This window comes from Sander vitreus, chromosome 19 (assembly GCF_031162955.1).
Source record: "Sander vitreus isolate 19-12246 chromosome 19, sanVit1, whole genome shotgun sequence".
Classification (NCBI taxonomy): Eukaryota; Metazoa; Chordata; class Actinopteri; order Perciformes; family Percidae; genus Sander; species Sander vitreus.
Genome location: NC_135873.1, coordinates 6,475,816 through 6,619,994, shown reverse-complemented (window position 1 = coordinate 6,619,994; position 144,179 = coordinate 6,475,816). Strand labels below are relative to the sequence as shown.

The window sequence follows — 144,179 nt, the reverse complement described above, 5'->3', positions numbered from 1 at the left end:
CGCTTTTATTATGTGAGTGCCACCTACTGTTTATGTTGTCTGTGTTTTTATGAAAACGGCTTTAAATGTACAATACAATAAAAGGAATGAATAGGCAGAAACGTTAAGATTAAGTGATACTATATATATAATATGATTACATTTGTTCACTCTGTTGTTAGGTATTACAGTACACACATTACACACAGGCCCGAAATACACACACATACACAAACGGGACATATACATGCAGTAATGGAGGGATGTCGGAGTGAGGGGGCAGCCCATTAACGGCGCCCCAAGTATATTCTATTCAAAATAAACTTTGCTGGCCTACATATATCTTGTATTGAACGGTGTGAACCAGGGTGTTAAATTCACAATAGCTTCAGAAAGTTCCAACAAATCTCAGGGGGAGATTGACACTCCCCAGTATCTGCCTGAGTGCCGCCCACATGGCACAGACAACAAATCAAGTGGCACTTGCAAGGACAAGCGCTGTGAAAATGAAATGGACACATAAAGCCCCATTCTACCAGACCTGTCAGAATCCACCAACAGAGGCTCTCTTCTTCATAAGCCTGCCTGAGATAAAGTTATTACTTTCCAGGGAGGGAATTACAGGAACAGCAACACACAAAAAAACACACAGAGCCCTAGGGCAGTTTGGAGTTGTTTATCTCACCTGCGCATTTGTCTAAATTCCTCACATTTGTTTCATCTAAATTTGGCCCTGAAGCGATAGCATGTGGTGACGGGTGCCCTGCGGACAGGTTCAGATAAAAGACTGAGAAGGTGTGAGAGGAGAAATGGAACAAGGGTGATTGACTTGGGATTACAAAGTCAACTAAATTTGTGAAATTTGTGTCAGGAGAAGGTAGATAAGCTAATAGACTGGTGAATGAGGAAATATTGTGGCAATTAAATACATTTCTCAAATAAAGAATGAAATAGCATTGATGTGTTAGACATGAGTGTTCCAGTGTAATTTCTCAGCTCCCTCTGGAACTTTTTGCACATATACAGTACCCGTAAACAGATTTTGATGAGTAATATTGGTGAAGTTCCCCTTTAATTTACCAATTATTTTCTGTTTAATCATTTGGTTGATACATGTTCAGTAGTTTGTGAAAAGGCCCATCACAGTCTTAAAAGAAGCTGAGCAAATATTCCCATTTGTGATGCTGGAACCCTTGAATTTGTGGCATTTTTTGGATAAAAATGAACTTAAAGATGTCATGCTTTTGGCAACACCTGCTTCATAATAAAAGCCATAATGTGTTTAACCAGTAGAATGCTTTTAATTTGAAGCATCAACAGCAATGCACAGTGAGGCTGATATCAATGAAATAAAATGACAGACTGTAACACTGGATTACATACATCATTTCCTGTGAATCCCTAACGCATGTTAAGGCAATTTGGCTCCAGCAAAATGGCGGACTCCACCTCAAACAATGGAAACTGGAGGTAATTAATAAATGTAAATACATTGAATGGTTGTCGCTGGCAAATTCTTTTCTGTTGATCAACTAATCGACTAATCACTTGAGCTCGAGCTCAAGCATAAAAAACCCATGTTTTTCCCAACGTATCACTCATGAGAGGAACGGCGGACTCTGCCACTGACTATGAAAATTGGCATATAGAGGTGGTAATTAATCCAGAGACTCATGTTTATTTCCCAACTCGTGACCAAAATCCCCCAAATTGTTGTCCCCAAAATATGGAAGAATCCCTGCACACTGCTATCTTAATTGGATTTGTTTCATGTAGAATAAATAATGAAACGGGAACAGTGTGTATGGTGATTTTTTTTTACGACATGTCATTCAGTATATTGTTAGCCAGCACCAAAGTTGTTTTAGCTGATGAAATAAAACGTTCAGCCTTGGCTTTTTAAGTGACGAATAGTTGGAAGTCTTCAATTTTGTCAAATGTTATGTTGCTAATAGTTCATCATCTGCTAATGCACTTTACAAGTTTAGAGTGGTCTTGATGGATAAAAAGATATATCTTAGCAATAATGTGAGCAAGTTTGAACAAGCTGTTCTAAGAAAAACAGCGCCTTTAAACCAAAGTTTGGTCATTAGTTCCTATTTACCATTACATCCTCTATATCTTAGCTTACAGGCAGAGTGGTAATCATTGCAGAAGGAAGCCAAGCCATATCAGCAGTACTTTAATGCATGAAAAAGAACTACTTAAAGTGGGATGAATATCCTCTTATGATATTCCGTATTTCTCCGGTGACACTTCCACCCTTGTTCTAACTGAAAAGTGGTTTAAAAGTTTTCTCCATCCCTTATTTTCCCAGGAGAGATTTACAATCAGACATTGAGAAGGCCTGCCCTGAGGCACACACTACCTGGTAACTAATGAAAATGAAACATTTGTTCTTTAGGGCACCTCACAGGCAGACACACTGTTAGGCTCACACTAAAGACTGCACACCCTTTGATAGATTGGCAGGAGGGGGGGCGAGAGCTAACTTTAGCCCTTAATGGTTTGAAATATGCTTGCGCTACCGTTTTTTCGCTGTGAGGCCAAATGATACCCCCTCTCTTGATGATTTATCAAGCCCATTCAGAGCCTTCTCGTCAGGGATAAATTGGCTCCTGCCTTGTGTTATGCCCTTGATGGATAATCGTCTCATTTTTCTTGATTATTCTATCTATATGGCTGTTGCTGAAAATCAAAATTAATACCACAAACATAATGCTTCGGTCATTCTCGCCTCATATATCTTACATTATGTGATGCCTAATGGCCAGTGATTATGACACTTCAGAAACCAAATTAAGTGACAGTTTACAGAGGTTCTAGTGCAATTTGACCTTTGACCTCATGGGCTTTTCTTTGATCAAATTTAGCTGCTAGATTTATAGTGACGGTCATAAATGTCATCACAGCTCAAATTCCACCTTTATATGGCCAGTTTTGGACTCAGCAGCGTTATAACTGCAATCTTATGACATGTCTCTGAACTTTATTGCAATTTATTTTCCCAAACCAACAGTACCTAAAGGTGTATATGCCAACATGTATGTACTGCCAATTTTTTACTTAAAACAACATTTTAGTCAAATGTACACACTCAAAACCACATTCAGAAATCCAGTGATTTAATTAAGCATGCTGGCATATTAAAGTATACTCCATTTTATAATTTTGTGAACAAATTGCATACTCACACCGTTACAATTGGTATGTAAGTATATATAATCATAGTACGTAATAGTTTACTAGGCGTCATACTGAAATTTGTGAAATCCATAAAATAATAAACTTTTCTCATTACAAACAATAACAGAAGATGGAAATCATTTCAAAAATGTTTTAGCTATCTATGATTGTTTGATTGCTAATGTTAGCTCAAAATGCCATTTAAGTGAAAGCCTTTGTTGTGTTTGATTGCTAACTTGTAGCCAGCAGTGAAACAACTTCGATATGTAGGTCCGTTTCTATTTTATTGACATTACAGAAGTCTCTCGTTAGCAGTTTGCATGGGTGTTATGCCATAAACCGTTTAAATCTGAGCATGCGCAACTCACACCTGCACTCACATTGGGTAGTGACAGGGGTGTTCTGAACAAACCCGCCATTTTTAAATAGTTTAGCCAGCGGTGTTCTTTTGAAACAAAATGTGACTTCTGGCTGTGGCAACAGCCACATGCCGAGAATCAAAAACAACACATCTTGGACGTTCTGTGTGTGTGTCGCGTTAGGTCACAGCAGTTTCGACCAGCCACGCTCGCCTCACGCATGAGGCGGTACTAAATCTGCAATGGAAAATGGAGAACAGGGTACCGTGGCCGAGTCGAGTCGAGCCGAGCCGAGTAGAGCTGGTACTAGCAGTGGGTAAGCGCCATAAGTGTCCACTTTATTAAGTACACCTGTACTGTCTAATGTGATCTAATATAACTGCCATAAAGTCTACTTTCATGATGCCTTTTGTTTTGTTAATTCAATTATGTGTTAGCACTGAGGTCATAGTTAGTGATAGTGTTGTACTAGACTGTATTATAATCAGAAGTGTTTCTAAACTTCTGACCCCCTCATGTATGTAAATGGGGAGGATATAAAACACCTCAATTGAATGCAATCCAGTCCAACACCACCTTTACCATAGTCTCACATTGCCAGACCTTCATCCACAGCGCTGCGGAGGAGGGTCTGACGAGTCCACACAGCATTCCGGGATGGGAGAAAAACGTGCTCTGGTTTATTGGCATTTTTTTAAACCAATCACAATTGTCTTGGGCGGCACTAAGCGCTGTATGGAGCAACGGCGCCTCTGCAAAAAAAAAACTCAGGAAGGAAATATTTTTGGTGGAACATGCATACGTTTGAAAGTTGTTTTAGTCATGCAAAAGAAAACTCAGATTGGACAGATAGTCTAGCTATCTGTCTGGATTTACCCTGCAGAGATCTGAGGAGAAGTTAACCATAGTCCTCATAAATCCACCGGATTTTAAAATGCCAACACAAAGAAAGCCCAAGGCAACGGATATCCGGCCTAAATGAGTAAAATCCGGCGGAATTTCCATCGCCAATGGAGCAATCCCGGAAGTGGAATGTCAAGGATATGGACCACCTTTACTATGACCTCAGTTATAAACACATAATTGAACTTACACATTTCCGACAACGTCATTATGAACATTATGAGCTTCGTAAAGGCAGGGCTGTTGTATTCCATTGCATTAGATTGTACTAAGAATATATAGTGTGCGGTTTTGATACAGTTAAGATCTTTCTACCTAAGCAGACAAACCAAAGAAGCCTTTGTCTTTTTTTTAATGATGTTTTATTTTAGTGTGTGAACAATAGTAATATACTTACCTTATGAGCACTTGATACCATTAGACTAACATGGTCTCTGTAGCAAATAATAGTCATGTTCATCTTGCTTTTTCAAGAGGTCAACCTTCTATTGACACCACGGTGACCTCTCACAAAGAAAAACATAATTATGTTAAGCGATGGGAGGCATCTCGGAACCAAATATCAAAACTGATAACATGACATTTATATTTAAAAAGTGATGAAAGTGACATGAGGTTACTTTATTTGCAAAGTCATAACGCAATGTCTTTCAATTTAGAACACATTAATATCTTATTTCATGCTTTGTCTGTCTGTTCCACTGTGCTGCTTTGTCCTTTCATATATTTGTGTTTTTGTCCCGGGCATTTTCTCATTCAAAATAGGCAATTTTATTTTGACAGCTATTTGTATGTAAAGTGTGAGAGGGATGGGGGCCTTGTCATTGCTCCTGTACTTTGCTATTTGCTGAAGCAGCCTTTTTTTTCTCCCGGAATAGTCTAAGACATTCTCCCAGTGGATTAGCCGTTATTCCTCACAATACATGCTCAGCAAGGTAAAGTTGAGAAATGTAAAAAGAGAAAGGAAAGCATTTTGTGGCAGCTGACTCACTTTCAGACTACTATTTTTCTCTCTGGTGTTATGTCATTTCTATATTTATTTTTTTTGGCAATGTATTCTATGCATGTAAGAATAAGCAAACTCACCATTTGCTTACTCTTGTATAATCATTTTATTATATTTATGATGGTATTACACTGAGTGCAGCACTAACCCTGCACAGCATTTAACAGCATTACTCTCGGTGACTGGTGGTTTATTTTACCTTTGTTGCAAAATTCAGCAATTCTAACTGATGGCTATAAATTAGTCTTGCATTGGCCTCAGACACCATTCCTTCTAAATCAGCAGAACAGAGTCAATCAACCACTTAATGAAGAGTAAAATTTTCAATTCTACAGCTTCACTTGTACTTCCGGTGCAAACTATAACACACATCATGCTTTTTATATCATGTTGGGCATAGTTTAAATTTCTACTTGATGTCATACCCCTTTAGAACTGACTTGGGCTCAATTGAAGTATCCTAAATGTGTCAGTATTCTCCAGCAGAACTGCTTATTGAATGGTCGAAAAGCTTTGGAAACATCCCGACTTCACACAGTGATTGGCCAGCTGTGTGGAGGTGAGGAAGTAAGAACTTCTTCTCTCAAACGTTTTTTTTGTAATACTTCATACAACTATTTCTGTCCCTTTTTGTGTGTACAAACAAGTGAAACACTATGAATGTCTTTCAGAAGAGACTGATGGGGGCATTTGGCTGGGGCATTTTTGTGTGGAGTTCTGCCCTGGAATTCCAAAGGCATGCAGGGTGGATAAAATGGAAACTCTACCTGTAATTATGTTTGGGAAACAGTTGCCTATTTACCCATCCAGAAGACATGGAGCAGCAATAGCATTCTCTGGCCACCTGATAATCAATATTCCAACAAGTCCTCCAAACTATACGACAAGATAGGTCTTTTATTTCTATCCTCTAATACGACCCATATGAAACTACAGCCAGCAGAGGGCGTCGCCACTATAAACGTAAATATCAAGGGGGTAAGCCTCTCTCCACAACGCCACAACGGGTACCTCTTATGGCGCCATTTTGATGCTAACAAGCCATCACCCGCCGTTAGCATTCCATTGACTGCCATTCATATTGACGTCACTTTGACAGAAAGTAACTTTGCATCTGAAGCGTTTAAAGACTTTATTTGTCCATTGTTTATTTCTAAAGAAACACGACAATGTATAAAAGGCTCCATTACCTTGTACCTCACGTTATGGCTCCGTAGTAGACGTTTTTGTAAAAATAGGCTAACGATTGTGTCATAACCACGCGACTATACTATACTATACTGTCGCATAGTAGAGAAATTACCGTACAGTACAGGAGAAGCTCACAGGCAGTTTTGACTCACATTAGCTGTTTAAGTTTAATTACTAATGTTAACTAGCATTTTAGTTAGCAATAATTAGCCTGTGCCTATGTTATCTCCTTACATACAACTACGCTCTCCGTCTCTGCAAGATTCGGAATGATTGAGATTTCTCTTGGCACAGCTACCAGAAGACTTACAACTTTCAGACAGGTTGCTCACGTCACATCTACGTCTTCAAGCTCAGTTGGAGGCTGCGCAGTAACCATCACCAGAAAAGTGCTTCTAATAGCCTTCACTGGTCTCTGTCCAGAGCAACGGGATCTGTTGGTCCATTTACTGTCTATGGTAAATATGCGTTGGACTTGCTGCTTGAACACACACCTAATGGGGGCTTTTTTCAAGGGAGGACCATCTCCAATATTCACTCTACTTTTAAGCTTTGGTCTGGTCTCTACCAACTATTGAAAAAGATATCTGGCTTTTCAGCTGCTAAATGCTCCAGCAGGTTCGCTATCAGAGCTTTTTCGCTGAAAGTCAGTCTGTTAAAGCTGGAAAAATAATGGATGAGAATGGTGAGTTTGAACCAAAACAGTACATTTGTGTGCCGCGCAAAAACAATTGGCCACAAGATGCTGAAGTGCTTCGTAGAGCTAAAGGTAACTGCAGTGTTGGGTGATAATTCTTGCTTAGGCAAAGCTGAATTACAGTCAGACAACATGCAATCTGTTTTCACAGACCTTTGTTTACTCAATAGCACACAATTTTTTTTTTATTTGCTGGTATAGTTGAAATAAGCATTACATACTGTTTGAAATAGGTGAAGAGTTAAATATTCTCTCATTATTTTCTCTGATAATGTAATCCATCATTACAACCTGTCAACTATGTTGGTTAGTAAGAGGATGTCCTCGGCGGTTACTGAACAGATGGCAGCCATCTTAAGGTGCAAACAACCTGCCACTGAGGAGGGACAAGCGTGGGAGCGGCAGAACAAAAAGAGTGGTGGCCAATATAAAGAGGATTACACAATCTGTGGAATATTGTTTGCTTGTGACCGTGATTTCACCGTGGCAGTTAAGTTTTCATTTAATACTGAAAAGGACAAACAGAGAAGCTGTAAGAGCCAATCAGTAGTAAACTGAACTTCACAAGTACTGATCCTGCGAAAGGTTTCCTCAGTGTCAATCAGTTGTCAATCCCAAATGGATTTGGGTGTTTTAGTTTGAAGATTACTTTTTTTACATCTTTATGTCTCACTGGATTGAATCTTAGGTGACAGTAATTACTGCTTGTTCAATCTAATGTCATTGGCACTTGAAAAGTTGAAGGAAAGTTTCACATTTTGGGAAATATGCTTATTTGTTTTCTTGCATAGCAATAGATGAGAAGATCGATGCAACTTTCCCATCTGTACAGTAAATATTTGGCTGGAGCCAGCTGCTGGTTAGCTTAACTTAGCATAAAGCCTGAAAACGTTGGGAAATAGTTAGCGTGGCTCTTTTCAAAGGTAACAAAATCTGCCTACCAGCACCTCTAAATCTCACTAATTAACACCTTACCTTGTTTGTTTAATCTGTCAAAACCTAAAGTGTTAAATCTACTAATTGCGAGAGCAGTTGTCAGGCAACCAGCGGAGGAAGTCACTGCACCCGCCCAAGAAATAGTCCAGCAGGTATCACTCCATAAATTTGTGAATTGGCGTTTTTACACTTCGGTTTTTGTACAGATACGTGATATGTATCAAGCAAGGCTAGCTATTTCCCCATGTTTCCAGTCTTTATGCTAAGCTAAGCTAACCGGCTGCTGGCCTCAGCTACATGGTTGTATAGACATAAGAGTTATATCAACCCTCTGATGATTGATGATTAATGATTGATTATGTGATTACAGTAAGCATACTTCCCAATATTTCAAACCATTCCTCTAAGAGTAACATAAAATGCAATGCTATGAAAAGGATTGATCTTTGCTTGAGTGATAATGAGAAGACATGGTAACACCTAGGCGTTTGTATTTGTCAACCCCACAATTTGCAAATAATTGAAGAGTTTGTTCAAGTCATCACACCAGGACAATTCAGATACTGTAAGGTAATGGAAAGCACAGAAAAGCAAACATGTTCTCTTCATATTGGTTGTGAATTAAGCATCTGTAAAAGCTCTCTGAAACAAAAACAGTCATTTTCTCCAGCAGCGTTCATATCACATTGATCTGTTCAAATTTCAGCATTTCTATTTCACCAGACAGTTGACTTTTTGCTCTTTGTCTTACATCTGTAGTTCATCACAATTATTGTGTTTGACTCTTAAACAAATCCCTACAGCAGAAACCCTTCCGCCGTATTCAGCTCACGTGCTACAACGTGGTTCCTTACCCAAGACAAAAACCTTTTGAACTTTACAACAACGATTCATCCGGGCACAGCTAAATAATATCCATACATTAAATATTCATCTGGCTTCTCTGTGTCCCCATTTCGGTCATTTTCTTGTTTATTTTTTAGGCAGTAAAAGGAGGTACCCAGTCGCAGCCGCATTGATATATATTTTTTCCTCTCTCATGTCATGCCATTCTGAGTGTGGTTTCAATTATGCATGTGGTTCTTATATATGAATGTATGATGTTTGACTATGCAGAAATCACTTAGTGAGTGTTTGTATGGAACACGATGAGGAGTCTCAGAGCCTGCTGCTGCTGACAGCATATTAGGTGTTTAGCAATGGTCACGTTGGTAGTCCATGGGTTAGGAAATGAAACAGTCTCTCCTGTTTTTCTCACAGCTACAGTTTAGTTTATCCTTAGGTACCTCAAACATGTATTAATGATTATTATCTCGAAGAAAACCATTAAATGTTTGAGGGGATTATTCAAACACACGTGCACGATGACTACAGTGCGTCTGCTGTGTGTCCTGGAAGGCTGTGCAGAAGCGAATGTTTCAGAATAAGCATGAGCTAGTCTCGCTTTGCCTAGTCTCGCTTTGCCAGACCCTCCTCTAAAGCACGCTGAAGGAGGGTCTGGCTACTCCACATAGCATTCGGGGATGGGAGGAAAACGTGCGCTGGTTTAATGGCATTTCTTTCAACCAATCAGAATCGTCATGGGCGGTGCTAAACTCAGCACAGAGCTGCTGCAAAATAGTCGTGTGAGAGAAAACTCAGATTGGACAGATATTCTAGCTAGCTGTCTCAAATTACCCTGCAGATATGTGAGGAGCATTCAACATACATAATAGTCCTCATAAATCCACAAAATGTAAAATTCCAACACAAAGAAAGCGGAAGGAAACGGAAAATACAGGCACCCGACAGAATTTCCTGCAGCACTGGAGCAATCCGCAGTGGAACCCGAAGGATATAGACTACACTTTGCCAGACCCTCTTGCCAGACCATCCTCCACAGCGCTGCGGAGGAGGGTCTGGCAAAGTGTAGTCTATATCCGTCGGGTGTGCGTGTGTGTGTGTGCGTGCGTGCGTGCGTGTGCGTGCGTGCGTGTGCGTGCGTGTGTGTGTGCGCTTGTGTGCGCGTGTGTTTGTGTGTGAAAGGGTGATGCAGGCAGGGAGGCAGCCCCTTTTCTCCCGAAGCACTTCAATGTTTTATTTATCAGGGGTGGCAAAGCAAGCGGTATGTTTAACTCAACAATACTCGCAACAGCAGCAACAATCTCAGCATGCTTTTTCCTCAGTCCCAGACGAGCAGGGAACTTTTGTTTTAGAAATAATGTGCAGGAAAATGTCCGTGCTGTGATTCATTTCGCTCAATAACCTGCAAATAGCTGCTCTGGTGTAACCTCCACTACAGAACAAACAAAGGGAAGAGAAAAGCAAAATATTCTTTATTTGAAGAAATAACAATGTCCCTGGTGACATTCGGGGTAATAAATGATTGATTTAGGTTTTTATTCTGCAAACAATTTGATATAATTGTTATCAAGATTGCAGAAGATGTTATACAAAGCAATTATATGCTCATGAAGTAATTGCATTGCTTTATGCGTATTTGGATCTAATGAGAATTACAGCACTGATTGTGATTATTAACCCTATCATCCAGTTTATTAACTTCTCCTTTGATAGCCACCAAAACAGATAACCCAACCTGCATGGTAGAAAGAAGTAATTTACTTTATAATTAAAGGCAATTAGTGAATCAATTACAGCTTGATTAAACCTGAAGGAAAAGACAACAACATGGCATGAGCTGCAACAGGCTGTACTTGCAGATAGGCACCATTATAGTCCCATCAAACATAAATGCCGATAATTGAACCTGGGGTTATAGAAAAAATCAATTTCTAATCATGAATTGTCATATCCCAAGTGTCCATGCTAGCATAGCATCTATTTTTCAATGATATGATGCTGTCTTAAATTAAACTTGTAAATATTTGTCACTTTCAATCCTTCGAATATCATATGACAGTGCTGCCAGGAGAGATGTATGGCACCAGATAGATAGGTGCCAATTTGTTTTAAATCCATTACAAACAGTCCCAATTACAAAAAAATGCCTTGAGTTTTGGTCTGTTGATATATGACTTTAAGTTCAAAGTTATTTTCCCTCCTACCTTCTCTTTCTATTCAATCAGAGTGATTTTCTGATTAAATGAATTAGATGCCAGTTTTACCCTTGTGGATTATGACATTTTAATGACGCAATTCTGTGCTTTTACAACCCCTGTTTGTTCCAATCCTAGAAGAAATCTCCCTTTTGATATTAGCGTAATTAAAACTAAGAGTAAATAGAGTCACTAATCAGCGCAATTCCCCTCAATGGCAGTTGGTACAAAGGCATCCTATTTTGGTTTTCTGACAGGCTGCAAGGGTGAAGCAGGATAAATGGATTAATCGAAACGCAACCTCTCTGAACCCATACTCTACACACTAAACACAAGTATGGTGTAGGTGCCTGTCTGCCTGCTTGTTATATCACTCTGTGGTCAGCGCGGTAAGTAATGCCTTTGTTGGAAACAAATATATATATATATATATATATATATACACATATAGTTATAGCTATAGATTAAAAGCAGTATTCATAAACAACCAAACACACCCTTGCTTATTTAAATACTCTCAGGGGTTTTGCTGTTTCAGCCTTACTTCTGGTCTGGTATGACCAGTATGGTGGCTAGTCCATGGAAAACTTGGCTTGGGAACAGGAGGGTTGCCAGTTCAAGGCCCCGCATGGACCAAGTATGGAGTGTGGACTAGAAGTGTCAGTTTGTGCCAGTGTCAGTACTGGGGTGAACTGGCACTGCCAAGGGGCCCTTGAGCAAGGCACCGAAACCCCAACTGCTCGGGGCGCCTGTCCATGGGCAAAACCCCTCGCACTATGACATCTCCCGCCAGCGTGCGCGCCTGCGTGCGCGCCTGCGTGCGTGTGTGTGTAATAAAATATTAGAATGAATTTTCTCAAGAGAGATTAATAAGGTATACATTAATGTAAGCAAACGTTACATCGATATTACTGTGTAACAGACATTACTGAGTCAGTTTTGCTGATGCTATTACTCTTCTCTACCTGTTCGACTACCTTTTAGAATTTCCCACCATCCTGTTATTGTCACTTGTAGCCACAGCGGCTGCTGTTCAGCAAAAGCTACAATGGCTCGCTTTAAATAAAATTATTTGAGAGTTTAGGAGGAGAAATCCCTTATTGGTGGAACCCCTTTACTGCATGCAGTACTTGAATTGAGCAAATGTACTTAGTTACTTTCCACCCCTACTATAGACAGAGCATGATTTCAAGGTATTTCTTCCGTAGCTTGACAAAATTAAATAAAGGAAAGGATGTTTGTTATTATTATTATTATTATTATTATTATTATTATTATTATTTGTTTTTCATGCTCAGAGTGTCCTTGTAGATGCTTTGGTCAGATATGACTTTATTCAGAGTACTAAAACTGAGACATCAAGGGCTGCATCAAGTGATGAAATAATGTGTTTTTGAAGGTGCTTGTGAAGTGCATGGGCTTACATCATCAACAGACGGTTTCATGCTAGGCAACAAGCTGCTCAAAGTTGCCTGGGTAGGAGATAATGATTATTTGCTTTTCCAACAGCTTTTGCTGACATCCCAAAAGCACTTCATAGAGAGTTTCAAGTAACAAATACGAGAGAAAAAGACAATTGTGGACACCGGCCACCATATGCTGCGGCACTGAGTGGTGTTGTTCAGTTCACCTGCCATTTTTGTGTTAGCTATTCCAGCCTTTTCCCTCAGCCTGTGATGATTCATGTTGTTAAGCACACAGAAAAAAAGACTCGAAAGCTTTTCAAGAGCTTTCCTCTAATTTCTGTACTTTGCTGTGCCGGGTCAGGCGTTGCCGGGTCATGGATAACGAACACCCTTTCCATACTTTCCACTTAGCGGCCGTCTATTCCAGCAAGAGTAATATATTGGATGATTTGGATTGACAGAATACTAACAGTGCAGTAAGGTCAGAGACCTCTTCTTTGGGTTTGCTCGTTATTATTTTTTTCACCTTGTTAGCCTGAACACATGGCTGAAGCTCTGTTAGCGAGACTCCACTACGCTGTGATCAATGATGGGGGATAGTTCGGGAAGAAGCCAAGCATGAACGCAAGTGGAGGAGCAGAAGTGAAGCACCAAGTTTTTTCAGGAAAGCTAGCACTTTGGGGGGCATTTTCCCTATCACACGTGAAATAATTGGCACATCATATAAAGATTGTTACGCTATTTCAGCTCCCCATTACACCCTCCTTGTTAGATCACTCACATTGGTGGCGGACGCACAAAATGTAAGAACCCTTCAACACATAGCCAGTGACACATAAGGGTGTTGAGTCATTTGCAGGACATGAGTGAGATTTGAATCTGAGTTCCAACTGGTCATATATAGTGCGATTTGGGATTTCTTTTGTAAAAACAGTAGTTTTTTTTGCGTTAGCCTTTCCGTTTTTGGAATCCTTTCATTAAAAAAATATTCTACATGTATCCATTCACGTTTGAGATGTAAAAGTCTAGATCAGTGAAATTTACAAGTATTTCCTTATTTTGGCTATTTCGAAATAGTGCCATTCAAAATATAGTTGTTCACACTTAGAATTCTTTAATACATTGAGATTATAAGTGAAGACTGAGGGACTTTTTTATTATTATAATTGCACAATATTGCAGTTCTTTTTTTGTGAATTTCTACAATCTAAAAATACCTTTGCTGCATATACAGAGCGTCATAGGTCACTGATAATAATCATTATGGGACATCAAAGTAGTTCACTTGCAGTTTTTGAAGTAATGCAAAATCACTAACACTCAATTTCTATTCACATTTACAGTAAGGACAACACATTTTGGATTGAATCCTAGTTTTGAGGGTGCACTGCTACCATCTTTTGTCGTGTATTAAAAGCGATCTCATTATCTTGCTTGAATTCTTAGAAATAATCATGGAACATTTTGACACTTTGTCACCATTCGGAAAAACACTTTCACGTGACATCATGGATCAGAAAACCCACAGCTCACATGGGATTGAAAGATGTGAATGACAACACACAGTTTGGAACAGAGGTCATATATTCACTGTAGCCATACCACCATTAAAAACTATCATCTGCATTTTCTACTATGAGTGTAATAGGAAGCCAGATCTTACTGGGGTGAGATACTTGCCTGTGGAGGATGTTTCTTAGAAGATGTTTGAGTCATGTAACACTATGCATTAGTTCCTACAGCTCATGTATATACAGATGCATGAGGTTAAGCAACATAATCTAGACTTAGCTGCAAAGCCTCTAACAATACGTTTTCTTTCTTTGCTGCTTCATCACTGTAGACAATGGAGACACGTTTATGTTGATTTTTCAACTGTTCTGTTGTTAATTATGGGAACCTAACAAAATATCTACAGACAATTATGTAAAAGTAGAGACGCATGACCAGATGAAAAATTGCTTTTTGCTGGCCAAGATAGTTTCCCATTTGGGTCCACCACAGGTGATGCAAATACAAAAGGAGAAACTTGTGTTTTTGAGTGAAGTATTGTACGATGAAAAGTCAACCCTCAGAATGACATACTAGACTATCCCGTCAGCGCCATGTCTACATGTACCTGCACATTCTATCTGGGTATGAATGAGGAACATAGTGCGCAGGCAACTATTCAGTCCATCTGTGTTGATTCCTCAACATTAATCATTAAAGCCGAGAATGTTGCCATTGTGTACGCCCCATTTTGGAATTACTGGAATTGTTGGGTCTTTGTAAATTATAGAGTGTGGTCTAGACCTATTCCATCTGTAAAGTGTCCTGAGATAACTCTTGTTATGATTTTGATACTACAAATAAAAGTGAATTGAATTTCCCTCTGGTCATGTTCTTTATGTACTGCATATTCTCCTGTTAGATCTTCTGGCTGATGGAGAAAACTTAAACCTGCACTGATTCATATTTTCATAAATGGGCATTTTTTGTTAAAAACAGCTGCCTGGGGCATCTAGTTAACTCACCTGGTTGAGCAGGTGCTCCATGTACAGAGGCTCAGTCCTTATCGTAGGTTCGGTTCCAGCCTGCTGCCTTTTGCTGCATGTTCTCTCCCCTTTCCTGTCTTAAGCTGTACTGTCAAATAAAGGCCTAAAAAAATCCCCAAAATATAATCTTTAAAAACAGCTGCCTGTTGTGGCAGAAAACAAGTTGGATGAAACAATGAGACTAAACCAAAACAATGAGCTGAAAGATGCTAAAACACCTCCATAAATCTTATTACACATGACCCATTGCTTATATGAAAATATTAATGAGTTCAATTTATTTTATTTTTATAGTATCAAATCACAACAGGAGTTATCTCGAGACACTTTACAGATAGAGTAGGTCTAGACCACACTCTGTAATTTACAAAGCCCCAACTATTACAGTGATTGCCTAATTTTAATTCTAATTAGTGCAGCTTTAAGTTTTCTCCATCAGCCAGAAGATCTCACAGGAGGTTATGCAGTACATGAATAACATGACCAGAAGAGAGTGGTGTGTACACAATGGCAAAATGCTGGGCTTTAATGATAAATGTTGAGGACTCAACACAGATGGACTCAAAAGTATTGACAGAATTGGTGCTTCTTTAAGCGTAAGGATGGAGTTGAGTAACTCAACCTGCACTAATGCTTCAAGCGAACAAGTGCACGGTTTCTCTTTTTAATGTCCAATCTGGCCATCAAAGCATTGTTAACAAAATTATTCTTAGAAATAATGAAACATGTATGCACGTTCCTCTAGACAAACTCTTGTATGCTCACAGAATAACCTGTCAAGTCTTTCTCACCCCGCCAGGCACTGTTGCTCCCTCTTCTAACAACTCATCTTCATAGCTTTTCTTTGAGGTCGGCCTCTATCATAACTGGAGGGTAACGTCTTCCCTTGAGAAACAACACTCTGAACTACAATGCTGCCTGCGTACAAGAGATGCTGATGGAGCAGCCTTGAAGAATGGGGGGAATGAACATTTCAGATGACCACTGCAACTGTCAATTTCCCTAGTGGCCAAGAGATTGCTCTTAATGCAGTAGAAATATTCCCTGCAGGCCCCCGTCAGACCAGTCATAGTTGGCACACTGTGTTGTGAAGAAATGGACACACAATGACGAAAACGCATGAGAACATGATGATACACTAGAAGGCCGAGCGAAGCAAGAAGGCTCACATTTATTCACAAACTGAGACTGAAATTAATGAGGTTTGCTAGCATGTCACAAGCATGGCTGAGGAGCAACTAGCTGGTGTCAGGAAATCATTTATGGGAGGTGTCGACTTCACGGATTACTCTCTACCATTCCTATAATGGATACTGACTGGGCGGCCTGCAGGGCTCATAAAACACATCAAACCCAACACATCTTTTCCCCCGGTGCTCGTCAGAAGGCTATAAATTGTGGGGTAAAGGGCATGGTTCATCAGATGACCCCCCAGCACACACACACACACACACACACATACACACACACACACACACACACACACACACACACACACACACACACACACACACACACACACACATTTTCCTCCACTCTTTATATTATCCTTTCTAGATATGTATCTCCCTGTTGGCTGCATCTCATCAAGTTTATTTTCATTCATTTCACTTTTTCTGTGGACTCCCCTTTATTAACTTTGTCTCTTTCTTGAATGTGGCATTTCAATGTGGCTTAGGATCACACCTGCTTCTTTTTTGTTCTAGTGAATCAGGGCCTGGGGTGGGGAGGGAGCAGTGATAATTATGTTTAGTGATTTGTGCCCAGTCGTACAACTCCTTGAGTTAGGCCTCTTTGATGCCCTTCGCTTAGCCGCCTCGCTTGGTAAGTTCTGCTAAGCCTGCATTCTCATAAAGACACCACTTACTGCTCTAATAATGCAACTTTCACTTTAAATTGATTGGCCTTTTTTATACCAGTAATTGGTATTTTACAGTAAATTGGATTGTATTAGGGAGAAGCCACTTGATCTAAACTCAAGATGGGGAATTGAACTTGAGTTTTTTGCTTTGGTTTAGTGCAACTGGAGTGACAAATGGTAGAGAATGGGGACAAATGAGAGCTGCAGCATCACCCACCAGGTGGCTATCCTAATGGTTACATTCTGCCACCTTCTCTTCACTTCTCCTGTTGTTGTTCTTTTTTTTTTTTTTTTACTCAATTTGAAATAGAGGCTGGCGGGCATGTATTTGATGTGTTAAGGATAGATGGTTGAAGAGTGCTGACTTTGCATAGTACTCTAAAGATAGAGGAGGATATATGGAGGCAGGGAGGGGAGGTGGTTAGGAGACTGCTGAACTATCCCTCTCTTTTCCTGGAAGCAGGCCAAGCTGGGGCCTTCAGTGGGCCTGTTAATGAGGCTGTGCTGCCAAGCGGCAGACTTTTAAAGGCTACCTGCCATATATCTCTCTCTATCTGAGGGTTCAGCTGGGAGGAGGTGCACCTCAGTCCCACATGTCAGCACAGGCACTGACAGGTGCCATGTGGCAACCAGTGTCATCGTCAGTACCCATCTTCCTCACATTTGCTCCCTTACTGAGTATCACACAGTCCGGTGGCAAAGTATATATATATATATATATATATATATATATATATATATATATTTAATACTGGGCTGTTTTTAAAACGTCCCTCAATTTGGGCAGCAATTTTATCCTTGCTCAGGTGTCACTGATGTGTTGGGATGCAGCATGCATATTTGTTTGTATGGGTGCTTTAGGAATCTATCTGTGTTTGGAAAGAGCCTGAGGTATGACCACCCGTGGGAAGAGCCATCACGTTTTAGAAATACAGTGAAACTCTGAGCAGTCAACTCAATCAATGTTCTGCTGCTGCTGCTACTGCTGCTGCTGCTGCTTCTGGGAGTGACTCACACAGGTTTGGGGTTTTGGAGCATTATATTTGAAGGAGGTAGAAAAACTGCTGTATCCCTTCACCACAACACAGCCTATTTCTGAGTTAGAATGATTATGTTTATTTGTTTTGTACGTTATGCAAGTAAATGGGACATTTTTAGCTCATTATTGTGTATGTCAACCTTTAATGTTAGATGTATTTAAACCAAGACTATGTAACTTTTGAAAGAATTCCACTTGCAAATGTTGAATTAATAAGCAATAAAATGCATCGCCGCTTAATTCAATACACAAAGGTGTTTGGCTGATTCAGCCACTTGGTCTGGTATGAATAGTAGCTTATGGTGGCTAATCGTAGCCTTTAGATATTGCTGTCAGTTCATATTGCTGTCAGTTCAGCTACTTTATCCCTTTTCTATACTTGTGCTACTGTTTCTACAATGTTTTTGCATTGACTATTATCCTATAATTGTCGTTTGTAGCAACAGTGGTCGCTTTTCAGCAAAAGTAACATGGTGCCCGCATCACAGGGGGCGTTGGGGGGCAATCCTGTCTGAATGAAAATTATTTATATTGTTGTGCCCCCTCTGAATATGAAGATGATAAAATGTTTTATATTGTTTATGTAAATAAATCATTCTTATTTTTGATTAAAGATTGAATGTGGTCTTATAAAAAAATTAAGACCAAACATAGTTTTATTTATTATTTAAGTCATATTTTCTCATGTAAAATGACAACTTTGTAAGCCAATTACATATAACCATGCATTTCCGGTGGAAAAGAACAAATCAGATGTTGAGCTGGATGCGGGACTACGTTTGTTGGTCACTGCATGCTTTACTGTCATGCAGCAAACTGTTCCTAGCTAGCTTTTTAAGCTAGCGGACTTGTGTAGAACTAAAGCTTCATAACATGCATTAACCTCGATCAAATATGGGAGGATTTATCGAGTCCTATGGCCATGGCAGTGACGGCTCAGCCCCAGCGACTGCGGCGGTAGCTTAAAGGTAGCTTAACAACCACTGAAGTGCGAGACCTTCCCAGCCGCCATAACAGCAGTCCTGATGCAACCACCGCACATGCAACATTTGCCCCGACATCAACGACTTGAGTACCCCACCAAACTACTGTATTTGTCAGCGGAATGAGGCCTTTCATCATAATATTATGTGAAAACAATGTATCTGTGCTCAAGAACGTTTTCACGGACCGCAGACGTAAATACATAGTGTTGAGGAGATTCAGCAGGCCAGCCGCAGACCCCAACTTTAGCTCTTCTAATGGTGAGTTGATAAACTAATTTACTGTATGTGTGCTAAAAGTTATGTATGTCTCTTCTGCTTTGGTGCACTTTGCTGTTTAAGGCCAGTGGTTGCCACTAATTGTTGGTTAGGTTTCATGCATAAGAGTAAATATTACATCCTAACGTTAGTCTCTGTGGCGTTGGGCAATATGGTGCTATTGATGTTACTGTGGCTTTTTCCCCGTGCTGTTTTAGTGTTGCATTTTGCCTGTGTATTTGATGACGTACTGTTTGTGTATTGCGCAGTGTATGCAGTGTTTGTACTGTTGAACTGTACACTTTCGCTTCATCTGTGTTGTCAACATTGTCGCTGTCCATGTGGTACACATCGGCAATGTGATTAATTAGGTTAGTAATTAGAACAAGCATATTAAATGCTGCCTATTCTCTATTATTCTCTTAATTACCTACTTGTAACCTAGAACAGCAGTCTGGCTATTTGAAATGACTCTGTAGGTAATTTGCAGACATATTTATTTTACATATATTATATAGCTTTCATGCGTTTTATTACGATGCCCCTTTTATAGTAGGCACCAAAGCACTTTTCCTATTCGGTCCCCCTACAGGTTGAAAGCGGAATTGTCCGATACCAGTACCATTACCATTATACTTATGTGTTGCAAAGTGGCATGTAATCAATAACAAAAACGATGCCATGTGGCAGAAAAAAGTTGTATTACGTTTACTGAGTATAATTCTCCTCCAACCCCCTCCCCCCAAAAAAACTAAAAGAATCAAGGTTTGTATCGATTCGTGGGTCAAAAATCCTGATACGAACCGAATCGTGGGTTTGGTGTATCGTCACAGCCCTACTAAGCACCGAGCTATTCCTTAAAGGAGCTTCCCCGGTCTCGTAACACGAGGAGAGCCTGCCAGAGCTTCTTGTATTTGGTCCGAAAGTCCGAACCATCCAAAAAATGCTTTCACACTATAAACGAACCAGACCATGGTTCAGTTTGATCCGGACCGTGGCTACCTCTTTTGGTCAGACCAAATTCGGAGGAGGTTTCACACCTTTAATTCTGGTTCGGATCAAACTGAAAAGTCCGAAGGTCCGGACCAAACGAGGTAGGTGTAAAAGCCCCCTAATGCTATCGTACAGCTACATGTGGCTATGGCTTGCCACTAAGAAGTATTTGTTTGCTGTAGCGCTGTATTTTCCCCTACTTCAAATTCTCATAGCTTTGTAAGGCAGTTCCGGGGTTTACACATGCAGCCCTTCCAAGTTGCATGCCTCCTTCATACATAGCTATAGGTTATGCAAAATCTGTTATAAGGCATTTATCATGTAATTTACACCAGCATGCTCAGCAAGTGGGAAAGTGCATACACACATCAGAAGTGTTTGTGTGGGTTTGCTGATAGACAGGCGGCTAAGAAATGGATCACTTCTTTCTCCCTCTCTCTTTGTCTCTCTCTCATGCTCTCACTCTGTCTTCAATCTCAGTAATGCTGAGAGGAGCGCCGAGCTCTTTTACGTGCAGACACAGGCAAAAAGCTGCATTAAGGGGACAGAGAGGAGATTTCATTGGCGAAGTAAGCTGATGAGGTTAAACCAGAGCAGAAAAATAGGGGGGAATTTCTCTGCTTCGCCTTAAAGTGAGCTGTGATGCAAATGCAAGCGTTTGCTCAACTGACATTACACACTGTTAAACAGGACATTAGTAACAGTAGCAAGGTGTAATTGAGTACTCGGACGTTTAATATTCCTAGACATCAGCAGTAAATTCTTACAGTGATTCCCTTTTTCTATGCTTTTTTTTTCTAGAGACAAAATGCAGAGGCTACATGTTTAAAATGCTTATGAGGATGGCGTTGCAGTATGGGAGCACATATGTACAAGTAGGCAATAGGCATATAGGTGAATCAGTATTTCTGAGTCACTGGCCCTGTGTTGCATTGTTGTGAGTGAGTCACCATTGTGCTTCCATATCTCTGTTGCCAGCTTGGCTGTCCCTTCGCTGCTGATCTGTGAGATTTAGAATTGCTCCCAGAATGCTTTTCTAATCTTTTCTGTTTCTTTTTTTCAGGGGAAAATGTAACCCGCAGACAAAACATTTCCCTTTGGTATCTTAAAATACATTTACTGTCTGTTTTATTGCTATTCTTTTAATACAATTTAAGAGTAATAAATGGAGATGCTAGTCCAGAGTGTAACCTACTCTACAGTGGACGCTGCAATAATGAATAATGATGTCGGTTTCTCTTTTTTTAATTTCCATTAAGCTCGCCATGAACTGCTATTCCTTATAAACTGTTTTTAAGGAATGTAGTCTACTGCTGTGTCAGATGTCAATGCAGCAGCTTTTTTTAATAAGACGTTTTATTTTTTTTTTTTTTCAGCAAAGGCTGGTTAATTTCATTAAAATAGAGCTTGGGGGATTTCTATGACGAGGTGCTTGACATCTTGCAAGCATCACAACCCTGGGCCTCAGTCTGCTCAGCTAGGGGTCTGCCAGCTCATAAAAAATACATTTGACAATGGACAGTCTGCTGATGAGAGGCACTTTATTCTTTCTCTGTTTGCCTCTCCAAACTGACATCCAATTAGCTTTGAGAAACAAGCTACACCGTAGCTGCCATTTAGCCCGAACCACCATCAGCGCATCCAAGATTTCAGGACATGACATAATGAATGCAATCAACAATAATTAGGGGGAATGATGGACTCTCACTTTGAGGCGTCATTAAGAAGGAAAGGCTAGCGCTGCACTGCCAGTGACCTCTCCCTTTCTAAACACTCCCAGCCATCGGGAAAACGGACCTCCTGCTTCGCCAAAGTCTTTCATGTAAGACATTTCACAGAGCTGGGAGAATCTTAAAAGGACTTAACAAGAAATATTGAATAAACTTGTTATGTTAAATGTGTATGGGCTGCTTCTGAGAGCACATTTTTTGGAGTTTTGGTTTCATGTACACTTGTAAAGTAGAAAATCACAGGTGATTTATCTGTAAACGTGTAAATCAGTCACAATATCTTGCCTCTACAAGAAAGGACTGATGTTCTTAGATAAATGCATTGTGAGCTTTGACTTAGGTTTAAAACTGTGGGGTTGAAAAGTGAAAGTTTTTATAGGGATACACTGAATCAGCTTTATTCCTCCTGATCCAGATTCCAATGTCACAACTCGGAATCCAATACGGAGTACCAATCTCAAACTCTGTTTTTCCCAAATTTAAAGTACGTATAACTCACTGCATGTAACTGCATGGAGATCATGAGGACAGGTATTTATGTGGCGTAACATGACTAAATGAACGCAACTAATAACAGAAACACAGAATTTGTAATATCACTGACAAACACCTGTATTTAATGTGCATCAGTCACTTCATGGCCCCTACCTGATCTATTTACAGTTGTTTTTTTTGTTTTTTTTACAGTCGCTAGGATACATTTCTCAATACTTAGGTCACTTTTTCAAAACTCTTAACACAGTTCTCTTAACCAACTTTCAGCTCGGCACAGCAGTTCATTTCACATTCAAAATTACCTAAAACTACCAAATCACTTCATACATGTCTCAAATCAACTCCTTCTCCCATAACACTAGCAAAGGTTGACAGCCAACAAGCACACTTTGTCACCCACAAAACAATGACCTAAAATACACTAACAACAGGTATCATTATACAATGTTTTCTTATGTAAAACAAGGACACCTCTCTACTGTTTAGAATTCACTGCAACATATGTCACTGGAATAAATCAGACATGATGCAGTACGCTTCAATATATTGTCTTTTATTTGCACTGAGTAATTCCAAAATACAAGAATTTGTATACACACCATCCACTGATACAGATACAACAGGAATGCTAATCTACTCGGTCTTCTGCATTCATTTTGGCCACAGGTTCTCATCCACATCACATCTTATAACATCTAGGGCAATACACCCAGGAAAGAATCTTCTGGCGTGCCTGATCCATCCCTGGCAATCTTCTGCTGATATGTCCAAGCATCCAGCATGCATTGCTTCCAGGAGGGACATTTGATTATGTGGATGGTGGTCATAAACCTTCCACCTCCCATGAGGAAATAATTCCTCTATGGGGTTGAGGAACGGAGAGTAAGGTGGGAGGAAAAGTGACACCATTCTGGGATGGGCTGCACACCACTCGGTGCCTGCACGGGAGTGGTGAAATGCCACATTGTCCCATACAATTATAAATGTTGGCTGATTTCTTCTCTCTGCATCCCTTTCCTCAACTAGCACAACCCTTTCATAGAGATCATGCAGGAATGCAAGGAGACGCTCAGTGTTGTATGGCCCAATTAGTGGTTTTTGTAACAGCAGTCCATCAGTGGATATTGCTGCGCACATTGTGATGTTGGCACCCCTCCGGCCCGGGACATCCACTGTGGCTCTCTTCCCAATCGCATTCCTTCCTCGTCGCCGTGTTTTGGCCAAGTTGAAACCTGCCTCATCCACAAAGATGAAAATGTGGGGTGTTTGCCTGCCTTCAATCTCCATGACTCTCTAAAATCAATCCACAAGGCAACATGAGAGTTAGGCTATTGCAGTAGTATACATTACCTAAAATGTATGTCTTTGTGTGTGTTTGGTTTTGTTCAAAAACAGTTCTGTTCAGCAACCAATATGTCCAGGTAAGATCACAATACTGTAATATTGTGATCTTACCTGGACATATTGGTTCCTGAGTTGCCTGACACGTTCAGAGTTCCTCTCAGAAGGCACAGTATGCAACTGCTTCATCCTGACCTGATGTTTTTTTCAGGACTCTAGAAATAGTTGTTATGCTTACACTGTGAATATTTTCAAAAGTAACGTTGTCTGCCAAGACTCTGTCGCGAATCTCAGTGAGTTTTATGCCGTTGTTTCTGATGACCATATCAACAATGGCAGTTTCCTGCACATCAGTGAACATCCTACGTCTCCCACCTGTGTGAGGTAGCCGTTGAGTCCTAGGCAGAAAAGCAAAAGCAATTACACACAAGTGGGTTTGCAGGCTTTGCTCTATTTACTCCTGTAATGTGCCGCTCAGTCAGATGCCATGCAGAATACAAGTTACCTGTTGGTTTGCCGGGAAACTCTAACAATAGATGTCACTGTTGAGCGTTGCAGATTTGGCTGCACTCTCTGACCAGCCTCTCTCATTGAGAGACCACGATTGATTACATGATCAATTACAGTCGCTCTAATCTCATCTGAGACTACAGCTCTTGATCTTCCTCTTCTTCTTACACCACGCATATGAATTCCTCGCCCAGCCACTCTCGCCCCCTCCCAGCCACTCTTCTTCCTCTTTCAGCCACTTCTCCATCTCTGGCTGGGTCCATGTTTACGTCACAATACAAAACTATTCTGAGGTTGTCTCCTTTTGTAATGAAATTGAAAGAGTAACACCTGTGTAGGTTCAGCCATAATGAGAAGCTGTGGTTGGTCCAATTGTCCAATTGTTTTCATAGCATTTAATTTTTCGATTTGAAATATATTTCATTACAATATTACTGTAGCAATGTAGCAAATTGCTGTCTTATTGAGTTTTTTATTATGTTATTGTTTTGAACTTAAGTTTAACATTTTTGAAAACAGTATATTAGCATGTGCAAATTGGCCTGTAGGTACATAGAGGTTTGGCGGTTGTTGTGTTGAAGTGAGAAAAGAATGAATGTCATTTGAAAGATGTAGTCATTGAATGCATTTTGTGCCAAAGCAATGATAAATGAGCCACATTTTAGCCCACACATACTTCTGTTGTGCTCACTGTGTGAAGAGTTTTGAAAAAGTGACCCAAGTATTGAGAAATGCATCCTAGCAACTGTAAAAAAAAAAAACTGTAATGATGTTATTATTGGATCATTGAGTTTTTAGACATCTAGGTTAAGTATTCCTGTTGTTTTTGCAGCACAGAAGTACAGTCATTTGATTGCTGTTAAAACAATGGTTAACTATGTGTAGCATAAAAAAACATTTGTTTTCTAGTTTAAGTTTAGCTAATGACCAAATCCATGCTTACGCTCACCTTCCAACATACTCCAGACTTACTCACTTGCTGACTCTGTCTGACTAAACTAAAGCAACTTGCTGTTCATACCAGACGCGCAGTTCTCACCATAAACCTGGGTGTTTTATTTTGTAAATTACCCGGCTGCTCTGTGGCCTCCCTGTATGTGATTACCTGCCTAGCTTGACACATTCGCTCGTGGCTCACGGAAGAAATAGAGGAGACGCCAAAAAGAAACTTAGTGCGGTGTTGGGGCCACTACCAGCATACAGATCGGCTTCAAGAACTCTTTCCCATAGATTCTCTTGAACTCTGTCGGACCATTCTCCCAGACAATATTCCCTCATTTGGTGTTTTGATGACGGCGGTGAAGAGCACAGTAGAACACGTTGCTTCAAAATCCCCCAATGTTCACTTGGGACTGGTGAATGATTCACATCGTTTCCACAGTCATCAACACATGTTGTGACCCCTTGTGTTTTATATAGAAGCATCTGTATTGTTTTTCCTTTTTAATTTGTCATTTGTTCATTGTATGGAAATAAGTCCTGAGGCTGTTATAAATCATGTAAACTACATCATTGTACTCCAGGTGTTCTGTACCAAATACAAATGGCTCATTGATTATCAAGAGGAGCTGCATTCATTATCTTTCTACTTTTTTTTTTTTTAGTTCATGCACTTTGGGTATGCGGTAAAGAATTATTATTCTGTTTTCCCCTTAATTCATTTGGGCCAACTGAACAATGAGAAAGGGGGTCTGAATCACGCTGATTGGCCACTTCCCTGGACTGACCTTTGTAGACACAGGTAGTTTGGAAGAGCAGAATAAAGGGATAACCAGGTGAGGAAGGCCAGGCCACAGCCACACTCCCACAGAATTTTAAATAGATGGCCTAACCTGTGGGTGAAAAGGAGAGAGGATGTCTGTGACAGAGTGGTGCTTGATGCTCCTCTACCAGGGGTTTGAGGTTGATGCAGATCAAGGGAAAAAAGGACCATGGACAGGCTGCATGAGGCTGCCCTGCCATAGCTGCTCAATTATTAATATGTGCTGCCTTAAGATGGTCAATCTGCCATGATGTTTATATCTTAATGATATTAATAAGGATCTGAATTTAATTTCACAGATTAACTTTTAGATGGGAAATGTAGTCGAGCCAACCTCAACCTGTATCGAGGCGAGTGACATTTGGAAAAACATGCGTGAGTGAAAGAAGTGGGGAATGAGCTGTGATTAGAAGGCCGTAAGAGTATTTTCCCATGAGCCCTGAATATGAAAGATGTGCGAGACTGCAACTGTTGTGAAATAGGGAAAAGCCATTACTTGCTGTCTGAAGTAATTTATATTAAAAGCAGTTAGCATCTGAATATCTGGCCATTTGAATGCAATTTATGCTAGCAGGTGTGCTAAGAAATATAAACTGCGTGGCAGAAAACATTTCCACTGAGATACGGCTCCCTGAGATTCTGTCCAATTTATGGTGAGGCTAAGTTTTAAAGTCATGGGTTGTTAATTTGACACACAGTCAAAGGTGATGGGTAGGCTTAGTGAATGCTAAGTGTATCATTTCGTTAACTTTAATAACATAAATCTATTAATTAAATCAAATTAGTAAAAGAAAAAGCTTAAGATCAATGCTTAAATGGTACTTTTACAAATGTAACCGCACAAAACCCCACTACATTTACATTATGTAACAGTAGATATATTGGTTTGTGTATGCGGTGTGTTGATGACAGAGCGTCACATGATTTTATTTAAAGAGTTATTAACATGCAGGCATTCTTTATAATAAATAATGAACTGCCATGATTCGTGCTTTTTTAATCAACAACTTATGCAGCTGAAGTTTTGAACGTATGAAACCTAAAGCAATTACAAAAGGCAAATGAAATGTTCCTTCCAGGCGCCTACTTAAACTCAGATTAAAAAAATATTGTAAGTACAATTGAAGTGCTTTTTCTTTGCATTCAAGCACATATTGTTTAATTGCCTTCCAATTGTGTTCAGTACGAACATGTTGCAGAGGCGAGGTGCTTTCATAAGGCTGCAGACTGCTTTTTAATCAGTTTAATTTGCTCTTCTACAGTAAGTATTATTTTACATTCACAACACAGTTTTTTTTTATACATGCAGCAATGGGGCTGTGGGGAGACATGATCATTTGATGGTAGGTTTGTTTTTCCATACATTCAGAAGCCTCATAAGACAAGATATTTTAAGTATATGTAATGACGTGACAGTGTTTCCCACAGGTTGAGAATTTACTTGTGGTGGGTGGTGGCGCGGTGCGTAACGGCTGGGTTCAGTTATAAATTAGTCAAACGAAGGTGAACAGTGACTACACAACATTATCAGACCATTTAGAATGAAATAACTATTTACATATTAAACAAATTAGACTAAAAGATGATGAAAATATTGTGACACCATGCTGCCTGCATCTGACACAATTTCAGGGTAGTTATTAGGGCTGCGCGATATGAGGAAAATATGCGATATGCCCTAACGTTGAATATCGCGATAATGATTTTAAAATGTAGCCTACTCAGTTCTGCATTTCTGCTGCTTTCAGTATTTTGCTGAAATGCAACAAATTACACTTGAATTTTAAACAAATGACAAAAAAAGTGTAGCCATGATGTGCTTTGTCAATTTTTTTTTATTTTTTTTTGCCAAATGTTAACGGTTCAGCAGATAAAATACCTGTAATACTGTACTATGATCCATACAGAAAGTTACATGTTGTTACTATTAACCTCAACACTGTTCCCTCCTAACTCCTGTTAAATCATATAAGACTAGGGCTCTAAAGTTAATTCTTGTTCATTTTGTTGATTAGATCATTGTTTGTTTTTCAAGTGTATTTATCCGTGTTTTTGGGATCCTAAACATGTTGCACTCATTTAGATCTCATCTGAGCAGATTTCTGTCTGCTCTGCAGTTCTAGTTTAAAACTTTCACAGCCATTTTCATAAAATGAAGGTTTTCAAATCCATAAATGCAGTTAATGGATACAGGCACGCACAACTTAAGGCTCGGTTAGCAACGATTAGCGCTGATTAGCGGTTAGCCCCAGTTAGCTAGCTCCGTTATAAAAGTTATGGAGCGGAGGAGACTGCCGCTGAGAGGGGTAACAACCAGACTGATAAATGACGTTCGGGGAGCTTTCACAGCAGCGTGGCTGCAGTGTTTCAACGGTTTTATTAGTACAGTTAATCCCACGGCAAGACCACCAGCAGCATGCTACTGCTAACGTAACTTAGCTTCTCTGAGCAAGTGCAACGTTGACGCTGTCATGCACGCAACTTTGCGAGGGGGAGGGGTTGGAGGCAGCTCCTCTGTGTGTGCTGTAAAAAAAAAATACATTGTTGTTTGGAAAAAAAAATTGCATTCGGATTTTATCTACCTGGGCGGGTCTCAATTGACCTGTGACGATAACCGGGTGACGTGATGATGTCACCGCATTTTTATATATATAATTTTTACTTTTTGTTGGCGAAAGTTACAGGTGAACAGATGTTGTTTGATATGAAATATAATGAAAGCAATAATCATTGTGTAGTTATCCTCATCAACTGTCTTCTATCCTATACTTCAAGAGATTATGGAGGATGTGTGTCCTATTATTAATGAATTATTTCTACAAGTAACGTTTAATATATTACACGGTAGGGAAGGCAAAGACATTTCTCCGTTCTCAGTTGAGGTGGACGTGCTTTCTCTCTGTATCACTAAGAGCAACCCCTTTGACATACAAGTAGTCATGTGGTCCATTGTTAATATAAAAATATTGAATATAGCAGCTTTAAATCAAAATGATGGTGAGTTTATTTCCTTATTTTTGCTGAAATTTAAGCTAATCAACACAAACAAATGTGACCCCTACCATGTTATGCTTCACAGATTTTAATTTAAGCTAAAAATCCATTTCTCCACATGCTTTGTTAGCCATCCAAAAACATACAGCATGTCTCTCCCTGCCATCTGTTTGCTGAGGTAAAACAAGAAATCTGCATATTATTGAACACCAAAGACATCAATGAGATATGAAATGATGAATCACAAAAACTTCAAGGAGATTAATTAGGCAGAGCAACGCTGGTGATTGGTCTATAAAAATTGGAATGGTATTTAAGGGAATGTGTAGACTCTCAAGCAATCAAAACATGTCCTGCCATTTATGTGCTCAACTTTTAAGGGATAATCAAAGGAGCTGGCGTTGCCGCAGTGCACACAGTGTGGCAAGAAATAATTTAAATGTGCTGAGTTTAACATACACCCAGTGCATTCAAGCATTTCTGCATGGGTTGGGACTTGATCAGTCAGCTGTTGCATGGTTTGAACACTTGCAGAGCTGGATCACACGACTGACATCTCTCACCATGCTACGCAAAGAAACATGAGCTGTCACCGTGCTAGATACTTGGCCCGACAATACTGTGCAAAAATGGGCAATCATGGACAGATTACCTTGTGTTGCCAAGTCAGACTAGAACACATCAAACATTTGTATCCCAGTCTGCAGAGTCTGAAATGTTGTGATTTAGAGATCTGGAACCAAGGTACTTCTTGGGATCCAATGGAGATGTCAACACCAGCACACTATGATCATGTCCAGAGTTTATAGGAAGGAGAGTTTTTTCAGTATCATCAGAACAGTATTTACTGAGGCTGAATTGCCAACCGGCAATGGTCCCCAGGTATCCACAAAAGGCTGCAGGCTCATTGTGTGTCAACTGGTTTGGACTAATTAATTTGAGTCTTTTACTACCTTTTGTTATTTTATTTGTATTTGTCCTTATATGTTGCATATTCCAAATAAATGTTTTATTTAAATGATTACCAAGTGGGGCATGGTAGCATTAAAAAAAGTATACATATTGCACAGAGAGTAGAAGGAGCACGGGTTAACACGGGCCCAGCAGCTCATTTTTTTTTGCCCCAGGGCTCCCTAGCAGGTCAATCCAGCCATGTAAATTACAAATCACTGGTGTGGTGAGGCCTGAATTCACTGATAAAGATGTCCAGAGGCTAGATACATACTTTCCATTGGGATTCAGTCTCACAGCCTTTTTTCAGTCCGGCAATAAATGTGTGTAATACATGTGTGTGTATACCGGCAACACACACAAGATTTTTTTTGAGACACTGTTCACATCTATTGCAGGATTAAACTCACTGATGTGACTAACAAAAAGGCACACAAGTAAAGAATAACACTGGGAAATGTTGCATTGATATTATGAATATTGATATAAGGCCCTCCCTGCTTGTGTCTTAGGTGTCTTATGTTATATCAACCATGACAATATCTGATTAGATCCTTTCTTTATAAGTCACATGTAGATATCTGGGATTCTGATTTTCTACTATTTACATTCAGTACTGAATTACATCTTTATCCCCCGTGGAAGGGGAAAGATGTCAGACTTTTGCACACTTTCATCAGCAGTGTGAACAGCCATTAGTTACTCAGGTCTCCCTTAGCCTCCTGATCCACTCTCAGTCTGCATCGTTTGCTGCTGACTAGGGGTGGAACGGTACATGTATTCGTATTGAACCGAAACGGTACGGGTGTCACAGTTCGGTGCATGAATTTACACGGATAATACACGGTATAAAAATAAATAAAACTTGCGTGCAAATTAATTAATGTAATGCGGAACTACGTTTAGGTATGCGGGTTCTTTAGGGACACCTAATCTGTAGCCCCGCCTTAGCTCTGAAGCTGATTGGCGCGCTGCCTATGTAGCCGATCTCTGCCTATGTATGCAGTTTTAGTGATGCATGTGCACGTGGCTGTTTGTGTGTGTGGCGGATTGCAGGCTTTTAGCTGGATGAGCTTGCATCCCTTTCCCACAGAAATCAATTAGACCTGCCAATGCTCATCGATCTGCAAGGCACGGATCGAAGGATTAGCGATGTCGGGGAGGGGGGGGGGGGGGGTGGGGGTTACTGTCTTTGTGTTTGCGTCTCAGTGAACCTTGACATAACTGCACATCATTTCCTACCTACTTCTTAGAATAGGGTCTTGTTAGCCTTTGTGGACTCCAGGAAGCAAGCTGCGCTGTAATTGAATAACAGTAAGGCAGCTACATCAGCAGAGGGCTCGAGAGATGTGTTCCCTCCTCTGTCAATCCACTTAGATGGTAAATGGTTCACACAAAAGGGTTTTGGAGGGTAAAGCTGTGAGGTGCTGCACAGTGTGACCAAAGAGAACAAATACTCTTGTATGACGAGGAATAGTGTGAAACGACAAAGACAAATAATGACAGGAAGCAATAAGATAAAGTATATATTACCTATCTCTGTGAGCAAAAGATGGCTTTATTGCATATTACTTCCTGTATCAATCCTAAAAGAAGAATGGATTAATAGCTCGTTATATGTCGGGTAACACTGGACCGCCCAAGCAAAGCTTCTTTGACCTACTGAAAGAAAATATAGCTTTAAGTATGATTTAAAGCAAACTGAAAAACACATATATATATATATATATATATATCTCAAATCTATGGTGGGTGCTGTAATTGCAATCGGTCAGTGCTTGTGACAAAGTATGGCTACGACTGAATTAATGGCCGTGTGCTCATGCGTGTCGCAAGTATAATGCTTTAGGTTCACTGAATGATGAGCTCTATTACTCTTAAAATCAGGTTCAATGTTCCTTTTGGGCAGCAGGTGATTTTGACCGCCAGACTGGCTCTGCAACAGAGCATTATGAGCGTAATGGTGAAATGTGTAATGTGGTAAATGTGAGCGGGACTCGATGTGTGTTGGCACGTGCACATATTTGTGCACAACTGTGTGTCTACTGTTTGTGCACGAGTGCTAACGTATCTTGATTGTCAGGGTGTGAGTAGTGTTTATGAGAAATAACGCGGAAGCAAAATCCCGGCAGCGTTTAGCTAGGGCATTAATGGAGACCGAGACATTGAACCAAAATGTATTATTCAGCACTTACAGTAAAAGCACAGAGCATCTGCTCAAAGCAGTTTAAAACCCCCGTCCAATTCCACTGCTGCTTAATATTTCAAACACTCGCTGATGGGGAGGAACGTCGCTTTAGGAGCTAATAGAAGCGCCAGATATTGTGCACACATTAATGACGTTGAAGAAGAGAATGCTCTAAGGTCAAAGAGGTGTTGTGTTGTGTGGTGTCAGTATGAAAAAAGGTTTTTGTTATAGCCTGGGATACCTTAGTGCTGAAGATATTCTCTTCTGTGTCAGAATACACTTCTCTTAGTCTGTTTATTAATGTTCTCTCATCTCTGCAAGTAGAAGACAACAGTGCGTCTTGTATTATTTCTATTTCCCCTCTATTTTGCGCGCACACACACACACAGGCGCTCCCTGTCTCTGTTCCCAATCTCAGAGCCCACACAAACCGACGTTGCTTTCATTCGAGCTGAACTACAGTATTTCTATTGGATGACACAGCAGCGCCGGAAAACAGATTGCAGCGCCGGGATATATCAGATATCTCTAGGAATCTGACATTTATGGGTCTTGTTTTTCTTCCGCATTTTGCATAGAACCCATTCAGCTTTCAGTGTCCTCGTATCACCCCAGTTGGAGGTTTTGACTGAGCTGTTGCTAGATTTTGAGAAAAGCTGGTCAGAAAAAAGGACCTCATTCCATTTTGTGGCGCTGACCAATTTTATGCCCTCAGGGGTGACTGCAGGGAACACGCACATTCCCACTTGTATTTGACTGCACATTCCCTCAGGCAGACCCATATTTACTGTGTGTGTGCCTCCACTCTCAGCATCATCGGACCTGCGAACTGTACCAACTAAAAGTTGGAGTACAGCTCTTAAGGGTTTTGCTGGAACAAGTGGTTAGCGCTTCGTTTGATTCCTAATCGGGTAAGACAGCAGAATTGATGGAAAGGAATAGCTAATGAAACTGGGCCACTTTTTACTGTCTGTTCATATAAAAATGCAACCTTCAGGTACAGAATGGAGTTTCTAGCTAGTTTCATGTGTAAGGTAACTTCAGACTTGATGTTAACTCTAAAGTCTTGAGTCAGATCATATTCGTGACTCATGCACAATGTGTCTTTGTCCCACAGTGGCATTGTTGCATTGAATTAAAGTATTTATTGTTAGGCTATGCATGACTGCTACTTGTCTAAATGTCACTGTCATTGTGTCATTAAAAAAAGGATTCTGGATCAACAATGTCAAACTTTTTAGGACTTTTCAAAATTCTTCCTGTGCGATTTTTAGCACAATATCCCCGGTATTAGTGTAGGTTTTTGTGCATTGTTGTTTTTATACCCTCCTACCCCAAAACCCGCCGGCGGGTTTGAAAAAAAAAGAAGCATTTTTTCTTTAAAAGATCTCCAAAGTAAAACCACTTACCCTAGAAAGAAGCTGAAGAGAAAAAAAATGTCGTCAGATTCTCAACATTTCGACCGAATGTCTCGCTAGAACCCGCCGACATTATGTAAAAAGCTCCAAACTTAAGCATAGAACATGTCCATCTTCAAAAATTTGCAGAAAAATCAACCATTTGCATGCCAAGAAGCTGTAAAATGCATAAAAGCCTACGTGTTTTTAGCTTCAAGGGGCATCCATTGTGTCTACAGTGTGATGCATATGCCATGTGAGGACAATTCATCCAATTTGCGCCTTGAGACTGCCAGCCTCAGCACAGCCTAGTGTTAAACAGAGGTGGAAGACGTATACACATCCTTTACTGTAGTAAAAGTACTAATACCACACTGTAAAAATACTCTGTTACAGTGAAAGTCCTGCATTGAAAATGTTACCTAAGTAAAAGTATTTAAGTATCATCAGTAAAATGTACCTAAAGTATTAATACTGATTTTTTTTTTTTTTTTTATTTCAAAATGAATAAATAATCAAATAAATGTAACTTACGTTTTTCCTTTTTTATGTTTTATACCAGTCATATACTGCTCGAAATACATTTAATATTATACATTCTATTCCTGTTTCTGGCCATGGTTGTGCTTGTTAATTTGAGATGCAAGACTTGCAGAGAGTGACAAATGAGCTCACAGTGAGTAATAATGTGACGGGAGCAAAAAAACACTCCAAAATGGCTTAAAGAGTCATTGTTGACTTTGAGCCAGATGAGTCAGACGTACAGTAGGAATAATGTATCGGAGAAGAAAGAAAAAAGGGTTGAAAGGAAAGAGTGATCTTTGTCTCAGATCTTGCATGAATGTTTGTTTTAGACCAGTTAGATATTTGAAGACCAGCCTTTTTTTGTTTTGTAGAATTATTATTTTGTTGTTAATATTATAGCATTAGAGAGCACAGTGTGTTAAAAGAGAGAGAGAGAGGAGTTTTGTTGATAAATATGACCTGTCTTGGGAGTAGGGTTGGGCATCGAGAACCGATTCCTACTTGGAATCGTTTCAAAAATTACAATTCCAGTAGAATCGTTTCTTTATTGGAATCGTTGAGAGGATTTGGTTTCAAATCCGATCATCACTTCCCAATTTGATATGTGCAAGTTTTGGTTTCCGAAGCGGCCAGGCGCTTGTTGTGTTGCAGCCTTGGAGCACAGTAAGCAGCGCTCTAGTGTGGCTTTATTTTACATAGAAAAAGCTGTAAAACTGCAAACCTCCATTGACTCAAAATAAAACTTTCCTCTTATTTGTGAAAATAAGCATGTGACCCGTTTCAACTCCACCCCTCAAAGAATTGGAATCGAGAATCAATAAGAACCGGAATCGAAAGGAAGAATCGGAATTGGAATCAGAATCCCTACTCGGGAGGTGTATTTAAGTCCAAAAAAAGTCTCAATAAAAAGTCTACTGAATGCTAACGAATGCATTTTAGTGGTACTGAGTGTACTGAGTGTACTGAGTTCCCAGGTTCTCCAGGAATTAAATATAACAGGAAAACTTGTATGGCCTTAATAGGTCTAGTGAGCTACTCTACAGTAGGACTTTTTTAGGGGCACCATTTTTGAAATCGGTTTTTGCAAGTGAGCATTTATTTGTTAAACACTTCTTAAAGATGATAATGATAGTGATACTTTCAGGAATGAAACTTAAAAACTTGAAACTTAAATAGTGAGAACAAATAAAATCAGTGTGTGTGTTTTGTCACACTTCTGAGAAAAGTCTTGTATGTAATTGCAATACTGTTTGTGTGCAACACAAACATTTAGGTCTTTGAAATGACTGTACATAAATATTTCCTGAGCTAGTATGAGATTGCTACAACAAAGTGGTTATTGAGAAATATTGACTTTTACAGTGAAGGAAATGTAGGAACACTTTGAGATCCAATACAATATCCAGATGAATAAGGGCCATTATGTGTGGCAGACTGAATGGAAATGAAAAAGTGATAAAAGCCTGTGGCCTTCAAAACACTGCCATCCGACTATTTCCTGACACCAGACAAAACCCAGACACACACATACTGCTAGATATGGTATAATAATAATGAGAAGAAATAAGGCTGATTTGGTGATGGATTTGAGGCGAGTATGGAAAGAGAGGGTGGAGTCCAGGATTACACCAGTGTTTCCTCTGTTGATTTTGTAGTGGTGGCCCACCATGGCAAAATTTCTGCCACCACGGTATCAGAAATAGGGCTGTCCAAAAAATGTAGTCGCGGTTGCCTTTTTAATTTATCCTGCTGACATAACGCACCCCCTGTTGGCTGCCGCTCACATTGCAATTTAGCAACAAGTAGAACTATTCAGAGGTTGTTGGGCCTGTCCAGTTAAACTCTACATACTGTTGTGTTGATGTAGTTTATTGTCCAAATGTTGACAATAAATGTTAAATTTCAGGATCTTTTTTTTTAGCAGTGGGGGCAGGTCTGTCCGAACAACAAATGTGAAAAATAGTGTGAAAGGTGAAAAATAATGTAAACGGAGAGCGGCGTGCCAGAAATGCAATACGCTGTGACGTAGATCCCCTTCAAGGCCAGACGAATGCAACTAATGTCCCTCTAGTGGGCAGAATATGTAACAACAACCACATGCTTATAGTGGCATTGACAATGCATAAGCCTGAGTAGTGTAGTACATATTAATAACAGGCTGCATTGAGCGTTAAATCTTCAAATAATATTTGAATAATGGCATAGCAACCTGTGCTTTAAAATAAATAAATGTAAAAATCGAGAATCGAATCGAACCGCGACCTTAGAATCGAAAATGTTATCGAAACCATTTTTTGCCCCATTTCCGTGTTCATCTTAGTCAAGACTTGCCTTTCAACTGTAAGTCAGATCTATCAACATATGGCATATGAAAATCCACAATCAAGGGAAAAGTTTTTTTTTGTTTTTTTTGTCAATGTCAGCTTGTAGATCATCCAGATTTTTTTGTCCTCTGCTCCACTTTGATCAGAAAATTGCTTTCTTCTCCCAGCTGGAACGCTGCCAGTTGTCACCTTCACCAATTCCCTCTAATCAACCACACCTGGCGATACACCTGGCACTCTCGTCATTAGCTCAACTCCCTGATTGCAGCGAGCTACCAGACCCCTTGTGTCTAAATCATATCTTTTTTTCTTTTTTTTTTGTTCAGCCCGGCACACACGGGATTAGATACTGTTAGAAATTAACTATATCTACAATTTGAATCCTAGCAGGGCAATGTTGCAAATCCTGTATCTTTTTGGACAAACTTGCTAATATGTTTTTTATTTAAATGTAAACCCTGAGACGTGTGTTGTGTGGGCGCAGTTAGGGGCAAATTAACCTCAGAGCTAACGCACTTACGGATCTCATTAAGACCGTTGCATGGCGACGAGGAGTCTTCGAGAGGAAATCTGCTGCGTTCCAGCACCTTCCCACCTTCTTTTCCGAGTCGTTGCTTTTCTCTCCCTCTCTTGGATGAGACTCCTTCGGTTCCATCAGAACTGGGGAATCAGGCGACTTTACATGAGAAAAGGTACAAGTTAACCGCTAAAGAGGCCTTGGGGAGGAGGAGGGAGAGAATAATAATCGTGGGATGCTGCTGTGTCTTAAGAGGGCTTCCCATTGAGAGAGGAGAAAAAGAAAGGCACACACTCTTTCTCACACCTCCTTGACATCCAGGAGTGAAGGAAGTAGGAGAGTGAGCTTTAGCGGAAGGAGGGCAAAAGGAGGGCAAAAGGAGGGCAAAAGTAGGGCGGAGGAAGGAGGGAGCCAGAGGCTTTATGAGTGTTTTGGGAAGAGAATTGTGTGCCCCGTGTCCTCATCAACAGCTCTTCTTATCCACCGGGGTCCGACGGCTCCTCTGACAAAATGAATAATTCCCCATGTCCTCTGGCCCTGGCGGTGACCTGGCAAAGAGGCTATAATTAATGCATAGGCCAAGCTGGCTCTCGACCGTCACAGATGAGAAGGAGTAGATGCAGATTTGGATTATTAGATAATATTGTAAGAAGGACAACATTCAGAGCTGCTTCTTTGTCTCAGTTGTACTACTTCCACAAAAAAGCCATTGTTTGGTATGCACTGCAGTAAGTGCTTGCATAGGCAGACTGCGACAGTTAGTTTAACGTGCCCAATGTCATACAGATATCCAGCAATGTCAAGATTTGTATTTCTCTGTGTTTCCAATTTCATGAGACAGTGAGGCGTGACAGCAGTGACAAGAACTCCAAAGGTGCCGCACACTGCCCAGGTATTCACAGAGCAGTGCTGACTTGGCTGTCGAATTTTGCTTTTCCCCCCTTTCTATTTCACTTTTCGCAAAGCTCTCGCAAATGAGATTCCACCTGTCAGCTGAGTTTGGGATGAGAGGGTGGGGGCTAATATGAAAGCCACCAAAATCATCTTCCGTTTCCATCAGTTTAGTTTTGTAATGGGCAGTAGTGGAATAACTATTCAGATCTTTTAAAAATGACTGTACCACAGTGTAGAAATACTGGGTTACAAGTAAATGTCATGCATTCAAATGTTTATTGAAGTAAAAGTACCAAAGTATTAGCATCCTTAGCATGTGTGGTTTGGATATTTCACCGAGGGGTCAATAAAGTTGTATCTTTATCTATAATAATAATAATACATCATCAGTCATTTGATAAATATACACTCACCTAAAGGATTATTAGGAACACCATACTAATACCATCAGAGGATGGGTACATGGTGGTCATAAAGTGATGGACATGGTCAGAAACAATGCTCAGGTAGGCTGTGGAATTTAAACGATACCCAATTGGTACTAAGGGGCCTAAAGTGTGCCAAGAAAACATTCCCCACACCATTACACCACCACCACCACCACCACCAGCCTGCTCAGTGGTAACAAGGAATGACGGATCCATGTTCTCATTCTGTTTACGCCAAATTCTGACCCTACCATCTGAATGTCTCAACAGAAATCGAGACTCATCAGACCAGGCAACATTTAAGTCTTCAACTGTCCAATTTTGGTGAGCTCGTGCAAATTGTAGCCTCATTTTCCTATTTTTAGTGGAGATGAGTGGTACCCGGTGGGATCTTCTGCTGGTGTAGCCCATCCACCTCAAGGTTGTGTGTGTTGTGGCTTCACAAATGCTTTGCTGCATACCTCGGTTGTATCGAGTGTTTTTTTGAGTCAAAGTTGATCTTTCAGCTTGGATCAGTCGGCCCATTCTCCTCTGACCTCTAGCATCAACATTGTGAAATACTCAGACCAGCCCGTCTGGCACTAACAACCATGCCACGCTCAAAGTTGCTTAGATCACCTTTTCTTTCCCATTCTGACATTCAGTTTGGAGTTCATGTCTTGACCAGGACCACACCCCTAAATGCATTGAAGCAGCTGCCATGTGATTGGCTGATTAGTGCATTAACAAGAAATGTAACAGTTGTTCCTAATTATCCTTTAGGTGAGTGTATGTTAGATTAGTAATCTGAATCTGCAAAGTAACTAAAGCTATTAAATAAATGTAGTGGAGTAAAAACAATATTTCTCTGAATTGTAGTGGAGTAGAATGATTATAGTAGCATAAAATGGAAATGGGAAAGTACCTCACAACTGTACCTAGGTTTAGTGCTTGCGTAAATGTACTTACTTTCCACCACTGGTAATGGGTGATTGACATTCATAATATGTGCGCAACATAATTTTAGATCTGCCCCACAAATTGTACATGCTCTTAACACACCTGCTATCAAATATTTCAAGACATTGGTCAGAATTCATTAGAGAAATGAAAACATCCACTTCTCAGTTTTGTATCCAGTGTAGAACCGGATGACCTTTGACCTTCCACAGTTTGACTACAATGATAATGCTCGCTCTCTCCGTCGTCTTGACACCAATCACCCCGCTTCTCCAACCAGCAGGTGAAAACAATCCTTTTCCTCTTCTCGCTCCATTTCATTCGTTATTATGTTAATTAGATTTTCCCTCCAAAGTCAGCTTTGAATTGGGTATGTCTGCCGGTAATTAGCTTCGCTCCTGTCCTCAGCTGTGAGTTGAATACAGTATCTTGGCTGCAAGACGAGCGATACAAGTGAACGTCTACAATCCCACTACTGAATTCCTCCCCCTTCTAGAAGGCTTGCCCTTGCGCATGTCCTGAAATAAGAAAATCTTATTGATGTCTGAAATATAGCTGACCCATATCTGCGAAGAGAGATCAGGGTTGTATTTTCCTCCAATATGTTTTCCTTTCAACCCTCATGCATGCAAATGACGGCCCATTTAAATAAATGTTGGGAAGAAAAAAAAAAAAAAAAAGAAAGCACTTGCTTATCTGTTCATTTAACTGTTGAACTTTGAGAGTGCAGCTGGTTTGCCCCAGAGAGTCTGGGCTATTTGATGTTTTGAAATGTATTCACTTAAATCAAATGCTGTGTTTCTGTCAATGTGAATCACAGATCATTCTACCCAATCACTAATAATACGTCCTTGTGTTTGTCAACTGTCCTGTCCAGTCCCGTCTTGTCAGTTCTGTTATCGTCCCGTCTCACTTCCCTCTGTTGTCTGTCCGTCACCTTTTAAACGTCGCGTTTAATGTGTTATGTGTTACACTCGCACGTGGTGCTTTAATCCCCCCTGCCCTTATATGGAGCCAGGGTCTCACTAAAACAGGGTGAATGGTTACGGTAGGGCAACAGTTAATGCACTGAATGTAATTCTAAATCTGAATGTAACATACTGTGTATATAAAAATATATTGCTTTATTAAAAATAAAGTTGTCCTCCGAAGAGTGGGGGGTGGTGGTAGGGGAAAAAAAAAAATGCTGTGTTGTTTTAAAAGTTTGGAGGGATTTGAAGGGAATACAAGATTTGCTTTGTTGGTGCGTCTGTCCAACCCACCTGTTCTCAAAGTTAAACAGGCGGGCAGCTCTAATCATGTCACACACAGATTCAGATTCAGAGCAGCAATTCTTGAAAATAATTCATTGAAGGATTTATGCTAATAAAGGGGCCCTCCAAGAAATTGTACACAAAGGTTAGTTTACTCATCGTTGTAAGTGCTACTCAACCTGTAAAAACAGTTTAATAAAGTCTTCTGTGCCTCTGCAGGGGAGCTTTTATTAGACGAGAACAACTACAAAATTATGACAAAAGGCCTTTGTTACACACTGGGGGGGGGGGGTCAAGCTTGAAAGACCTGGGTATTTACCAGGCATGGAGGGTTAAAGAATTATAGGTTGCATTATGGTAAATGTAAGAACCAGCAATCTTGACCCATATCGGGGACTAAAAGTCAGGATATTTCAGCCTTTGCTGCTTTGATTTTAGCCCTTCTTTTTAACCTTTTATTATAATGTAAACACTAAATCCACTTTTATAAGTAACTTGTTATAGGTACAATCACATTATTACACTATTCATTGATCCTGATTCAATTATACAGTAATGATCATAACAAACTTTATATTCTTTTTCCAGAGAAAGTCCAGCCCTCCAAACCCAACAAAAATCTGTAAAAAAAGAGAGAAAAGAACTCAGTGGCATTGCCTGAGACACCAACCCCCTGAACTGTAAGGCAACGTCACAAAGTAGTGCTAGAAATACTATTATTGGTAGGAGGTACGAGGTTTGTTCAAGTTGATACCGGGTGTTAGGTTCTCTTGTCCAACTTTATGGAAATACTCAATCGCTGGAGTACCCCCCCCTCTAAGAGCCAAACAAAGAACCTGCAGAAGACTTGTGTTCCTAAAATCTCTGATTTGAATTTGCTAATGTAAAGGGACATCTAGTGATAAGCTCTTACCCTTACTTTGTCCTCTTTATGCTGCCGAGTTAAGATAGACGGGTGTATGGCTACGGACGTTGCGTTATTGCTCCACCACTCACTGGCAGCCCAGATGCTAGAAAGCTGTCAGACTTGGCCTGATCCTGGTTTGGGGTTAATTAAACTTGCAAACCCTGCAGCGATGACGGGCTTCCAAGGCCAGGACTGAAGAGGACACAAGCTTGAGGTCATCAGGACCTTGTTAGGTGGAGCACAGGCTTGACATAACGGCAATGGGAAATGGTTTGTAAGGTTCAGAGAAGGGGCAGAACGAGTAGGCCCCAGCTGCACACTGGGAAGGTGAAAAACGACACGGCTTTCAGCGAAGGCGTGGGAGTGTGGTTGATCCAGCCGACGAGCAGGTAGCGTCGCGAGACAGATGATTGCCAGCAACCCCCTTCCTTTCAAGCTGAATGTCGGTGAGAGAAGCATGTTGGATGAGCAGCTGTACAGGAGCTTTCTGCTTCCTGCCAGCTTGTTCAGCAAGGTGACCTTAAACTAGTTTGGCGGTGGTCCCAAGGCCCAAGCTGTGAATCTCACAGGAGGGTTTAGTGGCAACAGAAATCACTCTGCCACTCTTGCCAACAATTATGAGAGCTACGTCTGTGAACTCACCACAATTTTTACTGTCCACGGCCTCTCAGCGAAAATGAAACAATACACCGGAATGACAGTGAGAAATTACACCTTGGGTTTAATCTTCGTTTTGGCTGGCGGAGGATATCGCTAGCATCTACAGTATGTTTTATGCCTTCCCAGGCCATTCCAGGCCGTAAATAAATCATCTTCAACCAAATGACAGGTGTCTGCAATTTCAAGTGTCGTGGAAATAAATAAGCTAATTTTAACAATTATGTGGCTGTTAACATTTTTAAATGGCTTTGTTTGACGCACAACCTCCGTGCATCGAATTAACACCTGTGGCAGATGTTGCAACTGTGTGATTTTCTCACCTGAAGATCAAGAGGGGCTTCACTCCCAAGTCGTCTCATTAGCACCCAGTACAGGAATAGGGGTATAAAGTAACATACTGTGTAGTGGCAGCCATTATCATAAGCTAATAGGTCTCTTATGACATTTCCTTGTAACTTCAGGCATTGAGCCATAACTACTGCGAGAATGAGGACTTAAAAGTGAGCCTTTGGGACGCGGAGCCGATCAGTGCGTCTCTATGCATCAAGGACCCCTGTCTCAAGGGTGCTCTATTTTTCGCCAACAGAAAGGTCTTTGTGTTCCAAGTCTCACTTAACACAGTGCATATCTTACATTTCCTGGGAAGACTCCCTACAGTAACTGCAGTTAGTTAAAGTTGGGTATTCTGAGGTTATTTCATTATCACTTTGGGCTATATTTTCTGTGTGTGTGTGTGTGTGTGTGTGTGCGCGCGCGCGCAATTGTAGACGTGTTAGTACCAAAAGTTCTAATAAGAATGTATATGTGCAGGATATCGACTAATACTATTTTGTCTGCATGTAGGGCTACATATTAGACCTGAAGAAGAAGAAGAAGAAGGAAGAAATACACTGGTTGACTGACATGACACCATTGTATATAATATCAATCCAGGCTAAAGTGAATGATATTAATAATGCATGCATGTTGCTTCCTCTAAATGTCAGGTTGTGGTCGACTAGCGGGGCCTGTTTTGGTTGTTTGATAAATTGATCATGATTGTTGGTTTGCTGTGCATGCAGAGCCTGCATGTCACACTCTTCAACAAACTGTGTATCCAAGAGCACTTAAATCAGTGTAAATGACGTTATATCAGACACAGACTGCTGTTGTAGATTAGTGTTACGTTTCCAGCGTCGCAGCTCCGAACCATAACGTTAGTTGCGACAGACGCCTTGTTTCTTTAGGCTAACTATGTTAGCTTTAGCCTGGCTGGTAGCAGCTTTCTGCGGTGAAAAATGGCCGGGAGATGTCGTGATTACGCTGCATTAATCAGGTGATTTAGTTTGTCTTTGCAGCGAACATAAAACACTGACTACCGTAGCTTCACTACCCATGGAAAAAATCACTGTGTCAGCGGCAGCTGCCGCTTACGGTACTTTTCTACACACGGGAGAGCCTCACTTCCCATAACAACCCCCCTCCCGTCGGACTAACGTTACGTCACATGACCACCTGTCTTAAAGGGGAAGGGTCGGCCGGTAACAATCATGGAAAAGGAGAACGGTGAAAGTTTACTTTTTTATCAAGCAGCAAAGAAGTTGTAGCGTCAACATCGCAACGTCCTGCGATGTGACTATCACGCATGCGCACATCGCGATGTAGACGATGAAACAAAATATCGTGCAGCCCTACCACATATGTATGGTGTCCGAAACTGACAACATTTATTTAAAGGTTATATTATGCTTCTACACAATTAATAGTGACAATGAACATCTAAACTAAATTCAGGCCAACAGAGAGAGGGAGTCTGTTATAAGGGTAACATACAACTGGTCGATAATGAGGTTTCTCCTATCCCTGGGTGGGCTTGAACCACCATCCTTTTGTTTAACAGCCGAATGTGCTAACAACCCTCGCATGTATTTAAGTGGGTGTGGCCTAGATCTTCTAGCCCCACCCTCCTGCATTTGCTATTGACTTATACTGTAGAAGTTATATCATATAATATTAACATCTAGAAATTGAAAGAGTTGCATGGAGAAAATGGATAAATGATTCAATATGTGCCAAGCCTATTAGTCGAACATTCACTCTGTTTTAGCTCTGTTTTTGGTCTCTGCCAACTCCTGAGGAAAATATCTGGCTGCTTAGCTGCTAAATTCTCCTTTATGTTCATCACTTAGTTGCTAACTTTGTCTGTTGCTGTTTGTCTGTGTTAAGTTGGTTTTTAGAGCTTTTTTTGTTGAAAACTGCTGCATGCTGCGACGGAAAACGACACAGAGCCGTGAGGGTGAACCAAAACAGGTCAGTTCTGGGTAGTTTCGCATTGCCAGACCTAATTCCACAGTGTGTGGAGTAAGGTATGGCTACACCACACATACTGTACATTCTGGTATAGGAGAAAAAAACGCTCTGGGTTGTTTTGTGTTTCTTTAAACCAGTCACAATCGTCTTGGATGGCGCTAAGCTCCGGACGCAGCAACGATAGCTCTGCAAAATGGTCTCAGGAAGGAACATGTTTTGGTGGAACATTTGCACCCGGCAAAAGAAAATGCCATATACAATAATAAATGAAGTTAGCTGTTCACACAATACAGTAATGTTAGCTATTTAAATTAGCTGGATACAGGGAATTACATGGAATCCATACATGGAATACATGGAATTTGCTCTTACCAGTGTATCGCCGTGTGTACTTCGTCTATAGCGATCCCCACCAATTGGTCCCAAAATGTCCCAGTTAGATAGTAAATGCTGTAAAGATATTCTTTGTTAATTTTTACAATCATTCCCCGAAAGAGCCAAATGGCCTGCTTATTGCACCATCCAAATGTCCAAAATTGCCTCTTTTTTTTTTTTTTTAGCATGTAGCTAGCTCGAAGTTGGTTGTTGTTTCCCGAAGCGAACAGAGTTTGATAACGATGGCGTGAGGTTGTGTATGTGTGCGTCATGTGATTGCATGGCTTTGGCGTGGCTTTATTGGTCAAGAGAGGAAGTTTGAATTGCTGTAGAGGGATTATCCTCCTCCTCTCTGTTTGGCTTGCCATCCTAATGTGACCTTTAGGAGAATTCCCCATTAGCCGGAGGGAGGCACAGAGCGCATGTTGTGCAAAGGCCACTGTAAGGGAAGTGTAGTGCCTGAAGAGAGCAGAGGTGTGACAAAAACCTCACTACAGAAGCCATAAACAATTGGGCTACTGCTATTGATTCATATGGAGTACGTTCTTAGCTTTTACAATCTCTTTTTGGATTGAATGTACAGGGTTACAAGTCACCTTTCACAATGATTGACAAGATAGTTTACTTTAGAAATATATTGTAATTACAAAGTGACTCAGAAATGATTGTTATGGTTTCTGCCTAAATGTTTTTTTTTGTTGTCTTTATTTATATATTTGTATCCATAATCTTGTAGAGGCAATAGAGTAGAATGTCATTTTGCTTTGACACGTCTTCACCTCAGACAAAACTTTCTCAGCAAAAGCAGAGATAAGCAAAACAAGCCCATTCTTATAATAGGTAATAGCTTTTTCATCTCATTTACATCAGAAAACCATTTTTTGCATTTAATAAATAAAAAAAGTTTTTCAATGAATAAAGCAGGTGTTAACAGCAAAAGATAGATGCGGGAGAGTGCATTAGTGGTTTGGGAAAATGAATAGCCTCTGCTGTCATAACAGATATCGGCTGATTTTTTATTTTTTTTGTTTTGTGTGAACACTGCAATTCTGTTTAATCCAACTGAGAAGCAGTCAATCCAATTAATCATGTAGAGTTTTAGTGTTTATGAGGTGAAATGCACTAACCTTTGTATGAGTTTTGAAATTGTAAGTTGCTTTACATAGCATGAATTACAGAACCACTGTAAACATTGAACATTTTTAGCCACGTTAGCATCTTTAGCTCTAGTTATACCAGTGACGGTCGCGCCACCACTTTTGTCAGGATTGAAAAATCTCAACAACTAATTTTATGGATTATGGAACAAAATTGCACAGACATTCATAGTCCCCAGAGGATGAACCCTAATAACTTGGTTTAATAACAGAGGAGTCTTAGAAATGTTGGTTATCCCCTGACTTCACCTCTAGTGCCACCATGAGGTTCACATTTGGATTTGAAATAAATGAACAACATTGGATGCCGTGAAATTTAGTACATGCATTCATGTTCCCCTGAGGCTGGATTGTAATAACTATTGTGATGCCTTAAGTTTTCCTCTAGCACCATTAGTTAATGACAAAACTGGCAACCGTCCCATCAGCCTCAGCTGTACTTTGAGTTTAGTGCTAATTAGCATGCGAACAAGCTAAAATAACATAGTGAACATGCTAAACATTTCTGCCAAACATCAGCATTGTCATTGCGAACATGTTAGCATGCTATTGTGAGACTGTAGCTAAAAGCAAAGCTGTTCCATGTACAGCCTTGGCTGTAGACTCGGTTCTTTGGTCAACAAAACTATAGTACATTATTATCATTGTCATCATTATTATTATCAGCAATAGTAGTAATATAATGATTGCATTTTACAGACAAATATATCACACACACTATCCAAAGATGTGTGCTGTGTCTTACAAACTGTAAGTGAGCAGCAGGCACATTATGTGAGTGCACATGTGTGCCTGCATGTGCTACATTTTCATCCTTTTTTCCCAGTTTAAACTTGAATCTCCCATTGTGGCTGTATCACTTTAATCAAGGACTATTGTCAGATGCAAAACGGCAGTCACAGACATTCACACATAAACACATCCTCACACTGCTCATTATCATGTAGACGTCATCCAAAATGGAGCCACTTTAGCTATATCAGAACCCAGTGCTAAGCGCTGGTGCCAATGTGCACCCTCTCTCGCTTTTTGAGAGGTATACCGGCCTGGAGCAGTGACTGGAATTGGTGTGTGATTGGACAACTTGTTCCAGTCTGGAAAAGAAGGGGGGAAACAAGAAACGATGTATTGGATAGAGGAATAGAATCAGAAGAAAAAGTGATACTTTTAATCAGAAAACGTGAGATGATTCCATGATGATCGAAAGCTGCAAAAAGCTGCACAGTAAATACAAGCAAGGAGCTTATAAATTTGGGGGTTTTAAAGACCCATGGGGAGATTTTACACTATGTGGATCTTGTATTGGCTGTTAAATGAATTAAATAAAATAAATAAAATATATAAATATTTTTTCACATGAAGAACAGTTTACTTATCATGAGGAGTATTATTCAGCTTGTGAAAACAAAGTCTAATAAAAGATGCTATTGACTTGCATTATGGGACAGTGTTTTTGGAGTGTTCCTTTATGAGTTGAGAAAATAATTCTACTTCTTAGGCTACAAAAGGCTAAAAAAAAAATACAAATTGTCATGGTCACAAGCCCAAAAACGGGACTTTTTTTTCATAGCTTGTGGAAAAGTTGACGTTATGACAACACATTGTTTTCACACTGTAGCACAGAGACCTTTATGCTGCTAAACAGAATTTACAGTAAATACAACTGAACACCTAATCTAGTCATTTTGGGGCCTATTTCTGTATTTGTGTGTGTGGGGGAGGTATTTCTAAAATAGGCCCTGATGATGAACATATTCTTCTTAATGCATAATAAGTTCTTCCATATTTATAGTACACTGTTCAAGAATGTACAAAATCCTATTTACTGGTTGTCTCAAGTTCATCACGGAGTACAGTAGGCATTTATGTAAAATACCCAGAACTGAAGCTGTAAACACTTTTATTACTATTTAATTCACCCCACATCCTTTAGAAGCTTTGATTTAGGCTACTTTATACACACCTATACATTTATCTCTCTCATAGGATTGTATTGGCATTGATTCGGTATGGGTGTTATGTTGCACATCCTAGGTGCAACGGAAGCCTTTTTGCAGAGTCCTTATCTGGAGCAAGATTACCTACAGTGACTGAAGGTGTGAGACATGCCCTTAATCTATGTTAATATTAAAAGCCTGATAAATGTGAGAAGGGCCTCAAATGGGAGTTGGGATGATTAATACTGGTTTATTTATGGTAGTCATATTCTGTGGTGTCTGAAATATTGTCCTGCATAGATCACAGCAGCTAGAGAAAAAAAAGCAGGGCAACTGATGCATTAACTTCAGGAGGTGTGTGTTTGTGTGTGTTTTTTTTTTTTTTTTCTCTTCAATTTATCCTTTTTACATGAAGCACTTTAGCTGGAGAAGAGGGACTATCAACAACATTCATGCGTATTGTGAAAGTAAATGTAAAAGCGCAGCGCTTCAGGCTGCAGTTGACCTCTTTGTGTCTGAGGCGATCACTGGAAGTTGCCTAGAGCGCTGTGCAGGAGTCTCATCATCTGCACAGCGCTTCTGTGAAAACATCTGTGCGAGAAAAGATCCATCCCTCCGTTGTCATCCAGCTTTCTTCCCTCTGCTTCCCTGTCTCTCTCCATCTTACCTTTGGCATATACCAGGGGTGTCAAACTCATTTTAGTTCATGGGCCACATACCCCTAATTTGATCTCAAGTGTGCCAGACCAGTAAACCACTCCAGAAAGATCAGAAACTTTATCTGCCACAGTGTTTCTTGTCATCTTGATGTTGGTAAAAAAAGATACTTCTGCTACGACAGCGTTAAAAAAAATTATGTTACGGACCTGGGTGAAAGGAGTAATATTCCGAGAAAAAACTCTAAGATTAAAGTCGTAAATTTATGGAAAAAGAACTCAGATATTCTCTGAGATTTAAGTGGTAAATTTAGAATTGGAATAAATTACTTCTCTGCAATTTTCACACTTTGCAAAGTCATCCAGTGGGCCTGATTGGACCCTTTTGCGGGCCGGTTCTAGCCCACGGGCCGTATGTTTGACACCCCTGGCATATACTGTAGCCTCCGCTATGGAATTACAGGAATCCGAGGTGATATGTCAGATAGGGCTGATTCTACCTCACTGTTGTGACTCAGTAGGCCAGGTCAACCAGTCTGGTCTTCCATCCACTCTGACAAAGAAAACGTAGGCGAGAGGGTAAATCTGAAAATGCCAGTCTTGTGTTATAATGTGGATGGGGGAAATGTAGCTTTTTTTTTGAGAATGGTGACACAGGCTGGCAAATAATTTGTTTGGTTGGCAAACATTCTTTTTGCTTTCAAACAAAATGAGGAGTAATAAGAAGGGATTTCACTGCTAATATTTGGTATTTCAGTAAGAGTGGCAAACCTTTAGAAAACAATCTAACAATCCTCCGGTCTGGGTCGCCGTCTCCAATTTATTTTCGGGACATGGAAAAAAGTTTCAAGTACAGCCCTGTTTATCAGAAAGGGGAAATCTTCAGACTGTACAAAACACTGCGTCTCTTGGGCATCGCGACGCAACAGGTCCCACTCCGTGCAACACAGACACTCCTGTTCGGTTGCCATAGCTTCACAAAGTACGAAGCTGTGTTGCGGCATAGCTCTCTCGCTCTCTCTCTCGTAGCACTTTCACGGAGCTCCCGCAGCTCTTTGTTAGCAACTTTGTCGCAATAAACTGTCTGTACACTTACAAAGTTCTCAATGCTTCGGTTAACATTTGTGGACCCTCATTATGCAACCGTTGAAGGTTGGTGATATTTTGAGCCTTTTTAGTGGTATAAATAGCGATTTGTTTTTACTTTCCCTGTGCCCCAAATACTAGCGTTGTAAGCTAATCAGCGGTCCGCGCTAGCTTCTTTCAAGCTTACAAACCCATTTGATTAGCATGAAAACATGTCCCAGAGAGCGATCGAGTGGGTACACTCTATCTATTTATTAACCCCTAGGTTCATTTTGCTCCGGAGTTGTCCTTTAAGCAACTCAGCCACAATTATCTTCGCCGATACGGAGAAAAACAAATCGTAGGACTTCATCATTGCTAGTTAAGTAAAACACATACAAACACAGCGCTGTGGACCAAACAAGACATTTGAGGACGTCATCTTGGGCCTTGGAAAACACAATTTTTCACCATTTTCTGATATTTTTATAGACCAAATCCATTAATCGAGAAAATAACCGACAGATTAATCGAAAATGAAACTAATCAGTAGTTGCAGCCCTGAATAATAATAATAATAATAATAATAATAATAAATAGTTTTATTTATGTAGCGCTTTTCACAATACTTTACAGACACTTTACAGAGTTTAAAAAAGAAAACCACAGACTAAAGATACACACATTATTTAAACATTAAAGGCAGTTCTAAAAAGGTGAGTTTTTAGTTGTGATTTGAGCGTGGACAGAGTGGTGCAGTCTGGGATGTGTTTGGGAGAGATTTCCAGAGAGAGGGGGGGCAGCTATGGAGAAGGCTCTGTCGCCCCAGGTCCAGCACGTGGTCCTGAGTGGTGGAGACAGGAGGTTGGCATCAGAGGGAGTGGAGGCTGTGTGGTGGTGGAGTATGGAGGGCTTTCTGAGAGAGGAGGAGGACTTTGAATTGGATCCGTTGTGGAACAGGAAGCCCGCGAAGGTTCTGGAGGACAGGAGTGACATGATCACAGAGCGTGAATGGGTGAGCAGACAAGCAGCAGAGTTCTGGATGTACTGGAGTTTATTTAGGACTTTGGATGATGCACCGTAAAGATGTGATGAAGGCATGGATTCAAGTTTCGGCAGCAGAGGAGGAGAGTGATGGGCGGAGACAAGCTGTGTTTTTTAAGGTGGAAAAAAAAAAGGCTCTTGCACCAAATGCTTGCTCCTGGGAAATTGTTGGGTCTTTTTAAGTTATAGAGTGTGGTCTAGACCTACTCTGTCTGTAAAGTGTCTTGAAGATAACTCTTGTTATCTCTTGTTATTATTATAGAATTGAAAAATTCTGATTAGGGCTGGGTACTGAATTCAATACTTTTTTAGGCACCGACTGAATTGCCTCTAAAGTATCGAGTATCAAATTGCCTCATCATTCAAAACCCAGTTCCATTTCCTAAGGAGTAAATCACATTAGTGTCAGTGTTAGGAACCGGTATCGAAGTTACGGTATTGATACCGGTATCGGCATTTTTGAACGATACCCAGCCCTAGTTCTGGTGATTTGTTTGACACGTTGTTTGAAGGAGAGCCTTGTTCTTAATAGAGAACCTCAACCTTTCTAAGTGCAACCCATTCATCACCTCTTTTATCCACAGATCATATGTCTGACTTCCACATTAACTAAACACACTGCTTTTAATGTGGATGTGAAACAAGAATAAAAGAAAAACAAGGAACTATGGAAGTGGCAAACTTTTATGACATGATATGACACCCGACAATACCAGCTGTTACACCAAGAAGAAGAAGTTGAAGTAAAGTGCAAGTTCATTAGTGTGAAAGAAAACTGAAGGAAAATGTAACAATTCACTTACATGTTACATTCACAAAAAAGAGAACTACCACCTCTGCGGTTAATTCTTATCTCTCAGGTTTTCTTTCGGGTGTGATCTTAATTTTATGAACATAAAACAATTGGAAGAACCTTACAATTCCCTGTTCAGCTTGACAGACGTAAGCAGAGAGCTGGAAAGTGATAATGCGTTTGCACCTTGTTCTTGTTTGTGAAAGTAGAACTGCAGCGAAGCCTTTTCTATATTCGGACCGTACGCAAATAGACAGAGGGAGAAGTAAAAGTAGGTAAACTCATAAGAAAGAGATCGACAAACGGAAAAAACAGACAAAAAAAGTAAAGTTTTAATAATTCTGTTATTAAAGACAAGAAGCTAAATAGTAGTCCATTTAATCATGATACAGTAGATGCACACATACAAATGAAACCCATACACAACTATGTGTATTGTAAATCACTTTGTTTTTATTTCAGGCATTTAAATATAGTATGGTGTAGGGTCATTATGTCATAAAGGTTTGCTACTTCCATACTTCCCCTGTTTTTCTTTTATTCTTGTTTACCTTCCAATTTCTTGTTCTTTATTTTATAAAGGACAACACACATTAATCAACATTGATCAGCATTGTAAATGTGCCAGTGTTAGCCAGCCGGCTCATTTTCAACTGTAGTCCTTTGGCCAGATGATTTTAGACCAGAACAGCAGGAAACGGCAAGACATTAGTACAATTATAATAATTTAAAGCACTGTGTGAGGATAATTGACTCTACATTGCCTTAAGTAACAATCCCACACAATTTGAAAACACAGGCTCAGATCGTGTCAAGCACAAACCAAAATCGGATTCAATTAATTACGTAAACATGCCAACCTTGTGAATCCTACAAACTGCAACTGTCTTCGAGTGGTGACCGGGCCGCGTTTTTCTGTCCGAGCCTGGTCCACGTCCGACAGAGCAGTAACCGAGCCCAACACAGTTAAAATCTCATTTTTTTTTCTAATACAAATGACACATGTACATGTAGCCTAATATGCACGTATTTCGTTGTCACAGCTACATAAACAAATTTCCGCACACAGGAAGACGGATGGGTTAGGGTAATATTTTAAATGTATTTTAATCACAAAAACGAACCTTTGCATTAAGTGAAACGGTCCCATTGGCTACCTACATAATATGCTCTTTTAAATTTAAAATGTTCAATGCCTTATCGAACTGATGTGACCGAGCCTGACCTGAACATCATTTCTAAATATCTGTCCGGCCTGGCCCGTTGGGTACCGTCAGGCTTGGGTCAGGTATCCATCCTCTAAACTGTATTGGTGGGTAACAAGCAGTGATTGTTACTATGTATTTCCCCTTCGATCAAAGGGGCTGTACTCAACATTCAGAACATTAATATAGTAGCAAACAAATATTTGCTTTGTAAAGATAAAGTGGAGTAATGGTGTCCTGAGCAGAGAATGAAGTCACACTGCCTCTGTGTGTGTTGTAACCCGAGCGTCTTTGTTTTGATACGCGGTCCGGCCGCGCTTACATGTTAGTGCATGTGGCCGTGAAAAAACATCGGTATTTCACGAATTGGTGAATGTCTGCGTGAGCTGTCTGGAGGCAATCTCAGCCCACTGTGTTCAGTATTTAACTAAAGGAATTTGAAAATCCTAGAATCGAATATAATTTCTCTACAGTGCAGAAAAATCCAAACATTCTTTTCAGAGTTATTTTGTATGACATAGAAACACCTTACCAAACAGTGTATTGCTCAGCTTTCGGCCTCCAAGTGTAATTTGGAATATATAGTAAAGTAAGAGATACTGTGGGCTGGAAAGTGTTTACCATCTCGCTCCATGAGTACATATACCTATGTTTTATACACACACACACACACACACACACACACACACACACACACACACACACACAAACGCACTCTCAAAACATCACCTGCTTTGTCTTCACTCACAGCAACTCACACTGCCAAACCTGTCTTTCACTTTGCATTGATAGAATCAGCAGTGCATGTAATAACACTGAGATATTTCACACTAATTTACTCCTGAATAGAATATATTTCAGGACTTATGGCAGCCATTATATAGCGCCTTTAATGTAAGTCTTCCTTTCCTGTGGCGTGATACATTTCAACTATAATTTCAATGCTGCCGGTGATGTTAATCTATTTTAGGGACCCTCTGCCTACAGTTGCTGCATTTTGTGGGAAATGCTAATGTATGTTATTGATTTGTCTTGTTTTTCCACGTTAAGTCATGAATTTCACAGTGGTCTTCAGCTACTCTTGAAGCAAACCAGAGAAATTTAATGAGATTGGTTAAAGGAGGAGATATTTACCTTGGAAATGCAGCAGCGTGGCTTTTTATACAAGGGAATATGTCAAAAGTTTGCTCAAACTGCTGGACACATTTTGGATCACTCCGCGCTTTCAAGTGGCAGTTTTGGGATGGGTAGATCTTGCGGATTGGAAGCTGTCAAAGTCGACGCTGAACGTGATAATGAGATGTTTCAGCAGTGTGCTACTCCAGCAAGTGATCAGCAACTGTGTGTCACGCTCTCACATGCGCATGCACAAAAGCACAGTTCCAAAGGTAAAATGGGCAACAGGGATAACAGAAAAGACTGTTTTAGCAGTGGTGCAGACACACACGCTATTATACAAACCAAGTGCAATATACCACACAAACTCCTTTAGCTCAACAAGAATTTTTTTGTTGGTGAATGGCCCTCCTCTATCACAATGTCTAGAACCACACCAGAAATATGGAGATATTTGCACCTCCTTGTTGATTATTTTAATCGAATTCCTCTTCTCTGGGATTTCACAGAGGCTTATCAGGAGGCAGGCTGGCTGGGAATCCGTCGTGCTTGGTAAGGTGCAGCGTCTTGGCGACACAACACCTTTCCGAAGCGCCACACAAAAGCCCCCAAGCACTGCTGAGAGTGGCAGATATCACTGCACCCTGCAGTGCCACAATCACAAATACATACATTTAGTCAAAAATACAAGGGTCTTTGCTGTTGGGCAGATAATGAGACTGCCAATCCTGTGAAAATGCATGACTGAAGGAGAAGGAAAATAACCAAGGTTATGGAAATGGGAAATATTGTCAACAGAAAATACACAAATATAGTTTTTTTTTCCCCCTGGAAAGCCAATGATCTTCAAATATTCCACATAATTTGTAATATAGTATGGTATGACTGGCCAGGCAGGGCGTGTTATTTATCTGTTGTATTGACACGGTTCAAGCAAGGACACTTACATCAGCCAACATAAATAACAAATGTTTTACTTTGACAATAATCTGCAGATTGAGAAAATGGTCTAAAAGGCATTTTGTATACAGGCAGGCAGCTACTGTAGGCTGTCTATGGACAGTGCAAGGGAGGAGGAGATTTTTCGCTGAGATGGTAAAGCAGAGTGAGTAATTGAACACATCCCAGACAGGATGTGGTTACAAGGGAGATATATTACTCTTTGTGGAAAAGGATGTGAAGGAAACTAATGAGTCAGTATTTCAGTAATTGTCCTCGCTAAGAATAAGCATCGACGGAGACAAGTCTGAGACGGTGGGCTTCTCTTTAGACAGCATTTAGATCACTGTGTCACCAAAGCCTAATTGCAAGGTGGCCATTCTATTTGAGAAACTAGACACTGACGCTGGACTCAGATGATGGTTAACTCTGTGCAGCTCTTAATGAGGTGCGCTGCTGTAAACATGCTTTCATCCTTCTCAGTGGCAATTATCATAAAAGAAAGAACCTTTAAGGCATATGTTAATCCAGTTTCACTATCCTTTTACTAATGTTGTCTGTTGCTGTTGTTACTGTGTGCCAGTCAAATCAAATAAACCGTAAAAGTGTCCAAAGAATAGTGTAATTACTCTAACTTTTACTTAGCATTGAATTTGAATACTTTTGAACACAACATAATCAAATGAAAGTAAACGTTTCTCTACACACATCAACATTTCACGTGCCAACTGACTCCCACAGTTGAGACCTGGCCCATTCAGACAGGACAATTAGTCAACGCACAGTAACTAGGATGTGCCACTTTGGAGAGTGAATGCGACAAAACCGCTGCTTTTCTGGAGAGTTGATGTGCGTCAACCCACAATGACACATGACTGCTGTTCTGTGGGCTTACACCTGCCCTTAAACCTCCACTTATCAGTATATCTGTATGGACATGGGTCAAATGACTATGTGAAAACAGTCATTCGCAGTGACAAACCTACAATGAATTTCACCCGACTCTCCAGTCGCCCTCGGCTATGTGAAGATTTTTGGCATCTTTCAGCTCATTATTTGGGTTTTACGGCTGCACATTTGCTGTTTACAGTTCAGCCTCACATTCTCTTCAACGTTGTGTTCTGCCTGCAGCAGAAAAGTGCTCCAAAAACCCACTGTACACTACCAAATATTTTCTTCAAGAGTAGGGGATACCAAAGCTAAAAGTAGAGTAAATATTGGACTTGCAGGTATGCCAAACACACAAGTCCAAATGAATGATAATGTTGGTCTGTGTCTGTTGCATGTGTAATATGTTCGCCATAACAAGTTAATACGCTAATAATATATCAATGTTTTATTGGCCAAAATATCAAGTTTAAGTGGAAGGAAGTGTACGAAAATTATTAGTGAGGGGAAGGGGGCCCGAGAACGAAGACGAAGAAGAAAAGAAGTTATTTTTCATTTTTGCTCAAGGGAGGGTGGCCTGTATTTGTTGGGCTTCTCAGTATTATATTTTCATTCATTCATTCTGAGGCAAAATTATTTCAGTGTTCAAGTCCATCAGCACCAACCGAGTTAGCACATAGGGCCCAGTTCGCTGGCAGTTATAGGCCTAACCGTTTAGCACAAAGATGTTTTCACTATTTTGTTATGTTTGGCATTCATATATTATTTTAAGATATTTGTTGTGGTTGTGTATGTTTCTGTTTCCTGTTTTATTTTGGTAATCTGGTTTTCTGTCTTGTCTTGTTTTACTTCCTGTCAAGTTTTTCTGTCTAATGTGTTTCACCTGTTCCCCAGCCCTAGTGTCACCTGTCCCTTGTTTACTCTTTACCTTGTGTATTTAGTCTTTGTGTTTCTCTCTTAAATATGTTCTTAAGAAAGTCCCTAAGAAAAGTCTACGTCGGATTCATGACGTGTTCTTAAACAGCAGAATTGTTCGCTCCGGTGTTCTTAGGATTGATGAATCCCGCGTCTTCGTAATTGAAAGCGCGTGCCAGTTGTTCCTAATTAGCATAAGAAAACGCCCCGTAAATTCCCATATAAGGACATGACATTTCCTGTGCACCTCCTGGGAAGCGGGAGACTGCGTTCAAGAGATAATTGTCGGAGTCGCAGATGACGTGTACATTGCAGTGGTGGAGGAAGTACTGAATCTCAGTACTTAAGTAAAAGTACAAATAACCAGAGACATATTTACTTTAGTAAAAGTAGATGATGTTGGCATCTACTTTTTTTATGTCCACTACCACAAACAAGGCCAGCTGGCTTTTAAAAGAAGTTCCTATCCTAACCAGCATAAAACGGAAATATGTTGTTAGAATCGGAATGCGGTTGGTTTTATTCATGGGTGTATTTTAAAGGGTGTATTATTTTTATTTTCTTTAAAGGGATATTTCACTGCTGGAAAGCTGAATATATCTTTAATTTGGGTCACTTATGTAGTATAAATGTGAAAGAAAAAATTTAAATTGGTGCCTTCTAGGCCGAGAAAAGCCAGGAAATGTGTTTTTGGTTCATGTGGATGAAAGACACCAAATCCCAGAATGCACTTGCTTCGCTGCTCTGAGTCCACTCCCAAGCCACGCCTACCGTTTACAGACAGACAGTGAGACGGTTTTGTGTTTTATTGTCATTTCAACCATATACACGAAACAACGTTTCACCGTGGCTCAAGTGGTTACACAATTCAAATATATAAAAACGACATACGAAACACATTATGTGCTCTGTAAAGTTCAGCTAAAGCATACTAGCATTAGCGCTTGGTAGGCTGTAAACAGAGTATAAACACAGCCGTAAAATTGCGTGGATTGTAGAATGGTCTCATCTAACAGTCACAAACTCCACCAGCGGTTAGCAGTTAGTTGGATACAAGCACCCCATTTCTGCAACAGTCGTGTTAAAAAAGCCCACCTCCACTAGCTAGTCTTACCCGTTGCCAGAGCAGCACTGTTGTTCAGCCATGTTTCCACAACAACAAAAACACAGCAGTCTCTGAACTCGCGTTGGGGTTTTTGTTGAAGTTGGATGTAGTCCAGTTTGTTGTCCAAAGAGACACTTGCAAGCAGGATTGATGGGACAGGTGGCAGGCTAGTGTTAGCTTTCCATACTCCTGCGTATGAGCTAGTAAACGACACTGTGGAGAGGCAAATATGATTTAAAAACGTACAAACATTTTCATTTTCATTTTTACCGGAGGCTGTATTACCGAGGGTCAGCGGCGCTGCGCCCGGTGCTCTGGAGCACCGGAGCCGCCTTGGAAGCCGATGAAGGATCGGCGGTGCCCCATATATATCTATGGCAACCAAACTTCACTGGTGAGACAAACGTGTGACGGTCAGGAAGACGTTTTGGCAGGAGGAAAAACTGATCAGAAAATGTAACGGAACATTGTAGAAATGTAGTGGAGTAGAAAGTAGATAATTGCTGCAAAATGTAACATGTAACAATGTAAAAAACACTCCATTTTGGCCCTATAAATAGCGCGATCAATCACCAAGTAACGCAGGATTTAATCAGTTTAATTGCTGATGTAAATTGCAGTGTTAGTGTTTCTTTGCATATTATGATTTCTTTTTTTCAACAAATGATCAGAAATACATTACAGTACAATAGGGCTAGGCGATATGGAGAAAATCAAATATCACGATATTTTTGACCAAATACCTCAATATCGATACCGCAACGATATTGTAGTGTTGACTTTTGGTGCTTTCACAAAATATTTACACAATGAGATTTTTGATAACTAATCATAAGTAATGTTAAAATAATGATTAAGTGGGGTAAAGTTAAATAATAGAACAGCTAGAACGGTCTGGTAAGTTCAGAAAATGACATCACTTTACTGTAATGCAGCCTTTAAAACCAGGAAAAGACAACACTTACGCCATATTACGATATTACAATATCCAAAATCTAAGACAATATCTAGTCTCATATCACGATATCGATATAATATCAATTCATTGCCCAGTCTACAGTACAATACTATCATTGTAAACAACTGTAGAATTAAATAAAATGCAGTAACCAATTATTTGGAGCAAATTGTCATCACTCAAATGTGCTTAAGAGTGCTCTTGAGTGTTCGTAGATTTTGTTCTTAGGTAAGAACAAATCCAAGATAAGAAAACATTAGTGAATGTCAGAATCTTCGTAAAAAGTGCGTAAGTGGCGTTTAAGAACACATTTCTTCATAAGAACGGTTGGTGAATGAGGCCCAATGTCTTCTGTTGCTGCGTGTTCTTGTGTGGAGTCTACCCCGTTGTCTCTTTGTTTCAGTTTGGATATCCTGTTCTTTTGTTTGATCTACATTCAGGAATAAGTTTTGCCTGCTGCATTCAGGACTCCTTTTGTTGGTATGAACTTTGTTTTTTGTTAAATAAATCCTCAAGCTCAACATACGCTTGCCTGCTTTCTGCTTTTGGGTCCTCAAATTCTCGGAGTCACGACAATATTGGGAGTTTTCTTTTTTCTTTTTTTTTTTGCATTTCTCTTAGTCAGGGGGTTGTCCAAAGAAATTATTAATAATGATGTGGGGGCCTTGCTTTACAATAAAGTAAAATATAAGATTTAGCCCCCCTCTCATCCCGAATAATTTTGTACGGTCCCTTAACGTCACTCATTTAATATACAATGTACTTATTTCATTCAAATTATTTCATCGTAGATTTTGATATATCAAAGAGCTCATAGTTTATGGATTTTCTATCCATGCAAGTGCATCCTGTTACCTAAAGGATTGATTTCTACTCGTTCTGACATTATGTCAATAATAGTCAATAGTTTGCCTTTAAGTCATTTCGTCACTGTAAAAAAACATTTTTTGTCCCTTGAAAAACCAATAAAAAACAATGGAATAAACATTTCACAACGTACACATACAGAATGAGGATTATTATTGAGCGCATGAATGAACAATTTAGGACCTATGACAACCGTTCTGATACCTGCAGCAGGAAGTATTGGAACAGAGTTTAGCCGCTTTCAGCAGCTTGTTCAATGGAAATCACAAGAAACCGTGATTTAAAAACTAGCACTTTGCAGGCCAAATCAATTGATTTTTATGGTACCAGTGAGATAGATGAAGGGATGTGTGAGCAGAATGTGGATACTGATGAATTGTCGGGCCAAGTGGATTTTCACAACACCTGACAAGATCACGACTCGAGATTCACCACCTTCGATCCCCTGCAGGAGAAATTGGTGAGGCGAGGAAACCCCACCCCCCCAACGGTCAAAATGAAGAGATAAATCAGAGGGTGAAACAGTTCTAATAATGGAAGCTGGTTAAACGTCACATGCTGAGGGCAGTCGCCATTAAATGTCTGATATCCTTACATGACAGATGAAACGGGGTGAAATACAGCGGCGGCCACCTGTCATAACCTTGTTACCACATTGCACAAACAACCGTTTTGAGAAGCTGTTGGCCCCTGTAAAGTCTTCAAGACTCATCACTTCAAACCACAGATATTATGATGCTTGTTAAAGAAGAAAGACATGGTGTTGCACCAAAAGGTGAAGGACAACCTCAAGATCCAATCATCAGTGTCATAGAGACAAAATTACAACAATGAAAAAGGGCAAGATGTAATGGCTAGCTCACCATATACTGCACACTGTAATCTACCACGTGTAGGTTGGGGAGTTTCTTGCTACAAGTACCGTCTGTATAAACTTCCCCAAAAACAGTCAAAACTAGTCAAAGTCACCCGGAGTAACTGAGGTGAAGCATGTAGGCGACTTTAAAGCTTGATTAGCAAATTAGCCATTCAAAATGTATGCAAAGGTCCACAGTGGTCAGGAAGGGGGCGGTCAGTGTAAAGCATGATTCATGACCATCATCTGTGTTTGAAAAATGAACAAAGGCTGCCTGATAAATCATCACCCGGGCCAACCTTTGACAAAATCACTGAACTGCCATAATCTTCTGCCACCTTTGGATGGAAACACATGCTGACTGCAAGGTCAAGACGGATGAGAGAAACTGGAGCATTTGTCAGTGAAAAAAGGACGCAGACAAGGTGGTGTGTGTATCGCTCAATAATGGCATTTAATATTGACTATCTGAATAGGTCTCTCCTGAGCTGGACCTTGAAGAAATGAGGAAATGTGTACACTTACACAAACCTGACCCTGAAGAAAGGAAAAGAACAAACGAGTAAAGCTCAAACTACATGCAGAATATGAGCCTTTTATTACTGGCGGAGACTTCCAGTGGCAAGGAAACAGCAATTTCAGTGCATACAGCCTTAGTTTGATGTATTTCCCGTTGGAATAAGTTTCTAGTTTGGTATTTCTAATAAAAGCATTAGTATTGGGAAGGTATGACCATGAAAGATACTTGGTTTCGGGTTTTTGATTGTTTTGGGAGATAAAAGTAATGGGATTTAAACACGCCGTTTTGAAAGTATGTACGATTGCACGTTGCGATGCACGATTATGGCCAAAATGATAATCACGATTATTTTGATCAATAACCAAAACAAATTTTATTGTCACATAGGCTAATTATAACTGCTTTCACATCCATATTGTGCTACATTCCTCCTTTGTTGAAGGATACTATAAAGGAGTATGCCATTTCAGCTGTTGTGCGACTGCTTTCCAAACGTGCGCGTTTGCCGTGAAAAGATACAGGCAACGCAATTTTCTGTTCACGTTAACGGCGCATGTTAAAATCCGGTGCCAATAGGGCGTCGGTGCCCAGTATCTACCGGACAAAATAGCAACGCGGATTACGGTGCCACTTAAATGTCTGCGTTGTGCTCTGATGCTCCAAAACAGACGTTAGAGGCAGCAGAAACATCGCTGCATGTCACGCTAGTTAACACCAATAACACGTTACACAGCAGCTAACGTTAGCCTACCATCAGCTACAGTATTAACTGGATTAAACACGGCTAAAATGCTGACAGCTAAACGGTGTAGTGTGACTGTATTTCACTGTAGAGGATTCCAACAGCGGGACGTACAACAGTCTGTCACTAAAGCTATGAGCTAAAAGACTCAAACTAGCACCGGTCACTGCTGTTATCTGAAAAACAACACAGACGGAACAAAATGTTGCGTTTACTGGTAAACTGGTAAACCTCGTGACCGACTGCTACCTGTTGTGGAATTTTCCTCACGTTACTCTGTCCTCTGTGACTGTCTACATCTAAACTTAGCTGCGCAGTGCAGGGAACAACTCTGATTGGCTCATGGAGGCACGTGATCAGAGAGTGGTTTACGGAGCTTTGGGAAAAAAAAAACTTTGATATAGAGCGTTCTTTGAACGGAATGAAGCATTTTAAATATCGCTCAATCATGTGAATTTGATCGTGGGAAGCCAAAATTGTGATTAAAATTTGATTAATTGTGCAGCCCTAACTTTAAGGACTTGAAAGCTGCACAAATCAATATTTTTATATTAACAATGGGAGCACATGACTAGGGCTGGGTACCTAAGTCAATACTTTTTAGGCACGGACTGAATTGTATCGATTATGGAAAAATGCGATTCGATACCCAATTTCAATACCTAAGGAGTGGTCACATGAGACACAGCCATCTTCTAACCATATACATACTGGGAACTATATTCTCAGAAAGGCAAAGCATTGCTACTTCTGCTACTTGGGCGGAGTGATATGCTTGCAGCACCTGAGAAGCCCCGAGCAGAGAGTAGCAGTGCTTCGCCTTCTGAGAATATAGTTCCTAGTTTATATACGGTAAGAAGATGGCTGTGTCTCATGTGACCTTGTTATTTGTACACGCTGTGACTATACAAATCACTACATGTAAATAGGAACATGTTGGCGTTATTTTGTCACTTATTCGGAGCGGTAGGCTAGTTGGAACCGATTACCTCCAGGATCCGTGCTAGGCTGAGCTACCAGTGGAGCCGTCAGACAGACTCTGGGGGTTAGGGTGAATAACTAACTAATTCACCCTAACTCTGGGGGTTAGGGTGAGTAAGACAAAGTCTTTACTACGCCAACATGTAAATAGGAACATGTTGGCGTTATTTTGTCACTTATTCGGGCGGTAGGCTAGTTGGAACCGATTACCTCCAGGATCTGTGCTAGGCTGAGCTACCAGTGGAGCCGTCAGACAGAGCTCTGGGGGTTAGGGTGAATAACTAACTAATTCACCCTAACTCTGGGAGTTAGGGTGAGTAAGACAAAGTCTTACTCACTCATATTTTGTTTGTGTATGTGTTTTCCAGTCAGTGATAATTATACTGTGTTGTGCAAACATCAATGATTAATACTAGGATTTTAGCACCCGCACATTCCACAGTTTGAATTAGGTCTGCAGCTATCAATTATTTTAGTAATCGAGTATTCTACCGATTATTCCAACGATTAATCGAGTAATCGGATAAGAAATACTTTTGTTTTATTGAAGAGCACTAATATACAATAGTTTGGTTTAATTTTTGGAAAAAGCAACATTTTATTGCCTACATTATTACAATATCATCTCTCAAAAAAACTAAACATGAATTGCATTAAAGTGCCATTTTACATTGTTTTTAAAGAAAACATTTTCTGAAATGCAATAACTAAGGCATACAATAAACATTACCTTTAAGTTGTGCAACTTACCTTTCAGAACTACAAGTTTCAACCTTAGACTGATCTGTATAGAGTTCTATATGTAAATATTAGTTATACTCAACCTATTTTCATTTATTCTGTATATTTGATTACAATGCTACACAGCTCTGTTACACTTATGCTAGTAGATCGTTGATCAGCTGTTTCTCCGTGAAGAGAGTGAGTGAGAGAAAATGGTGCGCAACAATCAGCTGTTTTTCCGGCTCTTTAGATCAAATTGTGGTCACCACCACATATTTTCTTGTCTTTGATTTTGGTAGTTGTTGTGTTTGGTGTAGTTTCATCGTTCATACGACTCTGTTTTACTTTTGTCGGGTCCGCTTTGTAGAATGGAGGATTAAGTTAGACTCAATGTTTTCTGTTGAGATGCTGAAGCATTGACGTCGTGCTATTATTGTGGTAAGCTAGTTTGATTTTGCAGTAGACCCACTGTACAGAGTTTTTGTTTTAATTACGTTTGAACTGATTCCAAACTTTAGACACTTTGTCGTTTTCTCCAGCCTGTCTCTTCTCTTAGCCCCTCACGCTCTTTCACGCTCTTTCTTCATTTTGTAATCAGTCTTCATGGCATGTGTCGCCAGCAGCGTCAGCCCGGAGTGCGACAGTAATAATCCTCCGTGCGGAAACACCGTGAGCGATACGTTGGTAACATTGATTAAACGAAGCTTCGAGGCAAATCATTTTGCATCGATGATTTTTAGTAATCAAATTATTCGAGTTACTCGAGGAATCGTTTCAGCCCTAGTTTGAATGTGTGAAGTTATAATAAGGACTTTAAAGAATTGTAACCGAGAGCTGTCCTACATAGTCACTGACACAGGAAGACAATAGCAAATGCAAACCCAGGTTTTTAAATGGCAAAAAATGTGCTATAGGCTTTCCGTGCCCAATGCTGCAAATCAGGTGGTGAGGGAATGCTTCCTTTGTGACAAAAGGCAAATGATGTTCCTTGCAATAGCAGCCAGAGCGCAGTGTCCAGCTCCGAAGCTCAATATCTGCTGTGTAACATGTGATTCTCCTATCTCCCAAAGAAGAAACCTCGACACAGAGGCTCTGCCTTCACAGCAGATTAAAGTTCAGTGGTGTTGATGCTAAGTCTGGACTCAATGCTATCTTCTCAATGCCAAAAGACATTTGATTATGGTTTAAAATATTGAAACAGCTTGAGGATCGCTTGGGTTATCTTGCTCAGCACCCGCAAAGTTGGAAACACCACTGGCAAGATAAGATAAATAAAGTGCCCCATGTTTTCTTCAACTACTTAAATGTATTAAACTAGTGCCTTTTCCACTTCACCCCAAGTAATGTGACAACTAATCATTAATAAGTGCAAGTACACACATACTGATTGGCTAAATGTGCACCTGCAGCCTCTCCAAAAACCATATGCATATGCGCGCGTGTGCACACAAAGCACTGTGCACGTGAAAGATGTTCATATTTATCTCGGTCTCTTTCTCTCTCACTCTTCCTCTGTTTCTAAAATAGGAATATCAGTGATGAGCAGTGCAGCTGGAGACAATAAACTGGTAGAAGAACCAATTACCAGCAGGTGACAAGCTGGTGGTTCAGGGCTTTCAACATGTCATTATCTGCACATCGACATTTCCAGGAGCCCTGACAGGCCATTTCTGTGGCTGCCGTGGCAAGCCACCATGATAAACCCGGGAAAGAGGGGGGAGTGAAAGAGTGTCTTTTCACACACTCTTCCACTCATATTCACAGACATGCATATGCCGATACGGTACACAAAAAAAGATTTTATTGGATCCAAATTTTTCTTCTTCTAATTCTTGAACATACACTTATATATAAGTATATACTTTCACATAGCTTTCTCTCTGTGTCTTTCACCTCCCCATAGCTGTAGAGCTGCTTAAAGATGATTCCCTTTATATGTGAAATGGTAATTGTATTTCTCTAATCTAATCCCATTAGAACCCCGTACCTCCTCTACAAACTGCCCCGAGGAAATCACACAAAATGTCAATGAATTAAGTAATAGCTTGGTGCCGAGCCAGGGGTGCTCACCGTTGAGCACGGCTGTCAGCAGAAAAACGCATCTGTCAACAGCAACGTGCAAGCCCCGCATAGGCGCGCACGCACACACACACACACACACACACACACACACACACACACACACACACACACACACACACACACAGTCAGTGGTGTTGTTCCACAAACCATTTAACCTCTCTGTGAGAAACACACACTCGCACATTGTTGGCACTCTACAACCCATTTAACTCCTGTCCAGAACACACACAGGCACACCACACAAACACAAAAGTGAAGAAAATGCAGCTGGTAAAGCCAAGTGTGTTGCCGTGGTCGGGAATGTGTCCCTGTCCTGGAGTCATGCCGGCTTCGTCTGTGTTACAGATAACACCAAAGAGGGCAAAATATTGTCTGGTCTTGTTTAGCTGCAGGCTTGGAATACAAATGCAGATAATATTTTGTAATTTTTTATTTTTTATTTTGTTTGTAACCACAATACGGGATGACAGCTATTGAAGCTACTTTACACAAGCATTTGCACATAGATCATGCTTTAGTAAGCACTGCAATATAGAGGAGGCTTTGTGTAAATGATAGAAGTGATTGTGGAGTACTGAATAGAGTCTGATTGAAAGTGTGTGTGCAGCGGTGAACAACAGAATTATGACGATTCACGTTGGATGGGCAAACTGATCAAGCTGAAAAATAAACATGTGGGTATAAGGGCGTTTTCACACCTATAGTAGTATGTTTGCTTCGGGTCCAAATCAGTTGTTGTTTGCAAACTTGGAGCGATTTCCCCTTGGTTCGGTTTTGTTTCACACCTGTAAAAAATCCAAAATGCATCGTTACAAATCACACGAGAACGTTCACTCCGCTTATTGGTCAGATGTGTCTGGGGGCGGGAGCAGGAAAGTAAATGCAGGAAGAAGGTCCTGTGTTCTGGACTAGTGCATATTTCTTCCATCTCCATGGTCAAACCAGCTCATTTCATTTAAATAATCAGACATTGTTTCGTGAACGACATTACTACATCTGCTCTGCTCACAGAGACTTCGCTCTGCCGGCATCTGTCTCCAACTTTAGCAGCGGCTGGTTTGACCACAGAGTGATGGAAAGCTTGAACACAGTGTATTTCTGTGAAAGAAACGTTGCAAGCTGCTACCGTTTGTATGATCTGCCGCATCGCAGATTGCAAAGCACACCAGACTACAGGAGACTACATTTAGCTCAGACTTGCGGAGTACACAGTTAGTGCGGTTCGAGGTTGGATCACATTCTCACCACAAAAAAACCGCTCCAGAGTTCCAGTGAAAGCGCACCGAGACCACCTCACCAATGAGGTCTCGGTATGCTTGTTTGGTCCCTTTTTATGGTGCGCACCGGAGTGCGATTGCCGCATTCACACCTGCTGAAACGAACCGCACCAACAGGGCAAACAAACTCTAGTGCGATTCAACTGAACTAAATGTAAGAAAGTGTAAGAAATGTGTTTAATGTGGTTCAAAAAATGTGTTTTGTATGATATTTAAAGCTACTATTGACCACTAGAGTGCAACAAGTGTTGGTTGTATGTGTCAGTTTAAGTTCCTAATGCTAACGTGAGCACACAACACAAATTAATCTGAAATAGATATCCAGTCCCCTGCTGAATGAAGTCAATTCTAATACTGACTTGGGTTTCAGCTTTGCTCTGGGCTGCAATGTCTCATCTCTTATGTTGAGTACTTGCGCGAGTTGAAATATTTCAACTCATGCAGATACGAGAATGACGCGTAGTTCGCGCGTTAGCCTGTCACAGATTTGCGTCTTTGCGCCTTGTTTGTATGTATTGGCGTCGCACAATTCGCAAGAAATGCAGGCAGTGTGAACAAAACAATAAGCTTGCTAAATGTTTGGACTTCTTCACCAACCACTGCGTTCAGTTCAATAACTTCGCTGAGTCTAGCAGGGCAATTGAAAAGCATGCAGAGCACAGGCACTATTATGTTCCAGCCTTGCAGAGATACAGCAAGACAGACAAGGCTTAAATGTTTCAGAACCATGGAGACTTTGAATATTACTTGCGGTAGTTACATATAGTAGCGACTGTAGAAACTGCTATTTTAACAATGGTAGTCTTTCTCATTCATGCATGAATATGAGTTGATACCGTGGCCGGCAAATGTGAATATTCTAATAATTCAGAATATCAACATTTCAGAAACACAAAAAGAATTTTAGATTTGAATGATGCATTTCTGTCATTCTCCCCTTCGAGATAACACTGCTCATATTGCGATTCACGATTTCAAAGTGCATGTGTTTTTAAATGATACCATAATCTCAGTCTGGAGGCGAGGGTAAAATGTCTTTAGGTGTTAACCTGGAAGTATCCATTCAACTCTGCCGGTGCAGAGAGTGTGTATACATCTCAGAGTTTCTGCTGGGTTCCAGGGATGAAATTGAGATAGTGGCTCTGTAGTTGTATAACCACTGAGGGGGGGAGAAGAAGAAGCAGTCGTTTCGTAGCCAACAGGATGCATCTACTTGAGCACAGACGCTGTCACTATTCATGAAAGTCCATTTTGGGCAAAGAGGAACGGAAAGGAAAAATAAAACAGCAAACAGTGCAGATTCAAATGACAAACTTAAAACTTATTTGCCTTTTAGGAGGTGAGAAAGGAGTCGACAGTTGTTTTGCTATAAGATGGTGTTCTCTTACTCCTTTTAGACCTTTTATAGTTATTTGTTTAACATCTAATTTTTTCAGGGAGGAAGCTGATCAGCTGACTGAATCTGCCTATTGTACTGTAGCAGCATGGTTTTCTTTGAAGTTTGAAACATTTAAATGTGGTATAAGCTTATGTATTGCAGTTTGTAAGGTTATATCTACGTCTCTAACTTGTTGCATTTTGACAAAATTGAACAATATTATAACTGTATCCCTGTGTGAATCCGTCTAAATCCCCCGTTTGCCTGACGTTGGCTTTTGATTGATCCTTGAAATGCCAGGTGATGAGCTGAGCTGTGAGTATCAGGTGTACGCACGCCAAAATCACAACAGACTGGCCGCTAATAGATTCCAGTTACATCCGCACAAGACCACTAATGGCGTTTTTCCATTACATGGTACCTGCTCGACTCGCCTCGACTCTACTCGCCTTTTTTGGTTTTCCATTACGAAAAGAAGTCCCTGCTACCTGCTAACAGGTACTTTTTTTTTAGTATCACCTCCGTCGAGGTTCCAAGCGAGCTGAGGCGATACCAGAAGGTGACGTGAAAACCTGCAGACTACTGATTGGTCGGAGAGAATCGTCACTAATCACTGCGTCATCATTGCTGGCGACAGACGGGGGGGTCCTGAACAAACCCACCATTTTTAAATTGTTCAGCCAATTGTTCTTTTTTTTTCTGCTGCCTCCAGCTTCTTTTGAAACAATTTTTTTCTTCTGGCTGTGGCAACAGCCACATGCCGAGAGTCAAAAACAACACACCTTCGACGTTCTGTGTGTGTGTGTCACGTTAGGTCACGGCATGAGGCGGTACTAAATCTGCAATGGAAAATGGAGGACGGGGCAGCGCTACAACTGCAGAAAGATCTTTGTTTTGACTTGTGTACTTACATGGTCAAAAGTATAATGACCAAACACTGGGATATATAAATTATAGTTTGACATTATCTTTTTATTAAATAAATCATGTTTTTGCAAGTTTTAAGTTATTAATGTAGCTTATATAGTAAATAGGTGCTATGATTCAACAATATATTTTCTTTATCTGTGTCAGAGTGCAGAGTACTGACTGCACTTCAGAGAATACATTGATTAATTGCTATTCTCAGATCGCCAATAATACAGCACTAATTCATAATGAGGCAACTTGATCGGCAAGGTCATTTAGAAAGTGGGATTTGGCACACCACCTCTCAGATAAGCGAATTATTAACATACAGTATGCCACTTTGAACTTAAAGTGAATTCCCTGCTTTCATTAGAATAATTAATGCCTAAATCTAGCGTGGAGTGCAACTTATTGTCAACTTCCCAAAATGCACTGTTGATTATCTTCCCTGGACTTCTCTCCCTCTTTCGTCTTTAATGTTTCACCGCGGTCGAGCCGAGTTGAGCAGGTACCATGTAATGGAAAAATGCCATAAGATGCTGTTTTAAAACGGACATTACCTCGTCAGGATGAGTGAAGGCTGTTTGGGCAGAACTATAAACCAACTAAGGCAACCGAAGTTGGGAATGCCAAAACAGCTCTTGCCTCCGGGCAAAAAGTTGCATCCTGTAGCAATAAATAGCTAATGCGAGATGGGATGAATCAAATCCTCGCCACTATAGCTTTGCAACACTGTCTAATATTTTTATGTGGACAAACAACAAAGTGAAGGTTACCCACCAGCTCCAGATTACATCATTATCACAACATAGCTGCCATTTTATTTACAATCTGTAAGCCAGGGTATATAATTATAAATGCACTACATACCTTACGAGTGAGCAAAAAAGTTTTTTCCCAGGATGAGCTTTTAATTTGCTTTCTGGCTCATTTGTTTCATTTTACTAGTTGTCAGCTAATTTTTGGCATCCGCATCAGCAGAGGAATTTGCTGTTTAACGCACACTGTTTATCACTTCTGCGTATGCATCTTTGCCTCGTTGTTTTTTTTTTAATCACAGCAAAAGCGCAACAGAGCACAGATGACACCATTTCCTGCACAGTGGCACCATCTGGCTGTAGAGGAGTCTCTTAATTCTCATTCTCATCCTCCCTGCTTACCTCCTGCTCTCCATCCTCTAAGAGCTTCCCTCCCCGGTCATTTCTCTGGCTCCGTAAAACATCCTTGGACAGCACTCACAGCGTGGTTCTTCGTCCATCTTCAGCTTTCTCTCCCTCCCACTTTCTTCCCCTCACTTTCACTGCATGCCTCTCCCTCTGTGTTCCTCTCCCTCCTTCGCTCCTCTCTTTTTCACCCCGTTCGTTGCTGACAGCTCCGCTCCTCAGGAGCACTGAGGGGAGCAGAGAAAACAAAGATTTGGTTCAGTGGCTCTGATCTTGATTTTCTGCAGATTGGATGGAAGATTAGGAGGAGCTTTTATTCATACACCACACAATCACTTCCCCTGCAACTGCAAACCATGACTGCAGACCACAGGGGTTGCAGCTATCAGCACAAATGTGCCATCTGTGACGAGGCGTCTCTATGTTTTCTACCTAAAACCATGACTAGTCAGGGAACACAATGTACTGAACATAGGTCCCAGAGAAACTGAAGTGCAATGCAGGACGGGAAAGAGAGTTAAACAAAGCAATAACAAACAATAACAAAGAAATCAATTCAGGTTTAACACCTTTGTTATAGTTTAGGTATAATAGAACAATTCACACATGTATGAATCCAGCTGTCAATATGGAAAGTTGTAATTTAAAGAATCATCCAAGATCTGATTTAAACTGCAGCCAACAACACAAAAAAAAAAATGGTTTGCAGGGATCTACCAGCCCCTTTCTCCTACAGAGAGCTTCACACTGAGAAGATGAACTGGAGGAATAAAGGGAGTTCAGAGAGCTCAGCAGTAATCTGGAGGTATAAGGAGGAAAAGGAGAGCAGCAGCAGGAGAGGGCTTTGTCGTGACAATGACAACAGGAATTTAGGTATGAAAAACTTATACCAGCTTGTGGATGTTTTCTTCAATGTATGTGATTTAGTTTGATGGCTTATTTTGCCTAAAATTCAAACCAGCGCTGACGGCCGAAGGCTGGAGAGGGCACAGCGAGCGCAAATCGGCGAAGCCGGCAGGTTTCCGGTGAGCCTCATTTCAATTAGGCGTTCTGTTTCGCCTGCCATCTCACCAGTCATTGATCATATCTCTGCATGAGCCCTGCTTTAGTCGCCACATTTACTGAAAAGAGATGGAGGTTTTCCTTATACTACGTGGCGAGAAAAGCACATCATGACAATTTTCTTCCTTCTCATTTCAGGCAAAAATAGTGAGAGTGAGAGGGAAGAGAAGACAAGGAGAGAGACAAGGCACACACTTATCAGGCAGGGCTATCAGTCTTTCCTCTTTCATCTCTCTGGCTTTATTTCTGCTTTGATTTTAGATTTGTGTACATCCTTTCCCATTCTCAAGAGCTCCATAGCCTTGGTGGGCAAGATTACAGCAATAAAATAATGTCTTTTAACACTGGCAATATTGGGTAAAAAAAGGAAGTGAGGCTGTAAGTCAAAAGAGCTCTGACAGAAGTTGATATGCAACTTTATATTAGTGTAGGTGGGGGGAACGGAAAAACATACAGTAGGCCTACTACACAAGTAATCTTATCTATTTATGTAGCATTTCTAGCCATACTAGCGGCATTGGTTTGGGTGATCCTCTGACTTTTCCTCTTGTACCACCAGCAGTTTGACATTTTACTTCTTTTTTTAAACAATAGTTTATGACCAAACATCGGCAGAACTAACCACATTGCCTAATTCTCGATAAACTAAGATGGCAAACATAATACCTGCCAAACAACAGCATGTAATCATTGTCATTAACTATGAGCATATTAGCATGCTAACATTAGCATTTAGCTCCACAGAGCTGCTAGCATGGCTGTAAACTGTCCTCTTCTCCACAACTGCTTTCACCATGTGCCAGTCCCTCCAGAAAAATGTGATTATGCGATCGCATAATTTAATGCATAATCAGCCAAAGTCCGCATATTTATGCGGGTGTCGCATTTTTTCAAATACGCCACACTTTCACCGCATAAATTGCCGATTTCCGCGCAAAATATGCGGGGCTTGCATGATTTCATAATCCCCGCATTTTCGTTGCAAAAAAGTCACATATATCTTAGCAGAAAGTTGAAAAATGTTGCGTTTACTTCACACAAGAGCAGCCATTTTCCCCTTTTGCCATGGGAATGTTATGAATTGACGTAATTACGCGATGTGAACATCATTGAAAAGCTGCAAACGTGAAGCCATGATGAAGCCGCAGTTTTTGCAAGTTTCTGCAATTTTTTGCAAGTTCTCGCAATTTCATCGCATAAAATTGCATAAATATCCCGCATATTCCATTGCATTTTTTAAGAAAACGTGCCGCATAATCAAGGATTTTTGCCCGTAACAATCACAAAAAAACTGGAAGGACTGATGTGCGCAACACTTGTTCTCCTTCTCAACAGGTGCCTCAACCGTCCCCTACAAACCAGTTGTAACGGTGACAGTGACATAGGCAGTTTAATATTGGCATAAGTACTGAAGTGGATAAGGGACTGAATGCTCCAGCCTTGTCAAGCCAGCAGCTACCTGCTGTGTTTTTGGGGAGTGTTTCTAAAGCATTTTTAAAAGTTGAACCCCTCCGATTGTGAGGCGAGGCACACGCTGCACGGTAATTTCTGTTATAAGAGAGATAATGGACAGACAGTTTCTAATCCAGACGGAAAACGCTGGAGGCTTTACAGACGGATGAAAAATAAATGGAATGAAGTGAAAGCAACCGTGTACTGTAGCACAGGCGTGCCAACTGCCTTCCTTTATCACACCTATCTTTACATCCCTTCATTGGCTTCTGGTAAAATTCAGAATACAGTATAAGATCCTGTTGATTGTGTTCAAAGCATTACATGAAGTCACTTTCTTTGCATTCATTTGATTCCCAATCAAGATACACTGGTAAGAACGGCTTTCCATTGTTAATATGTACTTAAAAACAGTTCTGAAATGCAAATTAAGAAAATATAGTCGTTTGACAGCCCTAATATAAATACAAACTTAAGATATGAAACTTAAAGGGTTAAACACGAGTGTTGCCAACAGGGACGTTGTAGAGCGCCCTCTGGTGGAAAAACTATGCAACGCCAACACTCATAACATGGTTGAAGGGTGTTTCGTCAGTTTTTATTTTTTTAATCAGCCATTATAAATGCCGATACTGATAGTAATGCCTAATATCGGCCGATAGATCGGTCCGCCGATATATCGGTCTGGCTCTATTTGTAACAGCGTGTTTTTAAAAGTGCTATACTTACGTACTTTCTTACTTACTTTCTAGCATCCCTTGAGGAAAAAATACAATGATAATGCTTACACTTGGTTCTTTTGTCTGTGACTAGGCCTTGGCTGCCCCCTGTATCTCTAGCTTTCATCATTTCTAAATAACAACATACTGTCAGCACCTCACTTATAATTGAATTTATCGGGCTCAGGCTTGCTGACTTTACCGCAGCACATAAAAATACACCCACCTCGTAATCTCCCTTGGGTTCTCAGTAATGACCTCAACGTGACCATAACAATACAATATATTTGACTTTGAAAATCAAATTACATCAGCCTTTCACATTAATATACATTCACATCAGTGGCAGTTTTTTGGGGAAAAGAAATGTGTTGTTTACATTTTCTGTATTGATTTCCCTAAAAGTCGCCTGGCAGCAAATCAACTTCCACTTCTATTTGTCTTTCTGCTCTGTGTCACCACTTACAGAGAAAATGGAAGCGGACTGTTTTTCACTCGCTTTTATTTCATTATGAATTCAGCATTTTCATCCAATTGGGGAAAAAGACATTGTAAAAGTTCAGAAGTCATTCTGGGAAGTCAGTCATCTCCCGATCCTCCCGTCTCTCTCTCTCTTTCCTGGCACTGGCAGTAATTGTGTCCAGGGGTCCGTTTCAGGAAGGAGGTTTAACAAACTCTAATTCTAACCCTGAACTCTGAGTTGATTTATCCTAAGATGGGAAACTCTGAGTTTCCGGTTCCAGAACAGCTGATTGTAGTTGGTTCAATCTCAAACACAGGTTCACAGGCTCAGTTACCATAGTAACTTGAGTCTGAGAAGTTACCTCTCTTTCTGAAACGGGCTGGAGTTACCCTTCTCTCTCAGGTTTGATTAACTACCCTTTCTGAAACAGAAAACCCAGAGTTCCCCTCATCTCAGGGTTAACAAACTCAGAGTTTTCACTAAACCTGCTTTCTGAAACGGGCCCCAGGGCTAATCAATGCACCGCATTAGAACGTTTATATGTTATTAATGCAACTTTTTTTGGAATGCACTGTACACATGAACTCAACATAACATATGCCTCTTAATTGTACCTGTGTTTGATTAACAAATGACTAGGGCCAGGTACAACTATAAAAAACGCGTGCTAGCTGTCAAGATGGAAAGAAATAATCAACCAATATGTAGAAAATAAATCCATAGGACACATGTAAGATCCTCAAAGAAGCACCCTGCCTGACCTACTTGACAGTCTGAGCGCCAGTCTTGTGTCTGTGAGTGTATTTACATTAGCACATACATCTATACACAGCCGTTTGTGCAGCATCCCTGTCCAGGCCTGTTCATTTGCTACAACACGCCTGACCTTGGTGTCCTGTCCTCTTGGCACTGAGATGAGAACCCTGTCTAATCACACTGAGCCATGCCTCCGCTCCTGCAGGATTTGGCTCGCCACCACCCTGAACATTTTTGACTCCACATGGCCCTTCTGTGTCCCGACAGCTAAATACCAACACATGCTGCTATCAATAGTGTTAAATGCCAATTACATGCTCTCCCCCAGACTTTACTGGCAATTAATGGCATTGGAGCAAAGCTGTTCTGTTATAACTTTAATTGATGTATGTACTGTCCTCTTGTTGTTGTTTGTAACCTTGTGGCAGTCAAGTGGAAGTTGAAGTCATATTCAGAGACCATTACAGTAAGGGACTGAACTAAAATGATTTGTGTGGGGATCGGGGCTTTCGACACTACCCTTGACTTTTGAAATTAAACTTTAATTATTTGGTTGGTTCAGTTTGGTTTAAGCAGCTTTATGTGTGACATCAATGTGAGAATTTGAAAAGGGGTTGCTTGCAATTAGAATTATCAGCTGAATCTGCAGCTCCCCTCGGCTTTACAGCTTCATAGTGAGTTACTGCTCATTGTTTTGCCGTGCTACCCGCACTGTTTTGGTTCACTCTCACTGAGAAAAAGCTCTAAAAACCCACTGTGCCCTACCTGCTCAGCCCCAAACAAATGGCAACTAGCTGGTGAACATAGTGGAGCATTTAGCAGCTAAAGAGTTAGATGCTTCCTTCAGAAGTTGATAGAGACCAAAAACAGGGTTAAAAGAGCGTAAATATTGGACCTACATTTACCAGAAACGTGCCTCCAAATGAATTGAAGAGTAGATGATGACGTGCACATATGGCCAACTTCTTATGATCCGTGACGCACCTGAAAGCTATCTTTTTGATGAAATGATTTGATCTTTTAAATGAATAAACTGGAAGAATTAAATCAAATCTGGCCTTAAGACAAAAGATAAAATACCCTTGACTGGTCTCCCAAAACATTTTCGAATACCCTGTCTTTCGCAAAAAGGGAAACAATGCATTACTCTTTATTTTCTGACCTCCCATTCTACTCTAACATATTTGCCAAGGCCCTAAATAATGCATTTTTTAGGGCCTTTGCAAAACATTGTTGGAGTAGAATGGGATTATAATAATGAATTGTTAATGCAAGTTATAATTTGGAAATTAATACTGAAAACAAGGCCCATTTCCAGGGCAAAACCCATTCAGTTATCCCTATTATTCCAAACTAATAGCGCTGTTGGTATTTAAATGAGATAAAATAAAAAATCCCCTGCTGCAGCAAGCACTCAGAACCAGCCCCTCTACTGCACCCAAGAGGGATCAAAACGGAACGAGATGCTTCTGTTTCACTCCAAAACAAAGCAATCATTCAGCGATTGATCTAATGCTAGAATAACTGCTGGCAGTGCAAACGTATGACGGCTTATTTCCCCACTTCATTAATCCATGGACAGTAAAGATTGCATCGGACCAACAGCGTCCTCCTAAGGACATGTTGGTGTAATTGGCTGATAGGTTGCCTTGATTGAATCCTACTGAAGATGTTTTCATAGGTTAAGATCAGACTAATGTGAGCATGAAGGAAGGCAGTGGAGTACAGCTGACACAGCTAGAGCAGCTTAGCTAATACAGTAGTAGGTAAGGCAGGGAAGACGGCATAATGAAAAATACAGAAGGTGAATCCGTGCATTTTACCTACGCTTCACTACACTTCAATAGAGTAGAGCATGATGGTAAATTAAACAGAGCTGAAGCGCACTGATCAATTTGACTGGAAATGTTTTCTAAGAACTCAGTTTCATGAAGTTATTACAAAATATCTTATATCCATGCATGATTTAACAGCACATTGATTCATCTGCACCTTCTTTTCAACTGTGCAGTCTGGGAAACTAACCAAAGCCATACAGTCTGTCATTCAGTTGGATCTGGCTTGATCCAGACATTCACATAACAATGCCTAACACGCTATGGTGATGGGTGGGGGAGAGACAGAGACAACTTGGAGAGTGCTGATGAAAAATATGTGCAGTAATAAGGAACAATAACAAATGCCGGGAGGTGATGCAGACTACACAGACTACACTGTGAGCCAAGCTCCACTATTTGCTCTGGGGCCTGCCTGGTCTTCATGCCAGTTTCTTTGTCTGTCTGTGTTTGGGAGAGAATATCATGTCAAACTTTCTGCCAGAATTTGCTGATTTAACGTGTCCTCAGTTAACAGCAAATATGGTTAAAGCAATGAGTGCTGTTTTGACTTTCTTTCCCATACAAAAGAAAAGGGGATAAGAGAACAGCATGTGTTGCTGCTAAGAGATAGCTAACGTTATCTTATTTTATCTTCAACTGTCGTCAACAACGAAACAAAAATAACGGGTCTCCAGTCGTGCTAAGTGCTACATAAGCATGCTAACATACTCACAATGACAATGCGCACATGCTGATCATTCAGCAGGTATAATGTTTAGCCTACCGTATTTACCGTATCGGTTTAGCATGTCAGAATGCTAACGTTTGGTAATTAGCATTAAACCCAATATTGCTGCAGCTAAGGCTGATGGAAATATCATTAGTTTTGCAGGTATTATTGTATAAGACAAGTGGTGTGGCGCACCGACCGACCAATATTAGCATCTATAGAGCCATGCAGCTAGCATGGCTAATAATGTACTCATTGCCTCCTCGTGGAAGGTAAGTAAACAAGGCTGAACCAGCTGCCATATCTAGTGAATGCTACCTCCCCACCGTTTGACTCTAATGTGGACTCATTGTAGAACTGGAAGTGACTTTTTCTTTTTCTGACACCATGTTATTCTTCTCCAGACAAAGTGTTTGTAATAGCTCCAGCGATGTGGAGCTCAGCATTTACAGAAAGTACTGTATTTTTCCGGCACGGCACTGTCTGCAGGAGGTTGTTTGTGAATGTGTGGAACTGCTGCGCCATTTTTGTCACGTAAGCGGTGTCATGTGTCTTATTAGCTCATGGGTCTGGCTTCAGAGAAGAATCCACTCAGCAAAAAAATAATAGGAATCGCAGGATGTCCTCTCTGAGACATTAAACATGAGGTGAAAATAGAGAAATGCTGTACAGTTACAGTGTCATTCCTAAATAGCCAAGACTACAAAAAAGAGAAGACAAAAAAACTGCATGCTATTAGAGCATCAACCGCATCCCTAATACATGGATTTTACCTACAATGCTAATTTGCCAACTTGATAAACTAACCCATTTACAGTTTGAGGATCGCAGCCATAACTCATATTTGTTCTTGGGACAACAATGATGTGAGTGAAACAAGATAAGGAGAGGGAGTTAAAAGGCGAATCCGGATTGTGCTTTTCCACTTGGTGAGGGAAAATCAGCTTACAGTAATCCCGGCACTCGTTGAAGGGGGGGATCATCCCAGGCGACTTGACACCATTGTGCACTTTTGAAAATGATGTGCTTGTTAGTGAGGAGGCATAAAAACACACTCAGGCTCATATTTGCAGATTCATAACCATTAGTGGAGCCTCTTTCTTGCCCTTTCTGCATCACTCGTGTTTATTATAAACTTTGCATTCATGTGCTGTGGCTCTGTCATCTGAATGTGTTGAGCAACCATAGTGGATGAAAACACATAACAGCAGTGACCGATTGTGTTAGTTCCCATCCTGCCCAAATCCAGCACACATCTGAATGTATTAGCTTTTGTTTGCGATGAATGCACAACCTGTGTAAAGGTGGCTGCCTCCCCACAGTGCCACCAATGTTTCTCAGGCCCTCGAATGTCTTCTGCCAGATGTTGACGCTTGCTTTGCGATGGAAGGCAAGTCATGGTGGCAAAAAAGGCCCACCATAACTCACTATTGTAGAGCATTTTTAATTTAAAATCTGCAACATTAACTGGAACAATTGCTGTTTGGTTCATTTAGAAAGATGACGACAATGATTTTTCAAACTGAGATTTGGAGAAAATAACCCTGCCTAGATGCCAGAAAGTGTGAGCCTCTTCCAACCAAAGTGCAATACAGTTTATTTTACCAACTACAAAAGGGTTTTCAGACTAGCAAGCAAGGCTTAATTAGCAGAAAAGACTGTGGTTTTTATTGTTATGCCTTTCATACTGTATAAATATGGGCAGACTGGAAACTTGTTAGGATAATTATCAAAGAATGGACAAAATCACTGGAGTTCTCTTAAAAGTTTGTTTACTTGCAGCAAGTAGAGCCGGTTTACAGCACTTGCAGCACAGCACTGGTCGATAGTCTTTAACAGTAGCTTTTTATAGGGAAAAGGGAGTAATATCACACAAAGAGATACTTTCTTATCTTTGGTCAGGCTTGACGTCTCCTCTGCATGCCCTGCCCTCAGGGGTTCTCTGTGCTTTCCACAAGGTCAGTGATAATCATGATTATCACGTGAGAAACAGAAATGGATGCACAGTTTCTTATGCAAATAGTTTAACACAAAAATTAAGCAAAGACTATAGCAAGCATAACTTTTCTAACAAAATTGCAATCGGGACTGATACCAACATCTCTTTAGTTCTTATAGTTATAGTCCCTTACATTTCAGTCTTGGTTGATTTCGAGAAACCCGTGATTATTATGTTACCTGTGATGGCGAGTAAATGTTTGTACCAAAATAGTTCTGTTTTTCAGTCTTCATTTTGGCGAAGCTGCAGCTACTTTCTTCTGCGCCTCTGCAGGTCGGAGCTTCGCGGGGGCGGGCCGACAAACACACACACACACACACACACACACACAGGCACAGGCAAAGGCTCAACTCTGACACACTTTCTGCACTCCGTGTCCACGGACAGCTGTAGGCTTGTACTGTTAATGTTCTGTGCATTGTCGGACACATGCAGCCACTTTCCTGAAACCGCTTGCGAGACTGACACAAGTCCACAGCGGCGTGTCTCCATCGCCTCCACCTGCAGGTTGTCAACTGTGTGCTTTGGAATGAAAGGGAGAAAACGGGACGCCGAGTAACATGGCGGATATCGCTCATATACTTTTTTAATTTATTTTCTTTTTTTTTTGACACTGCCTTAACTGCAAAGTGCTGCGGGAAACCCTGCTCCAACTCTCAACTAGCGTTTTCTCTTCTCTGTCTGTCTCTCTCCGCCAGGAGTCCTTCCCCACACAAAGACCATGCGACTGACAAGAGGGTTCACTCCTCGTTACCGAGAGTGGTCCTCCAGTCTCTTTGGTATAGAGAGAGAGAGAGAGAGAGAGAGAGAGAGAGAGAGAACAAAGAAGCATGCAAATGGAAATTATTGCGGCCGGAAAACTTATCGAGCTCATTTTTCTTTTATCGTGCGATGAATTGATCATTGATTATTGACTATCGCAACAGGCCTACTATACCTTACTATACTATATGCAGTTGGCCCTAATTGGTGATAAATAGTTTGTGTTTCCTTTTAGTGCTTTAAAATGAAAGACGTACCATTTTCTTAGTTCTGAAGCAGGAGCAGCAGTAGGAAATGTTCGGTGTGCATTAGTGACAGTCTATATCCTCGACGTTCCACTTCTGGGATTGATCCGGTGCTGCGCACAACTATTTTAAAGCGGCTCCGTGTGGAGCTTAGCGCGGCCCAAGACGATGAGATTTACTCATTAGGTATTGAAATTGGGTGTTGAATGACGAGGCATTTTTACGATACTCGATACTTCAGAGGCCGGACGGTGCCTAAAAAGTATTGAATTCGGTACCCAGCCCTAACTAGAGGTAATTATAGAATTTAAATACATTGAATGGGTATTGCAGCAAAATTGACGGCCATGAATAGAGTCAAAAATGGGGTTTTAATTCATGATTTCAAGAAAGGCCAGAAAAAAACAAACCATACTTACTCATATGTGGAAGAATACAGTGTAATGACTCAGCCTCTCTGTGTTTTGTTGCCATATATTACATTCTTATCATTATTTTTAAGTTGTCGAGTAACATATTATATAGATTTACTTTCATCATAATCAAGAAAACTAATGTGTTTAACAGCACAGTGGTAAAAAAAAAGACACATGATGTAAATCGTATGGTATAATAGCTTGATACAGATCATGTTCCTGTCGGTGTTCATTTTCAGTATTTTCAATGCTTTGATGGTTGATAAGGTAAAAGCATATTTATGTTACACTAATTCCGGTGCTTCAGTGTAGAGATCTAAAACTATAATCAGCCTGTAAATCAGCAGTTGTCCATCCCTTGATCATTTAAGTGCATGCTTGATTTCTTCTGCACCTGCATAATGCGTACTTATACTGCATACGTCTGCAAGCTCTGGTTTCATTTTCCTTATGTGATAACAGCCGTAAAGCATCAGATTTCACACCCTGGGCTGTTTAATCTACATGCAGAGTTTTTAGATAACAGTGGCCATTTCAAACAACTATATTCATGTCAAGCAATGCTTAACAACTGCTTTTCTTGTTAATTTGGACTTTGTAACTACATACTGTATGTCTATAATTTTCCACATCTGCTTCTCAATTTTTTTTTTTTAATCAGAAACACAGCCCACTTTAATTTTAAAAAAAGGGAACGGAGATTAATATTTACTTCCAAGGTAAAAAAAAAAAAAAAAAGCTATTGAACACTCCTCCCTAGGAAAAATAAAATAAACTAAGCTGTTGGCAATTTTCTTTTTTCCCCTTTCTCCTCCAAGAGTTTTAATCAAGAAAATGTCTCCAAATAATTATGCCAAAAACAACTGAAGAAAAACAAGGGGACTTTATGAGTGGGTTAATAAACCACTCTCTGCTGAAAGGTGGGAAGTGTCGCCTGTCCAATTACAAGAGAACAATGGCTCAGTGAAATCACTTGACACATCCATGCACTTAGTAAGAGCTAAAGAAACCAACAAAGTAAAGCAAAAAACAACTCTGAGATTAAGAGATCTTGAATTCTTTTCCAGTGGATGGTATTAATCTTGTTGTCTGCAAATTGATTGATGAGAAACTACATCAGAAATCACTAAGCGATACTTTTTATAGTTACAAGAAATAGCAGTAGTACTAAAATGGCAATGCTTGATTATGCCTTATTGTTTCCTGTGAATCTATTGTGCATAGGTAGGTCATTTTCAATACAGCTTGGGAATGGCAACAGTGGAAAAAAAAAAATATAGAGAGGTAATTACAGAATGTTAATACATTAAATGGTTATAGCTGAAGAAATGCAGACCATAAATGGCATCAAAAAACGGGTTTTATGTAATGAAAATCTTACGGATTGAACCTTTTAAACTAATGTAGAATGTACATCACTTCTGCTTTGTCCATGGTTTATAATGTTTGCTTTACACATCAATATATTTCAAAGGGAGTTTCTGTCTGTCCCCAACAAGCCTGTTTGCTGTTGCTTACTGAAAACTACAACCCTGGATAAAAAAATAAATAAATCCCTTTCCTCTCCTAAGCTAATTAAAAAGAGAACTGATTCCTGGAATGCTTCTTGGGGATAGGGGAGCAGTGAGCCCAGGCTTTGGCTGGTTGGGAATAGGAACAGGGATTTCCAGCGGGTATGCAGTCTGTTCTCGTGATTCCCCAAGATGCACGGCTGACATTGAGGTTCTGACTTTTCATCAGGATGTTGTGCAGGCAGTATGGGGGAAACAGGTCTCCATGGCTAATGTTAGGAGTTGTGATGTGTCCATGGCTAATGTTAGGAGTTGTGATGATGCGTCTATGGCTAATGTTAGGAGTTGTGATGTGTCCATGGCTAATGTTAGGAGTTGTGATGTGTCCATGGCTAATGTTAGGAGTTGTGATGATGCGTCCATGGCTATGTTAGGAGTTGTGATGTGTCTATGGCTAATGTTAGGAGTTGGGATGTGTTTTGATGATTATGATGACAGTTCCTGGATGCTGCTGATAACCATGGTGATGCAGGTGGTGATGGCGATGAAAGATGACATGCTTGTGAGGGTGGTGATGATGATCTCGACTGATGGAGATGCCCATACCTTATAGAGATGTTGATAAAGAGAAACGTAAAAATACAAACAGTAGAATTTTTTGTTTGAAGTAATAGTTCAACGTTTTGGGGAGATCCACTTATTAGCTGTTTTGCTGAGGGTTAGATGAGAAGATTGAGACCACTCTTGTGTCTGTATGCTAAGATATAGCTACGTTTGACACACACAATTCATAATTCATATTCATATTAAATATGTTGGCATTATACAAAGACCCGTGGCTAAAGCCCAATAGCCAGGCCCCAAACATGCCCCTGGTTGCATCGATTATCTGATTAAATTCTTGGCAACAAAGTGAATAAGTGTATTTCCCCAAGTGTCGAAATGACTCTCACTCTTTTCTACTCATCTTATAGCTACTATTATCTTTCTATCATTTTCTAATCCCGTTGTTGGAGATGATAAGGAGAACATAAGTGACCTCTGATCAGTTTGAGAGAAGTTGTAGACATTGAAAGAAATGAAAATGTGTGAAATAAAAAATAAAAAAAAATTCAACATTTCAAGGCTATTTTTATACAACAGCATGTACCGTGTTTAGGCCTGTCACGATAACACATTTTGCTGGTTGATAAATTGTCCCAGAAATTATTGCGATAAACGATGATAATATTGTCATTCCGAAACCATTTTCATCTAATATGATAATGGCATAATAATGCAGGTACATCTTTTCAAAGATCAACACACGTTTATTTCTAAAGATATTTAACACTGGAACTGGAAGACATTTTAAATATCCACAATATGTCTTTGATCTCCTTTAGTATGTCGTCTTTCACGCTGTTGTACAGTTGTGTTTGTGACTAGAGATGGCCCGATACCGTTTTTTGCTTCCCGATTCCAATACCTGAACTTGCGTATCGGCCTATACCGAGTACCGATCCGATACCAGTGTGTCATATATTTTATAATGTTTTAACAACTGTATACTACTATCCCTGTATGGATGTGATATTATTTCTATCTTTGTTGTCGGTCTGGCTCAGGTTAAACTCTTTGTGAAACATGAACAAACACAAACAATGAACGCCCCAGAACTTTCTTTTATTCTGCAGTTTGACAGTCAGTTATAACGGAAAAAGAACATAAATAAACTACTTTAACGTAGATTTTCTTTAGGGCTTCATTACGTGGTATCGGATCGGTGCATAAACTCCAGTACTTCCCGATACCAGCGCTTTAGGCAGTATTGGAGCCGATACCAATACCAGTATCGGTATCGAACATCTCTATTTGTGACACGTATGTTCTCCCAGGTAATTTGTACTGGCTGTCAAATGTTTGCAGCATTCCTCGAGTGTTTGTGTGATAGACTACAGACTCTGTACTACATTTAAAGTGCCCATATTATGAAAAAATTTGGGGTATTCTTTTGTGTCTCTGGTGCTTCCACACACATAAAACTTTGGAAAAAATCCATCCATGCTGTTTTGAGTGAGATACGGTTTCTGAATGTGTCCTGCCTTCAGTCTCCGGGTGAGCTGTTCAAAATCGGCCTAAACGAGCTGGCTAACTGCAACCGTTAGCTCGTAGCGTTAGCGTTAACATGCTAACACTAATGCTAGCATGCTACCACGTTCTCAATGGCAAAGCACTGCTACAACACACACAAGTTCACCACAATCTAAAAAAGAACTACTTCCATGTGTGCCCTCATTTAGAAGTCTCCCAGCTAATCCTGCCTTGTAACTGACCGAAGTTGGAGAAACAGCCTTTCTTTTACTGTCTGTGGAACTAGCTAGCTGACATGATCTACATCTGAGCTACTGCACATGTGTGAGTGCAATCAAAGATAGTACAGAAGAAGAAGAAAAGAGGTCTCACTCTGTAGCTAAGACAGAGACCAGGTGAAAAGAGGATCTGCAGCAGTGAGAGAGAGCTGTGCAGTACAAACAAAAATATGGTGTTTTTGGAAAATTAAACCATGTAAACCTATTCTGGTACAACCTTAAAATACAATTATGAACCTGAAAATCAGCATAATATGGGCGCTTTAACAATTATTTATTAAACACTAAATATTACATTTAAATAATATATAATTAATAAATTATCTATATCTATGTGGCTATCTGCCACATGGCGAGTAAATATTTGTACCAAAATAGTTCTCTTCATTTTGGCGAAGGTGCAACTTCTGCTCCTCTGCAGGTCGGAGCTTCGTGGGTGTGGGCCGACACACACACACACACACACACACACACACACACACACACACACACACACACACATACACACGCACGCAACTCTGACACACTTTCTGCACTCCGTGTCTGCGGACAGCTGTAGGCTTGTGCCGGTGTTGATGTTCTGTGCATTGTCGAACACTTGCTTTCCTGAAACCGCTTGCGAGACTGACAAGTCCACAGCGGCGTGTATGTCCGAGCCTGTTTCCACCGCCCCCACCTGCAGGTTGTCAACTGTGTGGTTTGGAATGAAAGCGAGAAAACAGGACGCCGAGTAACACGGTGGATATCGCTCATATACTTTTTTTTTCCTCTCTCAACTAGCGTTTTCTGTCTGTCTCTCTCCGCCTGGAGTCCCTCCCTACACAAAGACCATGCGACTGACAAGAGGGTTCACTCCTCGTTACGCTAAGGAACCGAGAGTGGTCCTCCAGTCTCTTTGAGAGAGAGAGAGAGAGAGAGAGAGAGAGAGAGAGAGAGAGAGAGAGAGAAACAAGCATGCAAGTGGAAATTATTGCGGCCGGAAAAATTAATTTCTGTGCGATTTTGCCATTTTTTTTATCGTGCGATTGATTTATTGACTATCGCGACAGGCCTAACTGTGTTAAACACTAAGTACAGTGACGAGCAGATTTAAACTTAGTCATAGAGTGGCTGGAGTCTGTAATTAATCAAAAGTTCAGTCAACACATGGGAATATAAGGTCTCAACTAGCATTTGCCTAATGGCCATCAAGGCAGCAGAGACGTTTGGCGTTCAGATGCTACTGTGTAATATATATGGTACTGTAACTGGCAAAGATCTAGAGCCATTTGTTTTCCATTGATGTGTCAGATTTTACAGTAGCCAGTCGGGACAAACGGCAAGCAAAACCCAAAGTATAGGCTAACCGAGGCACTCAAAATGTTAATACCTCAAAAAGTAACGCGTCTCTTTGACAGGTGACTTTGATGTATCTTATCTACCAAAGACAAATTTGTCTGCATTGGCACCTGCCAGGTGGTTGTGTCAGACTGGCTTGTAGCTGGCAGACGGGTGGGCTTCCAGTTTGTCAGATGACCACATCCTCTCGCTCTGTATGGATCAGTGTGGCGTTATGTGTTATCCCCTTCCCCCCCTACTGTCCTTCCCACTGATACTACTTTTCTTCCTCCTCCTCTCTGCCCTGTCTCCTCTCACTTCTTTCTTCTCTGATCTCATCTTTATCCTCCTCCTCCTCATGCACTTTTTTCCCCTCCGGCTCCTATTTCCAAATCTGTGTGTGCATGGGTATAACCAGTGAGTATGGAAAGTGGGATCTGACAAATAGCTTGTGTGCGGTTGGCGAGGAGGGATTAGCTCCTATATGCCTGTCAAGCAGCCCGTTTTGGTTCACAAAGACAATTCTGCGATGTCCGTCACTTCCACTAGGGGCTGCCATAGCAGGTTGTAGGATGGCTATATGAAGGGTGTGTGAATCCATTCACCCTCTCAACATTTACTCGGAGATTCAAACAAAGAGAGTCAAGAGGCTTCACTTTTCTCTGTCCTCATCCCTTCTCCATAACGCCTTCACTCTTTCCACGGATGCTGTTTTTCATTCAGCACAACAGCAAATGTGCAATTTCTCAGCTCACTAACACATAACCTGAAAGTGCAAAACATTTGTGTGTGTGTGTACTGTTGTCTAAAGCACCTTCCCAGCACAATATTATAGCACCTTTCCTTCTGTTTCTGAAATTAAGTTGCATGTGAGAGAGAAGATTCCATTAAATTCCCTTCTCACATATGTCACATTCAGAACCATTTCCTTGAACATACGCCACTCGATGTTCCATTTTCAAAGCGGTGATCTCTGCTCATTTCCACAAGAAAGTCACATAAAGGCATCTGATCCACATGCTTTGCTTCCTCAGATGGGCCTCTTGCAGCTCATGAATTGCTGATGCATTGCAGGTTTAACAGACCAGCTCAAGTTCTTCCAGTTATAATGCCTTTCAAATGCTGATCCAGGATGCCCTTGCCACAACAGAACCGGCAAAGCCTAGAAAGCCTCAGGACAGAGTGGGCTGCATAAGACACTAACAGAGAGCAGAAAGGAGAGCAAAGCTCTATTGGATAACTGCCTGGCTTTTTCCACAGCACTTGACCCTGGCACATACACCTCCACCCCTTCCCCGCTCCTCCTCCACCTCCTCAGCACCGGCAAATGAAGTGTCCCCGCTCTGGGCTCTGATCCTGAGAACCTATGACAGCCAAAGCCTTCCTGCTCTCTGAAGTAAGCCCTGGCAGCGATCGGCTAGTTTACTATTCTCCACTCCAGCCCAAGCTGCAAGGCACAAACACGGGCGAGACAAAGCCTGCGTGACTGCGGTGAATAGAAAGACAGAAGGAAATAAGAGGAAAGGAAAAGGGGTGCTTGACCTTACCTGTCACAGTGTAACTTTAAGTGTACTTTAGGTAAGAAACGCTGCACTGGGATTTAAGACGGTGAGGACAAAACAAACAGACAATGTCTGACAGTCACACAGTCAGACATTGAATCAAATAACTTTTAGTTCATTGTTTTCATCTTTCAAAACGATAAGATAGCACTTCCTAATAAGTCATACTTTATGAATGCTTAATGACATGTAACTACAGTTAATTTGTCTTAATATATGATTTAATTATGCTTTATTGATCATAATATGTAAAAGGCCAATAATAACAAATGTGCCATATTGTGAAATATCCCTGTGGCTGATATATATCCTCTAACTTTTTAAATTCATCTTGATGGCTCTAGAAAGTGAAAACCCTTTTATTAACTTTACTGTTAATCTTAAAGTGTTAATTAAATGTTTATTAAAACAAAGTTTTCTCAAAATCTAGAAGCCATATTACCTCATTAATGAATTAATAGGGACCTACAACTACTTGTTTTATTCATGTTAATAAATCAGTTATTAATGCTTTATAGGTCATTAATGGTCATTTGCGTCACCATGTTGGCAAAAATCCCTGTGGCTTCTCGTCCAATGCTGTAACTGCAGGCTTACCAGAAAAGAGAACAGCGTGTGATTAATCATTTATTTATACATTATAATTAGTGTTAATTATTTGATTACGTTTAAGTCAGTATTAACGTTAATCAATATTAATTCATTATTTTTTTAGAATTTGTTGACTTATCTGAACAACTCTGGCAACCAATAATTTATCATTTTTAAATGTCATTGACCTATAACATATTAATGAATGATTTATCAGCCATTAATAATACCACTCCTCCGTAGGCTACCATTACCTAAGCCCCTTGTAAAGTGGTACTGAATTATAAAGTTTATATTTAAATGTACTCCATAGGTGATCCATCCACTGGCCTGGTCTGGTCTGAGCCAGAGCTCAGAGTTTCCACCCATTACAGCCTCTGTGGCCTTTACAAGGCCCCTTACAAACATATTATCATCAATCCACAGCAGTAAAGCAATCATGTCTCTCTAAGACAGATTGCTCTGTTAAGGTGCTCCATAATTTAATATCCTTCTCGTTCTTCATCTTCCCTCCCTCTTTCTCTCTCTCTCTCTCCTTGCCTCCCTCCATCAGCCTGGCAAAGTCATGCTTTGAGTTCCTTAAAATGTATTAAATTATGATGTGTCATGAAACTAATTCTCTCCCCGGAGTATGAATCACATGACAGATCCCTCTCCGGCCTTACCTTTGACACACTGTATGCACATAGCAGGGTAATAGATTAAAATTAGCCTCAAGTTCCTTAAATTATTGACCCTGGGCCCGTTTTTTCGCCTCCTGTCAGCAATCAGTTTACAGGGGGGTGTGAGTGCTAATGCTAAATGGAGGGAGGGAGGAGGGGTGGGGGCGCTTTACTTCACCTTGCTGTCAAACTGGCCCGTTAGTCTTTCCTAAAGACTTCTGTTGAGCATGTGGGAAATGAATGGATGAGCGGTAGGTGGGACTTAAGTTTCAGTGTTACAGCACTACATCAATGAAATGGCTTGTTGGTGCACTCTTAATAATGTACCTTTACAAATTCATGGATGGAATTTGAATTAATTCCATTTTTAATACCTCCCCATGTATTATTAAGGCTTTTCCAATGAATATTTCACATTCTAATCTTATTAACAGGATAGCATGTTGAGATTTTTTTTTTGCCACACAACAGATTTCCCTTAACTTGTGTTTACCCTCGATGAACCTATTCTGTGGCAGCCTCCAGTGTAATTCAGTTGGATGAAATTAAGAGATTGGTATGCCAGTTACTCGCATTATTAAAAAGGACATTTGTGCAGTTGCTTATTTGTGTGCTTTATTAAATCTGACTATACATGCTCCATTGAAATTTCAAGCCAGTATGCAATAGTAATAAGAAATCACGTCCTTGACATTCAATGTAACCTACATCTGTATACCAGATGATGTAGAGTAACTTCTACAATGCTGAATGGAATCTAAATGTCTCTTTAGCCACACATACACAGCTAACTGGCCACCAGGCTCAATTTATCTGCTTGTGTTTGATTAATTCCAAACAACCTGCAGCAGAAACAAAAAAAGGCAGTGTTTTCTTTTCAATTTTCCCCGACATGCATCTCTGTATAGACCTTGCACATCCCTCAGGCTGTTTTTATGGATCTCTGAGTGTTTTTGCTCAGTTCTTTTCTCCTCTCAAGTGACACAATATCTTTGTGTACGTGGTGATATCCTCCTAGAGGGTCAGATCACCTGCTTTTGTGTACACAGGTCAGATCCGTGGGGAGTTGTCACCGTCTCTCAGTGTCTCTAATGAACTCCAGCTGTTTGACAGACAGACGGGTTATAGGCCGGGAGTAGACTGCGGCGCGACACTCCAAGCTGCCGTGTGTGACTGATTGGATACATGCTTAATGAAGCCACACACACACACACACACACACACACACACAAGATACACAGTGTCACCGATCTGTTTGGGGGCATGTCGGATGGTTGTGGAGAGTATATGTCACATGTAAATGTTTGTAGTGGTATTTGCAAGCACAGGAGAGAGAGAAAGCAACTCTATTTACAACTCTATTCAGTGTGAACTCTTGTCTGTGGTAGGGATTTCCAACCAACTCGTACCAAAGGGGGTATTTCTGCATTTGCCAGGGGTAATGTGGAAAGATTTTGGTATTTGCTTAAAAAATAGATCCACATATGGAGTCTGCTGTAAAACTTGAACGCTATTGCCTCATTTCCACTGCATGGTTCGGCCCGACTCAACTCACTTTTGGTACCAGGTCCTTTTCTCTACTTGGTTTTCCACTGCGGATAGTACCCTCTTAGTGTAGGCGCTGATCGCCATAGCCACGCCATGTAACACTGCCGTGACATCATCTTCATCGCGACACTTGTTGAATCCTCTCATCGACCACCAAACAGGCGAGGTCTGCACTTCATCAATTGTATACCGTAGTTTTCTCAATACCCAATATAATCTATAGCTGGGTGAAGAATAACCTCATTTGAACACATAGTGAATCTCGTAGGTCGAGTAAATGTTTGAATGTTCCCCGCAAGCTAACCTTCAAAGTAAGTTACCTTCAGTATTGGGTGGCATTACACAACGGCTCACTTGTATTGCACATCTCTATTCTCCTCCTCTAATTTCTCGTCAATGTTTCTGTGTAACGCCAGGAACACACAGCCGGCGAAGCGCCGCGAATCACCAAGTGATCCTTCTCCTCTCCACTCTACAGAACGGCTCTCTCTGTCTTCTCTCTCTCTCTCTTCCTGTGGTTGTGTGGTTTTATGGTTGTGTGTCTGTGTGTGTGTGTGTGTGTGTGTGCGTGTGTGTACCTGATCGCCTGTCTCGCTGTAGAGACAGCTGAGAAGTCAAGACAGTCAAAATCCCCATAAACCTGGGTGTTTTATTTTGAAATGTTTTATTTTGAAATGTTTTATTTTGTAAAGGAGATGCCGAAACGTTTGCCGCGGCGTGCAGGCCGGCCGGCGCGGCCGCTCCGCTCCTGATCGCAGCTTGGCATGAACTGACAGACTGGATAACATGGGCGCGGAATAAAAATAACTCTGCTTTGCTTCGTGGCGAATAACGACTATTGGGCCCGAGACTGCAGCATCCCACCCTTACAGTATATACATTTTACAGTATGAACTTTGTCCTCTGTTTAAATGCAATCTAGATGAACACAAAGGACTGCCCTTGAAAAGACATCGTATTCTTCATCAAAACAACTGTTTTGGCAGCCGACTCAGGGGAATCCAGGGCAATATAACAGAAAATAGTCAACATCTCATACTGTCGCTGTCCTTCTGCAATACTTTGTTTTGTTTGTTTTTCATTTTTCTTCTTTAATGACGAACACTCGAATCTCAGGTGTGTAGTACCTCGATCTATGTGGCTTTGTTGTCTTGTCAGTGTCATGACTTTGAAGTCATATTTTACATTGCACAACGCTCATTTCCTTTCTCTCTTTTTTTTTTTTTTTTAAAGTTATTTTTTTTTTTGCCCGTCGCAGTCCAATATCATTATTTTCCTCCTGAATGTAAAAGAATGAAATGACAGTGATAAAAGAACAAAAAGAGAGCCAACTTTTCCACCTATTCTTGACTCGAAAACTCAGTTACTCTTCCAATTATTCTAAACTAGAAATATCTCTCCAAAGAGGTGACAACACTGACAAAGCTAGTGTAACATCTATCAGCTTGGAAATAATTTGATGTCAGTCACTTTTCATTTGTTGCATATCGAGGATGGTGGTGGCAGAATTGATTCACATTGTCAAATTTTTTTTTGGGGGGGGTCACACAAAGAGAAGAAATGAGAAAAGGTTGCGATTTACCATGCAGCGATCCCTTTATTCTGTCCCTCAACTTAATTGGAGTAGCCCAGCTAGCGCCTTACATAACCCATCAGATTGTTAGAAATGACAATAGTGCCTTTCCACGTTGTTTCATTAGGAAAAGGCATTTATGTGTTGCCCGTCAAATCAATATCACATTTTGGTTTAATTCAACAAAATGTCAGCTGGTGTGCGCAGCAACATGTCATTTTGGTTCCGACGGGAATCCAGAGCATGCGACATTGCAGCAGATTTGTTAACAGCGGGCTCCCAATTTTATTTGATGTAATCCTGTCCTACTTTATTGTGGGGATCTGAAGCCAGAGCAGAGATGGAGCCGGAGAGCTTATCTTTGTGTCTGTGTGCTGCAAGCTCAGTTGGCACCAGAATCTGCAGTGTTATATTCAGCGCCGGCCACCGAGTCACACTGCGCTAGAGATCACTCCTGCCACTCTCCAAAACAAACTGACATAAATGCACATGCACGCTAACACCGCTGGCACCAGGTGTGGCACCACATGTGGACACATGTAAGCACACACACTTTCTCTTAGTCATAAAGGCAGATAGAGTATATTCCTCGCTCTGATGACTTTCATTCTCTGTTCATGGCTGTCCCACTATGACTGCTGCTAATGCTGCTACTGCTGTGTTAACAGCAGACAAATGGCACTGCTCATTGTCCCAATTACATTAGATCTCCAATCAAGTGGTAATGGGCGTTGTCATGGCAACCACATCCAACAGGCAGGGGAGGACGGGGCGGGGGGGAGCAAGGTTGATGACTCAAAATATACTTCAAACATGTTAAGTGCCAATAAATCTTACTGTATAGTGTATTTTTGTCACCGCTTTTCAATTTCATTTCTGCTCCTTTGTCGGGCTTAATTTCAAACCCATTGATTAGATGCAAAGAGTACAATTTTAAAGAAAATTCCTGTTTATGTCCACTTGGGTATTGCTAAAACTGCAGAAACATGACCAGTTGAGTTGTATTAATAAAACCTGAATAATCTCCCGAGGTGGAATATAAAGTAATGAACAGTCAAACAAATCAGAGTTGGACATTTTACTCATTGGGCTTGTACAAACAAGCCCACAACTTCTTGTATCTGGGGCAAGCTGTTTAGCATGAACTGTTGAGTCTCATTTCTTTTCATGCATTTTAATTCTTTTGACAAACTTCCACCCCTCTGGATATACTTCGCTGACAAACAAAACATCTGAATAACTCCTTTCAGGAAGAGCTTCTTTTATTTCTGTACTCGCACTAACCCTCACAGATCGACTCCAGGACAAAGCACTCATCGAACTGACAGCATGAAAGCTCGATAATTATTTGCCCCAGAAGATACTAATACATTTTATCGGATTGTTTTGTCTCACATGGCCTGATGAAATATGACAGGACAGTGTGGTATATGGGATGTCTTTTTTTGTTTTGTTTTTTTTGTCTGGTGTGATTTAAAAGAACTGATGAAACAAAAAATCACGGACATCATCATGGACGTGATGTCCGGTCCAGAACGGGCTGATAACTAGCGGTGGCGACAGAGTATTTTCCCCTAATGGCTGCGGGAGGTTGTTGCTTACATGATCCTGTATACAACCATCTCAAATGAAAACCAAAACAGCTAGAGCATTCAGTCTTCTTGCAGTAGAAAGCTTCAGTCTTTCCCGCCATCACTCTGTACGCTCGTGATGACGTCATCACGTTACGTGACGTCCAGTGCTGACCAGCAGGCGGGCCATTTCTATTGCAGATGAAACTGTCAAAGCGCCTTTACACTGCTCATCAAAATTAGTATATCTCAAAAACTAAAACAAAAATGTACGTAGTTCAAAAAACTTCTGGAGTGTTAAGCAATATTTTGTTCATCTTTCTACATTTAGAAATATTTTGGATCAATATGGTTTGTATGTTTATTTAGTAAAATGTTAAGACAACACGTTTATTTAGTTATGACAAAATTTCAAGATTTTTATTAATTATTATGGTTTATTGACTTACATAACCTTTTGTACTGATTTTAGGGCTATGAAGCATTTGAAGATACTCTAAGAAATGACGTCACAATAAGCAAACATACCAATGGAGGCACTGGCGGAACTTTTCTATTGCAGAGTTCAAAGGGTTAAAAGGTGTTTTCCCGTTCAATCAATCTACAAAAACAACTTCCTTTAAAATACGTCTGCGCACTATTTCTTTGATTAACACCACCTCCAGATCTTTAAAAACCTTGACATTTACTTTGTTGTTTGACTCTTTTAAAAATGGGAGTTTGGGAGCTTATGTCTTTGTCAAACACAGGGGCTGAGATTTGTAGTACTGAAGTGTCAATCTAAACGTCCTTGCAGCACTGAAGTTTTCATAATTTATTTTTCACCGGCAAGCAACAACAATGCATTTTTCTTCTCAAACCCCCCCACACACACACACACACACACACGGTTTCAGTTCTCTCTTGTTGTCTTCTATCACAGTTGGGAGGGAAATATCACCTCAGGTCTCACCTTTTAAATGTTGAGAAAATGCTCACAACCTTGACAGAAACTCTAAACATTTTGTACCCGTGTAAATAGTAGGCTATGTGCGAGTGAGGAATCTTGGAGGCAACCATCACAGAGCCGGAGGGTAAACATGCAAACCTTGATTAACTTGAGTAGTGCCGGTTTTTCTTCTTCTTCTCGGAAAGTACAAACTATGCTGTTTCATACTGTAGATTTCTATACATCTTGTATGCTTTCTTTGTTTTTGAATTTGAAGAATTGCTGTTACATAAATTTGTGTAGGGAGAACAGTTGAAAGTCAGAATAAATATGGCAACAATATTGAGTATAACCGTAATCGAAATCTTATCTGGTCCACTGTCATGAGGAAGCTAATACTGTCAGATACATAATGGAATATGAGTTCAAAGGGTTTTCAAATGCACTTCAGTGAGGGACCACAGCACCTTGCACCACAGTCATTCACAGTCACCGCGATAGAAAGTTATTGGTGAGAAAATACTGTATCCATTATCTTCACTCAGGCAACAGAGAGCATAAAATAAACGCAAAGAGTGAACACAAAGGCCACAGAGCTGCTAAGCTGTCCAGATAAAGAGGCATTATGTGTGTGTGCGTCTGCCAATGTGAGCGCTCATGCATGTTTTTTTTTATTGTTTTTGTGTATATGATATTCTTATAAGATTTTCACTATAGGTTAAACGGGGTTGTTTTCTCTACAGCATCAGGGTTTCAGAAAACATACCAGCGTTGTTTCAGCCAGTATACACCAGCAATTAACAGTCAATTCCAATAATTTAGTTGACGCTAGAACACATTCTTGTGTGCGCTTTTTAAAAGGGATTCTGTAGTATTAGTATTACATTTTAATTAAGTTGGCTGACGTATGAGCCAGATGTAAAACTAAATAATTAAAGACATATCCCGACTTTCAGTCCCGATGGGTCCCACTTAGCTTGACATCGCCGGATCAATTCGCAAATGTGACTTAGTCTGGAACCTTTCAGTTCATTTTCATTGTTTTATGTAAAGCACTTCAAATTGCCTTTTTTTTTTTTCTCAAATGTACTATATAGATAAAGCTACCTTGCATCCGATTTCCAAGGGGCGTTATCAACAGCCATAGATCAGAATGCCTCTGGACGTGATTGGATAGCACTACAACCAATCAGAGCAACCGAAAATGTGCTGAGCGACGGACAAATAAAGAGGCTAGAGTGTGAAAAGATGAGCGAGTGTTACCATATTTGCCGTCAGAATTTGAAAATGGTACTTCAGCAGAACGTTCTGCGTCAGGTGCAGACATCTTGGTTGTTTTCGAAAATGCTGTTTTGCTCCTCTTTATGACGTCATCACGTATTTTGCGTGCGAACAATGGCTCTGTGTAAGTTGTGTTGCCCCACACTTCCACACAGTAACTAAAGTAGAAGACGTGCACATAGCACTTTGGGCAAAATGTCTTTCTTCTTTGTCTTGTGTGATAACTGTCAAAACATTGTTTTAAATTAATTAATTTATGAAGTAATGAGTTGCTCTCACATGTTGCCCATATGCATATCCTCTGACAAATGCAGTAATGTGCCAAGGATACCCCATTTCTTCAGCCAAAAAAAAAAACAGCCAAGAGAACACTTTTGTGACAGATTGTTGTTGATTGTGCCCAGTTTTAACCCCAGTGCCAGAACTCTCTGTCCCAGCTGCAAGCTTGTTAGGGCTTTCATTTTCCACTAGTGTATCTTAATGCATCTGTGTGCACACACACTGCAAACACACAAGTTCACAATATGACTGACCAGGTAAAGCTAATAGATACTGACACTCTCACGTGTTCACTCACTACCCAGCTCATCAAATGTGGCATGAACAGAGAGTTCATAATTATCGTCTGTTTTCAAATACCTGCCCAACTATTCCTTTGGTAATATGGGGTTTTATAATGGAAGCCCAGCCTCTTGGTCCCCATGGAAGGGAATAATACATACAGTATCTTCATCAATTATTACTTAATGAAATACTAAATTGCCCCAGGTGCAGTTTGACTGACAGGTAGTCCTACCACATAGGAAAGCCCCCTTAAATGTATATGGGTCTCGCAGTACAATGTTACCCTCTAATTGGCAATTTACCACCGCTCAATAGTCAGGATTGCTTTCTCAGTGTCTGTTGAGGTATTTGAAATAGTGTTTTTCAACATCCAGATTAATTTCTTAAAAGCCTGCCTTTAAAAAAAAAAAAGTGTCTGGCTTGCAAATAAAAAGATGTGATTTAAGGGGGGAAAGTGCTTGTCTTGGAAGTATTGTGAAAGAGAGAGAAAGACAGAAAGAAAAACAGAGGGAAGGACAGATGGGGAAACAGAGAGGGAGGGAGAGGCTGGGAGCATTAAACTGGAGTGAAATAAATTTGCTTAGCAGGTACTTCGGTTGGAGTCGCCTCCACTGAAAGAGAAGATCAGTCTTGCCGATTCTGCATTGCCATTTCATCTAAATCCCTCTCCATTTTTTTTCATGAGCTTGGGAATCTGTCATTCACAGGCCATTCATTTTTAACACACTTGCCATTAATAGATACTATAAATAATCCAAAATATACAGTTTATACATCCAGCCAATTTGTTACTCTGCCACTGCCAATACCTAATGGGGAATCCAGCTGAAATGAGTACTTGATTAATTGATTAGACAATCAACAGAAAATCAAATACCAATCTTTTAAGTCATATTTTAAACAAAAATGCCAAACATTTCCTTGCATTTTGACAGTTTTCTTAGTTAATATGATTTTGGACTGGTTGGACAAAACGAGACATTTGAATATGTCACCTTGGATTCTGACAGTGTGTAATGGCCAATTTTCATGATTTTACAGATCCCACAATTATTAAATCAATTTCAGTAATCAAGTATTCAGTAGATTATTGGACAATAATTGTTAGTTTCAGCCTTTAGGGTAAATTTCAATGTTGCACAACCCGGCTCTTATTTTTGAGTTTTGTCTATCTTTCCTAACAGTATTAATATCATTACACTCACCTAGAGCAGATTGCGTACCGCTTAGGTTAGCCAACTTATTTGGGAGAAAAACAAAGACAAATCTTAAAATTCTTAACTGTCTGCTGTAAACATCCATCACAGTTTCCAGACCAATTTATTGGTTCAACTCTGACCGAGTTCCTGTGCCAATTACCTCCAAATAAAGTGCTATATAATCTGCAACCTGTCTGACCGCTCATACTTCGATCAGACCTTTGCAATTACTTTGCAAGTACAATGTGTATCGTAACTGCTAGAAATGATTGCCAAAACTACCATAATAAGACCCAAGTTGTAATAAACTAGTATTGAAATCTGAACAAACAGTAGTTATCTTTACATTTAAAGATAAATACGGTTTGTTCAGATTTCAAGTAGTAATAATTATACAACTTATACAACTTTTTGTCTCTGCAACTTTTTCATACATGTAGCCGTACTCCCCAAGTTTTCCTTTAATATTAATAAACAATGACTACATATATACAGGGCTTTAAATTAACTTTTTTGATCACCAGCCAACATGGTTTGTAGATTTTTAAAGTTACCAGCCAATCAGATTTACCACTAGCCACATTTGTTGCCTAACTAACTTTACTGTAATTTCAGCTCGGCTGATTTGTTTGGTTCTGTTCGCTTTCTCTGTTTCAGCGTAGCTCGTAATCGCAAGGCACGTAGCTAACAGTTGTCTGACACATCACAATTTACTGTTCATGGGAAATGTAGGATTAGTACCACAAGCAGTGTTGTCCGATAAACATTACGTTTCCAAGGCAAAGACACACAATACCGCCCAAATTTCTTGGCAGAAAAACGGATCAATCTGGAAACACGTTTCTCTACCCTGCCGATTCAAACGGACACTTCGCTTCATTCATCACCAGCCAAATTAGCTAGAAACTTTAAAATGTTACCCGCCAAAGGTTACATTAACCCACATTTGGCGGGTTGGCAGGTGTCAATTTAAAGCCCTGCATATATAGTATGTTAGCCATGCATATCATATCAGTTTCAGACCTGTTGCATAATAAGGACATCTTAACTTAATTTCCTTGTGTCTGAAGTGGAGTGAATCAGAAAAAAACATATTCAGTGATTCATTAGAGCTGCTGTTTAGGGTTGTTGATAGAAGAGTGCATAATGCCTGTGGCGAGGAAACTTTTATGTGGCAATGGCTCAAGTTATTTATTGAAATTTTAAAAGTAATGCTGTACCAATCGAGTGACTCATCTTGTCCTGATTGTCATTTGAAGGGGAGTCCACAAATTAGCGGCGTCAACACATGTGGTCATGGCCTCTGTACAAAATAATTTTTTTTATAATCTGAAGTGTTATCTGCTGTAGTACTTTGAAGTATAAAGATGATAAATGCCCCTCACTTCACCAAAAATCTCAACATCCTGCTGTGAAAACGGCTTCAGCCACTTCCCATCCCTTGCTGGTTGTTTGCTAGCGGTGAAAAAACGTTTTAAAGCGTGGGGGGGTTGTGGAAGTACACTGCAATATCCCCACTAAATTCTCCGTAATGGTGAGGTGAGTCAGTTGCCTTAATTGGTTTAGTCTTTCTTCCGTCTCTCTCTTGTGGAGTCATTAATGTCGACATGAACATTTTTCTCTCATTTGAATGGGTAAATAATGAAAGCGGAGTGACAGTTGCGGGTGAGCTAGTCACAACTTTTTAAAGCCGCAGGAAGGCAGCAATTAACTGGATCTGACAACCCGCAAGGACACACAAACACACATTGTGGCATACGCAACACAAATAAGTCTAGTCAGTCCCTCCAGGATTTCGCTCCCTTTTTTTGAGATTGTTGCGGCCCAAAATACCTGATTTCACGGGAGCCTTTGTAAAAAATGTCGATAAAGGTTGCGATGTCTTTTGTATGTTTGTTGCAATGAAGTTGCGGGAGACAGTGAAAGTTGCAAAAAAGGTTGCGATTTTTAATTTTAAAAAAAATGTTTTGGGGAGAATAAAACTACTCTGGGCTGAGATTTCCTAGTAACCTTACCAAAAAGGCTCAGGATGCTGCAAATGTTGGTATAATATGAAAATGGCTGGGGGATTAAGATTAAGATAAATTATTGAATGAATCAAATTTGAACATATCTGTCAGTGGCTTGTTGATCTTTACATTGTTAGTTCATTTCCTAACCTGGCCTGGGACACACATTCATACGGTTTGATAAAGTACTTATTGGACTTTAACTTATCATTGCACTTACAATAACGAGCGTATCTGTCCTCAATTTAGGTCATCGTGTCGTCTGATCTCCGGTTTTTCCTGCATCCACCGTGTATGATTGTGTGTTTGCGCGCGTCAGTCGCGGGGGGAACGGAGCAGCAGCCCCGCCCGCTGCATAGAGCCGACAGGATTGAAACGGCAGCAGCTCAGTGACTTGTGTGTGTTGTGCGAGTGAAAAAAATGTTATAGCGTACATTGATGTTAAAATGTATAAAGGTTGGCAGGACAGATGTTTTGCACGGTCTTTCGCTGACGTTTTGTTGGTAAATGTGAGATGTTCGAGTCACACACGTCTCATCTTAATATCAGAAACAAGGAAATGATCAACCCGTTCTCACTCCCACTTGGTCACTGGCTCTCAGAGTCACATACTGACGGCACGTGGGACTGCTGGGATTGGTTGAAGTCGCGGGAAACGTCAGGTTATTGGTCAAATTTGCAGAAAAGTTGCGGTGAGTGGTCAAAATTGCGAGTCGCACCAAATTCACGGTGATTGGTTGAATTCGCGTGAATTGGCGACATTGCGAAATCCTGGAGGGACTGTCTAGTACATACTAACATACAAACCTACTGTTTGCTTATTCCTTAAATACTTGAAGAAAGGAATATGCAGTAGAATGCTTCTGATTCACCTTTGTCAGACGTGTGTATTACATAATAGAGATCCCACTTGCCCAAAATCTATCCTGAGCTTATTTTGATGCTCCTCGGTGTCACTGTCTGGACTTTCTGTCAAGGTGATACACCTTGCATCAAAACAGAGTCCATCCCATCAGAGAGATGGATGAACCATTGTTCAATTAGCGAATGAAAGCTGTAATTGTTTGGATGCTGCTCTTCTCCGTAAATTTAGCAGTGATAATTAATTGTAGCGAGGAAAAACACTCATCAGGGAGATGAACCATTAGAGAGCTAGGTAAACAAACCCTTATCTATTACGGGGAAGTGGCTGAAGAGGATTGATGGTAAAAGTTAGATTTTCACCACACACAAAAAAAAAGCAAAGGAAAAATGTAATTGGTAAAACTTTCCTCACACTCGGTACAAATGAGAAGCATCTGCCCACGGGTCGAAATCCGAACAAGTCATCATAATCAAGATTTAATTACATTAATACAATTGGTGTTTTTCCTTTTTCTTTTATTTTTCAATGTTAATAAATCATCAGTTAAAGGTTAGCCGGTTGCTATCGGTATCTTTATTACCTCTATATTAATTTGTCCACTGTGTTTATCATACAGACACAATAATACACTAGTACTTTTAGAGAAACAAATAAGTGCACTTTTCTGATGCAATGTTGAAGCTGAGATCCTTAAAATTTGAATGGCAGATACTATTTATCATGCTGCTTTTTATAGCAATAGCCATTTACAATAATTACAGTCTGTAATAACTTCTCTTTATAATAGTTTTCATTGTTAGTGTGACATTTTTGTGCTGGATCCAAATTGCCACACGTGCAAGGGACTCAGAGGGAGCAATGCATGTATGTGATACAGCAATCATTTTTTGTAATTCGTACTGCTATCTTTGCTATTGTTCATCAAAATGAGTCTACAAAACAATCTTTTTCAGTATTTCTTTTTTCAAGCACATCCGTCATAAATATTGCAGGTTTGTTTGGCTGCACTGTAAACAGATACACCTGTTGCGCCTCTGTTGTATTTCCTGCTGCTTTCTGTTTACTCTAGTATTAAACTGCACTTGCTGTTAGCCAGTAACCACGGGTGTCACCAAATCAACCTGGACTGAAATCTTAAGGATTATAGCTTTAAGTATTTGTAATATGTCAACTAAGGTACGAGTAATGCTTAAAATGTACTTACCATTTCTGTCACTGGTGCTACCTTTCCAATCAGTGGTGTATCTCCCTGCTTAAGGTCACTGCTTACTTGTCTCAGTCGTCCCACATTCATTTTTAAATAGGAACGTACCATAATGTAGCTAAGAACTGTGGGGTGAGACGATTGCTTAAAAGAGCCCCTATTATACTCATTTTCACTGTCATATTTGTACTCTTGGGGTCTAGTGATGTTCAAAAAACATTATGTTTCTCATACTGCCCATTGCAGCTCCTCTATCTGTAGTCTACAGATGTAGTTGGTGTCCTTCTTTTCGGCCGGATGTCCGCTACCTTCCACTTTCTTTGTGTTGGAATTTTAAACTGGATTTATGAGGACTCTGGTTAACGGCTCCTCAGATCTCTGCAGGGTAAATCCAGACAGCTAGCTAGACTATCTGTCCAATCTGAGTTGTCTGTTACACGACTAAAACAACTTTTGAACGATCACGTTCCACCAAAACAAGTTCCTTCCCTAGGCTATTTTGCAATGGCACTGTGGCTCTGTCTGGCGCTTAGCGCCTCCCGAAGCCATTGTGATTGGTTTAAAGGAATGCCAATAAACCACAGAATGTTTTTCTCCCATCCTGGAATGCTGTGTGGACTAGCCAGACCCTCCTCCGCAGCTCTGTGGAGGAAGGTCTGGCAATGCGAGACTACTCCGTCTGAAACACTGTCTAAGCTCTCGGCCCACCTTTCTGAAAAGGCCACTGTGCTCTGATTGGTCAGCTGGCCTGCTTTGCTGCTTTGTGATTGGTCAACCAAATTCAAACAAGGCACTGGGCTGGCTGTGGTTGCTCAGGCAGAACATATGGGCAGCACATATGAAAAACTGGGCTGGCATTGTCAATCAATGACATCAATAATTGAGGAATTTTAAAACAGGAATGTGGGTGAGGCATTTTTAGGTAGTTAAGAAAAAGTCTGTGGGAGAGAAAGCTCCATTTGGAGTAAAATGTGTTTTCTTTGTACTTTATACATCTATTACATGCACAACAAAACTATATAACACACTAAATCCTAAAAGAAAACATAGTAGAGGCTCTTGACACATGCAAATGTGAAACCACTGTATACCGCTCTGCTCTGCAGCCCAGCCATGATGAGCAATTAGCACATGCAGTCTAATTTCTATCACCCTTTTTCTTTCTTTTGTCTTGTATGCATTCGAATACAAGTAATGAAATGTGGTATAACTTAACTTGTACTATGTTCAGGCAGTAGCTCATTTGAACAACAAAGCAATCATTTTTTTAACACGAGTCATCACTTGCTATTCTCCTCCCACTCCCTCAAGCCTATTATATGTGAAGGTGTTAAATTAATTAATGCTCATTAGTCTCAACATAATAAATGTTGGTGAAATATTCAAGCGTCTCAAACTGATGCACCAAAGTATGTCACCGGGAAAAAAGGGGGCAAAAGGAAAGTTGAGTGAGTGAGCGATGGGTGGCAGAGCCAGAGGGAGGACAAAACAGAGCAGCGAGGGAGGAGAAATGGAGGAGGAGATGGAGTCTGTCTGATTGGAAAATGGATCGGTGACAAAACGCCACAGCTTGGAGCTAAGATTAGGATTCCATTCTGTCTTGAATGAAATATTCAAGTAAACGCTGGCTGGAGCCATATTACTAAAAGGATGGATGTGTAGAATATGTTGAAACAATGACAGGCTATTTACATCCAGAAGGGTCAGCGCTCACTCAGACTTTTCTTTAGCTTGGAGTACGAGATGCTCCTGAGGCATATGTGCTGTTGCATTTGTGAAGAGACTGATAGGAACAAATTAATATGCTGAATGCAGTGTTTCTACAAAGAGAATGACACAGTGAACGGAGTCTACTGCTTTGTATCTGGCAATTACAGGGTGTTCAGACCAAAAGCAACCATGTATTCTTAAAAAACACAGCTGGTGTGTTGTTTCAGGTATTGGTGAGACTAAAATCCACTTGTGGTTATGGCAAATAAATTATGGTTATGGTATAGTTAGGGTTAAGCACTAAAACACATGGTTAAGCTTAGTTAAAGACGGTGGTTGTGCACATAAAGTAAATGTGGAAACTAGTATGGTTAAGGTTAGGGGAGGTTGTGGTTAAGGTATGTCTAGGCATAAAAAGATACTTGGTTACTAGGTTAAGGGGCCAGTATGCTTTATCTGAACTGCTAGTCGGATGGTCAGATACTTTCGTAAATCCCCTCCACCCACAGCTTTCCAACATGAGAGTTAGGGGTGCTGCGATTGGCCAACTGTGTGGAGGCGAGACAAATCGCAGTGTTTGAACTTCTCGCTTAAGTCCTCTTTTTTTCTTTTTTTTTTATTCTTCGCACAAAACTTTTTAGATACTGAATTAGGAACAGGAACTCCAGAATCCTGTATGAAGGTCCGACTCGTTAGGTGCCCATCCACCGTTCCAACCTCCCCACCCTTAATTTGCCTCTGGCTCATGAAGTGCAGAATTTTCCAATGTGGTACTGGGCTGCTCTCTGAACATGGCCACAACTCCTGGGCAACATCACTTAAAAGTAAAAGTTTAGTCCTACTAATTACTTCATGATTTAGAAATGTAACTCCCTTGTCTGTGTTTCTTGCAGCACATTTACAGTCCTCTCAGTATTTCACTTGACTTGACTGATGAAATGATTTAAGCTTTCTTTAAATGCTGAGTAGCTAGATGAGCCTTCTGAATTTGCAGCCTGAAAATCTATTAAAGCTCTCATTAATAATTTCCACTGCAGCCTTCATACTTCTTGATGAAGCAGATGGAGGAGGAAGAAATTGCGGGAAAAGCCAACCAGACTCCTTGCAAAATTACTAAAGTGCTGATTCACCCAAGTGTGATATTATCATATGAGCTCTGTTTGGCAAAATATGGCAAGTCATTTGTGATGAAAATTTGACTGCCAGATTAAGAACACAGACGACATTTGCAGTTTTAACAAGTCACAGCAGGAGCCGCAGTAATAAAAGGCCTTTATAAATAGGACTTTTGACTGGCAAATTGAAGGACACCCCTTTTAAGAGATTTCACAGTCTCAGCATTAGTGTCATTGTACAAGATATCACTGCCAGCACCTGGGAAACTGTTCGGTAATTGACCTCCGACATCCCTTTGGAGTAGGACAGTCAATTTATCCTATGAGGGGAGGAATAAGGTGATTTTAGTTGGGTGAGGATGTGAGAGACTGCCTGTTAATTCCTGCTCTGTACAAAAATGTATGACAAGACTCAAGATCACATTGTTATATTCATTCCAGTTGTATTTGTGCATGATTCCTCTGCTCTGTCCTACTCATCAAGCGTTAGGGTGGACTGTGGATCTAGTGATTTGCATGCTTTAAAGTAATTTAAGAGTGACCTTCAAAGAGAAGGCAAAGACTGCAAAACAAATAAGACAATCAAAATGTCAGGACTGTTGCAGGAGATGGGATGTCTTTAGGAAATGCACCATAGCAGATCCACCTTAATTGCAAAGAATGGGAATCTATTCAAGGTATGGTGAGCTTCATTACAAAGCAATCAGATGAGATGCATTTCCATCCAAAAATATGACACTGTGTGAGGAAATGCTTTGGTGATATTTTAAATGTCATAGCGGTATTATTTCTTAGATAAGGCTTTTGCATGGGGTTGGCGATCAAGGGCTATGAAGATTATCTATTTTGTGTTTTTATGTCCTGGCAGAAATAGACTATTCTAATTGGCTGGAAGATGTCCAAATGGAATTCTTATAAAACATTTAGTCATTTATCTAAACTAACAGACAGGCAGGCAGATAATAAAAAATCTTTCAAGTTTTGATTTACAGCTTACCAAGTACTAATTAAGATTAACACTGGCCAGCTTTTTGTTCTTTAACTACAGCAGCAGGATAGACTCACTTATAACATATTTTGGGTGGAGAACTGGCCCTTGCGAATATATCAGATTGCCCCCTCGGAAATACGCCTGTGTTCAAAGAACTTACGTTACATTAAAAACAGTGCCATTTGGAAACCCATCTCCATCGTGGTTTTCTTTCTTTTTTTGGTGAAATAGTCAGAATAAATCTATATATTATTATTGCCACTCTTTTATGTCTCCTTGTGTGCTATATGCTTCATTTTACCATCATCTCTTGCCTTTATATCAAATAGGAGTGCACTCGGGAGGTTATTGCACCAAGAAAGGCCTTTTGTTAAATGTAGCAATCATTTCAGCACCACAGTGAAATAGACAGCTCCTCTGCTCTCATGTGCTATACAGGTACTTGTTGTTACATTTCAGCACTTGAAACAAAGAGTGCTATCCATGGTTCTGATAGCCTTCTCTTTGATCTCAAAACTTTCCCAATACAAAAGCCTAAGTAAGTCATTTGACTGTAAGAGCCAATATTTACGCCTGTGTGTGTGTGTGTTTTATAACTACAAACTAGTGTGCACTAGGGCCCGCCGTAATAGCGTGCATGGGGCCCGCCGTAAATACCTTACGTCGCTGTGTCCATGTCTTTGTTTTCCTTTAACAAACTAATCCAACTAAGAAGTACTTTCTTTGTTTTCTGGCTGTGTAACATTGTGCCACATTAAGCACAGTTCATGTTAGCAGTGTGTGTGTTAATTCAGAAACTGGTCAGTAGAAGCAATCAGTTGGCACTTTTGAAGGGCCTCATTTAAATTGGTGCATTTTGGTCAAGGGGTTTGAAAAGTTTCAACCCTTTGTTGTTGCACTTGTTTTGTTAGTTTGGAAATTAGCTTTCTTTTCCCGTCCCATTTGGTGAATGCAATTAGACCAATCTGCAGCAATGGATCACACATAGTTAAATGATGTCAAGGTGAACAATTATCATTTTGAGATAAATAAATAAGAAGAATGTAATTACCAGCCCATATTGAGTAGATGCCAGCCCCAAACTCTGGTGTTTCAGAGGTGGAGATTTAATCATGGCTCAGCGTGCTTTGAGAGACCATCGCTTTCATTGGTTGTGACAACTCTGGTCATGCGGGGAGGAGGGTGGAGCTTGTGGCGAAGCAGTGCAACAATGGAAGCTGTGGAAGCGAGTCTTTGTGTCAACCTGCCGGCCCCTGAAATAGGCCAGACAGCAATCACTCACATTTGTCCTGACCAAGGTGAGATAAAGCCGTGGCAGAGCCAGCTCTGGGTAGAGTGTGCGACAGGAAAGAGGACTTCCATTACAACTTGTATCACCAGTGAGATAGAGGATTCAGAAAACTGAGCTACATGTTCTTTCTTAATTGTTTTGCTTTCCTCGTACTTTCATGTTGGCATTTGAAAATAGCTTTTGCTTACGTTTTGGTCTTTCCTTCACATCTTTCTACCACACCACTCTGGATGTTTGCATCTGTAATGCTTCCTCCTAGGACTGGGCGATAAAATGATCTTGATATGGGGTCGCGATAAAATTCAGGTCGATAACAGTGATTAACTTTGGACATATTTTACTCGATTTGGATAGATCTAACAGCCTATCACACAGCAGAAATAAACGCCATTCCATTTCAGAAGGTGGCGGTAATGCACACCGAAGGTTGTTTGCCAACTGCCGTTTGCACAGTTAAATGTTACATTATGTTATTCTGTTTTTTTTTGTTATGTTAATAAACTATATTCTAAAGTTTAACTAATGAACCCTCTGGTTTCTTTGGGCTTCAGTCATTATCAGATCCAATATTGATTGTATATTATTGTTATTGTTATAATATTTTTTGCCATATCGCCCAGCCCTACTTCCTACACAAACTGAGCAAAGTCTTCTGAAACAACAACAAAAAGAAGACGATAACAAGTAAACTATTTTCATTAATGTTTCTTTAAAGTGGGTCTTTTCTGAAGGGATCCCTTTGTTCAGGCTCCCAACGCTCTTCAGAACACTACTCTTTAATGTGAAAAGAAGCTGATATCAGTGTCATGAAACAAACAAGCTGATGCCTCATTTGATCAAACCCTTTTTTTTTTTGCCGTATTCTAACTATCAAATGAAGGTAGCTTTTCGGTTCATTAGAAAGAATGTGTCATCATTCAGCAGCTTTGGAGTTCTAGTTTTTTATCCTGAAATTTAATACTTAACATGAGGGATATTGTTCACTCAAATGTTACTTGATTGCCTTTATTACTTTACACTATATTTTGCTGGAGCAAACTGAGCCACTGAACTGTAAGTGCTTGGTGTTAACAATTGCTGTAAATGAAGCAAGTGAGATTCTTCTCACTAAGTTTGAATGAGAATTTCAATATTCACAAACTGCTGACAAGATGCTCTAATATCACTTGAATGTCAAAACAAACACCTCAAATCGGTAAAGCCAGACAGATATTTGACCAGTCATGTACCTTTTTTTTTTTTTGCTGCACTTGAATAAGGATGGAGGAGAAATAAGAGGAGAGTTATGTTTGGAGGGGTATTTTGTCCTTGGAGGAAATGCATTGTACAATACAAAGAATGTGGAAACAAGACAGGAAATGAGAAAAAGGGCCCAAAAGTATCTCAACAGTCCCCCCAGGCCCAATGGAGCACTCTGCACTGCCCATGATCATAAATCCAGATCTGGGCTGTGTGGTATATGGTAGCTCTGTGCCTACAGCTTCCAGATGATTCCTCTCTCTACTCCTCCCTTTCCATTTATTTATTTATTTTTTTTAACCTACACTGTACCTGTTTGAGGAAGCAAAATATGTCCTACATATCAGCGAGAGAGAAGGGAGGGGAGCGGCCAGGAGGCCAAGTCACAGCCAACTCAAAGGATGTTGATCACTTGTGTCTTATCGCAGGCAGAGCCAGGCCACCCCTTGTGAATTAAAGGAGAAATAGTATCTCGCTCCCTCATTTTTCACCCCCCAGAGATGTTCGGTTGCTCCCTTTCTTTCGGCTCCTGTGCCAGAGAGATAATCCGGGCCCATTCCAGGCAGCCGAATCCATCTTTCTCGTGGTGTTGGACCGCTAGTCCTTGGCTCCTCTGAGGTCATTGGTGCCCAAACTAAACTGAAGTACTCGCAAACAGAACCCCTCCTTTTTTTTCCAGTTTATATTGTTTTTATTTCTGCCTGGTTTTATGCCAAAAGTTGAGAACTGCTCCAACACGGACCAGAACACTGAATCTTTTTAATTAAAGGCTAAATAATAGGGTGTCTTGTTTTGCACGTGCGCCTCTTCGGCTTTTCACAAAATACCATGTTCTTCATATTTCACAAATTTCACACCTACACACACAGGCAATTACTATACTCAGGACTTATTTTTATATTATATTTATTTATATATTTAAGGATAAAAGCATCTTCAGTGCAATATATATATCCTGTCACTTGCTGAAGTGATTGATGCAGTTTTCTCCTTTTTATTAAAAATTGTGGCATGATGCACAATATCGCATTAACCCTTTTAGTTTTTATCCTTACACAAAAAGTGAGTACAATTCAACTTTCAGTTCAACTATAAATACATCTACAACATTGTTTTACTACCTATTGTAGCATGTATATTTGGTTAATGACTACCTGATATGCAGTATGTCACGGCCATGAGGATAAAATGTGATTTCCCTTTTTAAAGGATCAATGAAGTACCATCTGGTCCAATCTGTAATTGAATCAGTGATTCCTATTAGCTGTTAGAGGCCCTGACTGTCACTGCAGGTTGAAATAGGGTAGATATATAAACACACGTTACTTACTCTAATTTCCTGTCATTTGAAGTTGAAATGAGGCTCTCATAACCAGTTGCAGTAGATCGAGGAAAGAAACAGTCCCTTCACCTACTCTGAAATTACCATACCACTTTGGAAATGCAGGGACTAAGGGCGCCTCAGCAGAGATGTAAGCTGACCCGTACTCATTATGAATATGGCAGATTCTTTATTTCATACCCTGAGAATAGAGCGAGTTGTATCCCTCAGCATGGATCTCTGGCTCGTTCAACCCCTGCTGGCTCATTCATTCCATCGTTTCACTTGTTAGATGGATAATTAAGAGACTACATGTTTCACTTCACACATCTTGTGTGCCTTCATTCACACATGTATAGCCTTTCTGCGCACACACTTGCAAAGTTAACCTGTTGCTAGCAGAACACCAGTTGGTCTGGATTTCCATCCATCCATCCATCTTCAACCGCTTTTCCGTGGTCGGTTTGCGGGGGCAGCAGCTCCAGCACGGGATCCTTAACTTTCCTTTCACGATCCACATTTGCCAACTCTGACTGGGACATCCTGAGGTGTTCCCAGGCCAGGGTGGAGATATAATTCCTCCACCTAGTCCTGGGTCTTCCCCGAGGCCCCCTCCCAACTGGACGTGCCTGGAATACCTCCCCAGGGAGGCGCCCAGGGGGCATCCTTACCAGGTGCCCAAACTACCTCAACTGGCTCTTCCTAGCAAAGGAGCAGCGGTTCTACTCCGAGTTCCTCACAGATGACTGAGCTTTTCACCCTATCTCTAAGGAAGATGCCAGTTTTCTCCTGAGAAAACCCATCTCGGCCGCTTGTACCCACAATCTAGCTGTGTCGGTCATGACCCAGCCTTCATGACCATAGGTGAGGGTAGGAACGGAAATGGACCGGTAGATTGAGAGCTTTGCTTCTGGTCAGGATTTGTATATTTCTATTGTTGCTGTAATGCACAAAGGTTTGTTTGTGAATGATATATAGCAGTCCGCTGGTGTGGCTGGATATTGCTGTGTGACTAGTTAAGCCTCGTCCTTGCCTTCTGCTATGACAGCAAATAAAAAAAGTCAGACATCCCAGAATCCTGGATATCAGCACCTAAGAAGCAGATGAAAACTGCTAGGATTGTGTGGGCGAGAGGGTAAAGAGAAGTAAATAAATAGCTTGAAAAAGATATTTTCTTCTAAGCTTTTCTACGTCTCAGAGAGGCAACACAGTTTCTTTGTGAGGGGAACATAGATGTGACTTGACAGGAGTTTAAAAGATTTATGAAACTCACACCTAGCTGGTTGTGTGTTCCCGTATGTGTACACTCCTGTAGTGAGACGGTGGGTGATAAAATCTCTCTTTTTCCTCACTCTGTATTCAAACTAAGACGCAAGTCTGGTAACTTAACAACTGTAGCTGCTCAAACATGCATGTACGCCAGATTACTCCAAACTTGTGTCCGCATGTGTTTTGCCACTTTCAATGCTTGGCTTCAGCCGAGTGCTTCCAGGCCACTAATTGGACAGCAGACCATGCATGCTGAATGGCATATGTTTCTGCCTCTAATGACCCTCCTGTAGTAGCTCAGCGACAGGACAGGAGAAGAGGCACCACCATCTGACATGTAAACATGCCAGAATCCCTCCTCGTTGCAACTCTTTGATCCAGCATTTTGTAGTCCAAATGATGCCACAACACCTCTGCATGCAGGTGATTGACGGAACTGAGTCCAGTGTGGACATTTCATTCGTTTTGGAGTAGTTTTGACGGAGCATAATCAATGGTACTTAACGAAAAGGTTTCTAGCGCACCTCTCCACTCAAAAATGTGGCCCTAAATTAAGAAGATATTCATTGTGAGTTCCAGCAAAGGCTCTCGCTGCTGTGATTTAAGTGTGGATACATTACTGAAGGTCAAGAGAGCACCCACAGCGAACAATCCGAAAAAAAAAAGACAAAGTGTGAGAGAATAAAGATCTTCAGGATCTGATGGTTTTCCGTCTTGCAGCTTTCAGGCTGGCTCAAGGACGAGCACGTCCGTTTCTTTAATCGATGCTCCAGATGTTTGAAGATTCCTCCATTAGAGCAGTAAAAGACACTTCATAAGATTAGCCTTGCCTAAAAAGAAAGTGATTGACTGGAGGAACAATAATAGTGTGTTGATAAAGGGAGGAGTTTCTAGGGTTACCATCAGTAGGTGCAAATCTTTTTTTATGTTGTAGACTTTCAAGCAATACATTTCAACTCTGATTCAATAGGCTGACTGCTCAACTCTAGACAATGAACGTGAGCTGAATCTCACGGCAGAACATTCGTAAAGTTCTCATCATACACAAACAGACCCATCAATCCAGCTATCTGTTCTCTTGGTGGAATGTAACTTTACTTTTGTAGTACTACTTACAAACTACTTAAGTATAAACATGAGGTACTTGTGCTTTACTTGAGTATTCCATTATTATGCGAATTTATACTTCCACTCCACTACAACTCAGAAGCAAAATATAGTTCTTTTTACTACAGACTAAAATGTATCATGCCCTTAAAAAACCATGTCTCTCTCTGGAGATTTTGAATTTCTCTGATGAAGTGTTCCATTACCGGTTGAAAAAATTCTCCTAGTTCTTAAGCTAAATAAACAATTTAAAACAGTCTTGGATCAGCTGTAAAATGCATCGTCACAAAGGTGAAAACACAAAACATGATCTTTTTAGAGATACATGGTTCTAGCAAAACAGAGACACTACAAACATATGATCTTTTTGATTATAATACCAGAAAGAATGGAACGTACTCTGTACGCCTACAACAAAAAAGTGCATTTCTCTGCAGCATAAGTTATTTCATTTTGATACTTAAAGCTATAGTGCGTAGTTTCTGTCTCCCCCATGAGGAATTCTAAGTAATGACAACGACACTGTCGGCGTGTCCACATGATACAAGCCTTCCGTGATCGCGCACAGACTCCACCCCTCCTCCACGCAGTTGCTATGTAGCCAAGGAGGACACGGAGGATTAAAAAACATGATGGACTCTTCAGAAGAGGTCATTATCTTCACTCAATTTTCTGCGCGCGAAAGTCGCCGGACGACACAATCTTCTAAACGCAGCCATACTGAGAAATACAGAGAGTGTTGTGTGGAGCTGATGGTCTTAATTAGCTTTGTAGCAACTCATTTGGCAATGGCTTGAATGTAACGGACGTTCATTAATATCAAAAAGTTACGGACTAAAGCTTTAATGTAAATTTTGTTGTTAATACTTACATACTTTTACTTAAGTAAGACTTTGGATTCATGAATTACATTTTTATAGTTCTCACAGTGTGGTAATGCTTGTAAATGATCTGAATACTTCTTTCACCTCCGCTTATCGATATCAGAAAGCATGCTCCTGCAGTCAGCTGCTGCGACGGTGGTGTTGTGGTGGCGATTCGCTCTGTTTTTTTTTGTTTTGCCGTTGACGAAGCTGCCTTATTTCTCGAAATGAGAAGTCCCAGACTGAGATATCACAAGCAGATGTGATGAGAGAGATGAGAACCTGATGGAAAAGAGAAGCAGGCAGCAGCCAGACAGATTTGGTGAAGAATGCTTAACCCTTGTGTTGTCCTTCGGGTCACCGGGACCTGTCCAGTTTATTTGACGTTTTGTATTGGCCTAATCAATTATCAAAATAGTTGGCTATTAATTTAATAGTTGACAACTAATCGATTAATCTTTGCAGTTCTATACCACAATGTCAGAGAACTCTTGCTGTTAGGAGAAGCATTTAGGATCTAATTTCACCAAAAGTAAGAACTTTTCAAGTCTATCTTTCAGCAACACTCACATGCCATATGTTGAAAGAGCCACTGCTGTCTAAGTTTGACAAATCAAATATGTGTCTTTGTCCTGGCAGTCCCGTGGAAGTTTATTACCAGTGTTTTGTCTCGGTAACAAACCTACATGCGACTTGAGGAAGTTTTCCTCAGCAGCAACTTAGTAAGGGAATTGCTCTAAGAAGACCTTAAAGGTGCTGTAGGTAGGATTGCGAAGATCCAGGACTTAGCCAAAAAATTTGAACATCAACAACTTCTCAGTCCCTCCCCCCTTTTCTGCAAAAGCCCAAAACGATCTCCTAAGCCCCTCCTCCCACAAGGGAGAATGAATGCGTGTGCATGAGTAGTGATTGACACGCAGTTAGACACCCCCCTGGCCCTGATTGGTGCATCTGAACAGGGAGCGGTGGATTTTGGCAAATCACACTACAGGCTGTAGGTGGTGCCAGAGGAGCCGGATTATCTGCTTCATGTAGTTCTACTGGAACTTGGGGTCAGTTTCAGCAAATATGACAGACAAATAGTTTTATAAGTCTTACCTACTGCACCTTTAACTTTGTAAATAACCCACACAATTTGGCTAATTTATTCTCACATTAGCTTCAGCAGAAAACAAGTGTGTTTCCAGAGATGTTAGACTGTTCCTTTCAAACAAAAGCCACATAAAAGAATCACAAGAACACACTCGGTATGATCAATACCCAATTTAGCTTAATAAATCTGTCTCTTCTCACAAAATACAATACAATCCCGCGGTCTGAGCTTCAAAAATTGATATGCTGATTGCACACTCTGCCAGATAGGCAGATACACTTGACGGTCAAAGGACATTGCTGTCATGTTCCCAGAGTGTGTCCCGTGATTGACAGCCAGATAGAAAGTGTCAGTCCGTTGCTATTGCACCGTGTAATCAAGTCTTTACCTAGTACTGCCGCTGTGGTTATTGTTATAAAAACCCTTTGACACTTTTCTTCTGTACCTTTTCATTCTCCCACCATCAACCACAAACCCCCACCACCACTGCTACCCTTTTTCTATTTTCTTTTATTTATTTATTTACATTTTTATTTATTTATTTTCAGCACTTTTTAATTTCAGAGCTGCCTCACATTGCAAGCATAAAAAAAAAACCTGCACATTCATCATCTTTCAATTTAGAGCCTTGAGATTCCCCCTCCAAGATGCCCTAATGCCCCAACAGGGAGACAGATATTTGCATTTTGATTAGCGGGGGCCAACGTCTCCCGTCTCTCTCGTCTCCCAATTCCACCCGGCAACGCTGACGACCTAACCACAACTGCACAGATTGAAACTACACAATTAACTAATGAATCTAATGGGAGGGATGCTGGTGGTGGGGCTCTATAGACCTCTGTGAATGCCATGTGTGATGATTACTTTGGAGTAGTGTTCCTTGCTTGGTGTCAAGAGAGAGCTTCAAGATCTCTTCACCCTGATCCTTTTTTGTTGTCGCAAGGTTTATAATCCTTGACACCTTTTTATTGTTCAGTTGTTAAAATAGGGGAAGAGAGCAAGTGTTTGAACTGTCTTGTGTCACTCATAAAGAGCTCTCTTTAGGGAAAACGGCTACATTCAAACCAAACCATGTGGGAGTAGTTTATTGCTTGTATTAGTAAGAGCTTGCCTTTGATGTTCCATCTCCTACAAGAGCTTGGATGGGGAGAAAGGAAAACAGCAAATGCAATACAACAAAAGTTTTCAACTCCCTCATGCCTTGCCATAATTCAGCATGCCAGAGGATCTGTGCGTCTCCAAATGTTTTGTTTGTGTTGCATTAATTTCACAGGGAGTCTTGGAGAGAGAGAGAGAGAGAGAGAGAGAGAGAGAGAGACTCCTCCCAATCAAATCGATTTGTTTGTGAGTGCACATACAGGCTTTTCGCTTGCGTTTATTTCCTAGTCAAAGTTGTGAGCACCACGCTATCCAATCAGGTGAATAAAAGGCTGACCATCCTCTGCAAAGTCACCTGGGAACATGTAGAAAATCCGACTGTCAGATGCCAATCAAACCCCCCGCGCAGACATCCGATGACGCACGGTTATGTATCAATAGATGGAGATGGAAGTAATACATTACCATATGTTTGCATAACCTAGGGGCTCAGTAACCTTGAAAAAGACAGCTGTTTCTCAGCTTGGATGCTCAGTTATCATGAGATAAGAATTGAATTGAAGTAACAGGAGGTCTGACTGTGGAATGGTTTTCCTTCAGTTTGGTGCTATTAATAACATTTATTTTTAATTTAAAAGCAAAAAGAGTTGGATTAACTAGGTACTACTCTCTGCCTCTCTCTCTCTCTCTCTCTCTCTCTCTCTCTCTCTCCCTCTCTCTCCCTCCCTGAGGCGTTTCCGGTGCCAGTTGCTGTTTGTCTTGGGGCATTGTTTTATTACCTTCAAAATTCTGGGAAAATCTTAAGACAGTGGTTGCCGAGCAACAAGGACCTGACGGTTCCGCCACAGGAGCGGAGTAAGGAGCTGCCCAGAGCGAAAGAGAGGCATGAAGGAGAGGAGGGAGAAGAGGTGGGAGGGGGTAAGGTAACACTCTGAACAGACTGGAACAGCAGCAATATGGACACAGCTGTAGCGGCGGGTAAAGACCTAGTGAAGCAGAAACAGCATGCTCACCTGTCCCTTTTGAACGGCCAGTGGAGGCAGTGTGAGTGATAAGATGAATGTGAATCACTTTATCTGGGTTATTGTGTGTTTATCAAAGGGCAAGTGCTTTAAAACCACTGTGTTCCAGCTGTGAGTACAGAAGAGTAAGGCTTGCAGTTATTCAGTTGTTGATATTTTTTATTTTTTATTTTATCATTTAGTGTTTAAAGATAAAGTTTGGGACATTATTCACTTTCTTGCAGAGTTAGATGAGACGATTGATTAAACAAACGAGATATAATGTGTTAATTTGTGAGCTTTGGAGTAGAGCTGTAAAGATTATTCGATTAGCTGGCAACTATTTCAGTAATCACTAGTCTATATCCATGACGTTCCACTTCTGGGATTGCTTCCGTTTTGTTTGTGTTGGAATTTTAAACTCCGGTGGATTCATGAGGACAATGGTTAACTGCTCCTCAGATCTCTGCAGGGTAAAGCCAGACCTAGACCTAGCAAGACTAATGAATCGCCAACTATTTTAATAATCTATTATTCGTTTGAGTCATTTTTTTAATAGACAAAATAAAAAATAATCCGATTCCCTCTTTTTTTTTTTATACTGTGAATATTTTCTATTTTCTTCACTCCTCTATGACAGTAAACTGAATATCTTTGAGTTGTAGACGTAACAAGACATTTGAGGACGTCCTCTTGTGCTTTGGAAAACACTGATCAACATTTTTCAAACAACTAATCGATTAATCGAGAACATAATCAACAGATTAATCGAGAATGAAAATAATCGTTGGTTGCAGCCATACTAAGTGCTGATAGGCGGATTCTGTTACCTTTGGACAGAGCCAGGCTAGCTGTTTCCTCTGCTTCCATTCTTTGTCCTAAGCTAAGCTAACCAGCTGCTGGCTGTATTTACCGGGCACATATGAGTGGTATCAAACCTCTCCTCTAACTCTTAGCAAGAAAGTGAAAAGGCATGTATCCCAAAATTCAATTCAATTCAGTTTTATTTATAGTATCAAATCATAACAAGAGTTATCTCGACACACTTTACAGATAGAGTAGGACTAGACCACACTCTATAATTTACAAAGCCCCAACAATTACAATAATTCCCTCAAGAGCAAGCATTAGCGGTAGCAATTGCGACAGTGTCGAGGAAAAACTCCCTTTCGGGAAGAGCCGGTTAGGGGTGTGATGAACAGTGGTAGTAATACAACAGTGACAGTGACTACAATAGTAGTCGTAGTAGTTCATGTCATAGTAGGGCACAGCAGGGCGCTACGGGGTGTAATGTGGCACAGCACAGCATGGGTGGACGCGGTAGGCCGCAGTAGGACGCAGCCGGACACTGCAGGGAATCGCAGAGTGTAGCAGGGTGTAGCAGGTCCCTAGCGACAGCTGCACCCAAGACCCAGGTCTTGGGGCCACCCTAATCCAAGACGATATTCTGGGTGAAGAAGAAACATAAGGACTCCGGGGGGTAAACTCCCCAGAGCTAGGTTAGTAACAAGCATTTCTGGGAGAAGGATGCACATAAAAGGAACAAATGAAAAGAGAGATGAAAGAGCAGCTCATTGTGTCATAGGGAGGAAGGAAATTCCCCAGCAGTCTAGAATTATAATAGCATAACTAAGAGAGGAAGGCTAAAGAGAGGTGCCGGGTCAGGCTTGAACTCTCCCCTGCCGGAACCGGCTGTACTTCCTGCCTCCCTCTACTCTCACTATATTATTGATTATATGATAGGTAGATCTGATGACTATGAGAAGAAGCAGAGGGAAGCTGGGGTGCTGTGTCTGTAGCTATACACCCTGCCCCGCCGGTCTAGGCATACGCTGCGACTCCTCACTCCCTAACTATAAGCATTCGGCAATTCTCTTCTGTTCTATTCTCTTCTTCTGTTGAAGGGGGACAAGCCCGGAGAACCGCATCGGCCGCTACCGGTTCCGACTCCAGCAAGGATAACCGGTGTCGAGCAAGAAGATGGACGTTGGCAGGCGGCTGAGTCCCATGGCGCAGTATCCTGGGAGGCCGCCGGGACAGATGAGATCCGGAGCAATTGATTATGAGCCACGTCCCTAACTATAAGCTTTATCAAAGAGGAGGGTTTTCAGTTTATTCTTAAATGTGGTGACGGTGTCTGCCCCCCCGAAAATGTCAAACTCTTCCTTTCAAATGTCAGACAATAGCAACAAATGCAGGCCCAAAGAGCCCAAGGTAATTCCTTGGTTTGTCAGCAGTCCAAAAGCCAAAGTTTTAATGAAGAAAGAAGCAGCATATCTTCACATTGAATTACATCAAATATTGATGGATAATTGATCAATCGGATAAGAATAAACATGCAGATTTGGCAATGCAAGTCTGCAATTTTTTTCAAGCTCAGGTGTATTTATCAAACCAAATGTCTTTGACAACGGGGGTTTTGAATAGAAGTTGTACTCAACGTGCCCTTCTTCTGTATTTATCCACTCTGGCTGTCACCCTTTTGATTCAGGAAAGGTTGATTAGCACTGGCCTACGGGTAAATAAAAGTCTGTGCCCTAGTTACAAGTTAAGGACAAATAAGAGTATAGAGAATGCATGTGTGCCTGTGAGGCCCAAGTTATTGTGTTTGTGGGTGCACCTATTTAGGCTTTATCTGTTTTTGCATGCATTCACTTCAATGCACTTCTTTAAACCAACATTGTGCCTCCTCTTGACACTTGCACTAATAGAAGTATGAATAGCTGAGTAGAGGGTGCTTTGCTGGCACCACACTGGATATTAAATCATAATTAGCCAAACAATTACCGGCTAATTGTTATTGGTGAGATATTGTAGCACAGAGAGGGGAAATGTCAGGTTTATTGGCAAGGGATCTTCATCCATTGGCATGTCTTTCTCTCACTTCACTTTGGATCGTCAACCTCATACCGCACCTCTTCCAATTCCTGTGGCAACAGACACAAACTCTCTGAGATATCAGCTCAAAGGACAAACACACACCTGTATATTGTCGCAGCTCGGTCGAGCTTATTTCTGACTCTTCACCAAAGGGAAGAAATGGAGTGAAAGGCCACTTAAAGGCCAACGTGAATGGCAAGGCCTTTTGAGTATCAGCATTGTGTTGTACAAAAAGAGGTTAGGCTCAAAACTGAGACTGATAAGTGTGGATGTTTCAGAAGGGTCACACAGTGCTCGGTGAAATGAGGCCTTTGCTTTGGCTATTGATAGCTCCACTCATGCAGAGTGGAAATCGATGTTATCTGGTGAATGTGAACCTTCTCAACCACTGACTCGCTAGCAGAGTATAAAGTAATTAGTTTATACTTTTTATTTCTTACAACTTCTACATTTATATCAAATAACTTCTTTTATGTCATTCCTTTTTGTGCATTTTTGGTGTTCCTACAACACAACAAATCTAACAGTCCATAGTTTACAGAAGACTTGAAACAGAAATCTAGAATCTACTGTTCTGGCATATCTGCATTAGTTCTGTTTCAGTATTTATGTGTGCTCCTCCACTATGGTTTCAATTTATACCAAAAACAGACTATTTGCAATTGAGATTAGAGTGATGCGAATGGCTAAAGCAAGCTAATGAAGGCTAACTGCCGATCTAAGTCGGAATGTGTGATTTAATCTTGCTTATGAGTTAATACACCATATGCTTCTCGCAATTAGCTGTCCATGGATGACCCTCCTCTAATTTGTTAGGAGTTCAATGTAGCATAAAATCTAGGGCAGGTCATTCCCAAGTGTTTAATCTCTTCTATGGTAAGGTGAGAGAGGGGGTGGGGGGGTAGTGATGCTAGCCGCATGGGTAATTATCTGGGCGGATCATGGATGAGAGGCCGTGCTCCAGTGTGGTAACACGTTCAGCTCTCCTACACTGTTCCCCCAATCCCTTATAGTGAGCCAGGTAAGAACAAAGCAGACGTGCCCAGTGTTAAAAAAGGAAGACAAAAAGTAAAAGAAGTAAGAATGCACAAGGTGGGAGAGAACATGAGAGGGGCAGTAGAAGATGAGACATTCTCAAAAGACCAAAGGAGCACTGCAGCCTTTCAGGAGCAACTGTGTGAAGTCCATTCCTGTATATATCACAGCCCAAATGTTTTGATCCTAGGTATCAGATGAATAGTATCAGTTTGCATCTTTGCACCAGAGCCCATTTTTACAACAAATAATCGCCATGAAGATTTATAAGCATTTACAAGCCATTTTATCAGTCAAAAACAATCGATTTCCGAATGTGAATGAACGGACTCCATATGAGGCTCCTTTTTCAACTACAAGGTCAATATTGTTTTTCAATAACGACAAAACAAGAAATAATCCGTGCATTTATATGGAACTAAGCTTTGGGAGCTTTCCATCTTTACTCTCCTCCCTGTTATGTTGCATTCAGAAATCGATTGTTTTTGACCGATAAAATGGCTGCGGCCAGAAACAACAAGAGCTATGATGAGTTGTTCAAAACCTTTATTTTTAGTAAACTCTGGGTACACAAACAATGTTGTCAATGCTTTCGTTAAGGTGTAGAGCCCCTGGCACTACTTCGAGCAAAGTTTCATATTGTGTCGAGCCTTCTTAGTGTTTTAAAAATAGCTATTTTGAGGCTAGCATAAAAGTGCCCCTAGCACTCCCACTCAAAAGATCATTTGACCGAAAAACGAGAATACGGTAAATCTTAAAAGTGGCGCTTCCGTCCTAAATATGCTTTTAAACAAAAGTTTGACTCGGGTACATTCACAAAAAGACCCTAGGTTGAATTTTGGCGAGAGTTACGCTTTAATGTTGAAATTGAAAGACCACAACATTCTCAAGACTCAAATGTTTAATTTTGTGTTTGAATGTTTCCGAATGTATGTGGCTTTTTAACGGTGTGGGTATGTATGTAGGTACGTGGAGATACGGACCCTACACCGGGCCCTACGCCGCAGCCTGACGTGCACCTCTCAAAAAATTTAACTACGCGTCACGGCGACGTAGACCGCAACAACTGTGATTGGTCCGCTTGGCAGTGGGTTGGTAGCGTTGCATTTCCCCCTACTCATTTCCTGGTTCTCCTTCTCCATAAACATGAAATCAAGGAGAGGGTTAACTTCTACTGCTACAGATTTCCCACCGTGGTCAGAAAGCACAGGGGACAGTGTGAGACACTTTGTTTCTCACACTAGACCTCCAGAGTCGGTACTCGCTCTGAAGCTAATCCGTGCCATTCTCTCACTCGCTCTACCACACACTCCCCATGACACACACATGCCGACCCTGCTATTCTCTTAAAGAGATACGCTAGAATGACACAGACACCAGCGCACAAGTATAAACATCAGGCCACTTACATAGGCTACGGCGAAAGCTCTGCGTGGAGCCCCCGCAGAAGCATAAATCCACCGTCAGATGGTCAGCGTAGTTCCTCTATCATTTCAACCTACCAACAACTCAATACACAACAACTCACCTCACGACACCTCAGATGACTAAAATTACCACAAAACATGCCGGAATCTACAGCTATCACACTCTCAAACGTGTCCTAAGAGTGTGACACAGACAGCTGAGCCCCCACCCTCCTCTACACGCACTTAATCAAGGTTGTAAGATACATTTGGTGAATTCAGAATTTCAAGCACCTCTCTACTCTGGCAGTGTCTCGACTTTGCCTGATTAAAATGATAGAGGAGCTGGTGAATGTTTGATCTCCAAATCAATTTACATTTAAGATTCAATTTTGCACCTGCAAGACTTTGATTTTGGAACTTTACGCTTTCCCCAGTCTTGCAAGGATGGAGATTAATCTACACCAGCTGTTGAAGGAAATAGTTTTTTTTTTTTTTCTCTCTCTGCGCTCTTTTACTCACAAATAAACTCAAATATATTCTCACAGATGTATCACGCTGTGTGATATATGAAACTACTTTTTTTTTTTTATGATTAAAAAATAAAAATTTGTGTGCTGTCTAAGACTATCTGCTATTTACAGCTAATATGCACAGGGACACAGAGTGAAGAGAACATGAAAACTCTAACACATACATTCACAAAATGCACAAAGGAAATCCAGGTCCTTTGAAGCATAGAGGGAGTTAGTTATTTGGAGAAAAGAAATCCAAAGTGGCGGGATGGAAATCGATGCTGAAAGGTGAAGAGAGAGGAACTCTTGGTGCAACAAACAACAGGACCCCGACACTAAATCACAGCTTACAGTCTTAATGTACACCTCCGGGGGGAAATATCTGTTTTAGAACATTCTCAATGACTTATTGATCCGGGAATTAAATTACCCAATCCCTTTACCCTTTATACAGGCCCACAATATTAAGACATGTTTGATGTTTGCATGCTTTTTAATTAAAACAGCTCTCGGGGGGAGGTGGAAGTGTCAAGAACTCTGTTTGCTACAATGTCCATTTTATAATCAAGGTTCATTTCATTGTTTTGTGTTTGCAAAATGCAGAATAAAATATCTGATAACGGTCAGTGTTGGGGAGTAACGGAATACATGTACCGGCGTTACGTATTCAGAATACAAATTATGAGTAACTGTATTCCGTTACAGTTACAATTTAAATAGTTGGTATTTAGAATACAGTTACATTGTTGAAATCAACAATGGATTAAATGACGATTCTTCTCTGTTTCACGAGTTTATTCACTCGCTGAATAAATTAAGGCAACTCCATGCATTTCTCTGAAGCCACAATATGAAAACGAGAAAATTAGCTATTTGCGTTATCACTGATAGAGGTAGAGATGGAGCCTGGAGAGGTTTCTATCTTGGAAATTCAAACAGCATTTCACATGAAAGAAAGAACAGGGAGAATGAAATATAACTGTGCACTGCAACCTCTGCTTGCCAGCAACCAACCTCCTTTTAGCATCCAAATTCCTCCACCTCGAACCTGAAGAAGCATCTTAAAGTAAGTTATTTTTTTAATTAGCCAAGGGTAGTCGTCTGCTGTAGTTTTACTGGTCACCTTGCTATTTTATAGTTGACGTGCGACTTTACATTCTCCTACGTGCTGATTTACTAGCCCCAGAGCCCCGTTTGACATGCCAGCTAACGTTAGCTAAAATTAGCTTGTGGTAGTTTAGACTGTGGTTAGATTTTTGTAGTATGCAGTTCGGGACTACAAATACAAAAATCTGTCTGCTTGTTCAGGTACACATTCAGCCAATTGGAACAGAAGAACACACCAGAATAGGCCTGTTTAGTAAGCTGTATGTGATGGCCGCATTCCTAGACTTATAAAATGCAATTCAATGTGGAAGTCATCCAAGTATTCAGAATACTTTACTCAGATTGAGTAACGTAACGGAATACGTTACAAATTACATTTGTGGGCATGTATTCTGTATTCTGTAACGGAATACGTTTTGAAAGTATCCTTCCCAACACTGATAACGGTGATATGGTTACCAGTTAGTCTTCCAATAACTGCAAGCCTAATTTGAATTGCTAATAGGGAAAATATGCCATGTTCTTGTCCTCTATTCATGGAAAATAAGAAACATGAGAAGTGGTGACATAATATACCATACATTGTGTTTAACTAAAAAGCATTTATGTCCCAAGTGTAATTATATCTAGTTAATCACAAAGCTTTATTTTCAATTAAAAAAAAACATACTGAGAGAAATACTGTGGACAAATCCAGTTGTTTGACATTTATATTTAAGATTGATTATGACATAGACATGATTTACTACTTTTTTTTCTCATTCATGTCAAAGATGTTTATTATTGATTTTTACTAGGGCTGTCAGCATTAACGCGTTAATCGCGATGCAATTAAGGGTCGAGCATATTGCATACATTTTTTTTAATCGCATGCCGCCATTTATTAATTTATATTCACTTCACTCTGCTTTGCGTCGTGCCTAACAGGCTACTATTTTGTAGTTTGTAGCTTCATTCTGGTGCCACTGATATGCCTGCACTTCTCTCTGATGCTCTGAAAACGGACGTTACAGGAAACAGAAACTGCACATGACGCTAGTTAACACTAAACTCGACAGCAGCTAACGTTAGCCTACCGCTAGCTAGTAGCTGGATTAAACACGGTTGCAATGCTGACAGCTAACGCTAAACGGTGTGTGACTGTATTTCACTGTAGAGGATTCCGACACCCGGATGTAACAATCTGCAGCTGCTGTTGTCGGAAAAACACAGACGGTGCGTTCAATGAAACTGGTAATTTACAGCCTTGTGGTGCATTCAAAGTTGTTGTTAAATTCAAATGTGTGACTAGATTAAATATATAATAAACAAATGCAAATCTTAAAATCAAGTTCATAAAGTAACTTTCTTTTACTATTCATTTGATTCCCAATTAAGATACACTGGTAAGAATGGCTTTCCATTGTTAATATGTACTTAAAAACAGTTCTGAAATGCAAAATAATAGAATTTTAATCATGTGATAAAACATGCGATTAACTATAGAAATTCAACGATTAATTGCGACTAAGAAAATTTAATCGTTTGACAGCCCTAATTTTTACATTTCCTGCCATCAAGATTAAAGAGATTATACTGAAAGGTTGAAGCTACTTTGGAGTAAATATTCCTGTCAGGTTGGTTTGATAGTGATGTTATTTACAGTTTCACTGGGAAATGGTGGTGAATATAATATAGCAAGATTTGATGTTTACAGGAATGCTTACAGTTCTGTGTGCTGTGAGCTAAATTCTAACATCAGCTAACAAGCTCACAATGATAATGCTAACATGCCGATGCTAAGCAGGCATAGTGTTTACCATTTTTCCGTCTTAGTTTAGCATCTTAGCATGCTAAAATGTTCTGCTAATTAGCAAAGTACAGCTGAGGCCGATGGGAATGGCATTAGTTTTGTATTTTTTTAAGCATAAACCAACCATGCCACATGGGTAAAAAAGCCAAATAAAAGCAAAACTAAAATACATACAATGAAAAAAAGATAGGCAAAACAGAAACCTAAAGAAAAGAATCAGTCTTAAATACCACAAACCAAAGGTCAATACAGAGCATATTTTATGCTTACGGTATTATACAATTGTATAAATAAGTATGCTACCCAAAAAGTAGGTTTGTCAGACTATAGATCAATATTGGTGACATTGTTTTATTTAAAATTTTAGCAGCTGAAAATATCAACCTGTGTTCTGAAAAGACAGATGTGTGAAAAAGACAGGGATGGGAATAAAGATTGTTGTAAAAAAATAACCTTCTGAAAATCTATATAGGATAAAAACAAATTGATGTTTTTGAATTATAGGAAGCAGGGCTGCACTGCTCTCTTTAGCTGTTCTTCAGATGTAAAACTACTGTCAAAAATCCCTGAAAGTAATGGCCAACACGAGAGCTCTCAACACACTGCAGACTTCCAGCGAGGCCTAATAATCTCCCCAGTTAGCCATTACTTTCAAAGACAAACATCGAACTGGGTAGATGACAGCGTGGATATGGTGGCCAAGGTGCACAGCAAAAATATTGAGCGTTCATGACTTATAGGTCAGGAGATATCCATGAAAGGGTTGGCCCCATCATGGCTGTATAGTACAGAATATGGGGTCTCGAAATAAATGTTTCCTCCACTTTGGAGCATGAATGTTTACAGAAGGCATTGTTTTTATGAGATAGAATTGGGAGAGACGAGTACAATAACTAAAATCAATTTCTTTCTCTATTGGGTGCCATGCCAAACTGACCATTGCTTCTTTATGTAAAAACGTTTAAAATTGGCTTAATGGAGAGTCAAAGGTCCAGTCACCAATCTCTTATGGTTATTTCAAAATGGTTCCAAATTTATAGAGTTGTCTAGGAATCTTTTCCACGCAGGCCTGTATAGAAAAAAAAAACAGGAAAACGTTGTGAACTAAACTACTTAATAAGTGCAGCAATACATGAACATTAAGGTGACATTGTCTAAACTTAGCACTAAGCCTACAAATCTACAGGCTTGAATGGTCTCTGCATAACTCTAACCCTAATTGACATACTGCTTCAGTTACTACCTACTTAAATGTAACTTCTGTTTGTCAAACTGTAAAAATAAGTGTTACAAATGCAGCAATTTACATATTTTTGGCTGAGGGCTTTCAGATTTACATTTAATAATGAGGAATAATGAATAAATCACTTTTGCATCCTCATTGGTGAGTTTTTGCCAAAGTGTATAATATATTTCCTAACTGAACAATGGAACTACTTTGAGCAAGCCATTTTATCTATTTAAGTGTAAAATATGCTATTCTAATGAATATTACCGATTCAGAAAAGTTGAGTAGCAATGTGCTGTATTTGACTTGGAATAAGAGACAGAAAATAGTAAAGGTTATCCCCCATTAAGGAGACTAACCAACCATTATGACACAGCAGTGTTGTTACACAGTACATGCTAGTAACAGCTGGTCAGTATCACCCCTGTAACCACCAGACCATAATATACAAGAAACTGTAACTTACATATAATACAAAGAGAATGCCGCTAATAGTACAGTGCTCACTGTAGAAGAGGTACTGTTTCTGGGACTTTAAATTCACTTTTCTAAGCCCTTAACTAGTTGATTCTTAAGTCAACATATTCACATATATATATATATATATATATATATATATATATATATATATATATATATATATATACACATACTTTGACCCTGACCAACACAACTTCTAATTTCATTCACCTTGAAAATATACAGTGATAAAAATATATTCTCTGCTGTCCAAGTAAGAATATCCATGAATTGTATTTGCCAAGTCAGTGTATTCTTCAGCAACCTATTTTGAAATTGTATTTGTTATCGTTTGACAGAAGGCCATTTGCCCCTGCCTTTTTGAGCAGTAATTTCCAAATTGATGTGCAGTATATGTAAAAGCCAAGCAGGACCAATGACAATCAAGCGATCAGCCTGAAAGGCTATTATTGTGACAAATATTTTTAAGGCCATGTTTGCCAATTTGTTGAGTGGAAAAAAAGGCAGGGAGAACAGGGTTAAAAGAGTATGAGTATACAGAATCTAATGCAGCAATGGTCATGAGTCAGACTTACATCTAAAATGCATTTCGGCATCTTGGGACCCCTAAAGCATATTAAGGGTTCCCATAAGTATTTAATAAGTGTTTTTACAGTAATAGTCACCAGATGAGCTCCAGTCCTATTAGGTTAGATTAGGACAGAAAGGAAAAACATTCAGTCTTTATGCTAAGCTAAGCTATACGACTGCTGGCTCCAGCTTTATATTTACCCTACAGACGTGACAGTGGTACCAATCTTCTCATTTAACTCTTGCCAAAAAATGAATTCTCAAATTGTTGCACTATTGCTTTAACTATAGAGCTAGGGCTAGGAGGAAATTAGCTTAGCTTAGCATAAAGACAGCAAATGTAAAAGGACTGCATTTATGAAGCGCTTTTTAGTATTAACCACTTAGAGTGCTTCACACACTACAGGACCACCAGCACCATTCACACACACTTTCATACACTGGTGGCCGATGCTGCCATACACGCTGCCATACTTATCAATGCCTGGAAGCTTTATGCTAAGCTAGGCTAACTGCCTCCTGGCTGAAGCTCTGTACGTAATGCACAGACACACGAGTGGTATCGATCCTCACATCTAACTGTTGTCAAGACAGCAAAAAAAAGCATAATTCCCAAAATGTCTTAACTACTCCTTTTAACTGCTTAGCAACTAACTCAATACTTTATTCAATCCTATACCAACAAAGTCTACCATGTCACCCAGGTTCAGGTTGATTCATCATCAACCCAAAGCTATGTCTTCCTCCCTTTCTGCTGACATTGGCAAAAAAAAAAAACATTTCTGATGGGAGAGAAAAAGAAACTGTCAAGGATGAGAGGGAGTGTCAGTCTGCCAAGATCAATAGTTGAATCAAAACCACTGCTGATGTTTCACTCTTCACTATCCCTCTTTTATGTATTCACCTTCTTCTTTCTCTATCAAGTCTTTATTCATCTGACGCTGCCAGAAAGCCAAAAAATGCTGACAAACAGTCGTCTGGGCAATTCCAGCATCTTTATTTGCACTTGATCCAAGAAAAAATAAACTGCAACCTCTAGCAGCCCTACACCCCCTCTTAAACACTTTGTCTCTCCCACACTCTCGCACAACTTGGCTCCACGGGTGATCGAACCTTTAGTGTTGCTAACCCTGAGCTGAGGGACCTTGCTGCCACTTCATTCCTTTCTTTAGTCTCATCTCAAAACTTTCTATATCCAACTAGCCTTCCCCTTGTCCTCCTACACTGTGAGCTTACTGCTTGCTGCAGTTTTCTTTGTTTTATACTTTTTAACAGATACATTTTATGCATTTGCTTAGGGCTGGGCAATGTATCAATATTATATTGACATCGATATACAGTATGAGATATTGTCTAAAATATTGGATATCGCAATATCAGGCTATGACAAACGTGCTTTTTCCTGGTTTTAAAGGCTGCATTACAGTAAAGTGATGTAATTTTCTGAATGTTTTATTATTTGCCTTTACCCACATTATTGGTGATTATTTATCAAAACTCGCATTGTGTTAATATTTTTTGGAAGAATCAATAGTCAACCCTACAGTATCGCTGCAATATTGTCATTGATGTATTTGGTCAAAAATATCGTGATATTAGATTTTTTTCCATATTGCCCAGCTACGCAAGTGCTATATTTTATTGTTATTCCTATTATGAAAAGGTTCCTGCTTTTGTCCTGTGAAAAACACAAATGAAGATTTACAGTTGACACTGACTGTACACAACAGACTAGAATGGCATAAATATAGACTCATGCCATTGTTGCTAGGCCTTCCTTGTCACCACAGAACTCAAAACTCAAAACTCAAACTCAAAACTCAGCTAAATCCAAGGTGTGTGTGTGGGCGTCATTAACAATACTTGATCTGATTTTCTTCAGGGAAGCAACCATCATAAGCTAAATGCCAGCGCCTTCCCCACTGGACTATTCAGGCTAATGTTGATGTTTTGACAAACGTGCAATAATAGGGAGTCTGCTTTTCAAACTGAAATTGAATTTGTATAGAGATGAGTGGAACAGGGGTGTTGGCCCAGCCCAAATAACTGAACTCTGTCAGTTGCTCTTGGCGAGGCTGAATTAATTTAAATCTTAGAGAAGGGAGGAGAAGAAAAGAGGCACAAGGACTGCACTCATACTTTCAATGCCTCCTACAGTCATGTTTATTCAATGAAGGGCAGTTATTTTATATTTTTTTTCAAAATAAAACAGGTAAGACTTTGCACATTCTAACAAGTGGTGGAAGAAGCACTCAGATTTTTTTACTTAATAAAAAAAACAATACCACAGTGTAGAAATACTCTGTTACCAGTAAAAGTACAAACGTATTAGCATCCAAATATTCTGGGTGGGGGAAAAAAATCGATACAGCATAGTATTGGGATATTTTTCGTGGCAATACTGTATCGATACACAGTCGCCAAGTATCAATCTTTTATTATATATGTGTTCAGTTTCAGTTTTCCCATCGCTTTTTTATGAACATTTATTCAACATAGCATATGAGTATGCAGAGTAAGGATAATACACATTTCATAAAATCCTTTCTTGAGGCGTTCAAATTATAACATGAGATTAAATCAGTAGATAACACATTTCTTCTTCCCTGTGGCAACTTTCTTTAAACATGAACTTAAAATGAAAAGTGTTAGGCAACATTAAATCTCAGAACAAGATGATAGACTCAATTTAACAAGAGAACAGAAGGCATTCACAACTTTGCAGTTTAAACCAGGTCTGTGTAAATTGAGTGGGGAGGCCTGGTGTCTTTTAAGCAGATAAATGTCTCTTTGGGTGCTTTAACAATAACAGACTTGCATTCGTACTGTTTATTGACTATTAGCTGTTTAAAGTTGGGGCTGTTAATTGTCTAAGGCTATAATGAAGGAAGAGGTCAGAGGAAGGATAACAAAATAAATGCAACAGTCTGTCTTAGTTTGTGGCCTCCTGGGTTAGCCACAGTTGGTTGATCAAAGCTAAAGCCTAGATGATAAGACCTGATTGACAAACAGACATGAATTTTTGGCTGTTGTGTGTATGTGTGAGGTTTGTATCAGAGATTCTAACTGGGGAAAAGATGAACTGGTATTTTCTGATGTCCGTTAATTCTTAGGTGGTCCCTCATGTAAGATGTTCAACAATCATTTTTCATGACAGATACTGTCCTTTCTCAGGGGCCCAGGATTTTGATGTAGAGCTGTTTTACATCTGGTTTCTCTCAGAACCGGTTCCGACTTTTATGGATTTGAAGAGAATAGGCGCATTTAAGAGTAAAGGACCAAAAGATGTTTAACACGTATCCTATGAAGAAACCTTACATTGTACAGTTTTGTTGTGTGAGATTTTAGTCCAACAAGGTGGTCAAGTAGAGTTTGACAGTTCAGAGGTGGAGAAGGTAGAGGGAGAGGGGCATTCCTGTGCAGCACCAAAAGGGCCCTTCGGCAGGGGGGTGTTTTATTACCTCCTTGAAAAGCAGAAACCCTCATCAGGCCATTCAACCTCACCGTTTGAGGTTTTTGATGAAAAAGGGACAGCAGCCACCGTCATTAGGCTACACGGCGTAGCATCGCCTAGCAGTAACGTTAGCTAGCCTATAGAGCTGGACAATTAGGGTTGGGTACCGAACCCTGTACTTTTACCGGTACCGACCGAATCACGTCGGTACTACCGAGTATTGGTTCATGTAAAATCAAACGGTGCCAAATTTCGGTACCTGAGAGTAAGAGCAAGCTTGTCTGTCCTCTCTGCATGTTGACAGAGAGCAGAGGTCCGACACACACGCATGCACGCACGCAGAGGTGCGGACGGAGCAAACTACGTTGGCTCTGCAGTGAGTGACGGCAATGCCGATAAAGCAGTTTAAAGTGTGGTTACAGTTTTTTTTTTTAAACTTCACACAGACACCTTTCACTGTGATATGATATTAATGGCGAGCTGAAAGCAGTCGCGGTGCTGTTGACATTACACTTCCTCTGAGACGAGCAGGCACAACAGTGGTTTCTGTGCCCTGGGGACTGACTGACAGGCTGATGTTGAAAGGCAAGGCAACTTTATTTCTACAGCACCTTTCAGCAACAAGGCAATTCAAAGTGCTTTACATGAAACATTAAAGAGCAGTTAAAAACGGTCATAATGAAAATAAAACGGGCTAAAATATAATAATACACAAATACAAGATAAAAGTTACAGAGAGTAAGAAATTAATAATTATTCAATTTAATAGGTTATAAGGTCGGGTTTGGGAGGAGAGATTGTTTTAATTTCTGTCAGTGTAAAATATTCTAAATAAATAACATAATGTTCTAAATAAATAGGTTTGGAATTATTTTTATAACTGAAATAATTTTTTTTGTAATTACAGAGGGAAAGTACCGAAAAAAGTACCGTTGGGTACCGGGAACCGAATTTCAGGTACCGGTAGTGGTATTGGTTCAGATGTGAAAGGTACCCAACCCTATTGACAATAAATCAATATTATATCGACATCGATATATGAGGCTAGATATCGTTTTAGATTTTGGATATCATAATATCAAGTTTAGTCTTGTGTCATATCACAAAGTTTAAAAAAAATTTCATGTCCTCTATATTTCGGATCACTTTGTAAACAAATAAACTCTTCAACTGAGATAAAAATATGAAATTCACCTAATTTGAGCTACAAGGTTTTCACCACCGGCCTTCATCATGTCCTTTTTAAAAAAGAATCTTTGATAAGGAATAGACATTCCACATACAGGCGTATGCATTTTTATTAAAAATTCAACATGTGAATGAATTATTCTGTATCTCATCAGCCGAAAAGCCTAAGGTAAAACCGACGTGGTATAGTCCTGCCCTCAGGTGCTCCATGCTCTTCTTACCGAGGCTGTTGTAAATGTGACTTATTGTATATGCAACTGCATTTGGTGCTGAAAAAGAATGTAATAGACTTGTTGGGGGGGGGGTGTCTTTGGTGTGACACGACACATAATATATTTACATTTTTTTCAACTGTCTCCTATCACTGATGCATGTTGTGGTTGGGTATAGTTCCACATACAAAAAATGAAGGTCCAAAATGTTAAATGTTAAAGTACAGCTGCTACTGTGAGCCCATTCTACCTCAGATATTTTTTCCGGATAAGGTAGCATAAATAGCATATCCACACTTGAATGATCCTTGAATAAAAGCAGTAACAAAAAGAAATATGATTTGATTTAGCTGTGCATTGCAGGTGGCCTACTAGATTAATGACTTGCAACCTGCTGAACCAGCTATGTTCAAGTGTAGCATTAGTTTGAGTGTAGTGTGGAAATTATGCTACAATTTAGCAAAAACAGGTTGCATAGCTCGACATTTTGTCCAATATGCTTATTCATTTTCTTGCGGTGAGTTGGAGAAAAAGATTGATACCACTTTTATGTCTGTTTGGTAAATATGAGGCTACCAGCAAAGCAACCTATAAATGATGGATGAATTAAAGGTAATAGTTACTTTGAATTGAAAAGGTTAGGTTTTAATCATGAGTTATATGACCATGGAAACAGGCAACACAACATTGTGTGGTAATGTGCAATAAACAGCATTTATGTTATGTTTACTATCCAATTAGCTACAGTATCAAAATAATGAGGAAACCTCAAAATCTATTACACCAACTTCACTGGCCTCACCCCTGAACCAACAGGACACTTAACTTCCTCATATATGGATTTTACTGGCAAATCTTTGAATGGCTTCAACCAGTCAGCACCTATTTAAAATAACACTATGTGAACATTTATGGCTACATATTCAAACATACTGTGTTTACATTTACCAACCTCTTTTGCCCAACCTGCTTACATTCTCCCCACATCATTAAGTTGTTGTTATGGTTATACTGTGTGTATATATATATATATATATATATATATATATATATATATATATATATATGTATATGTGTATATATATATATATATATGTATATGTATATGTATATATATATATATATATATGTATATGTATTTCTTTTTTGTGTGAACACTGCTTTTTTTCTCATTTCCTTTTCTCCATTAAATTTGCATTTCAGAGACAGTATACCATCTTATCCCTTAGATCTGTTCCAATATTGCACCTTTTCTCTTTCACCCGAAAAGAGGAAATTAAATGCTTTGTTTGCCTTTAGGGTTAGTGTGTTTGCACCAACAATATGTATAGATATACTGTTTTTTTTTTTTATATAATTGGAAGTGGGAATGGCATCTATTAGATGTCCAGCAAAAGCCAAGCATATGGTTGAAATTGATAAGAATCATGAATAAATGTAGTCACTAAGTCTGTGGAAAATAAGTCAAGATTTACAAGCAGTGATGGGTGAACTTCAAATCTAACACAGAGGCACCTTTTCACACAGATGGTTTATCACGAAGCAGTGGCGTCATAATCCAATGAATGGATTATAGTGATTAAGTTCCAATTGTGGAGCTAAAAACAGACTGCACAGGATTCATCTTGACAAAAGTATGTACTCATGTGAGGCAAAATCCGTGCCCCAGTTAAGGATTCTTATCAAATTTAGACAACAATCACCACATCAAGCTTCACTTGCCGCTTCGAAGAGCCCCGCTTCTCAGTTTTCCAGACGGATTTCATCTTTGACCTTGTCACCAGTTCACACATGACCTGCACTGGCCTGAACCTCTGTACAACATAAGCTTTGTCTCTTCCAATCAACAATGTTGTCTCTGACAGACAGACAGGCCTCCAAGAACCATGGTTGCTATAGGCTGAGATGAATCTGACAGTATTTTACCATGGATCATAGATGCTGTGCTTGGTCCAGAATAAAGCACTGCTATCTTGCTCCTGTCATGAAAAAGTGACGAAACAACTTTGCCTCTATCTTTATAACCCCCGTATCCATGTGTGCTGTGAGCTGTCGGTTTGATGGTGCTCGGGCACTCTGCGGGACTGGGGATCCACACGCTTTGCACAGAGTTGTCACTCTGTCAGAAAAATTTACCGCAAAGTCCTCATGGATCGTGCCTTCTGCGAAATTACCATGCTTTTCATCAGACGTGGTTCATCTCACGCGGTTTTTTGGATATGTTTAGTGGAATGCATGGGTTGTGGTTAGGGTCAAAGGTCATAATGAAAGTCTCTGTAGCTTATCTTGATCCTTGAGCACTCAATGAACATTGTCACCCCCTGAACTCAATTTCTTGATCATTGCTTACTGAATGTGACATCCTTAATGCATTTGCTTGTCAACGTAAGGTGAATATACGGTATCTGTGAAACAGACTCTATAAACCATAAATAGGGGGGGATTGAGGAAAGAGTGAGAAAAATATTGAGGAAAGAAATGGAGGGGGGGGGGAGCGCAACAACCTATACAGGAAAATGTTCCCACCTCTTGGTGCTGCAGTGTGCACCGTCACATTCTTCACCCGGGGACTGTGAAGCACTTAACTCCGTGCTGTCGTGATTTCTCCAATTACGGGTGACAGCTTCCAATCCACGTGGGAGGTGGATCACCTCTGGAAGTGCCAGGCAGAATACGAAGCGCACCACAACATTAATAATTCACCGGAGGTACATTCATATTCAGTCTAAGCGCTGCAGTTTGGGCCCCATTAGTGATAAAGGCGAGCAGACGCTCCCTTATACCTTTTCAGCTTGATGTTCATAAAGCTCGCATGTTTGATTTTTAGGAGTTGAGATGCTTTTATTTCATTGCTTTGCACTGGGGCAACCATGTGAGCAAACTTCATGAATGTTCTTAAGATAACAGACTGGTGATGCACTTTGAGGTAATGCCAGGAAGTTTGTTATAGTGTTACATTTGCTGCTAAGGAACACCCTGCAATTCAGTACACATTGTTTTTAGTCTTTATTTTGCTTAATTATTCGCAAGCATGTGAGAGTGCAAAGACATACATAGAACAAGTCAGGAAGTGAAGAAGTTTAAAAGAGTCACTGAAGCAAATCAGCCACTGGTAGTGAGAACTGCTAGCATCCATGCCAGACAGCAGCTGTTCTCAGCAAGCACACGGTGTACCCAACCAACTGCCTGGGCTCAGCAGGCTACAGCACACACTACTGTCCCTGAAAAAACAGCACACCTCTTCTCCGGAGGAGCAAAATAAAATGGGCTGAAACAATACAGAGCCGGAATGAAAAATGGATTGCATGCGGGAGCTTGGAAAGGAAAAAGCTGGAATGGAGGTCACAGCAAAGCAATGAGCCTCTGTCTAGACAAGTTTTTAGTCTGAATTGTGGTAACAACACTTGTGATGTTGAATTTAAGGAGGGTGTACCGTACACCTGGGAGTTAATCTGGGATTTAAGGGAGCCTTGATTCACTAGGATCGGCAGGTTTGTGAATGTGCGTGGGTGGTGGCAGCAATTACAGGGCTAAGGATTATGTTTTATAATGTAAAGATGTTAATGAGCTCCTTTAGAAGGGAAAGTGTGCACCCGTATTCTACCACTTTGCATGCAAAAATAATAGGTCAATGTATCATTCATATTCCAGTATTTTTAAAATACAGTAGTAGCATTCTGGCTATTTAGTCTTAAGTATAGGTTCAGTTGTAGTACAGGGTATGTGTGGGTTGTAATGACATCTAAATGCATACGTTCATGTGTGAATTTGAAAAAGAAGAAACTGCAAGTGTTAAGTACAATATATACATTTGCATTAGCTATATTTTCATTAATTTTTTTGGGCTTTGAAAACCCTGAGTATTGTACATATAATGTCAGTCATAATACGCATTTAGACAAGGTTAACAAAACCATTATTTTGTGTCAATTAGAAATTAGTGGATGGTTGGACATGGCAAATTGAGAATGCCAACCAGCTGTTTTAAATAAATTTAAGCAACTGAGTTTCAGTGCTGAAAGCAGAAGTGACAGCCCAGAAGCTTGTTTGTATAGTTTAAGACCTGTACCCGGTGCAAAAGACTAAGTGATGAGTGTGCCTTGCATATGCTTCCTTTTAATTACAGAGAACATGATATTCTCATCTACTTCACACTGCATTTAAACACCTCAAAAGTGTGTTCCAGAGCGGCATGTGAATCCCAAGGCCAACAGAACCACAAAGCTCCATCACAACTGCCTTTCATGACATGGGCTCATAGCTACTTTTTCCTTAGACACTGCAGAAAAGCAAACGACCGCTGTGATATCCTCATTCATCAGACCAGAGAAAGACAATACTTGAGCACCCCTGAGTCACAGATAAGTGAATTTTGAAACCTCATTTTGCTGTGAACAAACAGAATAAGTCATCCAATCTGCTCTAGTTTCTTCTCAATGGAATCGTAGTAGTTTTTAGGACAAATTCAACTCCACGGTGGGAATATGAACACAGTTGGAATGGGAAAAAGAAAGAGCTTTGATACGGCTTGCTAAATTACAGTTTTTACAGTATGCAACTGCCTCTTTGCATGATGCAGGTTACTTTTCTTGAAAAAGTCTTCTTTTTTGAAGATGTCAACCTGAAATATGTAAAATCAGATCATTGGGGGGCTTTTCAACCACGCTAGCAGGGTGGCTCTAGGGATGGCAAAATTGGTCTGTTGGTCCACCACTTTGGTCTAGACTGAACTATATTAACAACTATTGAATTGAACAGACATTTATTTTTTCCCTCTAAATTGTTTTTCGTGAAGATTTACTTTTCATTTTGTACCATCATCAGGTTAACAATTCACAGTAATATGTCCAATAGCCTACTTTGGTTTATGACCAAATACTTGCAAAAGCCATTACCCAGCAGCCTCAGCTAGGCTTTGTGTTTAGTGCTAATTAGCAATTGGTTAACTGTAAATTGCTAACTTGTTAAACTAAGATGGAAAACATAGTAAACATTATACTTGCTAAACATCAGCATGTTAGCATTGTCATTGCAAGCATTGTTAGCATGACGTTAGCATTTAGCTCAAAGAACAGCTAGACTCTCAGTATTGTTAATAATATAACCACACTTTAATGGAAACATGATAAATGAAAAAGTGATATTGTTTTGGTGTGGTATGCTTTGCAATTTTTTCTTGCAAGTCTTACGTAATTGGACTTTAATTAATTCCCCATGTCCTAATTTGACCTAATTAAAATTGCTCATGACATTATTAATTAGGAAAAGCAACAAGATAAGAGAGTGATTAATGTACTCTCAGTCTGGAATCAGTGTTGTGATCTAACTTTAATAAATGGCCTCAGTGTGCAGTGTTTGATCTCAAACACTGACTCCTTTTGACACACACACACACATAGACACACACACACACACACACACACACCATTTTACACTCACAAAGCTGGAAAGTATTGAATAATTTATTATTGATAATTCTTTCGTTGTATTTCTTGTATTCTTGTCAAGAGTGTGTTATAGCCATGATCACATCTGCTGCTGGATTTAAAAAAAAAAAAAAAAATCAACATTGCTGGTACTTGATATTATTTAGTGATGTCGTCTCATGAGCACCAAAATAAATAGTACAATTTCTCCTTCAAAATTAAAGTTATCAAAGTTGGTTAACTAGTATTGAACTGCACGTAGCATTCAGTTTACATACTGTCACTCTAAATACTTTTTAAAAGTATCACACTGGGATGCGTGTAGGCTTGTAAAAAAAGAGTTAAAAGGAAAGTGATGACATTCGCCTGTCAGCAGGTGAGTGTGAGCTCCATGAAAGGCATGTGACCTTTTCACACAAAGGCTGCTCTCCACTTAGGAAGAAGTGAAAAGGGTGAAGAAATTGCAAGAGGAAGAAATATATTTCATTTAAAAATTATGAACTCCATATCAATGGTGGCTGCATAGCGACACCTGATTCTTAATAACATGATTTCTTCAAAGTAAAGTATTCAGCAAATCACTGTGCATTTACATTTCAAAAGGAGAGAAATTGCTTTCATTTCCCTCACTCAGTATCCCTACCCCCTTTTAAAGGTGACTTTTATTTCTGAAAGTGTGTTTTTAAGAGTTTATCTGAGTGGGTTTGTCGCAGAGTGATGTCACATCAGCATATGTTTTGGAATGTCTCTGAAAATGTCCTTGGGAATCATTGCAAAGTAGTGACACAAATTGGTGGCTTTTACATACTGTAAAAACTGAGTATTGGTTCAAACTTTTTTTTTTGGGGAGAGATTCAAAGAGTCAGGGCAGCACGGTTTCCAGTGTTGCTTTTGAAGAATTCACAGCATCTAATGTTCTTTTTAATGAGGATTCGCCAGAGTTTCCTTGATCTGGCAGAGCCTATTTAATATTCATATGTCAATCTACAGACTGCAGGTCCTATATACATCTTCACCTTGCCTCAGTGCATGGTCTTGACTTTGCTACAACTGTCCTGATTACATGTGGGCTCCCCATGGACACTGCCACTGCCACTACTTGAATTCAAAACACACTTTCAAACAAGTGGCAGCACTGGTTCTGCACAGACCTCCTGTGATTGCTTGAGGTTGAAGGAGGTATAAAAAAAGGAATACATTTCAAAGAGTAATTAATCATCATAATCACATGGATGCAATCCTCCACTTTGGTATTTGCCTCAAATGCCGTGAGCTGTTCATCAAAGCCAGCCATGTAGGTAATAACTTCCTCAGTGCTTTCACACCATTCTTAAATTTGCATTTATATCGCAAGATGATCCCAAGCAAGCTCTTCATAATGTCCATCCATCCCTTTCTAAAGCTGCAGCCATGCAGTATGCCATACTGCATGGCTGCATAGAGTGATACAACAGTAAGTATATACATGTTGATTGATGTCTGTTGCTTGTGCAGAATAATAAGAGGGCCCATTGTGCCTGAATGATGTGCACCTGATAAAGTAAGGCCATGTGTAAATGTCCTCAAGGCGATTCCTAGTGCTTTTATTGTTCTTGATGAATAAATTAAATCTGATTTTGACCAAAGTGTTTGCCGAGAGAAGGAACAAACCAGAGCAGAGTAAATCTGAAAGAATGCAATCTTGAGTGAGCAGGAAGAGTTGGCAAGTGGCTGTGTGCAGAGGGGTGAAAGAGCATGATAAACACCGCTTTTATGAATTAAATAATGACATGTTCACCATAAAGAAGAGAAGCAAGCAGCTGCTTAGAGGGATCAGTCAATAGGGAAATCACCGCTTTTAATTTCATCTCCGCCAGTTAAACACATGCGCCTCACTTCTTTTTTTCTCTCTCACACAGACGCACACTGGGGATCCTGCACTGTTTTAGGTTGTTACAGAAGGTCATGGGCCTGTGCCAGATTAAGGATTGAGCTGAGATGTTGTATGAAAATAGTCTGATATACTGCTGTTTGTGAACATGCATGATATTACTGGTTTGTGATGTTTTTTTAGTTCTGAGTATTGTATAGCTTACAGTCCAGGGTTAATTTTTTTTATATATATATATATATATATCTGCCGTCTCTTTGGATCATTAGCCTTGAGTCTATAAAGGTGCTCAGCATTTACCTCAATTGCAGAGAAAACCAGCTCTTTATGAGAAAGGCCTTTATTTATAGTTTTTCAGGTTCTTAAACCTGCATTAATGTTTTGACCATGTACAGCAGCAGCGCAACAAGCTGAAAACATAGCACAGACATATGATCACCAAACAAAGTTCATGTGTGAACGCGTTAGCTAGTAGTTGCCTATTTAAACGGGAGCGTAGCTATGTTCCCAGGGTCCTACGTTACCTAGTCTCGCTTTGCCAGACCCTCCTCCAAAGTGCGCTGAAGGAGGGTCTGGGCCTCCACACAGCATTCGGGGATCGGAGGAAAACGTGCTCTGGTTTAATGGCATTTCTTTAAACCAATCAGAATCGTCATGGGCAGTGCTAAACTCGTCTACTAAAATAGTCGTGCGAGAGAAAACTCAGATTGGACAGATATTCTAGCTAGCTGTCTCATGTGACCATGCAGAGATCTGAAGAGCAGTCAATGATGATGAAGTCATGATATAGACTATATGTTACCCAACTCAATATCCTTTTAATATGACACATTATGGAGACCTTTCAAACTGTTTTATGTTCTCACTTCTCAGCAATGTTTTTCCCTCGGTTTAAATGTTCAATGTATGTTTTCCTGGGTGAATATGTTGAAATCACCCAAAGCTCATCGCCTACTAATGTTACACTCTTCAATATGCCCTTAAATTTGTAGGCAATACAGTTTTCATGTCTTTAGACATTGATATCCTCGTAGTGGCTGAAGAGATTTTTACCTTTCAAACTGTATTCAACACGTCCATCTCCCTTTGTTCGTTTTCAATTTGAATTGCAAAGATAGCCCTTACCAATAACTTACAATGTTAGTTTATATTAAGAGAGACACCCTTGGAACAAAGGGATGATCCCTATTTAAACATCCTACAGACAAGGAGCAACATTAGCATTCATTTGGAGTTGCTACTTTTTGTAAATCTGTGTTAAACTACTGTCAACAAAGTGTCAAACTGTCAAGCACTTATTGCAAGGATGTTTTACGTGGAACCCCTTCCTGTGGCTCGAGGTATATAATCCCCTTTCCCGGTAATCTTAAAATGTGAAAACTAGCAAGAAGTTTCATTGATGGCACCTTAAAGCGTAACTCTCACCAAAATTCAACCTAGGGTCTTTTTGTGAATGTACCCGAGTCAAACTTTCGTTTAAAAGCATATTTAGGACGGAATCGCCACTTTTAAGATTTACCGTATTTTCGTTTTTTCGGTCAAATGATCTTTTGAGTGGGAGTGCTAGGGGCACTTTTATGCTAGCCTCAAAATAGCTATTTTTAAAACCCTAAGAAGGCTTGACACAACATGAAACTTGCTCGAAGTATCACCAGGGTATCTACACCTTAACAAAGACATTGACAACATTGTTTGTGTAGCCAGAGTTTACTAAAAAAGATTTTGAGCAACTCACTGTAACTGTTGTTCTTCCGGTTGCCGTCTATCAAGCCAGTCAAAAATAGTCGAGGGAGGAGATGGAAGATGGAAAGCTCCAAAAGCTTAGTTCCTTATAAATGCACGGATAATTCGATGTTTTGTCGTTAGTGAAACACAATATTGACCTTGTAGTTGAAAAAGGAGCCTCATATAAGTCACATTTCCTCGTGTGGAGTCCGTTCATTCGCATTCGGAGATCGCCTATTTTTGACTGGCGGATAGCGTAAACAACAACTGCTAACGTGAGTTGCTCAAAACCTTTATTTTTAGTAAACTCTGGGCAAAAAATCTGGTGATACTTCAAGCAAAGTTTCATATTGTGTTGAGCCTTCTTAGTGTTTTAAAAATAGCTATTTTGAGGCTAGCATAAAAGTGCCTTTAGCACTCCCATTCAAAAGGCCATTTGACCGAAAAACGAAAATACGGTAAATCTTAAAAGTGGCGATTCCGTCCTAAATATGCTTTTAAACAAAAGTTTGACTCGGGTACATTCACAAAAAGACCCTAGGTTGCATATTTTGGCGAGAGTTACGCTTTAACACTGGTTATTAAAAAAACAACTTAGTAGTGATGAATTGAATTAAATGTAATATGTGAATGAGAACTATATTTCTGAGAAATTACTTTGTTGTTGCACTGATGGAATTAGTGCGTTGGAATTGTACATTATGAAATAATTTACCTTTTGAGCCACTACAGTATAAGTAATTTCACCAGCTCACAATGTCTTTTACCTGGTCTTTATCAACGATCAGCCATACCCAGAGCTATTATTTGTGAGGAAAAGAAAATAACATACCAACTTGCAATTTGACCTGATTCACATTTTTTTAACTGCAGTTCAGCATTTACATTTGATAGTATTGTGATAAGATATGAAAACCAATCTTGTTCCTGTAGAGTCTGTGTCACTGTGGTCCTCGATGTGATGTAGCCATGTTATTTGCATAGGTTAATTTCAAACAGCACCTCAAATTAGGTTTGAAAGGATAATTACTTAATCTTCCCGCTCCTTTTCCTTTCGCCCCCCTTCTAGCTCACTGTATCTTTTTTTACCAGAACATTTTCACAATATATCTGGAGCCATCAAATGCAGTTAATTTCCACTCTGCCGTATGTGTGATAAATACGTGCAAGGCCAGCAGGCATGTTAACTGTAACATTGGTGCGGTCAGTGACAGAAATTATCTTTCTTTGAGCAACGTTCATGTAGTGTTCAGATCTTTTGAGGAGACACTACATATGTGGAATGAAAAGCAAAGCAGTCCTCGCAGTTTGGCCCAAACGGGGGGATGAAAATACAGTAATGTAGATATAAATACATAATTAATGAGTCCATTACACCGGTGTGCTAACACGCTAAAAGCTTGCATGTACCACAGATACACCACTGTCTGAAAGTCTTAGGGCTGACACAAGTTTACTGTGTTGGCAAGAAATAGTTTTGAACTTTGAGGATTCTCCAGCAACCTCTGCCAGTGCTGAGGTGACTTTTGACTTCTTCCACACAGCCAAAACCACGACTGGACTTACTTACGTAACTGTTCTGATGGTTAGATGCAAGGGCTAAAATACAGGGTCAAGCGAAAAATCATGACCCTCTAAGATTTCATATAGAGTACATTTACCTCCCACTTATTTTTCTTTTTAAAGCAAAAGAACTATGTGACATCCATTGTGTGTGTATATATATATATATATATATATATATATATATATATATATATATATAATTATTTTTTTTTCCAGCATCACTTGAATTCACTGAAGCTTTGATATTCATTATAAGCCTCCCACACTGCCTGTCCTGTCCTGTTTTGGCCTTGCCACATTTTGAGTTCCGTCTTGAGATTCATAAGGAATGCTCTTTATCATTCAGGTCATAGACCCCCAATCTATTTACAGTAACAGCAGGTAGCCACATGGAGGGCTTCAGTCTGGTTCCCTTCATCACCATTCCATCTATAAAGCTCTGAAGTCCTAGCCTAGAAATCTAGACGCACCCTAGTGGCAGCAAATTTAATTTGCAGCCAGGGGGGTCTAGGCACTCTCCGTTGGCTTGCGAGCTGGAAAAACCAAACTCTGGTCAGGCCAATCACATCGTGTATAGAGTCGGTAGGCAGTCTTATGGCTGCTGCTGCTGCTGGGAACAGCGGTCTTCTGGAAGACTTGGAGTTAAGCTTTACACTGAGAAAAGAACAACAAACGGCATTGAAATCATTCTTAAAAAAGAAAGATGTGTTTGGAGTTTTGCTGACCGGATACGGCAAAAGTTTAATCTATCAACTAGCTTCGCTACCTTCTTCGTTGCTCTGCTTGGTTGTAGCGCTATCCTATTGCGTGCAGAGGGAATTTGAAAGACAACCGTTTATCCCGCCCCTCGGATTGAGCTCTGTTAATGGTGAGTTCCCAGACCCAACATCTTGATGTGGGTCTGGCTTGTCAGGCTACTGAAGTCCTGTTCTGTGAATGAGTGGGGGATCAAGATGCAGATATTTCTTAGAATTATTCACTGTTTTAACAACAACTTTGTTGGTATTGCAAAAAGGTGAAGAAAAAAAAACATTTAAAAACATTGCAACAAATCCATTTGTTGCTAACAATTATTGGAACCAATGTAAGTAGCTTTGCCGGTTACAATGCTATTATTGATTATTGACTAATTCATGCCCAGTTTTCAACTGTTTTAAATGGTAAATACTGTGGAAAAAAGAACTTCCACACATCATGCCCGGCACACTCTAGCGTTGTATGCCTGAAGACGGTGTGTGACAGAAATCTTGAATGTAATCAAATACAGTTCACAGATCCAAATGCGCATAGCTTCTTTTTACATGTGACTGTCACCTTAGCACCTGGCAAAGCCTCTCTACCTCAGCAGTGGACATTTTAGCTTCAGGGTCTCACACTACCTACCCAGGGGCCGGATCCAGCCCACAAGACAATTTCACTCGGCCTCCCACATAGAATGTATTTTTACATACCGTCCAGTGACTATAGTTTTTTTTTTTTTTTTTCATTCTTTGGTTTAAGAGTAATAATTTATTTTCTAGCAATGCTATGACAATGCATAATAGAGAGCCAAAGTCATGATGATGTCACGTCTGGGCTAGCCTTTGGCTAACTGGCTTCTGTAACTCAATGCAAGCTCTCATTCAGCATTTCTTCGTCGTTCTGAAGAAATTAAGTGTGTTCCTTGGGTTTGCTTTCCATATTCTGAGACAAATCAGCATTCTTTTGCTGCTGCTGTTCCCTCCACCACCCCAACTTCCTCCTTTCTTGTGTATGCCAAGGGGGGGATTAGTTCGCCAGCAGAATCCTCGTTCCTGCTAAGATTCTTTGAGGTTTCGCACAAAGAGCAGAGCCTTCTCTGCCAAATGATCAATTCCTTGATGTAAGTGTGTCTGACTGAACAAGGAGAACGCTGCCATTTTCCAGGAAAACTATTACGAGAAGCATTACTGTACTAATCATGCAGTGCAGTATGACGCACAGCATGTGCTGAGTTCAAATTAATTTCCATTCATTAAAAAACACTATTTATTCTGCCCAGTGTTTAAGCAGGCCCCACTGTAGCAAGCAACCTGGCCTGTGGCATTCAGGTAATTTGAGTATGAGAACCCTGCTTTAGTTCTTTAGATACTGTAACTTCTTTTTTTCTTGGAAATGGACATCATTTCCACACTTTGTTCACAAGGTAGCCTCAAACATGATTAATATTTTTAAAACTAGAAAATGGATGAATGCATGCCTCCCAATGAGTAGAGCTGGTACTAGCAGTGGGTAAGCGCCAATATATAGAAAGAGAAGAGTGAGAGGCAGGGAGAGAGCATACAGCTCACCAGTAGATACAAATGGTCTCTTTTAAGCCAGGGA

General features: G+C 40.2%; 1 long non-coding RNA gene across 1 annotated transcript; it reads left to right on the top strand.

The window, feature by feature from the left end:
• The first annotated feature begins 70,883 nt into the window (after window positions 1–70,883).
• On the top strand, window positions 70,884–117,756 carry LOC144534305 (uncharacterized). The gene is made up of 2 exons (XR_013503530.1): window positions 70,884–71,000; window positions 117,287–117,756. It is a non-coding gene; the product is annotated as an uncharacterized LOC144534305 (long non-coding RNA).
• The last annotated feature ends 26,423 nt before the right edge of the window (window positions 117,757–144,179 follow it).